At 42.2% G+C, this 115,916-nt stretch overlaps 6 protein-coding genes and 1 long non-coding RNA gene across 13 annotated transcripts; 4 read left to right on the forward strand and 3 right to left on the reverse strand.

Annotated features, from left to right (window-relative positions):
• Positions 1 to 644: 644 nt before the first annotated feature.
• On the reverse strand, positions 645 to 12,072 carry LOC130264158 (G protein-activated inward rectifier potassium channel 1-like). Its single transcript, XM_056512174.1, has 3 exons — positions 11,149 to 12,072; positions 4,502 to 4,718; positions 645 to 2,706 (listed from the first exon to the last, which is right to left on the reverse strand). Exons 1-3 carry the CDS (start codon positions 11,797 to 11,799, stop codon positions 2,135 to 2,137), a joined length of 1,440 nt encoding a protein of 479 aa, XP_056368149.1. The 5' UTR covers positions 11,800 to 12,072; the 3' UTR covers positions 645 to 2,134.
• An 8,889-nt stretch (positions 12,073 to 20,961) lies between these two features.
• Positions 20,962 to 43,602, forward strand: MPP3 (MAGUK p55 scaffold protein 3). 4 transcript variants are annotated; one of them, XM_056512167.1, is made up of 19 exons: positions 20,962 to 21,087; positions 23,789 to 23,898; positions 25,114 to 25,232; positions 25,728 to 25,805; positions 27,237 to 27,317; positions 27,845 to 27,982; positions 28,886 to 28,967; positions 29,750 to 29,835; positions 31,239 to 31,313; positions 32,230 to 32,426; positions 33,915 to 33,979; positions 35,031 to 35,051; positions 36,736 to 36,777; positions 37,224 to 37,382; positions 38,034 to 38,114; positions 39,514 to 39,607; positions 40,347 to 40,455; positions 41,248 to 41,370; positions 42,224 to 43,602. In XM_056512167.1, the coding sequence occupies exons 2-19, from the start codon at positions 23,874 to 23,876 to the stop codon at positions 42,401 to 42,403; spliced, it is 1,755 nt and encodes a 584-aa protein (XP_056368142.1). In that variant the 5' UTR covers positions 20,962 to 21,087; positions 23,789 to 23,873; the 3' UTR covers positions 42,404 to 43,602. The 4 variants fall into 4 exon arrangements, with proteins under 4 accessions (XP_056368142.1, XP_056368140.1, XP_056368143.1 ...); XM_056512165.1 differs by having other exon boundaries at positions 20,963 to 21,087; positions 42,221 to 43,602; XM_056512168.1 differs by having other exon boundaries at positions 21,004 to 21,087; positions 40,347 to 40,428; positions 42,221 to 43,602.
• A 625-nt stretch (positions 43,603 to 44,227) lies between these two features.
• Positions 44,228 to 50,720, reverse strand: LOC130264163 (ras-related protein Rab-18-B-like). 4 transcript variants are annotated; one of them, XM_056512179.1, is made up of 8 exons: positions 50,509 to 50,720; positions 50,383 to 50,438; positions 50,144 to 50,205; positions 49,337 to 49,438; positions 48,109 to 48,181; positions 47,073 to 47,191; positions 46,116 to 46,182; positions 44,228 to 45,320 (listed from the first exon to the last, which is right to left on the reverse strand). In XM_056512179.1, the coding sequence occupies exons 1-8, from the start codon at positions 50,718 to 50,720 to the stop codon at positions 45,145 to 45,147; spliced, it is 867 nt and encodes a 288-aa protein (XP_056368154.1). In that variant the 3' UTR covers positions 44,228 to 45,144. The 4 variants fall into 4 exon arrangements, with proteins under 4 accessions (XP_056368154.1, XP_056368156.1, XP_056368155.1 ...); XM_056512181.1 differs by having other exon boundaries at positions 44,228 to 45,965; XM_056512180.1 differs by lacking the exon at positions 49,337 to 49,438.
• Positions 50,641 to 63,648, forward strand: DUSP3 (dual specificity phosphatase 3). The gene is made up of 3 exons (XM_056512189.1): positions 50,641 to 50,840; positions 56,457 to 56,683; positions 59,738 to 63,648. Exons 1-3 carry the CDS (start codon positions 50,719 to 50,721, stop codon positions 59,941 to 59,943), a joined length of 555 nt encoding a protein of 184 aa, XP_056368164.1. The 5' UTR covers positions 50,641 to 50,718; the 3' UTR covers positions 59,944 to 63,648.
• A 4,246-nt stretch (positions 63,649 to 67,894) lies between these two features.
• SOST (sclerostin) lies at positions 67,895 to 74,083 on the forward strand. Its single transcript, XM_056512190.1, has 2 exons — positions 67,895 to 68,419; positions 71,913 to 74,083. The coding sequence occupies exons 1-2, from the start codon at positions 68,203 to 68,205 to the stop codon at positions 72,332 to 72,334; spliced, it is 639 nt and encodes a 212-aa protein (XP_056368165.1). The 5' UTR covers positions 67,895 to 68,202; the 3' UTR covers positions 72,335 to 74,083.
• A 21,527-nt stretch (positions 74,084 to 95,610) lies between these two features.
• On the forward strand, positions 95,611 to 96,947 carry MEOX1 (mesenchyme homeobox 1). Its single transcript, XM_056512192.1, has one exon. The coding sequence runs from the start codon at positions 96,398 to 96,400 to the stop codon at positions 96,830 to 96,832; it is 435 nt and encodes a 144-aa protein (XP_056368167.1). The 5' UTR covers positions 95,611 to 96,397; the 3' UTR covers positions 96,833 to 96,947.
• Positions 96,948 to 97,039: 92 nt separating this feature from the next.
• Positions 97,040 to 115,675, reverse strand: LOC130264172 (uncharacterized). Its single transcript, XR_008842426.1, has 4 exons — positions 115,599 to 115,675; positions 102,652 to 102,756; positions 98,359 to 98,455; positions 97,040 to 98,130 (listed from the first exon to the last, which is right to left on the reverse strand). It is a non-coding gene; the product is annotated as an uncharacterized LOC130264172 (long non-coding RNA).
• Positions 115,676 to 115,916: the final 241 nt, after the last annotated feature.

Below are 115,916 nucleotides of genomic sequence, written 5' to 3' on the forward strand. Positions count from 1 at the left end.
GGATGGGAATGTAGAACGCAAAACCAGAACTAAGAAGATGAAGAGAAAATAAAATAGCAAATATATATTAGAAAGGTGAGTATCAAGATATATTCACACACAGGTAACTTCCAGTTTATTCTCTATTGTCTTGGATGTGTCAGCTGGTTTAGTCTGAAGGGTCTTGGAGGACTAGCTGGCTTTTTTATTTTTTTACAAAGCAGTTTGCTTTTTAATCCCTTTTTATGCTGCTTTGGGTTGTAACCTCCCTTTTTTGGAGGGGCCCTGTATGACTTACCTGCTCCCCCACCACACCATCACTTGTCCCAGTGACATTGGGGTGCTCCCATCACCCTCCCAGGCTTCCCCAGCCCCTCCTTTTTACTCACCCCCAAAAAGAGGCACAAAGTGAGTGAAATTGCCCTGGGCAGCACCTTGCTGATCTAATAATCCAATCTAATAATCTAATAATGCAATCTAATAATGCCATGTCCATCTGTACATGCCCCAAGCCCCACAAAGGGAAGGGAGCCCCCAAGCAGGTGAAGCCCCCCAGTTGCTGCCCCACAGTAGAGGGGGAATGTGCCCAAGGATGGGGCCTCATCTCCTGGAGCTGCTCTGCTGACAACACACAATGTGCACACTCAAAAAAAGGATGCTTGAGACCCAAGGTGGATGTAATTTTATTTTACTAATTTTGGCAGCTCTGGAGAGCAGGGAGAGTCATCATCATTTAAGACTTCATGCTGTCATCTAAATACTCCATACAAATACAGCTGATAAATGAAAATACAGATTTTAGCACATATATATTGTTGAAATTCATGTTGAGAACAGATAAACAACGACAAGCAGCACATCTTATCCCTGCAGAAAACAGCATTTTCCAGTTTCACACCACAGACAGATCAAAAGCAAGAAATAGTGAGTTCTGCAAGCCAAGCTATTCCTAGCTTGGATAACCACTTTATCATCAAGGAATGCATTGCCAAACAGCATGGCCACTGCCACCCCCTGCAGATTTGACTGAATTCTGTCCACATAACAAGAGCAGAATTTGATCCTTCTGCTGGAGAGTGCTTTGCTGGTGCTCTGCTGATGAACACCTGTATGCTGAGCTACTGAACACTGTTTACAAAACAGCACAGTGTGTTTATAATTACTACCAACCAGGAAAGAAAAAGTCTCTGTCACAGACAGAGGTGGATTGAGCTGAACAGCAATAAACACCAAATCTACCAAATTACAGAATCATATATAAATGGACAAGGCAAATGTCACAAAATGAAAATTAGCAACATCAAAGACTACCATTCATTAGTAAAACTCTGAGATGTGTAATGATGGATCATTGTTTAGCACTTTGCTTTTATTTGTTTACTTACAAGGTCTCCACACTGAAATTTCAATGAGTTGCAGAATAAAACATGCCATGAAGCTGAGCTCCAGTTTCCTTCACAGTGAGTGGTGATATGGTCATTAAAATTCAGCATGTGATCCACCAAATCAAATGCTGAGGTCTAATTCTGGACAGGATAACTGCTCCTCATGTTTACAAGAGCTCCTGTGGGTCAAATGACCCAAGTGGTTATTGCACTCTGCTTCCTCCACCTGCATGATCTTGGCTGAGGTCTGGGAGCACAGAGGGAGCACAGTCACTGGGAAAGAAGGATGCAGCAGGAAGGTTTTTTTTCAAAGGGTCACTAAGAGAGAGAGCTGGACTAGAACAGATTCCTCTTGTGTCCTGCTGTCCTGTACATCAGGATCTGAGCTGCACAAAACCAGGTTTCAGTGCTGTTAAACCTTCTTGGTTCCATCTCTGTGACTCAGGATCTGAACCTTGCTTTGTGAAAAAGCATCTGCATACATGGAAGACAGGGTAGATTTGCAATGAGCATGCTGATAAATATCATCAGGGCAGGAATCTCTTTGGCATGGCAGGGTAACCTCACTGCCCCTCAAAATCCTGTTATGCTACCTAAATTGGATCTGTACAGAACAATTATACAAAAAGGTTCATTCTTCCTGGAAGTAGCAAAGCCAAGCTGTGACTTTACTCTGAAACAACTCTTTCAGGGCAGCAGTCTCAAATGCAGTTTACCAGCAAAAACTCCTGTTTCTTCAGCTCTTAAAAGAAGTGATCAGAGTTCATTTTTCAAAGTTTGGCAGGAAAATTATCTTCCAATTTCACCTCTAGAGCGCCCATACCTGGAAAATCCTTCTGTAACTCGAGCTCACTGGTAGACTGAGTCAGAGCCTTGGCATTTATTTTTAAGGCTTTCAGCTGCATCCTGTTATCACTATCTTCACTATCAGAGGTGGGACTTATTTCTTGAATTTTCAAGAGATCTCCAGTGCTGAGAGTCTTGCCTGTGTTACTGGAACTCATTCCCAGGGCTCTTGCTGGAAGCCCTTCCTTCCTCGAGCTGATCTTCTGAAGTTTAGCAGGGAGCTTGTTCTTCTCTCCTGTAGGATCACCACAGTCAGGTGGACAAAGCTGTTCTCTTCTGGTTTTCTTATCAAAAGGACTGTTCAAGAGAGATGACTGGGACAGGTTTTCTTCTTGCTCTTTAACACTGTAAGGAGGAGTGGGGACTTCAAACGTGGCGTGGAACTGAGAATAATCGACACGGAAAAAGCCATCTTCCAGAGACATCACTGGGAGGAACCTGTGACCCCAGAGGACTTCATCTTCTGTGTAGGAGGTCCTGGCTTGGCATGTCATTCCTGTGAAAATGGACAAGAGCATGAGAGCAAGCTTGTGGCACATGGAACAAAAAATACATGACAAGGCTGACATAAAAATCAATTGCAGCCAGCAAGGCAACAATTTTATAGGTTATAAAATGGGGCAATTGTTCCTAGACAATCTTCTGAGAGTCAGTGGAGTGCCTCTAATTGATTGACTAGGTTTTTATGCAAATATTACAGACTTGAAACCAAGCCAGAGGAAAATGTAAAATGAAAACAGTAATATTAGTTTGTGTGCTGGCTTCAGCTGGGACAGAATTCATTTGCTTCACCATGTCAAGTACTGGAAGCCTACAATTAGGTCATCCCAAAACTTCCCTTTTCCAGGCTGAACAATCCCAATCAGCCTTGAGAGAGTAATAAATACTGTTTCTTGGGAGAAAGAACTATTGCTTGGCAGAGGCTTACAGAATCCTTTGGCAAGGATCAGGCATTGAGGGAGACAACAAATAAAAAATGTGATCTTGCATTTCTTCTGTAGGCTGTGCTACTTTTTCTCCAAACAGTATGTCAAGACAAAAGCTGTGCAGAGACTCTCATGCTCAGACACAGGTGGCATTGTAAAAAAAGATTTTGTTGCACTTAGTGCAAAATACATCATTGGTGGTATTTACATGTTGAACATGTGTTCTAGCCAACCTGGCAAATCTGTTAGCATCTCCCCACAACAGCACTCACAATAATTTATACAAATATCCCAGGTGAGCAGAACTGTAAGGCTTGCTGTTGTGGTAGTCTCCAGAGGCAGAATTAGCAGTCACTAAACCCAAATTCTGATTTGCTCTCTGGTTACTGCCACATGGGTTCTCAAGTGTAAAATGTCTCCCTTTAGATATCCAGACAGGTAATTGCATTAAGGGAGGTTATGAATGCATGTTTATCTAAAACAAATGGTTCTGCTGCAGGGTAAGATAAGGCCTCTGCAGGGATCTAAAGCTGCCAGCCTCCAAGTGGAAGAGCATTCTGCCCCAGTGCTTTGGGTGTTGGTTTAGGGCCAGTGAGTGGAGAGCAATCAGACAGAGACGACTGCACACAGCTGCACCAAAGGGACCCCACTTTTCCAAGGCAGCAATGAGGCAGCTGCTGATCTTGTGGAAAGGACAAGAAAGCTCTGTGATTAATCAAAGTTTAACAAATCCTCACAAGAAGAAAGAAGATCAGAATGCTGATGACCATATGAATGATTTGGACTTTAACAGTACTTATGGATCATTGATAAAGAGCTCCTCATATAACTGGAACCCATTTTCATGGGATTCATAAAAGAATTGAGTCCTCAAAACAAAAGGCCACAAAATCAGCTGTCATCTGGACAACACCTACCCAAATTTAAAACAGAAACAAAACCCTTCTCATATTTGTCAATAGCTACAATCTCTTTGTGACTATGAGGTCTGTATTTATGCTGTAAAACTGGATCTCTTATTTTGAATTCAATTCAATGCAAGCTAGGCTGAAAGGAATTTTGCAGCACTGGCAAAATTCAGACTTTAAAGTTCAGCTCTTTTTAGAGTGGTGGTCCTTAAAACAGAAGCCTCCTCAGAGTGAGGAGCTGTTCCACAGAGGGCCAGGCTGTGTCTCTTGCTTTGGAGCTGGCAATGCAGAGCCCTGTGGGGAAGGGAGGTCTCTGTTGGCTGGGGGAGCCTCTGAAGCTCAGCAGCATATGGCAGGATATGCTGGAGCATCCAGGACTAACAGCTGCCCTGCTAAAAATATCAGCAATGAAAACAAGGACTGAAAATCAGAGTATGCAGATTTTTCTAAGTCTTACCAGTAGTCTCAACGATTCCTTCCAGGATGACAACTATTTCAAATTGCTCACTCCTCAGTGATCTTTGTGAGAGACAGAAAAAGGGGCTCTCTGAGTTAATTTCATGGCAGATAGTTAAAGGGGAAACCAAAAACAGCTGGTCAGCTCCAGTTCCAAATCCAACATCCAGCTCACACTGGTCTAGTGGCAGAAATTCTCCCTCCGGTGTCTGTCTGGACTAAAGAGAAAAAGATGATTTAGTAATCCCTGTGTGAGGCAAAACATAAAATCAATGCAATGAGGTTTAAACCTGCCTCTTCCATGACATCATCAGCTACATGTATTAGGTCTGGGGACTTCATAACTTCATGATGGAGATGTAAGTAATGCTAAATACTGTGAGGCTGCTATGCAAGACCAATTTCACTTTTCTTACTATGCCAGTAGATCTCATCACCACCTACAAACCTTACTGTGACATATAAATATATATATATATATTTATACACTTTGACAAAAATTTCATGTACCACACACTACATGCCTTGTAATGGATGTTCAACATGAACATCCTGTGGCAAAAGTTCCTGTTAATGAGACAAAAATCTGCAAGCTGAGCATATTTTATTCTGTTGTTTGAATTCACATTCCATTATTTTTGAATGTTACTGACTTTTGTTTGGTAGACACTGTGATGTACTAACTCAATTACCACAGTAATTGTACAGCACATCTGGTAAGTGGCATTTTCACAAAACCACCTGAATTGATACTGATGATGCCACCATCCCTTGCATATCAACCTTAACAATGAACTTGTTATTAAGCCTCATTTTTCTTCCCATCATTTCATGGGTCCAATAAAAATACTGATATGGTAGCTTCCCTCCACCCCATTGGGTTCCCTCCAAATTTTCCTGGTATTCAAAGTCTAATTTAAAATTACATCAGCCAGGCAGCTCCTCACCTGATTGCTTTGAAGGTCTCTGGTGGAAATTGCCAACCAAAATTAGAAGCTTTGCATAGCTGATATAAATCTTATTTAAAATATTTTCTGCTTATCATTTGATTATAAAAAACTTAACTCTTCAAGAAAATTACTATTGATTATACATAAATAAATATTATTATAAGTTACACTATCATAAATGAATAAATAAATAGTTTTAATTGTGTTGCATTTGTACTGACAAATGTACTGGTTCCACTGCTTGGAAACTTTGTTCACTGAGAGCAAGTCAAAGGCAGCAGTTTTGCCACTGACTTACAGCTGACTAGAGCTCTTGTAAGAAAGTTTCTGTCTTTAAAGAAAATCACCAAGCAAACAGTCATTCTTCATATTGTCTCCCCTCTTCACATGTACCTTAAAAATCCTGGCCTTAAAACTTCCTGGAATTTACTGGAGATTGCATCCCCAGCTAGGCAGCAGCTGGAGCACAGCTCATCATTAAATAAAATCCCTGATTCCATCTAAGTGCTACATGTTTGTTCTGTCCCTGAGGAAGAAACATTCTTCCTATCTAAGTAACAAAGTTCTCCCTGCACAGGAGGACAAGAGCCATTTCTCCTTCACTGCTGAAGACAGAGAGAATATCAGATTGCATGTGAAAGCATTTTCACAAATTATTTATGATTTGAAAGAAAAGAGAGATAAAAGCAATCAACACTACTGCTGCAAACCAGTCATGACACTCTGTGCTACAAGCCAAGGCGGAATCAGCCTGCTGCAAAAACCTCTTTTCTCTTTTCCTGAGGCAAGCTGCAGAGCTGAGCTGCAGATTATGGCACTGCTTTGCTTCCCTGCCTGCTGTTCTTGATTCCCCAGGCATGATTTTTGCTCCAAGGTAACAAACCTATATGAACCAACATCTCAAATTGTCCTGAAGCTTTATCAGATGCATTTACCTGGACAAAAATGTGCACTTCTGCACAACCTGCTGCCTGCCTGACTTCAGAACTGCTTGATCTACAGATCATTTTATTTTGTGCAAGAGTCTTCAATCAAATCCATTCAACAGTAAACAAATCCAGTGAGGATGATTAGAGGTAACAGATCTGGGAGAAAGCAGAAAGTTGTGTTTGAGGTATTCAGGATCTTACATACAGGATTGATTTATGCAGGGCATGGAGGATTTTTTTAAATAAACTTGTTTGTTGAATAAAAATAAGTTAACCTGAATGAAGAGAGCTTGATAGCCCCAATAGGTTCTAGCCAGTGACCTTTGTTTTACATATACAGCTTTACTCAAAGGATCACAAAACAAGACACAGGATTATAAAATGTCAGGAATAAGTCCAGAGGGAACACTTGTGATTCTTTATTTTGACCATGCACATAACACAAAGACAAGTAAATTTTGAAGATTAATACATGTTAAACAAGGGCACAGTTACTTAGAAATGCCCTAGCTTGCAATTTAAGTGTGGTTAGAGATGGATAATCTAAAGGTCTCAAAGAATTTCTCCAAAGGTTAATGGCTTCACAGCTAAGGAAAAAAAAAAAGACCCCTGTGTCTTTAACTTTCTGCCACTGGATCTTTGTTCTGATTTTTATTACAAAGCAGACTTCCACTGCATCACCACTTAATCTGTTTTAGTGTCTGAACAAATACATCATGCTCTTCAAATCTTCACTCCTACCCTTTATTCATTCTCTTTGCTTTTCTAAACCCTGTTTATGCATGAACCTGCATATCTCCCTTTAACTGCACATGATGCAGTTTTATTATTATTAACCCTCTGTCAGTTCACTCGTTGGAGAACTCACATGATTATGTTTTGTTATCCAGGTGGACTAATTAAGAACTGGAGCAGAAAAAATGGGATTCAAAAATGTAGCACCATCAAGCTTAATACTGTAGCACGCTGTAGAGAAACAAAAATCTAGAAAATGCTAAACTGGTACATGCTCATTTCTCCTCCCCCACACTCAGACTATCAGCTTGCAAGAAGTGTTATTATATTTTATATTACTGGAGTAATATGATCTTGTTACTTTGATATCATTGCTGAAGATCTGTGTGGAGTTTTTCTGTTGTAACACGACACCTGGAGCTCTCAGATAAATCCTGAGATCACTGCTACTTTTTATTTTATTTAGCTTTTATTTTATTTTATTTTACTAGTTGTACCATGCTGTAAATATATCCTGTGTGAGCTGGACTTGTTGAGACCAGAGAAGAGAAGACATGGAGGGAGATCTAAGAGAAACATTCCAAAACCTGAGAGGAAGTGATCAAGAGACAGAGCCAGGCTTTTCACAGAGGTGCCTGGCAGGAGACACAACAGGTATTAGCTGAAACAAGGGAAGTTTGGATTGGATTGATAAACATTTCCATCATGAGGACAGTTAAGCAGTGGAAAAGTTTGCCCAGCAAGGCTGTGCAGTTTTTTTCGTAGAGGTTTCTCAACTATATTGGAAGAAGCCCAGAGTAACCAGGTCTGATCTCCTAGCTCACCATACTTTCAGCAGAAGGTTGGGCCAAACTTCCTGAAGTTCCTTCTAATCTCAACAATTCTATAATATTAAAAAGCAGATTTTTTTGCACTTTTTGCCCTACTTACCAGCTTATTGAAATCACAATGTAATGGATCTTCTTACTTATATCCAATGCCTGTCACCTGCCATCTACAAACTTTCTGTTACAATTTTGTTTGCTTTCAGCTTATCCAAAGCTGTTAGCAAGTACAACCTAAAGAACCCAAACCTTATTGCCCCTGTGGCTATCATGCTTCACAACTGTATTTTTAAAACTATTGTTAGCACATGTTGAACACAGGCTATGATGATTCTACACTCCTCAGCTTTCTGAATCAAAATGTCCTGTCCTAGCTGAAACACAGTATAGATGACTACACAGCAACACTATCATGTTTATCAATGGCATATGTAGTCACATCAAGAAAAGGTACAAAATTGTACTGTGATTGAGTTTTATAAAATTCAATTAAATTCAAAAATGATTGCCATACTGGTTGCTGCTGCCTTAGGCATACTAGAAAGGTCAGGCAGAAAAATACAGTTCACTGTGACATTAAAAATCCAGGACTTGAAACTGCACATTTTCAGTTAGTTCCAAAGAGCTTTTTTTCTATTCCTTGCCCCAGGATTTTGCTTTTTACAGCTTCTGTAGCACTCAATGTAAACTAGAAAGACTTGGGTCTCTGGAAAAGTTTTTGCTGAAACACACACCATTAGTCTTGTAACTGTTTTCCAAGCTCCCCATAACTCAGTGCAAAAAGAGCCTCAGACTTTTGCATGATATCACTTTGCCAAAGAAAAGGCAGCCCAGTGTGGCAGCACCATTGCAGTTAATGAATGTATCAGGGCATGCACCACACCGCCAGTAAATGCTGTTCAGACAAACTTGGGTCAGTGAACTTTATAAAGGTAAATCCTTGAATCTCCATTGGTCTGAGCAAAACACCACATTCACTACTAAATACAAATGTGATGTGTTTCTTCATATTCCTTCACTGTGACACCAGCACAAAAAAAAAAATTCTGCTGATCAGGTGAGGAGAAGTGTGGCAAGATCAATGTTAGCAGCACTGCAGGGAAGGACAGAGGCCAGAGCTCAAACCACAACAAGGATTTGCTGAAGGCAGCAAGCAAATTCTGGCACTTTCACCCTAAGTTTACAGGACACACAGAACTACTTCAAAGCAGTGATGGAAATTCAAGGGTGGCCTGAACACTGGCTCCTAGAATGGAGTGTCCAGCTCAGTGACAAGGATTTACAGGACATGGGAATTAATATCACACCTCTCAATGAGGATTGAGGGGGCAGCTACTGCATATTCAATTTTAAATCTTCTTATGATGTGTTTGTAGGTCTCAAAGCAGCTTGAAGGCAGCACATAGACATGACAATCACACAAAAAAAAATTAAGACTTGCTCACTGATTCATTATCTGGCCTACAAAACAGATTATCCTAAGACACAATGGTCATGCAGGTCCATCAAATGTCCTTCAGTTTTCTGTCCCAGTCACCTGCATACCAGCATTGTGCAGCAATAAAATTGTCAGCAGAAAGGACATCAGGTTGTATATTCAGTGTCTTATTTCAAAAGAAAATTAGTTGCCATCTCTGCAAAAACACAATGTGACCCCACTTTTATTGCACCTTGATCTGCATTCCATTTTGAATGATAGAATTAAATACTTTAGAGAAGATTTCTGTTAGAAAACAATAAAAACCATGGTTCAGCCAGCTTTCCTACAAAATTCCTACAAAAATTGCTCCAGTGTAGCTCCTCACAGCTTGTTCCCATACATATACATATATATATATGTATATATATATGTATACACACACAACTTCTTTTTAAATCTTAGCAGGTTCTCCATTTTAAGTGGCATTCTGTAGCATGAAAAATTAACAGCTCAGTCTAGCATTGAGCACAGAACAGAAGGAAAACAACCTTTCATATTTACCACTGCCACGTCACCTACTGCTTCATGCTTGTTTATGCAGATTATCAAAAAGGCCAGAGAGAATTACCAGACAGAGCACAGAACATTTATACAGTCAAATATGATATTCTGAAATTAATGTCATCCCTGGGATCCAGCTTCTGACAGCTGAGGAGTTTTGGACAGAGCTCCTCACCAAGCCTGCTGCCTGCCAAGTCACAGCTGCTGTGAGATGCTACATTGCTTGGTCTCCTCCAGATTTTCTTCCATTCTGCTCCAGCCTAAATTATCTTCTGGACTTTTGTGACTGCCAAACTCTTCTGTCCTGATTTTTCTGTTTGTTTGTTATGATCTCCTTTGAATTCCAGTTTCCTTGCATTCTGAATTATACTGGCCATTGTCAGTGATTAATAAACAGATACTGGTGACAATTAAAGGGTGTTTCCACTAAAGCTTCCATGCAATCCCTCTGAAATGCTGTGAGGCCACTAGCTGAAACACTGGGATAAGGGACTGCAAGTTAAAGCTCACCAGGTTTCCCCAAGGGGAAGAGGAGGTCAAGGTTGATCTTTATCCTACTTTAATAGCACCACAAGTGAATTCTTTATTCCCAGCCATCATCTGCTGAGCAGCAAGCCTTAGCGCCTTAGCACCCCTCCTTGCATCTGTGATGCATCCTGCCACATCCATCCATCCTGACCAAATTGGGTTACTCAATCCACAGCTGCCAGCCTCCCAATGCACTGAACACCCTGGCAGCTCTCTGGGGTGCTTTTCCCCCAGGCCTGCCTGGCTCTCCCATGGCTCCTGCTGCAGACAGCAACACCAAAACCTTCACAGTCCTGCACAGGGCACAGCCACATCCCCTCACTGCATGCCCAGGGACAGCACAGCCACGGGGGCAGGGCACAGCTGCCAGGGGCTGCACAGGGATAGCTCCAGGCTGCCTGCCCTCTGTGCCCAGCCCTGCACCTGGCACGACCCTGCCCACCTCACCCTGTGCCACCAGCATCCTGTGCCACCCCGTGCTCTGTGCCACCCATTGCCCTGTGCCACCCATTGCCCTGTGCCACCCACTGTCCTGTGCCACCAAGTGTCCTGTGCTACCCACTGCCCTGTGCCACCCAGCACTCTGTGCCACTCATTGCCCCGTGCCACCCAGTGTCCTGTGCCACCCAGCATCCTGTGCTACCCAGCACTCTGTGCCACCCACTGCCCCGTGCCACCCCCAGGGTCGCGGCCGGCCCCACCTTGATCAGCTTGCAGCGGATCTGGGCAGACACCATGTGGCTGTTGCGGAGGTTGCCCACACGGAACATGAGGCAGAGCTTGGCATCCCGCTGCGAGATGACGGCGGCACGGCTGAACATCAGGGTCTCCGCTCGCTTCTTGGGCTGGGACATCTTGATGAACATGCAGCCGATGAGGAACGCATCGACAACGGAGCCCAGCAGCGACTGGAAGAGGAAGAGCACGATGCCCTCGGGGCAGCGCTCGGTGATGTAGCGGTGCCCGTAGCCGATGGTGGCCTCGGTCTCGACGAAGAAGAGGAAGGCGGAGGGGAAGTTGTACACGTTGGCCACACACGGGCTGTACGCGTCCCCGTGCGCCTGCTGCAGGTCCCCGCGCAGGTACGCGATGCCCCACCACAGCGAGGCCATCACCAGCCAGGCCACCGTGTAGGTCAGCAGGAAGATGAGCAGGTTCCAGCGCCACTTGAGATCCACCAGCGTGGTGAAGAAGTCGGAGAGGTAGCGGCTGCTCTCGCCGCCCAGGTTGCCGTGCTGCACGTTGCAGCGCCCGTTCTTGTCCACGAAGCGCTGCCGCTCTCTGCGGGCGCTGCAGCGAGCGAGGCCCACGGCCTGGTACTCATCCCCAAACTTCCTGCGCACGGCTGACATCGCCGCCGGTGCCGAGCGGCTGCCGGGCGCGCCGGGGATGCGGCGGGGCCGGAGGCTGAGCGCACCTCGCTGCCTGCGCGCAGCAGCCGCCGGGCGCGCCGCCAGCCCCGCCTCGGGGAGCGCCGGGACGCCGGAGCCGGAGCGGCGCTGCCAGCGCTGCCCGATCGCGGCAGGGCTGGGGAAGGGTCGCGGCAGCCGCGGGCTGAGCGGGCAGACAGCGGCAAGACCGCACAGCCGGCGGGGAGAGACGAGACGGGCTGGGCTGGGCTGGGCTGGGGCGGGGAGAGCCGAGCTGGGCTGGGCTGGGCTGGGCTGGGCTGGGCTGGGGCGGGGAGAGCCGGGCTGGGCTGGGATGGGGCGGGGTGAGAGAGGCTGGGTTGGGGCGGAGAGAGCTGGGCTGGGACGGGCTGGGCTGGGCTGGGACGGGACGGGGAGAGCCGCGCTGGGCTGGGATGGAGAGAGCTGGGCTGGGCTGGGTTGGGGCGAGCCAGGCTAGGTTAGGGTGAGCCGAGCCAGAGCGGGTCCCTCCCGGGCTCGGGGCGGGTCCGGTCGGGGTTCGGGTCAGGTCCGGCCGGGGCTCGGTGCGGGTCCGGTCGGGGTTCGGGTCAGGTCCGGCCGGGGCTCGGTGCGGGTCCGGTTGGGATTCTGGCCGAGCCCCGCGGGCTCCGGGGTCCGTGCGGCGGGTCTGGGGGATGGATCTCGGCGGGTTCTGCTGCCAGCCGTGTGCCATCAACGCCTCGTTTCGCCTCAGGGACCCTCGGCCGGACACAGGTCGGTCTCCCCAAGGCCCGGTGCCCAGCCTGGCTGCCGTGGGTGACAGTGGGCGCGGCACCGAGCCCTCCGCGGAGAGGAGGAATTTGGAAGGGGAAATCGTGAAGTAGGTCATCTCTTACACAAAAAATTTCAAAGATGCTAATCCTCTGTCCGCATTTCCAGTAAAATAAGTGTTCCAAGTAAGCCCATACCCTTTACCATAGTAAAGCCTGGTCCATCTGATTTGGACTGTGATTATGTCCAGGTATTCCTGCTTTGTTCTGAAGACCCTTCCCTAGAAGCTTAAGAGACTACAGTGCAGCTCTCTTGGTTTTGGTGGACATATTAAATCGGCAATGTTAAATTTTAAAGACATTACAAGCTCAAAATAAGGCTATGCTGCTGATTTTCCTCCGAAAGCATTTATTATTTTTATTGTCTCTCAAAAGTAAGTAGTATTTTAATTCTCAGCTGTAGATGAACAGTATTATCATCCAGGTCAGTCATTTCAACTCCTGATTTTCAGCAGAGCTTTGTCATCACAAAACTGTAGCCTGCAGTTACTGAGATTTTAGAAGATGAATCTGCAGTAGATGGCAACCGTGTTTTGCTTCAGTCCTAGACTGGGAACTGAACAAAATACTCATCTGCCTGAAGTTTAATTTCAGTACTTTCATCAAATGCTAAAGCATAAACAAGCCTTTTAAAATACGTATGGAGAGGGTAATATTTTGGGATTTATTTGCTGTCAGTGGCATAAATCTCAGTTTAACTGAGGCTCCTTTCAGACAAGCTGAACAAAGTTGATGGAGTTTACTGAGAGATTAAGGGTTCTATTCATAAAAGGCCACGGGTACCAAAGCTAACTCTTGAATCTTTAAACTCCTGCCTAGCTCCCTGTCCTCAGTGGAGGTTCTCCTGTTTTTGAGGAATGCTCCTGCAATTTACCTTGCTCTCTGTACTGCAATCTGTACTTTCTGTGGTCACTCAAACCTGCTGGCACAGTGTCAGTTTTACACAGAAGTGAAGATGGAACAGGGGTGCTGTGTTTCTTGCATGAGCTCAGCCAGGGCAGAAATGTACTGCTTGAATTCCTGTCAAATCTTCAGCTTGCTAGAGAAGTATGTGGATCAACAAAATGTCTACTTGCCCTGTATAGATCTAGCCCACCTTAGCAAATCCAAGCTTTAATATGCTCAGTATGAATTTCTGCCCTCACAGGTACTAATATTACTGAGGTCTGCAGTGGTGAAGCTGTATTACAAAACAGCAGATCTGCTGCAAACAAGTTGTTGATTTGTGTCTCAAGCATTAGCAAGGGTAGTTTGTACCTAAGAGTTCCAGTTGGTAGTTTTCATTTGTCAAAAAAACCTAGAGAATTTTCTTATGTTACAACCTACTTCACAAGCAGGGAGAAACTTCAGGTCTTTCCAGGCTAAAGTAGATATTTTTAAAAAGTTCTACAAATGACTGTTCACAAACAAGATAAACCTAACTGCATTTTCCAAATAATTTTTATTTTTTTGAACATATTTTGATGGCACTCTTAGTGTGATTTAGCTGGAAATTAAGCACCACATAGCTGCTAGCTCCACCCTGGTGGAATGGGGAGGAGAGTCAAAAATAAAACTTGTAGGTTAAGAACAGTTTAATAATTGAAACCAAGTAAAATACTATAATAATAGTTAATGGTGATGATGATGATGATGAGAGTAGCAGTAGTAAAACCTAAGGTAAAATAATCCAAGTCCTTGATTTAGGATAAACACTGCTTAGCAACAACCAAATCCATCAGTGTGTTATCAACATTGTTCTCATACTGATTCCAAAACACAGGTAAATTCTGCAGAGACCAAACCAGTATTTCAGTCTCAGCTGCTGCTGAAAATAGCAAAATAGCCACTAGAACTCTTCTCTTCTCTTCTCTTCTCTTCTCTTCTCTTCTCTTCTCTTCTCTTCTCTTCTCTTCTCTTCTCTTCTCTTCTCTTCTCTTCTCTTCTCTTCTCTTCTCTTCTCTTCTCTTCTCTTCTCTTTCTCTTCTCTTTCTCTTCTCCCTTCCCCTCCCCTCCCCTCCCTTCCCCTCCCTTCCCTTCCCTTCCCTTCCCCTTAATTCCCTTCCCTTCCCTTCCCTTCCCTTCCCTTCCCTTCCCTTCCCTTCCCTTCCCTTCCCTTCCCTTCCCTTCCCTTCCCTTCCCTTCCCTTCCCTTCCCTTCCCTTCCCTTCCCTTCCCTTCCCTTCCCTTCCCTTCCCTTCCCTTCCCTTCCCTTCCCTTCCCTTCCCTTCCCTTCCCTTCCCTTCCCTTCCCTTCCCTGAAACTTCCCTGAAACTTCCCTGAAACTTCCCTTCCCTTCCCTGAAACTTCCCTTCCCTTCCCTTCCCTTCCCTTCCCTTCCCTTCCCTTCCCTTCCCTTCCCTTCCCTGGAACTTCCCTTCCCTTCCCTTCCCTTCCCTTCCCTTCCCTTCCCTTCCCTTCCCTTCCCTTCCCTTCCCTTCCCTTCCCTTCCCTTCCCTTCCCTTCCCTTCCCTTCCCTTCCCTTCCCTGAAACTTCCCTGAAACTTCCCTGAAACTTCCCTGAAACTTCCCTGAAACTTCCCTGAAACTTCCCTGAAACTTCCCTGAAACTTCCCTGAAACTTCCCTTCCCTTCCCTTCCCTTCCCTTCCCTGAAACTTCCCTTCCCTGAAACTTCCCTTCCCTGAAACTTCCCTTCCCTTCCCTGAAACTTCCCTTCCCTTCCCTTCCCTGAAACTTCCCTTCCCTGAAACTTCCCTTCCCTGAAACTTCCCTTCCCTTCCCTTCCCTTCCCTTCCCTTCCCTTCCCTTCCCTTCCCTTCCCTTCCCTTCCCTTCCCTTCCCTTCCTTCCCTTCCCTTCCCTTCCCTTCCCTTCCCTTCCCTTCCCTTCCCTTCCCTTCCCTGAAACTTCCCTTCCCTGAAACTTCCCTTCCCTGAAACTTCCCTTCCCTTCCCTGAAACTTCCCTTCCCTTCCCTTCCCTGAAACTTCCCTTCCCTGAAACTTCCCTTCCCTGAAACTTCCCTTCCCTGAAACTTCCCTTCCCTTCCCTGAAACTTCCCTGAAACTTCCCTTCCCTTCCCTTCCCTTCCCTTCCCTTCCCTTCCCTTCCCTTCCCTTCCCTTCCCTTCCCTTCCCTTCCCTTCCCTTCCCTTCCCTGAAACTTCCCTTCCCTTCCCTTCCCTTCCCTTCCCTTCCCTTCCCTTCCCTTCCCTTCCCTTCCCTTCCCTTCCCTTCCCTTCCCTTCCCTTCCCTTCCCTTCCCTTCCCTTCCCTTCCCTTCCCTTCCCTTCCCTTCCCTTCCCTTCCCTTCCCTTCCCTTCCCTTCCCTTCCCTTCCCTTCCCTTCCCTGAAACTTCCCTGAAACTTCCCTGAAACTTCCCTTCCCTGAAACTTCCCTGAAACTTCCCTGAAACTTCCCTGAAACTTCCCTTCCCTGAAACTTCCCTGAAACTTCCCTTCCCTTCCCTGAAACTTCCCTTCCCTGAAACTTCCCTTCCCATCCCTTCCCTTCCCTTCCCTTCCCTTCCCTTCCCTGAAACTTCCCTTCCCTTCCCTTCCCTTCCCTTCCCTTCCCTTCCCTTCCCTTCCCTTCCCTTCCCTTCCCTTCCCTTCCCTTCCCTTCCCTTCCCTTCCCTTCCCTTCCCTTCCCTTCCCTTCCCTTCCCTTCCCTTCCCTTCCCTTCCCTTCCCTTCCCTTCCCTTCCCTTCCCTAAAACTTCCCTGAAACTTCCCTGAAACTTCCCTGAAACTTCCCTTAAACTTCCCTGAAACTTCCCTGAAACTTCCCTGAAACTTCCCTGAAACTTCCCTGAAACTTCCCTTCCCTTCCCTTCCCTTCCCTTCCCTGAAACTTCCCTTCCCTTCCCTTCCCTTCCCTTCCCTTCCCTTCCCTTCCCTTCCCTTCCCTTCCCTTCCCTTCCCTTCCCTTCCCTTCCCTTCCCTTCCCTTCCCTTCCCTTCCCTTCCCTTCCCTTCCCTTCCCTTCCCTTCCCTTCCCTTCCCTTCCCTTCCCTTCCCTTCCCTGAAACTTCCCTGAAACTTCCCTGAAACTTCCCTGAAACTTCCCTGAAACTTCCCTGAAACTTCCCTGAAACTTCCCTGAAACTTCCCTTCCCTGAAACTTCCCTGAAACTTCCCTTCCCTTCCCTGAAACTTCCCTGAAACTTCCCTTCCCTTCCCTTCCCTTCCCTTCCCTTCCCTTCCCTTCCCTTCCCTTCCCTGAAACTTCCCTTCCCTGAAACTTCCCTGAAACTTCCCTTCCCTGAAACTTCCCTGAAACTTCCCTTCCCTTCCCTTCCCTTCCCTTCCCTTCCCTTCCCTTCCCTTCCCTTCCCTTCCCTTCCCTTCCCTTCCCTTCCCTTCCCTTCCCTTCCCTTCCCTGAACCTTCCCTTCCCTTCCTTCCCTTTACCTTCCCTTCCCTTCCCTTCCCTTCCCTTCCCTGAAACTTCCCTTCCCTGAAACTTCCCTTCCCTGAAACTTCCCTTCCCTGAAACTTCCCTTCCCTGAAACTTCCCTTCCCTGAAACTTCCCTGAAACTTCCCTTCCCTTCCCTGAAACTTCCCTTCCCTTCCCTTCCCTTCCCTTCCCTTCCCTGAAACTTCCCTGAAACTTCCCTTCCCTTCCCTTCCCTTCCCTTCCCTTCCCTTCCCTTCCCTTCCCTTCCCTTCCCTTCCCTTCCCTTCCCTTCCCTTCCCTTCCCTTCCCTTCCCTTCCCTTCCCTTCCCTTCCCTTCCCTTCCCTTCCCTTCCCTTCCCTTCCCTTCCCTTCCCTTCCCTTCCCTTCCCTTCCCTTCCCTTCCCTTCCCTTCCCTTCCCTTCCCTGAAACTTCCCTGAAACTTCCCTGAAACTTCCCTTCCCTGAAACTTCCCTGAAACTTCCCTGAAACTTCCCTGAAACTTCCCTTCCCTGAAACTTCCCTTCCCTTCCCTTCCCTGAAACTTCCCTCAAAGTTCCTTTCCCTTCCCTGAAACTTCCCTTCCCATCCCTTCCCTTCCCTTCCCTTCCCTTCCCTTCCCTGAAACTTCCCTTCCCTTCCCTTCCCTTCCCTTCCCTTCCCTTCCCTTCCCTTCCCTTCCCTTCCCTTCCCTTCCCTTCCCTTCCCTTCCCTTCCCTTCCCTTCCCTTCCCTTCCCTTCCCTTCCCTTACCCTTCCCTTCCCTTCCCTTCCCTTCCCTTCCCTTCCCTTCCCTAAAACTTCCCTGAAACTTCCCTGAAACTTCCCTGAAACTTCCCTGAAACTTCCCTGAAACTTCCCTGAAACTTCCCTGAAACTTCCCTGAAACTTCCCTGAAACTTCCCTTCCCTGAAACTTCCCTTCCCTTCCCTTCCCTGAAACTTCCCTTCCCTTCCCTTCCCTTCCCTTCCCTTCCCTTCCCTTCCCTTCCCTTCCCTTCCCTTCCCTTCCCTTCCCTTCCCTTCCCTTCCCTTCCCTTCCCTTCCCTTCCCTTCCCTTCCCTTCCCTTCCCTTCCCTTCCCTTCCCTTCCCTTCCCTTCCCTTCCCTTCCCTGAAACTTCCCTGAAACTTCCCTGAAACTTCCCTGAAACTTCCCTGAAACTTCCCTGAAACTTCCCTGAAACTTCCCTGAAACTTCCCTTCCCTGAAACTTCCCTGAAACTTCCCTTCCCTTCCCTGAAACTTCCCTTCCCTTCCCTGAAACTTCCCTTCCCTTCCCTTCCCTTCCCTTCCCTTCCCTTCCCTTCCCTTCCCTTCCCTGAAACTTCCCTTCCCTGAAACTTCCCTGAAACTTCCCTTCCCTGAAACTTCCCTGAAACTTCCCTTCCCTTCCCTTCCCTTCCCTTCCCTTCCCTTCCCTTCCCTTCCCTTCCCTTCCCTTCCCTTCCCTTCCCTTCCCTTCCCTTCCCTTCCCTTCCCTTCCCTTCCCTTCCCTTCCCTTCCCTTCCCTTCCCTTCCCTTCCCTGAAACTTCCCTTCCCTGAAACTTCCCTTCCCTGAAACTTCCCTTCCCTGAAACTTCCCTTCCCTGAAACTTCCCTTCCCTGAAACTTCCCTGAAACTTCCCTTCCCTTCCCTGAAACTTCCCTTCCCTTCCCTTCCCTTCCCTTCCCTTCCCTGAAACTTCCCTGAAACTTCCCTTCCCTTCCCTTCCCTTCCCTTCCCTTCCCTTCCCTTCCCTTCCCTTCCCTTCCCTTCCCTTCCCTTCCCTTCCCTGAAACTTCCCTTCCCTTCCCTTCCCTTCCCTTCCCTTCCCTTCCCTTCCCTTCCCTTCCCTTCCCTTCCCTTCCCTTCCCTTCCCTTCCCTTCCCTTCCCTTCCCTTCCCTTCCCTTCCCTTCCCTTCCCTTCCCTTCCCTTCCCTTCCCTTCCCTTCCCTTCCCTTCCCTTCCCTTCCCTTCCCTTCCCTTCCCTTCCCTTCCCTTCCCTTCCCTTCCCTTCCCTTCCCTTCCCTGAAACTTCCCTTCCCTGAAACTTCCCTTCCCTGAAACTTCCCTGAAACTTCCCTTCCCTTCCCTTCCCTTCCCTTCCCTTCCCTTCCCTTCCCTTCCCTTCCCTTCCCTTCCCTTCCCTTCCCTTCCCTTCCCTTCCCTTCCCTTCCCTTCCCTTCCCTTCCCTTCCCTTCCCTTCCCTTCCCTGAAACTTCCCTGAAACTTCCCTGAAACTTCCCTGAAACTTCCCTGAAACTTCCCTGAAACTTCCCTGAAACTTCCCTGAAACTTCCCTTCCCTGAAACTTCCCTTCCCTGAAACTTCCCTTCCCTTCCCTTCCCTGAAACTTCCCTTCCCTTCCCTGAAACTTCCCTTCCCTTCCCTGAAACTTCCCTTCCCTGAAACTTCCCTTCCCTTCCCTTCCCTTCCCTTCCCTTCCCTTCCCTTCCCTTCCCTTCCCTTCCCTTCCCTTCCCTTCCCTTCCCTTCCCTTCCCTTCCCTTCCCTTCCCTTCCCTTCCCTTCCCTTCCCTTCCCTTCCCTTCCCTGAAACTTCCCTGAAACTTCCCTGAAACTTCCCTGAAACTTCCCTTCCCTTCCCTGAAACTTCCCTGAAACTTCCCTTCCCTGAAACTTCCCTTCCCTGAAACTTCCCTTCCCTTCCCTGAAACTTCCCTTCCCTTCCCTTCCCTGAAACTTCCCTTCCCTTCCCTTCCCTTCCCTTCCCTTCCCTTCCCTTCCCTTCCCTTCCCTTCCCTTCCCTTCCCTTCCCTTCCCTGAAACTTCCCTGAAACTTCCCTGAAACTTCCCTGAAACTTCCCTGAAACTTCCCTGAAACTTCCCTGAAACTTCCCTGAAACTTCCCTTCCCTGAAACTTCCCTTCCCTGAAACTTCCCTTCCCTTCCCTTCCCTGAAACTTCCCTTCCCTTCCCTTCCCTTCCCTTCCCTGAAACTTCCCTGAAACTTCCCTTCCCTTCCCGCCTGGTGCTAGAGTGGGAAAACATAATCATAAGGTTCAGAGATTTTTATCTCCTAGGTTTTAGGCAGAGTTTCTTTCAGAAACTGGATTTTTTTCACTTCATTATTTTATTAAGAGCAGACACAAGACATGCTTTTGCCTGAGAAATATCTGTGTACTTTCTGCTTCCAAGGGTAATTGAGAAAGAGCAGCCTCTGAAAGGGCAACACATTCATCTACAATATTTTTTGTTCTGCATTTTATAAGAAAACAGTTGCATGACTGACAAATCACAAAAACAGAGCCCCATTTCAAGATGGTTTTTAAAATAACCCTCCAACTTCCATGCAGTGGAAATGATCTACAGTGTTACAGGTCTGCATTTACATTCAATTATGCCATCAGAGCACAGGAGTGCAAGTTTAAATCTCTAAGTGCACAGCACTGGGTGTTAATGTCTTTGAAACGGGTCCTTAATGTCTGTGCTGACTCTGTGCAGCAGGTTTATTACCGGCCCGGAGAGTTTTGCTTCTGAGACAGACCAGGGTCTGCACAAGGCTGAACTTCTGAACTTTGGGGTGAATGCCAGGTTCAGGGGGATATGTGGCAGGCGGCTCGGGAAGGCTGAACCTTCCTGGTAGCCCAGCACTGGGGAAAGGAAGAGGGAACGTGCGGCCGGAGTTTGGATAAAGGGGAGGCTGAGCTGAAACACCGAGAGAGAAAACCCCGCGGGCCTGTGCTCTGCTGGCCTCTCTCCCTTTATTCCAATAAAGCTGAAGGACTCTTCTGTCTCCTTTTTGGACATAAACCTCTGTCATTTGTGCATTTTCCTGACTACAACAACGGGTCTGTGGAGGCCGGGCCGAGGCAGCGCCGCCCGGGAAAGGCGCGTCGGGAGCCGCCGGCTCTGGGGCGCAACCCGGAGCGGCGCTGACCCTCACGGTCGCTGATTCCCTTTATTCCGCTGCAAAGCCCCGCTGCGGCCCCAAAAAACACTGTTGGCCCCAAAAAACACCGCTGCGGCCCCCCGGCCACGGCAGCTGAGGGGAGGGAGGCGGGGAGAGAGGCGGGCGTAGCGCGGCTCTGAGGGCGCATGAGCGAGCTACGCCGGAGGCTGCGGGAGCTCCGAGCGCGGCCGGGGCCGCCTCCAGCGCCGCAGGAGCCCAGCCCGGGCCGCTCCCGCAGGTAACGGGGCGCGAGGCAGCGCTCGGCCCGGCCCGGCCCGGCCCGCGGCGGCACCACAGGCGGCCGGGCCGGCGCCATTTTGCGGGCTCGGTGCCGCCTTGGAGGCGTGAGGGAGCCCGCGGGTCAGCCGGGGGTGCCCGGGGCTCGCTGCGAGCTGAGGGCTCCACCAGTCCCTGTGGGTGTGGGCCCGGAGTGCGCTTCGCCTCAGGAACGGGTCAGGCAGGGCCGTCTCGCTGCTGGGCAGCCCGGAGCTGTGCGGAGGTCTGGGCCCGCGGTATCACCTCCGGCAGAGGCACCGGGCTCGGTGGAGCTCATATAAAGCTCACATAGAGCTCACATAAAGCTCTCTCCGGGGCGGGACAGCCATGCCGGTGCTCTGCCCGTGGGGTTCGGGCGGGCCCCACATCCGAGGCTGCTGGGCCGTGAGCTGCCCCCTGACCCGGGGCTCGGAGGCAGAGTCCAGGGAACGATGTGCGGTGTTCTCTGTGCTTCGGTCAGCCTCCAGAGTAGTGTTTTTCCGTGCTGGAGTAGGTTCGGTACTCGGCGAAAGAGCTTCGCTCAGGTTTAGACAGGAGGAGAAATCCTGCGTGGCCATCAGCTATCACCTATGGCCCGATGAGCATGGTGATGGATCTAATCGCTGGGGCTTTTTTTTTTTTACTTTCTGAAAGCAGCTGCAGCTTTGAATGATACAATCTGGATTACAGAAGCTTTATGTCGTCTTAGGCTGTGAACTACAATGGATTTATTCTGCAAGTTAATGGGGATATGTCAGGTCACGTTATGCTTCTGTTTTATCTCCTGCTTTGACCCCATGGCAAGCATCAGTTCAGGTTATGTAGCCCTTTCCAAATATTGACAGCCTTTTCTAGGTAAGAAAGGGGCTTCAAGCATTGTACCTGAGCAAGGATATGTGTGAAAAATGAATTAATGTTTAAGTAGATATTTTTAAAGAGGAAAAGTGTATTTGAGCCTATTGATGCTACAGAGGACATATTCATGGTTTGGAGAACCATCTTGCAAAATATCACATGCTGGGGCTGAATTTAATACCTCTGAGAGCCGGCCCTGGGTATGGAATGATTTTCATTCTTTGGAGTGTTTGTTCCAGGCAGTTCTGTGTAATGGGATTTTTACAGAGCATGGAAGATGCCTCTAGGGGAAGCCTCCATTTTGATTGCTGTGCCTAACTCGACAAATTCTGATGCTCCTGAGTTTGCTGTCAGGTTTTTAAGATGCTGAAATGTGTGTTTTCCACACAGATTCCTGTGTGGGCTGGTTTTTCACTAAGAATCTGGAAAATAACTTGACTTTTCATGGGGTTTGGTGCTAAGCAGGTTTGACTGTAGGAAGCACACATTGTTGCAAAGATGAAGCATGCAAATAAAGTTCCATTTTTTAATAGTTTGAGAAAATTGAAATACATGTCAAATGAAATGCCATAGTCAAAGCACCAAAGCAGTTGAATGAATTGCCCATAAATTTATTTTGGCATGAAGTGTGTGTTTGAGAGTAAAATGTTTATTTCTTCTAAGCAATAGATAATAAGTGTGTTTAAAATAAAATATAGTATATATGATGCACTGGAGTACAATCCATGGATTAGGGTGAAATTTCAACACTCAGCTCATTTACTTAGAGAACTCCAGTTATGTTTTGATGCCCAGGTGGATTAATTAATTGTAGTGGTAGAAAATACAAGGTGTAAAACACAGGTGACTTGAGCTTAGCATTTCACTATGTTGTAGAGAAACTCAAGAATCTAGAAAACTCTAGATAAGTAAATGCTAATTTGCCATGAAATACTATGGTATTTTCAGGCAGCTAGTCAAGAAAATTCGAATTGGAAGATCATCAAACTTGTTTCACACACTCAAAATATCAGAGACTTATCTACAAATAGAAACACCAGGAGCATGTTTTTTGTATTTAGCAAAGAATTGTAGTATGTGTGCTGTTATGGAAGTATTTTTTTTATGCAGATATAAGTCCAATGAATTTTATAAGCCTGAACAAGATTGTAAGTGCCCTGAAACAATGTTTGATCTAGGACTGGCAATTATATGCTTAGATTCAGTCTTGCTTTTTTTTTTTTTTTTTTTTTTTTTTTTTTTTTTTTTTTTTTTTTTTTTTTTTTCTTTTTAATGAAAAAAAATTGCTCTGTCGTAATTTGTTCTCACTGACAAGGGAAATCTGCAAGAGAAATATCTAAAGCAATTTCTGAGCAGTGGAAGTGGCTTTATATTTTATAACATCCTTAGTACCTGTGCAAGGTTGGTGGAATGAGAGTCCTGGCAGCTTTAAGGAGCTGCATGTCCCTGTAGCATGGTCTTCATCAGAACCCCAGGGATGTGCACTTTTTGTTGAGATGTGCTTTTAGGAAACTCCAGAGCATCTTGTGATGTGGCATCTTCCTTCATGGGATATTTTCCAGTGCTTTTAAACATCCCTTCTCTGCTGTTTTTTCAGACAGTTATTTAAACCTGTTCAAATTGAGAGATACTCTCTTTAGCCTCAGCTTTATCCAAGATACAATATAGTTATTACATAACAGAGTATTTTTCATTTTGTTACTTGCACAGCAGAATAACTGCAGAACTGCTTGATTCAGGTTAAACTGAAAACTTGAAAAATTGCTATTTTTACATGCCTGACATTTTGTTTCATGCTTGAGCTTAGCTATTATATTTGCTCATTTCAGGACTGCCTCTGAATTACCATCCAGAAAAAAACCAATCCTGTTGGTTTAAGTTGAACATTTGTCTCTTAAGAATAAGAAGAGAGCCATGCCAGTGCTTTCAGAAGACTCAGGTAACTCATGCTTTCAACAGAACAGAGACTGAAATCTTATCACAGGTGTTTCACACATAATATTAATTCAAATGTAATAGAATTAAGATAATTCAGCTGAAGTTTTTTAGCAATTACCTACAAGAAGGAAGGCAAAGTGTAAAAGGTGAAAATTAATAAAGCTTGTCAGGAACCAGTTTCCTAAGAGCCCTAGAGCCCCTGAATAGATTGTGATAGACCTGAATATGTTCTGATAGGCTTCTGTAGACAGAGTTGGACCTCTCAGTGTACACATGTTTATTTAAGATCAGCCCATATATATTTGCTCCTTATTGTGTGTAATTTCTTGATACTTTATGAACAGAGGTTGGTAAACTTTGTTAGTTTTCTTCCTTTTAACTTAAGTGACTGTTCAAAGCTACTTTACCAGCTTCTCCAGTATGCTGCCTGGGGAAGTCATAGATATTAAATGATGCTTAGTGTTAGTGAGTTTGAGTCTTCTGCATCAAAATCTACTCTGAGGTTCATGGAGAGAATAGTCACATGAATAGATTTGAACCCCCTTTCCCTTTTTTTTATTTTCATGTTTTGTTTTGGTTTTGTCTTCCCAGACGTGGTTCACCAGGAAAAATCTGCCATTTGTCTGGCCCTGTGTACTGCAAAATTGGGATATTGGTTATTTAAACACTTTTTAGAAAACTAGCCATAAGCTTTGATTTCACCACAGTGGAAATCCATGTCTGTCCTTTCTTCCTCTAGTCAGGCCTGGCTTCTTACAGGTGCCTCAGAGGTAGAAGGGGCAGGATAACACTTGTAGGCAAAGTTGCTGGGGAAGCAGAGCTGCAGCAAAGGAGGTCATTCAAGGTGGTTCAGTCATTTTGAGAGTCTGCTGTGGCACTAAAAATTCCAAGTTTGTAAGAGGGAAACAAAGGGTTCTGGAAACCAAGCATAGTAAATGTGAGGTGGGAAACAAACATGAAAGATAATTTTTTGAAATGTATTTATTGCTTTGTTAGCTTTTGACTTGATATGATGCTGTGTTTGCCACTTATGAAGGGAGTGTTACAAAATGAGTGGTGGATAGACATGATGGATAAACACTAGATAAACATGAGTCTCTGTGCAAACTTGATGATCACCAATGTGGTGCCCAAGTAAATGTAGTGACTGTTACTAGAGGGTCCCATGAGAAATGCTGTGTACAATGATTTTGTTCTGTCCTGAATCTAAATTTAGGATTGCATGAAACTTTGGCCCTTTTGACATCTCAGCTAAGACCTGATTCAAATCATAAAGAGGAAATGGGATTCCTTAGGGATGTCTTCAGTGAAAGGAGTCTCAGCTACCTGATGAAGGTAAAAGTTTATTTATGTACATTCTCCTTACCATTTACTTTCTCTCTGTTCCCTTGATTTATCAGCCATTTACTTTGCCAAACTGTTTTTTAAGAATTCTGTACCAACCAAAGCATGTGTGTGATTAAGAACACACATTAATTATGTTTGACAATGAGCATATTTTGTTCAGAAATAAATTTTTCTGCTCTTCTTGCTAAAATGAAGATACAGTGCCAAGATACAGTGCCCCATAGCTAAAAAGTAATGTGAAATTGCTTCATTTTTTCCCTTATGCTCCTAAAGTCTTTACAGATTTTCTGCCTTTCTGAAACTACCATGAGCAAAAAGAAAACTAAAAGATTCCTAAACAAAACAAAAATAACCCCAAGAGATATTATTTTTATGATATATCTTAGATAAATTATGTTCCTTAAATAGAAAAATATTTCAATTTAGGTATATTTAGAAAGTTTTGTATCTCTGTAGAAATATCCCTGATTAATCTTTTTTCAGATTCATGAAAAACTCCGTCATTATGAAAGACAGAGTCCAACTCCTGTTTTACATAGTGCAGCAGGATTAGTTGAAGATGTGAGTAAAAATTCTTGTCTCATAATTTCCCTATTATTTATGCCTGCTTTTCTAACAAATCAAAGCTTTGCAATTGTGCTATATGTGAACATATTTCTCATCTTCCCCAACTGTCTTTGTAATCTGTTGACCATGATTCATCAAGGAAATGAGAACTCAAAAATGCCAAGTCATTAAATGTCTATTGCAGATGGACACATTCAGGTAGAAGGGAAGAATATTATTAAAGGCCTTCCTAAGGGAGAGGCTGCAAAAAGCATTCAGTCCTGTCTTGACAATAGCCTATCCCAGCTGAGCATTCAGACTTTTATTCAGCCTTAAAACCATTAAGCCCAGGCAGCTTTGCTGTTGGCACAGTGTGGTTTGGGTTTGAGGGACCTGGAAAGGTGTTCTCATCTAACCACCACAGGCAGCTCAGCTTTCCCCAGATCAGATTGCTCACAGCCCTGTTCATCCTGGTTTTGAGCATATCCAGTGGTGGGGGCATCCCAAACTTCTCTTGCCAGCCTTGTTTCCAGCATCTCACCATGGAGGTGTCCTAGCATCTCACCACCTTCATTATATAAAAAAAAAAATCCTCCTTATATCCAATCTAAATCTTGGTAAATCTGCTCTCTTTCAATTTAAAGCTGTTGCTCCATGTTCTGTCACTACAGGCCTTGGTAAAGCCTCCTCTATGTGCTGAATGGCAGCACATAAAGTCTCCCCCAAGCCCTCTCTTCTCCAAGCTGAACAATCCCAACTGTCTCATCCTTTCCTCATAGAGAGGTGTCCCAGCCCTCTGAGCATTTTCCTGATCCTCCTGTGGGTGCACTAGAACAGGTCTGTGCACTGAGGGCTCTGGAGCTGGACACTGCTCTGATTCAGGGGTCTCATGAGAACAGGAGGAGGGAGAGGATCACCCTTACAATAACCTGTTTTGCACACTTGAGTGACTTTGATGACCACACTAATGCAGGAAGTGTAAGCACTTAGCAAAGTCAGTAAAAAGAAGGGTGGGTGCCTCTTCCCATAATGACTTGGCATGGGCAAGGGAAGTTATGTTGCATATTCCACACAGGTAATACTAGACGATTGTAGAAAGGTTTAAAGTCTTATGAAATAATACAGGCACAGGAGTGTTGTTTCAGGTATCATTTACATATTCCATGTAGAATTTAAAATTTCAGAACTTGCTCCTGAAATTATATTGATGGAATAACTCTTAAAAATGTATGTTTAGAGATTATGATTCTGATTCCTGATGCTGTCTTTTGTAGTATCTAATAAAAAAGCTGAAGAAACTTTGGTTTTGTTCAGGTTTCATGCACTGTGGACTGGGATCAGTTTTGATGGATGATAGATGTTAGCAAATACTCAACAGAAATGTAAATACATGATCTTGTTTGGTGAACTCCTTTAATTTTGAGGTTGTACTTTTTTATTTCAAAGGTAATAGAAGAGTTGCAGACAGCACCAGTGAATAATGAAGAAAAAGAGCTGCTTCAACTGTTGTCAACACCACATCTCAGGGTAAAAACCCCATTGGGGACCTTAATGAAATGCCTTTGCAGAATTGTAATAGAATATTTTGTACCAGAACAGTTACATAGAAGCCTCCCTAGGAGAAAGGAAAAACATCCTCCAAACTTCTGTTCCACTGCGATTTCCTGCACAGACTTTGGGATGTGAAGGAAATTGAAAAGAGACAGCTTTTCTGTATAATGCACCATGCTGTCTTCCATTCCTCCCTTCCTTACTGTTTTCTGAGGGAGCAAAACAGAAAAGGAGAAGAAAAAGATACCTGCTTGCTTTTCATAGTCCACTTGATTGTTTTTTTATTTTTTTTTTTTTTTAGGCTGAGCTCTGTTGTTGCCTGGATTTGTTTTAAATAAATTGACATATACCAGTTTACATGATGTAATTACTAAATCTTTTTTGGAGGATTTGAGGTGAGGGTAGAAAGGGGGAGGTTTAATTTTGCTGTGATACTGCAAACATGAGAATAGGAATTGTAGTATTACTCCATTACATTACTGTTTTTTATTTCCTTTATGCAGGCAATGCTTGTAGTACATGACACTGTAGCACAGAAGAACTTTGACCCAGCTCTTCCACCTCTACCTGATAATTTTGATGATGATTTTGATGAGGAATCAGTGAAAATTGTTCGGCTAGTGAAAAATAAAGAACCCTTGGTACATATTAGATCACCCATCTCTACTCATAAAACTTTGTAGTGCAAGAGTGTTGCTGTGAGTATGGAGGAGACAATGCAAGATGTCATCAAATGGCCTTCAGAAACTTGGAGTGTTCTGAAGCTTGTAAATAAAAAATAATTTGGTAAATGATAAATGCACCTTCAAAATTTTGCATTTAGATGCTTTATGGGCATAGTTTATAGTGCCAGTTAGCTCAGGAAACACAGTGAAGAAACTGTATATGTTGAAGCAATTATTCTGATTATATGTATTAATTCTTTTCATTCAATGACTTAATGTATTTATTCACTTGCATGAAAGTCAGTGATGTATGGTAAGAGTATGTTTGATACCTGCATCAAAGAATTATATTGTCAAGGTCCTAATTTTGTACAAGGGGAAATGGAAGAATTGATTTCCTAAGGAAAAACAGTTGTATTGGGAAACAAATCTGCTTTTTGTGTATCACAATAGAAGGGAGCAGTGACTGAATTCCTCATTGAAGCTTTGTATTGCCAGCAGAGGTAGGAGGAGGAAAAAAAAATCTAATTTACATATAAAAGTGCTGACTGTATTGTATAAAGATTCAGAGGAGGAAAAGAAGGAATTTGTTACAATAACCTGTTTTGCACACTTGAGTGACTTTGATGACCACACTAATGCAGGAAGTGTAAGCACTTAGCAAAGTCAGTTAAAAGAAAGGTGGGTGCATCTTCCCATAATCACTTGGCATGGGCAAAACTTGAATAATGGTGGAAATCACCTAGAAGAAGGAGGAAATTCATAGAACAAATTAATTCCAGTTTAAAAGACATAACAGCATAGGCATTATTTCAGTGGTTGCTGAATTCAGGGCAAACTTCTTACATTTTTTTGGGTGGTGGGTATGTTTTATTTCAGGGAGCTACCATCAGAAGAGATGAGCACACAGGAGCTGTGATTGTAGCAAGGATCATGAGAGGTGGTGCAGCTGATCGCAGTGGTATGGGTGCAGTAGAACATTGCTGGAGTTTCCTGAGCATGCTCTTAGCATTTGTATTTCTTCAGTAGTCTGTTAATCTAATTCCATGTGCTTTTTATTAACATGGCCATTAGAAATAAATGCAAACAGAGATGGAAGAAGTATGTTTAAACTTTTGAAGAAAGCAAATAATGTTTTTTACTTTTAATCTAGTAGCTTGCTTTGGTCAGTGTATTATGTGTTGTTTTCTGTTTGCTTTACTGAGAAATTCTTTTAAGTAACAGTAGCTATATATATGACAAGTACAACATTTCTTACTGAACTGATAAACAGACCTAAATCTTGTAGAGCCTCTTCATGGCTTGTTATAAAGAAATTTAGTCCAGCATTCTTTCTGTGAGTGTGAAGTTTTAATCTGTCAGTTGACAGACAATGTCTCTCCTGCCTTTATAGTTAGCAGCATGTCTTCTGAATTCAGAAGAGTTGGTCACACTCATGAAACTCTTCCAGTTTTGCACACTTAGTACTGATCCAAGTAGTGATTTTGCAGAGTACCTTGCCACAAGTTGCCTGTCTGCATGCTGTTCTTATTTGAGACTGTGCTGCATGAAAAACAAGTTCCATAAGAGTAAAGGCAGGAGGCTGTGAGGCACATTTCCAACAAAGGCACTTTGCTTTGGTACTAAATCCAGCAGTCTGGATGAGGGAGGAGAGGAAGTACATGCTGATGACTTAGGCTGGACATCAGAGGAGTAGTGCTTTCAGTCTCTAGACCTATTTTAATTCACTTACCATCTTTTCAGGTCTTGTCCATGTTGGAGATGAACTAAGAGAAGTCAATGGTATTACTGTGCTTCACAAACGACCAGAAGAAATAAGTCAGATTTTGGTCTGCACTGATTTTCATTTCAAGATCTTTTCTGTTTGGTGATCTAGTAATTACAGTAGATGATGAAATTTAACCATGAGTTTAAAATATAGAGCTAAAAGATGCAATCCCTGCTTGTCTTTGCATTAAGAGTTTTTCTTCTCCCAGTGGATTAGTCTTCTCCTTTTGACTTCAGAAACTTCTGCGAACTGGATTGGTACCAAGTAAGATACAAATGCAAAGTTAACGTGTTGCTCTGTCAAGAACTTCCCTTTAATGCTTTGTTTATGACAAGCAAACTGCAAATTATAAATACATTCCAGAAGATGATTCATAGTGTGGTGTGTTAGGAAGCTGAAGAGAGCCTTGTCCTTGTGTTCAGTAGAGCTGTCAGTCTGTCCTTTACCAGGAGATTCCTGGTGACAGGAGCAATTCCTTGCTTCAAGCTTCTCTAACATGAATACCCACAAATCTTGGTAGAAAGTGTTGTAGCTCTTATGCTTCTTTATCTCTGACTTCCCCCTTGTCTTGGTGTGAAGTTAGGGACACAGTGAGGAGACTGGTATCATTTCCATCACCTAATTTCTATTTCAAATAACCCCAAGTAGTGCTAATGACTTCTTTTAAATTGGAGGGTGGGGGACAACTGTCAGAACCGCTTTGAAGTAGTGTGTAAAGTTTTATTTATGGGGATCTTTATCTATTCTGTGTAATTTCTAATTACATATGTCCTATGTGAGCTAATGCCTGAAGTGTAACACTTTCCTTTTCATGGTTTATTTTTTGAAGAAAAGCTACAAATGTTTGTCTGTTTTTGCATTTTAATCTGTGCAGAATTGCAGGCTATACTACAACACAGTTTCATCTCATGCAAAATAAGGCATCTAAAACAGATAAGATAAACCCATTCCAGATTTCTGAAGGACCTAGATGTACTTTTTAGCTTACAATAACTAACAGTTGTCATTTCCTAGCAAAGATTTCTAGAGTGAAAGTAGGTGTTTGTTTTGTAGATGCTTGCATTTCACTCTAACAAGTTAGCCCCCATATAGAGTAAACACAGCAGCACTTTAAACTTACTAGTCTGCAAAAAGTCAGATTTAAGTCAGTGTTGTACTAAAAGCCACAGAAGTATTTAATGTCCTGTGAACTGTAGCCCAGAAATTAATTCAATTGCTAAAAGCAAATGAAGGAATTTTAATGCAGGTCTTAATATGTTTTAGCCAAGGGTGTCTCCATGGGCAAGACACTGTTGTGGAGTCATGGAAGATCCTGATAGTCTCTGTAATGCAGTTAGTTAGTGGATTAGCTTGGCCTGCTGGAGTTCTGAGGAGGCAGCTGCTACCTCCTTAACTGGAGCTTGAGTAGTCTGCATTCTGTCCTTGTCCTGCTCAGAGTGAAAACAGCATTTCTGTTTTTCTCAGGCTCAGTCTCGAGGGTCAATAACGTTGAAGATAATTCCAGCCATCAAAGAAGAGGATCGTCTGAAGGACAGCAAGGTGTGCAGCTGAGTCCTGCAGCACCCCTTCCCATCTGAGAGCAGCATGCCTGCTCCTGTGTGCCACAGACACACAGAGCTCCAGAGATGGGAGAGTGCTTTCTTGTGCATTACCCCTCTATTCCATAGAATTACTTGCATGACTCTTCTCCTCTCCATCTTTGCACATGTTCTTTTATAGCATTTCTTAAATCCTGCCTCTTCTCTTTGGTTTGTGTAATTAAATTTAGTGTTCTGCTGTCTCCTCTCACCGTGGCAGCTGCAATCTGTCCATTACCTCTGGGCATTTTGCCACTCACTGGAGTGAAAATGGAGCTCTCTACAAACAGCTGCATTCACCATGTGACCCATCAGCCCACTACATCTGCCCTACCTGACCAGCAATAACTTCATGCTCAGCTGGTCCCTCATGAGATTCCTCTGGCAGCCTCTCTGCTTCCCTGCTTTTGGTTGCTGAACTTTTCCTTGAAGCCCACAAGTCACTTTCTGAGATGGTTCTGCTGTTATGTGTTACATAGTGTTAAGATACAAATCCAAAGTTGAATAGTGGATTTTGATGCATTAAAGGAATATTTTAAGGACAGTCTTTACAACTGGGCAACTTTGCCATAAGTCTCTCCTTATTTTTTAACCATTCCTTTATTGCATTTTGTACTTAATGTACAATTGTGATCTGCGTTTCTTGGAACTTTGGTCTTTTGAGTCTCATGTTCCACAATTTTGGTATATAATTACTGGGTATGTGCTGGAAAGTTAATTTATTTTTCTGCATGAGCTGCTAGGTGTCTGTGTTTTGGGAGTACTTGAAGGAGGAATAATGTGTATATGTAGTTAGCAGTGAGGAAAGCCTTTTAAAGGCAGATATTTGAAATTCCAGATAGGACAAGAAATAATGACATGCTAACTTTCTTTTCAAGGTGTTTATGAGGGCCCTTTTCTGCTATAACCCCAAAGAAGACAGAGCCATTCCTTGCCAGGAGGCTGGGCTGCCCTTTAAGAGGAGACACGTGCTGGAAGTTGTGAGCCAGGATGATCCCACGTGGTGGCAAGCCAAGCGTGTTGGGGATACCAACCTCAGAGCAGGCTTGATCCCCTCAAAGCAGTTCCAAGAAAGGTTTGTCAGCAAAGAATACAGATTTCCTTTTTCTTTTACATGTATATAGTGTCACTATATATTGATTTTATGCTAGGGTTTTTTCCCAGAGAATGAAGGGCATGCCAGGATAAATACAGCTGCTCAGGGGAAGGTGCTAAAAAGCTTCATCTTCTCCAATTATAGAAAAACTTCCTGGCTTGATTTGGGTGTTTTGCCATTGTCTTAAGGCAATTTAAGACAGAAGCACTTGATAGACAAACATGTATGAAATGAAGCCATCTTGGCTTATGGAGACACTGTATTTCACAGCCTTGTACTTCCACAAATTTATTGTAATTATGTTGAATTTATGCATATAATAATGTGATCTTTCTTCTGGCTTCCAAGACAGTGTTTAGCTTGGACTGAGGTACCTTCTAGAACCTGAGGTTTCTCTGTTTTCACAGCAAGATATGTGTACCTTCTAAAGCAAAACTATCCCTCAGTTCTTGTTTTAAAGTACAGAAGTCCTGTATTTGAGAAGGAACCTGTTTTAAGCCTCTGGTCTCACTTTGTGATTCTTGCTGCAAATCACTATAAATGTCTTCTTTAGGTTGTAAGTGTTACAGAGGGGATATCTAACAATTGAGCAGGTCTGATGCTGCTGCTGGCCTGAATGATTTCCATAAGGTTCCTAATTGAGGTCTTGGCTCCACTACATGAAAGCAAATCCTGCCTCAACAGCTGTTTCCTTCTTCTTGGGCCTGCATATATTGCAAAAAATGCTGCAGTCTTTTTAATTTTTTGGACACTGTAAACATGTAAAAAGATGTGTGTAGGAATATAGAAATTGCTTCAGTGTCTGTTTCCCCTGAGTGACTGTATAAATGCCTGAGCAGCATCTCTTGTCTGTTACAAATATTGCAAAAAAACACTTGGGAAGAAATTGTGGTTTCAATTGCCAACAGTGAGGGATTTTCTGAGGGTTGGATTTCTGGGGGGTTTTTGGTGGGAGGAGTTGAGCAAATAGGAATTTTGATCTGATTTGTGATTTTAACACTTAAAAAATTTTAGTTGATACTCTGTTCTTACATTTTCACACAAACTGGGTGACTTGGTTTGTTTACTAGTAACAGAAAACTTCAAACTGATCTGGAAAAAGGTGAATAATTTCTTTGTATGCATAGCTGCAATGACTGCTTTGGACAAATATTATCTACTTTTCTTAATGCTGCAGAAAAGATCATGTGGGCAAAGGGGAAATAGAAAAAAACCTGGATTGATAAACTATTGATTTCTATTCTCTGATATATGAAAGCATAAAATGTTTTAGAATCTTTTTTTTTTATTCCCTTAGCAGTAACTATCTGAGACTGTCATAGTTTTAAATAAACACTTTTAAATAGTTGAATCAGAGACATATAAATTTTTTTAAGAAAAGGCACTATTTAATTCTTTATTTTCCATGCTATAAATTCTCCATAATTCTGAGTTTACATTTCTAAAATACAATGTTTTTCTGTTCAGACGACTGATTTACAGGAGAGCAACAGGCACTCTGCAGAATACCAGAACTCTGAAGAAACCATTGTGTAAGTCTGTTCTGTTCTTTCAGTGATGTTTTAATTGATACTAAGTTCTGTCTGTTATTTCAATACTGTTTGTGATTGATATTTGGTTGATATGCATGGACACAAGCTGCCACAGGGGAGGATTTGGCTTGGAGCTTTATCCAGTGTTGCTGGTGCTGTTTCAAAAAACAAATCCCTCTCTTCCTGCTCTCATGAACATGAGGCCTTACATATTTAGATGCCTTAAAACTTGGTAGTGTTCACACTTTTTCTATGGTTTGAAACTTGAAAGCTGCAAAAATGCATATATGTGTGCATGTAACTATTCTGAACTCCTATGAAAATGAAGTGTAGCTTTAAGGAGGATAAAAATCACTGGAGCTGGAAATACAATCTGTATTTCAGGCTTAATGTTCCAGAGCTGGTCTTAGGCAGATTTTAGAGTGATTGTTGTTTACAGCTCTGCAGTCTGTGTCACTGAATTATTCACAAAACCTCTACTTGTGAGGAAATTGCTGGGAAGAGCTGGAAAGCAGATGTTAGGATTATCCCAAAATGTGTTTCTGTTGGTCTTGGGTACTTGAGCACAGGCACTGTTGATGTGAGGAGAAGCCTGTGACTGTGAGCAGACAGGATTGTGCAAGGATTCTGGAAATGGTCCCTTTTGAGTAATAGAAGTGAATTTCTGCCTTTGGTGCATGATGAGATACAGGTACTCTTGTGCTACAAGGAGGAAAGATGCTCAATCAAGTTATAAAATAGCATTACTGATTAGCATGAAGCTTTTCCAAATTAGTTTCTATTGCACTCAAATGAGGAGGCATGTAATGAGGAGTGCTGGTTGAGCTTTATCTCAGATGTTTTTGAGACAAGCTGATAACTGGTTATAATAACTACATTTCAGCCCAGAATTCTTTAATCAGTTGATAAGGGTGCTGTATTGCAGTACTTGTTTTTAAGATAGAAAAGCCAGTTAAGCAGATTAAACTAGAAGAACCTTCCTTTCCATTTTGCTCAATGATTTGTCCATGTTTTAATATCATGCCAACTCTGCCTTTCATGCTAACTGTAGATGATCAGTCTTCTGACAAAGGTAGGTGCTCTCCTAACTCACTTTCTGTCTGAATATAAACAACCAATGTATTTTCTAAAATAGTTGCTGTGATTCCAAAGGGAACAGTAGATACATTGTTCCTAGGATATTTTCTTTGTGAATTTTTATTTAAACTAATGTAATTCAGATTGATGACTTAAGTAATGGTAACTTCCAAGTTTGCTTCAGATTCAAGAAAAAAAATTTGTCTTCTGAGATGTATTTACATGTTCTGTAGGTTTCTGAGTAAAGTTCAAAGACTTGCAAGTTAAATGCAGTCTTTGTATCTGTTTAAAAAATAAAGAAATATTGGGGTTTAACATTTTAGGGCACCCATGTCAATTCTAAGTGATTTGTCTTCATTGTTCATTTGGGCTGTTTTCTGTGTTATTTTCATTATGAGCAACTCTCTTTGGCTTGTGCAGTTTATATATCATGTACCAGCTGCCTTTCCAAGTATCAGATATTTCCTGTTGAATTCCATATGCTGTGATTTTTTTTTTCCACATTACAGTTGATTGTTGATATTCATATTCCATAGACTTTGATGGAAATACTAATCATATTTTATAATCAGAGTATAGCAGTCATGGCCAGCTGTCAGAGCACAAGTCTGAAAGAGCCTGCCTTGAGCAGCAGAAAATAAACAAAAAACCAGCTCTGCTCTTAGCTATGAATTGATATTATTGCAATTTGTATTTTTTTCTTAATATAGGCAGAATGTTTTAGAAATACACATTGGCATTGTTTGATTACACACCTGCATGGAATTATTCATTAAAAAACAAAGCCCTCTCAACTGGCACCTTTTTAAAGGTTTAAGTGCTATGAAGTTTTTTCTTATGGTTGGGTTTATCCCATGCACCACCACCTCAAAATGAGTAGAGTTCTGTAAATATTGCAAGGGCACAGGTGGGTAAATGTTAACAAACCAGGCATCTCACTTTCAGGAAGTATGAGAACTCAGTATTTGTCTTAGGATTGCAGCGTATTTTTTTTGCAGCTAAGTATCATGGTTTTATTATTCACATTTTAGGGGCCTTGGGGGTGGTTGTAATTTGAGGAGGGACAGGTTGGGGGCTTTTAACATGTTATTTTATGTACATGCATGACCAAAACATCAAATCTTTCTTTTTTTTTAATAAAAAATTGATAAGCAATGACAATTTAACTTGGTCAAAATGAAGGGGGTTAGAATTCATTTTTGTCATTCCTGATCTCTTTTTTCAAGCCCAAGTGATAATGAAATATCAGAAGAGGCAATTTTGTTATATAATCATACTCATTTATAAAGTTATTCACTTTTTAAAAAGAGCTCTGTGTTTGTGGAGTCTTCTTTACTTAAGCCTGAGTATCATACTTTTACCAGCAGCTCTAATCAAATGTCATGAATGCTGAAAAGCATCAACTCTGGGAACTGTAAATACCAAGATAGAAAATTCTCTAGTTCAATATCAAAGTCAAGGATTTTCTCAAACATAAACCACTAGCCAAGGCAAATATTTTTTTGGTATCAGCAACGATTAAGTTTAAAAAGTATGTGCAAACAGTGCAGGATATAAAATTTCTTTCCTTGTCAATGAGCCAGACTTGTATCACACACATTGCCTAAAATATTTCCTTCCTCACTCTCCTTTCCCCTGTGCCCTACCCCTCCTCCACCTCCTTGCTTTTTAATTTACAGAAGACTGTGACTGTGAAGGATATTTCAATGGACATTACATAGGTGAGTAACCAAAACCCTTAACCTCTCCCTTAGCACAGCCACCCCAAAAAACCCAGAACAAAAATGAAAACAAGACACTCCCCCCCAAATAAAACTCCCCCCAAAAACCCACCTCCACATTCAAATATCAAAACTGGACTATTTAAATTAATCTAGTTTATGAATTTATGGGAAATTATCTCTGTGAAGAGGCATAATCTGACTTTGGCATAACCAATACTTGGCAGCTAAAGTTATGGGAGAGGCAATTTATTACAGATTGGGTGTTAGGTTTTCTATCCCATATGCAAACATTTCTCCTGTACTCTGAGCATATATGCACTGACTTGATTATAAATAAATGTGTGGCAATAACTGACATTTGAAGAGAATAGCTTGCAGCTGAACAAGTGAAAAGCTGGCAGAGTGGGAGGTGTCAGTGCTGTTGTGTTTCCTTTCCTGCACAGCTGGTCTGCGCAGGAGCTTCAGGCTCAGTCGGAAGGAGAAGGAGAACGTGAACGAAGGCAAGCAGGCAGAGCAAGATGCAGCAGAGTTCCTGACTTATGAGGAGGTCACAAAGTACCAGCAACAGCCTGGTGAACAGCAGAGGCTGGTGGTTTTGATTGGTAAGATCCCCAGTTGGTTCCAAATGTTTCACATTTCTCCTTCTTGGCTTATCTTGCACTTCCAGATATTTGGTTTGGGGGTTTTGTGGTTCTGGTGGGGTTTTTTAGAATGTTTTTTTTTTTTTGTTTTGGTCAGAACTCACTCTTTTATTTTAAATTACATTAAAAAACAAAACGAAAAAAACCAAGGAATCAAACTCACCAAATCTCTGAAAACAATTTTTCAGGACTATTTCTCATTTTTCTGATTCACTTTCCCTTGGTTTTCATTCCAGTTTTTACTTAGGCTGTCAGAACTATTGATGAAGAGGCAGATGTTAGAATTACCTAACAAGATTTTCATGCAGTTTTAATTCAGCTTATCAGCCTTGTTCTAAGCCAGTTTCTCAGGATTCCCTAAAATTCAAGGGTACCTCATAGAACTGACTGCTAAGATCACAGATTTTCTGATTTAGTGTCTGCCAGGTGATTGTCCAGCAGTTGTTCACAGAATTAAATTTGTTCCTGATTATGTTCTTCAAAGCAGAGTATGTCATGAGTTCTCTCATGAAGAGGTTTCATCAAGCACACTCCTGAATCATATTATTTGTGTGAAACTGATACATTTATTCACACAGAAATCTATCACTCAGTTTTATTTTATTTTATTAGGTTGTTTGGGAGCCAAGTTAAGTGAGCTCAAGCAAAAAGTTGTGTCAGAGAACCCCCAGGAGTATGGTGTTGCAGTTCCACGTGAGTAAAATTTCCTGACTTGTGTTTGTTGTATCTATTCCATGAATGAAATTCGTAAAATTCTATAAATTCCATCTCTAATGAATGTTATGCCATCTGCACTAATGATAATTGGTGTTCTGACTATTGATTACTTGCATATTTCTGAAGTACTTCAAATTTTTTTTCTCGTTATAATATGTTATGTTTGCCCTTAATAGGTGAATAAATCGTTTTGTAACTTGGCACATCTGCATTTTGGAATTTTGTCAGCTCAGTGGGGTTTTTTTAATTGTGTTTTCCTGAGTGAGCAGATTTCATTTTCTCAGTGTCTGTTAAAAGAAAAACTTAATACAGGAAGAAAAAATAGAATGTAACTAGCAAAGAGATCTGGTGTGATAAACTAGGATCTTAAAAGTCAGCCAAAACTCTGTGTGTTTAAAAGAGGGTGATTTTTCTTGAGATCAGCATTACAGCTGCAGTTAAAAAAAAAAAGCATAAACCAAGTCAAAATTTGAAGTTGTTGATTAGTGTATCTAGGCTGTTCAAACAAGCAAGTCAGAGTAAGAGAAATCAGTGATTCATGCATGGCTTTGTGGCTAGAGTTACACTGAATTTCTTTTACTGGATTATTTTCTGTAAAAAAAAGGAGTTATCAGACACTCACACAAAAAAATCCATTCTTATTTTTATTCTCCAACAAGAGAATACTTTTCTCTCTATTTTTTTAATCCAAAAAATTACCCTTGAAGGCACTGTTTATGTATTTTTTAAGACCTTTTAAAAATCTTTTTTCAGGCTGACTTCAGTAAGTTAGCAGAAGATCTCAAATGAGTAATTCCTACTTGAATTTAAACACATACACAAAAAATAGCAGACATTACTTTTATGGTCTGGCTTACACTTGTACAATGATCATCAAAGCTTCTCCCACAGTAATAACAATTACAAAAAGAAATTACACCAAAAGGAAAGGACTCACATAATTATGCACACTTTGGGAAACAGCCATCACTATTCTTCTTGGAAATTCAAAGGCAGCATAATAGGACATTTTATATATTTCCTGGTTTTATTTTTGAGCTTTCCAAGAAAATGAGAGTCCAGAATTTCAAACAGTTAATGACACTGTTTTCTGTAGGATATACTCGGCTGCATCCACCAGGTGTAAGAAGGATGCTTCCTAATTTTTTTGTTAGTTACAGCACTCCTGGGAACTAAACAACTTCAGTTTTGGTCATGCAATATTTGAGATGGAGTTTAAAACAAAATTATATGGTCTGATTTATATTTTGTTGATTTGAATTTGCCAGTGTGTAACTTTCTTGTTTAAAGTTGTGAAAATGTGACTGGAACTAAGTAGAGAAAATGTTTGCAAAGATTGATGTGTCTCTCATGTCTTGCTTCCCTTCTCTTCTAGATACAACAAGGTCAAGGAAAAGTCATGAGAGAGAGGGAGTAGAATACAATTTTGTTTCTAAGCAGTCATTTGAGACAGATGTGCAGCAAAACAAGTAAGTTAATTTTAAAATACTGCTATAATTGACTGTTTAAAAATATTGCTTTTACAATCACATGAATACCAAAATCAGGTGAGAAGTTGGACAAGCTGTATGAGAAGGATTCATCTTTCTAAATAAAAAGCTCTTTATTGAGTCTGGACTGTAAGAGCAAACTCAAACATTTAGCTGGAAGCAATTTAGGAATAACATTAGTAGGAGCATCCTGAGCTAGAATTTAAACCTGCATAAGTCTTATGGTTGGTCAGAACTGAATCTAGTGAGAGTAACACATACTTAGTTGGGCCTGCTCACTCTGTTTAATATGATGGGTAAAAAGTTTTATTCACAAGTCTCCTTGAAAGTCTGTGGTGTGTTTATGCCAGACTTTCTGTGAGTCTGGGTGTGTTTCCTAAAAGTTCAGATCTTTACTCCCAGAAGTCTCCTAGGAGATGGGAGAATTGCAGTCCATTTCCTTGCCAGCTTTGTTCTATTTTCTGTGGAAAAATATCCTTTCCTCTCCACTTTTTGTCAGTAGTGCTGTTTAGCTGTTAGTGATATATGAAGAATTGCTACTAAGCAAGGAAGGGAAAAAAAAGTAGAAAAAAGGAAATCCCCACCCACCCAACCCCAATTTTCTGCCTCTCTCCTCCCTCTTTGCTGTGAGTTCAGGAAACAGCTATCAAATGTTCTAAGTTAAATATTCTTACTATTTTTTTGTAGATGATATTTAAAAATGTATTGTTTTTTTTAGATTTGTGGAACATGGAGAATACAAAGAGAATTTGTACGGTACAAGTCTGGAGGCAATCCGCTCTGTGATGGCCAAAAAGAAGGTTTGTTTGGTGGATGTGGTGCCTGAAGTAAGTTCTGCAGCTTGTTCTAAAGAATGCAAATATGATTTACTGCTGCCTGAGCAGAGTAGGGCTCTTGGGAAGGCAGTGCAGGTTACAGTTCCTACATGTCCCTTCAGGAGCCCTCAGTGTGGGACTTCTCCCTTGCTGAGGACTGATGTGCATCCCTGTCCCAGCCTGCTCAGGTCCTATACTCAGAACAAAGTTGTTTTTCATTCTAGTTCTGATTTTAAAATTGCTGGCATAGCACACCCACCCAAGGCTCTCATTTGTAGGATCTCAATTTAGCAATTTTTGGGTGCAGATACAGTAACATCCTGAATCACCCCAGGACACGAGCATTGTAAGCAGTGCCAATGGACCTGCTCTTAATACCTCCATGCTGTGAGTTAATACTTGAAACTTTGATCCAGATTTTGTAACTGGGCTAGGAAAAAGCTTGTGGTACTACCTCAGATGAATTCCAGGTTTAAAATTTGCAGTGTTTGGCTGCTTAGGCCAAGCAAACCATAATTTGTCCATGAAGTCAGGATTTTTTTATACTTCCCTCAGTACTTTTTGCCATGTCCTTGCCCCTTGGAATCCCAGTGCTATTCAGGCCATGCTCCATTCACTCTTGTAGCCAGGACACTGGAATGAGCCTTTGTTTGAAGAGCAAGAGGTTGCTGGTCAGATGTGCAGGACTCAGGGTTATTCACACCAGTGTGTCAGCCTGTACCAGTGAAACCACTGAAAGCAGTTTGAGTCTATCATTGACATGTAGCAAAAAGAAGTCTGATAACAAAAATCATCTGTTCACAGGCAGTAAAGCACTTGATGACTCCTGAGTTTAAGCCTTATGTTATTTTTGTGAAGCCTCTCATTTCAGAAAAGAAAAAACATGCTTTAAAATCTCACATGTCAGAAGAAATCTCAACCCCCCTTGTAAGTATTCCAACTTCTAATCTCTTCTTTTTAGACATGAAGGATTTGGGCTGGCACTTGTATTCCATAACAAGAGTTAAAGTGGGGCACTAAATAGGTATCAGATGGAACTTTAGAATGGAATTTTTGATTCCTTATATACTCAAATTTTAAAGTGACATGAAGCCAAGTGCCAGTCCTCCATATGCACCTGGGTACATCATCAAGGCTGCAGCAGGGGAAGTTGATGCTGAACTCAGATAAACCAACAATCATTTTACATTTCTGATGATTTACATTCTACAAATCATCAATTGGTAATGGAAGCCAGCTATTTCTTATATTTCTTACACAGTGACACCACACCAGTATCAGCCAGTGTTTTAATGGTGTACACTCAAAACACACTATGTGGTTGTCTTAGGATCAAACCTAGATCAGCTGCAGATTGGTGATGTGTAAATCTGACCAGAGTGCATAATGCCATGACTTTGGGTAACTTAAATTTATGTTACAGAACTTGGTTCACTTGGTAAGTTTTTCTGTAAGCCCTCAAAATACTGAACTTGGGACAGCACATGCAGCATTCCTTTTCAGTTTTTGAGGAGTGTGGTTCCCATATCTTGGGTTAGGCAACAACTCTAACTACATCAAATTTTCCCTCTTCCCTGAGGCCCTTGCAGTTTTGAGAACAGCTGCCAGTAGCATACTGCTCCTTGAACTGTTTTAATAGCTTCAGTACCTTTTCCTAATGGTAACAGCTTTTGTTGCATGTTCTCAGAGTAATGACTCATTGTGCTAATATACTTCAAAATGCTAATAACCAGAAGGACATGCTGTAAATTTCAAACCAATATCTTGTGTTGATCAGCAGGATGAAGAACAGCAGGAAATTATTAACTCAGCAGCATTCATTGAAGAGCAGTATGGCCATTTAATTGACACTGTACTGGTGAAAGAAGATCTTCAGAGTGCATGTAATGAGCTGAAAACTGTGTTAGATAAACTAAATAAGGATTCATTTTGGGTGCCAGTCAGCTGGGTTAGGTCATAGCTTGTTACCATGTTTAAGGGAAAGACTGTATAAAAATGTTCTGTAAATACATGAATTAGAAAAGGGAAATCTGTTGAATTTGCTCCAAAATGGCTGGTCTTACCTAGAAGGCAATAAATAAATAAAGACACTATGAGGAAAGACCAAAGTCACAAGCTGACACTGCCTTTCTGAGTGAAAATTTTGAATAGCAGCTGTCATTTAGAAGTCAATACTCAGACTAAATAAGCCAGTCCAGTCTTTTATTGATCCTTAGACTGGAAATAGTGCATTTTGTGCTGAGTCACTGACAAGATGGAAGGTTTGTCCTTTGGCCACAATTCTAACCACAAATTTTGTGGCTAGATTTAAAACCTCAGAATAAAGCTCCCAAGAACTGTTCTTTGGAGACTGATTACACCATGCCAATTACCCAGAAGTTCAACTGGGTGCCCAGCAAAACCTGCTTCCCTTCACACAGAAGCATTAATTGCAAATCCTCTTAGTTAGGCACTAAAAACTAGGCCAGCTATAGAAGGGGGTTTTAATGTCCATCACATTTCCCAGTTGTCTTGCACAGGGCACAGGTATTAGTGTGCTCATGCACAGCTTCTGCCCACTTTCCCAGTCTAATGCTGAAAAACCTGTGAGTGTACCTGTATGACTGGCAGCTCATAAAATACAGATTTTACAGTTAAGAAGCTTTGTCTCTGCAAAACATCTTTGCCTGTGCTACCTGGTGGGACACAGCCTTGACACCAATGGAACAGCTCCAAAAAGGGCACTAAAGGAGGAGCTGCAGGTCAAAATCATCATCCTTCCAGCATTTATGACTTCTGCTCCAAATCTGGTAAAGGTTTCCAGAGCATCTAATTGACCTGAAGAAGAAAACTGTTAGAGGACCTTGTATATATTTGAGAAGACTTGAATATACAGGATTTTTGAGTGGGGCTTAGGGAGAGGCAGAGATGGTTCTGGAAGTAGCTGTGCTTTATACTGGGGGGATTTAAGGGGAGAGAATTGTACAGGTGCATGTTGCTGTAACTATTTCCTGTTTTCACTTGCCTGCTGAGGTCTATTATTTCCTGTGTATTGTGCCCTTTAAACAAGACCTTTTGGTGTACCAGTCTAGTTCCTTCTATCTTAACAGTATAATGTTATTCTTGTTCCATGACATTTAGCAGAACTAAAAGTTGCATATTAAAAGCACATTTCTTACATACCAGTGTAACTGAATCTACATTATGTCAAGCCCAGGAAGTTGTGTAGAAAAGTCACCCTCCCATCCATCCTCTCCAAATGGCAATGTCCATGTGTGGTCCTGCCCATGGGCATTGAGGTTCTGTGCCCACTGCTACAAAAACAAGAACTTTTCCCAGTCAGGTCCCTGCACTTGTCAGTGCTGCAGCCTGGTTGCCCCAGCAAATGCTCAAGGACTCTTCCAAATGCCAGCACAGCCACCAAAAGAGCTGTGGCTTCTCAGAGAGGCAATTTGTGACAGATGCACCTTGATCCTATGAAAAACTGAGTGAAATATTTTAAAAACTATTTCAGTAATGGCATTTCAAACTAAGTCATTTTATGAAAATAAGGAATGGCCAGATCTCACCCTAGGTCTGTATTTCAGGTTGCAAACAGATTTTTATAGTCAGCAGGCCATAAACATATTTAGAAAATTCAGATTTAAGTTAAAAAGCTAAGGGTCAGAATTTATTTCAAGCAAGGCTGTTATCATAACATCTTAAAATACTTTGAATGACCAGCAGTAAATGTTTGCTTTATGATCTAACAGTCTAATAGCAGAAACCTGCATTAACAGAAGCAAGGCACAAGTTACATACAAGGTACACCTTAAATTTTCAGGTTTTTTAATGTAAGTTAACAAAATACAGTATTGCCATTGAAAGTGTAAAAGACAAAAAGGTAAATTCATTGTGGGATTGGTGACAGACAGACTCACACTCACCCTAGTGGAAAGTCCCATAGGCAGCACATTTTCTATGAAATTGAAAATTAAATTTATCACTGTGGTTGCTGGAAGAGGAGGGTTTGCAGAGAACCACAGTGACTGCAAAACCACAGCCACGTGTGAGGCAGCCCAAAGTGAGGAGTGAAATGAGGAGTGCATTTCATCCCTGATCATCAGTGCAAAGGGAACAGCACAGGGGCAGCTGCAGTGTCCTGCAGGGGAAGGGGGGGCTTTTCCTGACAAGTGTAAAAGATAAATCCTCTTCATGGCAACCCCAAAATTAACTGGTAACTCTGTTTACTGTCTGGGGACATGGAGCAATTTTGACTCTTAAAAAGCATCCAAAATCAGGAAACTCTGCACTCACTGCTCAGGGTGAATTACTCATTCCTGCTGAGGAACTGCATTAAGGTAACTTGGGTGCCTAAAAGCCTCCCATGCCTTCCCAGGGAAGAGAAGCTTCTCAATAATATTCCAGAACTGAACAGCACCTTATTTATGGCAAGGCAGGAATTCCAGCAGAAGTCCATGTTGAATGGACAGCAAGAGCACAATACTCTAAGCAGCACTATGATTTAATAGTGAAAAATACCTGCAGACAGCAGCTGTGCAAAAGGGAAGGAGAAACTCGTTTTAATTAATGAATAAAAATGTATTTTGCTAATGAGTTCGTGTTTTGGATCTGCACAACTGATGCACATCAAACATGGCACAGACTGGTGCTTGGAATTCCAGCCCCACCCCTTTTTCTTTTCAAGTCCCCTCCAGTCAGGCAGAACAGCCACCTGCTCATTTAAGTAAGTGCACAGGAGGTGCCACATAACCCTTTACTCTGCTGTGCTGAAGATTCCCTGAGCTGGACTCCCTTCTTCCCTGGGCTCTCATCCCAGAGATCTGGAGTCTGCAGGATCTTTAGGACCAGTTCCTCAAAGGCAAATTGCACTCCATCCTCTGTCTTGGCACTGGTCTCTGGAGGAAGGGGGAAAAATATTTTATCTTGTTTGCAAGGAATATATTCCACTTAGTAAAAATTTATTTTGGGACCAGAGAGAAGATGGAAGTTTTGAAATGAGTGAATCTCCTCCCCATTCTCTCTTAAAGATACACTTAAGTTGAATAGGACAAACAAATACATCCCACTCTGAAGTATCACATTTTTCCACCTAGAAATCCACAATTCCTCATTTTCTCCATAACAGAGAAAAAGAAATGGTTCTCAGGTTGTGATAGTAAATCTAGAAGATAATTATTCCATAACAAAGCTGAGAAACAAAGAATACAGAAGAAATTGCATGTTGTCCCTATGTGTTTCAGTTTCTCCTAGAAATCTTTTCAAGATGATTTCTTTTTAGAAACTCAGTATCTTCACATTGAACATTTTATTGTTGCTCTAAGAATCTTGTCTTTTATGTAGCTGCAACAGAAATTTGGAAATGAAAGATCAGCCAAGGTCCTTGCAGACATCAGTAAGAAGGAAAATTTCAGTCTTCTGAGCTCTGAATTAAAGAGTTTCAAGAGAATATAAAATTCATGCCTGAGCAGTACATGCAGTAAATCTGTTTCAGAGAAAAGTGTTTCTAGTTGCAGTCAATGCAGAAGCTGAAACCTTCATCCCTGCATATGAATTACAGCAGAAGGAACCCATATTCGTTAGGTATTAAAAAAAGGCAGCAACCCATCAACATGAAATACAATTGTACATTGATGTTTGGCAATACCAAAATAAACATTTGATGCAGAAGTTTTTGTCCCAGAGGTGCATACCTATAAAAAGCAGTGAGTGTTTCCTAGCAAGCTGGAGCCCTTCTTTCCTCTCCACTTCACGGTCAGGCTGCAGAGACAAATGGAACATGACTGAAACAAGCTACACTTGCCACTTTAATAAGTACCCAGAAAAGCACCACTGCAGAAATGAAGCCTTGTTGAAAGGAAAAAAAGTCTGTAATATGTATTAATCAACTGGATTTTCCCACTCTATAGCTCACTGCCAGGCTGGCTGTTAGGGGGTGAAGCTGAACAGCACCAACATCAAACCACAGAATGTCCTGAGCTGGAAAGGACCCACCAGGACCATCAAAGCCCAACACCATGTGCCAAATCAGCAGAAAATGAATGTTGCTGTGTTCTGAGTCAACCAGAAGCAAGATCCATGCCAGAAAGGCCCAGCAGTCAAGTCTAAAAAGCCATAAAAGGATCTGAAACTGGGCACACTGGGAGGGGCAGAGGAGAGCCCAGCTCAGGGAGCCACACTGGAAGTTCTTGTTGCAAGGCAAGAGCAAAGCACCTCACTGTGCAAAAGGCATCTAAATGTGTCAGAGCAGCCCAGAAACAGAGCAAGCAGTGCCCCTCAGATGCACACTCTGCAGCCATCCCAGAGCTGAGCTCCCCTTCCCCACCACCTGAGAGTCTGGTCAGAAAGAAAGCAACAGTTTTTTCTTTACCTGTGCTGCAGGTAAGTTCAGTGTTAGCAGTTTTTGGGTACACCCTTGCATCATCTTAATGGAATATCATCAATTGCATCTCTCCAGGAAAGCTTCCATTGAAATCTTTAACCATATCTGCTTCTAAAATGATAGAAGTGGAGCCTTCCCACCTCAGCTGCAGAGTCAATTACCTCCTGACACAACAGTTGTGTTACTTACAGCACAGTTACCTCACATTTACACACTGTGGTGAATAAATAATCCAGAAGAATGTAAAAGGATGCATCCCCAAACTGACCTTATCGATTTTATTGCCAACCAACATCTTCACAGTGTTGCTGTTGGTGGTGTACATTTCCAGCTCACTCAGCCATCCTCCTAGTCCTGTGAAAGTGTCTTTTCTTGTAACATCATACACTGAGAACAGAGGAAAAGGAGCTTAACAGCTGGAGAGTCTTGGACAATGTTTATTTCATTGTGACAAAATTTACTCCACACTTCCTAATTACTGCCTGGAAAAAATAAAAGGTTCTAGGGAACTACAGAGAGAGGCATCAAGCACACACTGCTCACACTGTGCTCACCCAAAGTCACCTGAGGATTACAGAACACAAGCACCTCTGAGTGAAAATCAGATTTACCAACTACCTGTTCGTAGTGCTGAATTGGGCCACAGAGAGTATTTTAAAATAGGTATTTTGTCACCTAATTTTATGTATAAGTACATGCACACACTGCTGCTAAAATAATGGACTGAGTTAAAAGCAACTTTTGGGCACTGGTAACTTAGTAACTGCATTTACATAAATCACTAAGGTTTAAAAATCAGAGAAAGAATATTTTGTACACCAAAGTTAAGATTAGCCTTCACAAACCATGGAATTAAAAATCCCTTTGTTTTCTAATTGCTGTTGTCACACAGGGAGGGCTCAGCCATCCATTGTCTGTGTACAAACCTCAAGTCTTAAAATAATCATAATAACCAAATCCATAGTTTCTGAGAAAAAAAGAAGTAAAACATCATGTGGAAAAGAACACAACACAACCCCTGATTAGCTTTATTGCCAGAAAACCACCCAAGTAAGAACTACAAAGGCAATAATTTATTATAATAAGATGTCAGCTTGCAGCATGACATCTCTGTCTTTTTAATTTAAAATACTTTGAAGCAGCAGTATTTCTTGCCAGTGGTTTAGCTAATGAGCAGCAATGTTGTAAAAACCATAATTATTCCTCTGATTATCTTGGATAACCTCCTTTTGCAAGGACATGCCCATTGAGGAGAAATAAAGACACAGTTTCTGTAATCTGCATTTCTTCCATTTATTTCATACCTAAAACAACTCCTTGAGCTGCTCTGTAGTAACTGGGAGTCAGTGCTCTGAAACGTTCCTGTCCTGCTGTGTCCTACAGAGGGAGGGGGAAAACCCCAACACACAACATCACATACATTTAGAACACAAAAAAAAAAAAAAAAAAGTATTTTAAACTAAACAAGATGAGCAAATTTAAAATTTTCCTGAGCAGAAAGGATACATGAAATATTCAGATGTGAGAATGAGGAAAGCAGCCAGAAAACAGCAGCAGCAAATGGTTAAGGAGCGGTAGAAAAGCATGGAGAGGACTTGACTGAAAGTGAAAAGGATAAACAGACACCTGTAACATGAGAGAGACAACAGGAAAATAAAAGGGACTCTAGAGAAATAAAAGGCAAGCAGCCACACAGATGGGTTTAAAACCAGCTGAACTGAGTGAGATGAGGAATAACTGGTTTTCTGTAGGAAGGGAGACAGAGGTTCCAAACATGTCCCTCTGCTCCCTTAGCACAAGACAAACCTAGTTAGAAAGAACTACAAGACTGCTTTGAGCCTAAGTAGGTAAGAAATTAAAAATCAGTAGTTTAATTCAATTATTACTGCAGTATGTCTCACTTAAACTCATGAATAAGTAAGAATAAGTGAGGTACTAAGTACAATATGAATTCAAAGATCCTCAAAACAAACAGTAAGGAGGCAAAAAATCACACAATTTTTTTTTTTTTAATTGATTTCCTTTTATGTACAGCTTACAATTGACAGACTAACAGCTATATTGTAATTTCTTTATTCTTTGTTTAAAAAAGAAGAAACTAAAATTGGCAATATACTTACCTAATTTAATTCATTGTTACTAGGGAGATTGTATTTTAGTCCCAATTACTTAATTAGTAATGGTGATTTCTTCCTCAAATACCTATGACCACACACATAAAATCTCTCCTTCCTAAGGCTCTTTCATTCCACTTAGAAGTATATACTACAAATATTTATATTTATATTACAAATAATCCTGATAACACAGCTGCAATCTGATTTCAGTCTGCAGATACTGAAAATACAGCATCACTGAGTTCAGGACACAGATTTGAATTTCCCACTAAGTCTGAATCAACCTTTAAATAGTTCAAGAACAAGTTTGTGGGGTTTTCTGGCATGATGTTAACCAGAATAGAGAGTTGCTACCCAGCCCCTAAAGGAATCAGCCACTCATGACCCTGAGCATCACCTTTCCCTGTTCACTCACCTGAGAAATTGCAAAGAGCAGGCAAAGCTCTGCTAGAACTGCAGGAAGTACCACACCCTGACTGGGGAAGCCTTTACAAGTGTTTTTGTTTGTTTGTAAGAACTGTGAAAAACAAGGTTCGCTTTTTTGGTAGATTTAAAAAGGTTTAATAAGAGACAAACAATAAAGTAAAAGATTATAACAGCTTGGCATTCAGCCAAGAGCATCCCTGCTGTATTGGAGACACCCCTTAAATCTATCAGCCCATTGCATATTCATAGACATATCACACATTTTTCAAACTTTTCTATAAACTGTTTTCTACATTCTAGTTTCACATGGCCACTCATTGAGTTCCCCTTTTTAGAGTACACGTGTTTCTTGGCTATGGTTTTAATTGATTTTTCTTATCAGTCTTAATTTGGGCTGTGGTTTTTGATTTTTACAGATGACTGGTGCTGGTAACTGGTGTATCAGTAGTGGTGTCTTCACTTGGTGTTACCAACCAAGGCAGTTCACTTAACTACAAAGAGATTTTATCAGCCTATGTTACTCCTAAAGAAAATTATATCAAAATCCATTTCAACACCACACATATGGTATCCACCCCAATATATGTGAAAAGCCAATACCATCATATGTATTTATTACAGTAGGATCAAGACACTCATTCTACACACGCTGCAGCCTCAGTGTACAACCTCAACATGCAGAAGAGTTCAGCAAAGAAAGAGAAGGAAGAGGAAGAAGAAACCACAGAAAGGAGCTCTCGAAGCTGGTACATCTCTCAAATGTACCATCACATCCCCTTGTCTGAACAAAACCTACCCATATGGCCAGCTGTACTGCACGGCCCTCCACCACCATTTTCTTCACTTTAAAATCAATGCCTAAGATGTGAGATGGGGAAGCTCGTCAGAAGGAACTGTCAAATGGAACTGCCCTGGCAGCCGCTTCCTGCCGCCCCCGCATCCGCAGGACTCCGGCTCCGGGCCCCAAAAAGAACAGCCCCAAAAGGAACAGCCCCAAAAGGAACAGCCCCAGCCCCGGGCGGGCCCCGCGCTCACCGACGGTGGGTTTCAGGCGCGGCTCGAAGGTGCCGTCCGTGACCCTGCGCAGGAGGCTGTGGGGAGAGAGACCGCGGGCTCAGCCCGGGGCCGCGCCCGGAGCCCCCGCGCGGGCCGCAGCAGCACCTGGACTTGCCCACGGCGCTGTCCCCGACCAGCAGCAGCTTCAGCGTGAGGCCCGCGGGCTCCATCCCGCCGGGCTGCGCTCCCCGAGCAGCGCCCGCTCCTCCGGGCGCTCCGGCGGCCGCCGCGGCCCCGCCTCTGAGGGCGGGACGGGAGCGGGCCGGGCCGGAGCCGCCGCTCCGAGGGCTGCGGGCGGGCTGTGGAGGCTCGGCCATGGGCGATTTCCAGATCTCGGTGGAGGAGCTGAACGACCTCCTGTCTAACGAGAGCGGCTGCTACAGCCTGCCCAGCGCGCACAGCAACGAGGTGGTGCCGCGCATCCACGTGGGGAACGCGTGAGTCGGGGCGGCGGAGCGGGGCCGGGCGGGGGCTCGGAGCGGGCCCGGGCTGGGCGGGGGCGGCGGGCGGAGGGGCCGGGCCGGGTGCGGTGTCCTGAGGGCAGGAGGGGCCGAAAGGGGCCGGGCTGGGCGGGGTGCGGTGTCCTGAGGGCAGAAGGGGCCGAAAGGGGCCGAGCTGGGCCGGGCTGGGCTGGATGCGGTGTCTGTGGGCAGAGGGGCCGGGCCGGGCTGGGCTGGGCTGGATGCGGTGTCTGTGGGCAGAGGGGCCGGGCCGGGCTGGGCTGGATGCGGTGTCTGTGGGCAGAGGGGCCGGGCCGGGCTGGGCTGGATGCGGTGTCTGTGGGCAGAGGGGCCGGGCCGGGCTGGGCTGGATGCGGTGTCTGTGGGCAGAGGGGCCGGGCCGGGCCGGGCTGGGCTGGGCTGGATGCGGTGTCTGTGGGCAGAGGGGCCGGGCCGGGCTGGGCTGGATGCGGTGTCTGTGGGCAGAGGAGCCGGGCCGGGCTGGATGCGGTGTCTGTGGGCAGAGGGGCCGGGCCGGGCCGGGCTGGGCTGGATGCGGTGTCTGTGGGCAGAGGAGCCGGGCCGGGCTGGGCTGGATGCGGTGTCTGTGGGCAGAGGAGCCGGGCCGGGCTGGGCTGGATGCGGTGTCTGTGGGCAGAGGGGCCGGGCTGGGCTGGGCTGGATGCGGTGTCTGGGCAGAGGAGCCGGGCTGGGCCGGGCCGGGAGGCGCTGGGCCGTCACCGAGCAGCTCCCGGTGATTCGAGCCGGGAACAGGCGGCAGGACGGGATCTCCTGGCTCTCTTCGGGGTTTAGTTTTGCACCACATCATTATTTCAGTTATCTGTTCCAGTCCTGTCCTATCCTGTTGATTCCCCAGTGAAATTTGGGATTTATTTATTTATTTGTTTAATAAACATGCACAGTACACTGGATCCCTGTTCCTATTTTAGGCTTGCACCTCCTAAAGAAATACAAGTCGGGATCATAGGTTGTCGTTAACTTTCTCCAAAGCCAAACCAAATTATATTTGTTGCTGCCAGTTGGTGCAGGACATGCACTCAGTCTAGAAATGGGACTGAAATAATTCAGTAGCCTCTGGTGTCTGACAGGCACCATCTCCTAAATATTTGTAGCAGTTACCTGGAAAAAATAAAGTCATAGCTTGCAAGCTGATTTGCACAGTAACTATATAAATATAAAGCTATAAATATAAATAACTCTGAAGGTAGCTACTACAGAGTCATTTTCATTGTTCAGTAATTTATTTAAATTATAGAGTATGGACTTTAATATGTTCAAATGTAAGTGTGTCTAGGAACAGATAATGCATATGTAAGTTGCACAATGGGAAATCTCTGTCTAGTGGGAATCTTGACCATTGAGAAGGACTTTTTATGTCATAAGTGACAAAATATATCTGAAGCATCAGTGCAGTTTGTAGCATAGGAACAGTTCAGCTGCTAGTTGGACAAACAGAAAACATGCAGTTATATTGTCAGTGTTTTTAAAAGAATACTGAAAATTTGTGGAGGGCAGCACTGAGAAATAACTTAGTGGCTGAAAAAACTTTTTCACAATTGGAACAAATAATTACTTAATTTGTCAAGACTTTAAAAGGGCAATAATGTCTTTGAGGCATCCACAGAGAGTTAAGGTAATGCTGAGGTCTAGTTGAATACATGGATTTCTATTAAAATTTGGTCACTGCATGAACTTTGATGTTCTCAAACTGGAAATAATATTAATTCTTAAGAGGAATTTTTTTATCAAGTGGAGTTGTGGTATGTTCTGCATTGTAAGCAGCATTTGCAATATTAGTCATTCTGAAACAATATGAATCTCAAACATCCTTTGTTCTCCTTTTGTATTCTTGCTGTGTGCAATATAGGGTCATGTTTTGGATAACAAGCAGCAGAGATTTTAAACAATAAACGATTTTAAACAATTTTAGACAATTCACAGAGCAGCCAGCGTAGGGGGATTGGAATGCCAATACATGATATAAAAGCAATAGAATTTGAACAGGAACTCACAGGAAAACATTGAAATTTCTGAGTGAGACTCAGAAACTTCTGTTGGTTACCTATTATAATATTTTGCACAGTGGTGCTGCTGTAACTCATCTTTAGATAAAAGTGACAGCATGGACAAGCTGATGAGATTAAATTGGGTATTAAATAGTGTAGAATAACATTTATCTGCCAAGTGACTTTAAGTTGCAGGCAGAGCCAAAGTAATTAATCTTCCAGGCAATACATGAAAGTCAAAATTAATGAAAATGCAGAGATAACATGATAAAATGTTTTGAAAATTATGGGTTTCTGTATTACTGTAGGCAATTCTGACTTCTTAAGAAGATTTGATGGTATTTGTGAAGACAAGAGTAAAAATGTAATAAAAAACCAAGAATTATATAGGGGATAGACTGGCACAATTATATATTTTTCAAAATAACAATTTGGGATGCACTGCAAGTGCACATTGTTTTGTGTTTCTGTATAAGTGGAGATGTGTTTCACTGTAACATCTTAATCTGGCCAGAAGGGTTGGACAGAATTCATCTTTATCAGGGTTGCAGGTGACATAAAATGGGGATAAGAGGGAACAGTCAGCACACTGGAGGATAGAAGGCTTTTTATCCAGAGCACCCATTCTTGTTAAAAATAGTGTTTTGCCTGAAAATGAGCAGACTTAGATTTCTGGACTCCTTTCTAAGGGAATTTGTTTGTGGGGTTTTTCCCAGATGAAACCTGCAGTGATTCTGGCCATGTCTCCAGACCTGTATTTGGTAAAAATGTTCTGGTTTTGAATGCCCAATCTTACTTTTTCTGTCTGCTTTAATGTATGTGGGTAACCCATGAAACAATTCTTTGTTCTTAATGTGCTAGAAGTGCAGGTGTGTTTCAAGGAGTATGGTAGGCATTCTCCCAAAATTAATATTAAATTTAGTGACTGTAAGGGAAGTGTTGGTAAGGAAACAATTTTGCATGGACAGGACAGTGCAAATTGAAATGTATTAATAGGCTGGCATTTCTTGCCATTAAAAATTTGCTTTACTTGCTTATCATTCCATATGCAAATAGTTCATAGCCTCGTGTAATCCTTAATTGCTGATGAATGGTTCTCCAAAACCTGTGTTTTGTGGCTGGTAAAATAATTCATCTCTGTTCAAAAGAAACACTTCTTACTGGTGTTACTCACAGGATGAGGAGCTGTAACTCTTCCAGACTGAGAATGGACAAGATTGTGTGGTTCTTTTTCAGGAACCAGATGAAGCTGATGTTAGCATCTCTCTGCTGTTTGAAGGAGCTAGCATTTCAACATCCAGCATGATGCAGCTGGAATGAAATGTTAAGGATGAGAGATATCCAAGGACTGTTTGGAAAGGGAGAAACAAATGGCAAAAACAAATTCTCTCTTTTTCACCTCCAGCTGTATAAGAAAATCATCTGTAAAATCTGCAGAAATCATTCACTGGGAATGAGTTTGCTCCAGGGAAGGCAGTCTGTTACCAGATTCAACCATGATTTCAAGATGGGAATTCCTGTTGATGCTGAACAGTCAGATAAATGCTAATCTGTATAATATTAATTAAATCATATTCTCACCCTACAAAGTGTAGGAACTCTCTGCTGAATTAACACTTTTTGGTTTGGCCTTGCTCTGTTGATTTTTGTGTTGAAAGCAGAATTCTCCAGACACTGAAACTTCTCCCCTGGCACAGATGATGTCCTGCCAGATGGAAAATCTGTCAGCATTTGTTTGGGTAATGAAGTCTTACAAATATTTGGTTCATTGCCATAGTTGCTTGGCACAGGCAGCAGGAAATGTAGAAGCTTCAGTCATGCATAAGTCTTCATCTGCTTACACTAGAACTTAAGGGGTGTGCAATCATCAGGAAGAAAGGAATTCTCAAGGTGTTCATGGCCTTGAATTACATCAGAATTGTGAGTCAATGGACCCAGAGATTCATATAGATGTAAACTGACTAATTTGGATGTTTATTTTAAGTTTTTAGATTACCTAAGTGTCCAGCCAAAAGCCCGGGATGCCATCTCACAGAAACTTGTCCACAATGATACTGCACAAAGGCTTATCTGGAGTTCAGCTTAATATTAAGACTTCCTGGATTTGCAATTTATGAGTTGAGCTGTAGGGAGTTTTTCAAAAATATTTCTGTTTCCAGTTAGACACATACTGAAAGCAGCTTTTGAAAACAATCTGTCTAGGCTACCTCTTTCCACAAAGTGTGCAGGACCTGAGTTATCCTTCAGCTAAAGCTTTCTGTCACATTCTGCTCATGTTGACCAGTGGGGTTTAGATTTTACTAGGAGATCACATAATGTGATAAAACATAGGAATTTTTTTTTTCCTTCCCAGGAAAGTGAGGTAAATACTGCAATGACATAAGGAAATAATCAGACTCAGAATGAAAAGTAATGGGTTAATGGCAAAAAGGAGTCAGTGCTCTCCTGTTACTAATTAATGGTTAGCTCCTGTTGCTATAGATTGCATTCCAGGGCACAAGCTGAGATTTGTGCACGGTCACTTGTGTTACTGAGCAGATGGATTGTTTGCCATTGTACATCCTGGAGCTTTTACCAAAGCTTATGGCATTATTACTGGATCTAATTAATTGTCATCAGCAGGCCTGAAAGGAATGATTATTATGTAGCATCCAGCTCAGTTGTTCACTAATAGGGTAGTTCCTCTTTTAGCCACCTGAATATGGAAGCTGCTGGTTTTGCTGCAATTATTGGAAAAACTGAGGAGTTGGAAAGGACTTAGCTGATCTACAAGTACCGAATGCTTTACATAAGCACTTTAGCATCTTAAACATCACTCATCTGGATTCTTCCACATTCAGATACTGATTTCAGCTAAGGCACTGAAAACTGTAGCACCTGTGATGGAAACACTGAGTCCCAAAGACTGAATAGAATCTCTGTGCTGCTGGCTAGACTTGACAGATCTTAGCACCACTTCAAAGGTGTTGAATAGCACAGGGTATAGGACTACACCTCAGATAGCCTCAGATAGCTACACCTGTAGCCCTCAGATGAGTCTTCTGAAGATGCAGTAACATTTACTCACTTATTTTCTTCCTGTGGCCTGATAAGAAGTCAGTGCTGTTTTACAGTGCTTAAAATTGCCCCCTAAAATGTCAGTTTGTTAAAGTAGCAAATACTGCTTATTGAGTTCTGCAACACTGGTACCTGACAATAAAGGCTTTTTATAGCTGGTTTTTAAATTATTTTATGTGGATAACAGTTAATCTTAGAAGTTAATGTGTTATCATCTCCAGTATTTTCCTGCTTTGGTCAGAATTTTATGTTGAGAAAGTTACAATTTTATGCCACAGCCGGATGTAGCAGATGCAGATTCACTTTCATGTGTGCTGTCCTCAGTTGTCAGCTGAGAAAGCTCTCATGCACAAACAGTGACCATGGCTCTGAATATTTTTGTCAATTTATAATCTGTAGTAATTCATTTTTGGGCATGGTGTATTTGGCATCTGTTAACAGAAAAATCAAAGGGTTTGGTTATCAATACCTAAATACTGAGATGATTCACCAAATTCTGATCATTTTCTTGACACTTCTTGTCATGCAGGTTCATAGCCAAGAACATTCCGAGGCTGCAGCATCTGGGGATAACCCATGTTCTGAATGCAGCAGAGGGGAAATCCTTCATGCATGTGAACACTAATGCAGAGTTCTATGAAGGCACAGGCATCAGATACCATGGCATCAAAGCCAATGACACCCAGGAGTTTAACCTCAGCCGCTATTTTGAGGAGGCAGCTGATTTTATTGACAAAGCCCTTTCCCAGAAGGATGGTAAGGCAAACTGAAATACCTTTCTATGTTTTCTGTGCCCTGCTTATGTTTCTTAGCAATTTGCTGTTTAAAATGGTTCTTCGCTCATATTATCTACAGATTCAGAAATTTTTCTTTATCAGAAAAATTCAGATAAAGGCCCTGAATCAAAGAATACACAGTGTTCTATACACAGGAATACACACTAAGACAGCTTAGTCTTGTGTTTGTACATGGCAAAGGGAAGTCTGCCACTGTAGGGGTGACTTTGAAATGGGAAATAGCTGCTGCATCTTATTGTAGCTTCTTTCTGGGAAGAGATGTTTCTATTTTTCCTTAGAAATGTTAAATCACTTGAAAAATCTTTTTTAAAAATAAGTTAAGAGTCTAGAAGTTGCTTAAGGGCATTAGAAATTACAATTTAAAGGCAGAATTGATACAAGAACTGTAGAGTAGACACATTACCTGTTACATGGGGTTTTTTTCAAATGTACATTAAGAATAGAGACTGTCACACTTTTTATTACATTAAGTCATTGCATTATTTTGTGTGTTGATTGCCTCTTTATTTCCTAGGATTGCAGGAAAGTTGAAGGTTATATTTGCAAAGTTGTTTATTGCCATGTTTTTCTGTAGTGTGTTTCCTCAGAGCAGAAATGCTAGGACACAGTGCAGTGGGACAGATGGTGTTTGTGTTGTCTAACTCTTCCAACGTTCCAGTTACTTCTACACATGCTTCTTTCTTGCTTTGTGACTGAGCACTGAATAGGAGGAATGAGAACTTCAATTCTAGAAGTTCTTTCTCTGAAATGGGCAAAGGGGTACTGGAACTGTGATGTGAGTTATGACAGATGGAAATAAATTCAACATCGAGTTTGGTGGAGTATGAAAAATTCTAAAAATTCAATGCAACTCCTGCAGTGAGCATTGTGACTCACTGAAACAGGCTGCAAGAGGAGAGAAGGGTTTGCTGTGCCATGACTGTACCTGCTCAGTTTGATCTCAGTAGTTTCAGGGTCAGTAAATTCAGAGTCAATCTGAATTTGCAGCAGATTCCATTTCAGTCTTTGTAGTTGTCTACCACACCCACCACTGTTTATTTAATGTGGTAAACAAAGAAGAACTTCAGAGCTGGGTGATGTTGGAGCCAGTTTTAAGATTAATTGGCTACTGCAAATTGTTAGTTTTGTTTGACATGAGAGGAGAGGAGAGGGAGAGGAGAGGGAGAGGAGAGGAGAGGAGAGGAGAGGAGAGGAGAGGAGAGGAGAGGAGAGGAGAGGAGAGGAGAGGAGAGGAGAGGAGAGGAGAGGAGAGGAGAGGAGAGGAGAGGAGAGGAGAGGAGAGGAGAGGAGAGGAGAGGAGAGGAGAGGAGAGGAGAGGAGAGGAGAGGAGAGGAGAGGAGAGGAGAGGAGAGGAGAGGAGAGGAGAGGAGAGGAGAGGAGAGGAGAGGAGAGGAGAGGAGAGGAGAGAAAAATATAGTATTCTCCTTCAATTGCATTTTAGTGTTGCAATGCATGAAGTTCTGGAAGGCAGCCCTTTAGACACTGCCTTTCACAGAGAAAGGCTGGAAACCTTTTTGATTCTGACCATTTGCTGAAAATCAATTCTCTTCCATGCACATAATCAAGAATCTCTCAATTTTGCTAATTTATGACTACAGTAAAATCAGGTTAGATTTCTCAAAGGGAGCAGTTTTTTATTTTTGGATACCTTGCTGTAGGATTTACCCACGTGGTGGGTTAACCTTGGCTGGATACCAGGTGCCCACCAGGCAGTGCCAGCACATCCCCTCCTCAGCTGGATAGGGGAGAAAAATAAAACAAAAGTCTCCTGGGTCAAGGTAAGGACAGGGAGATCACCCAGCAGTTCCCATCACAGGCAAAAGAGACTCAACTTGGGGAAGTTAATTTCACTTAATACCAATCAAATCAGAGTAGAGGAATGAGTAACAAAACCAAACCTTAAAAGACCTTTCCTCTACCCCTCCTTTCTTTCCATGTTGAGCTTCATTCCTTATTTTGTGTACTTCCTCATGCCAAGCAGCACCAGGGGACAGGGAGTGGGGATTGCAGGCAATTCATCACGTTTTTTGCTGCTCCTTTCTCTTTATTCTGTTCCCCTGCTCCAGTCTCACCCACAGGAGACATCCAAGAACTTCTCCAGTGTGACTCCTTTCCATTTTGTATGACTGGCTAAACCCAAGCTGTCCCTTACCCAGCCCCCTAACCCTGACTATCCCTTACAGAACATCTTGCCTTATGTCCTGGTTTGGAGGATGGGTATCTGCTAAGAAAGGCAGAAGACACTCTTTGAAATGGAGAATGTAAATCCCCTCCCTCCAAATTATTACGATTTTGAAATTAAGGGGCTCTCAGGCAAAGATATGGGAATTAGAAATAACAGTTCTTTACTAGGAAAATTAAAATAGAAATATAGTATTGCAAAGAACAATCCCAAGCACTGCCAGAGTCAGAATCCAAGCTGACACCCGTCAGTCAGTCAGGGTGTTGGCACAGTCCCATTCAATGGTGGCTGCATCCTCCTGCAGTGGCAGATGTGGTTCAGCTGGAGCAGTGCTCCTGGAGAAGGTGCAGTTTTCATTGAAGGTCCAGGGATGATGTGGGAAGGTCTGGTTTTCCTCTGGAATCCAGTGGAAAAGGCAGTTCTGATGTTCCAAATCTCAGTTTTTATCTGGGTAGGAAATGTTTGGCTCCTCCCTCTGGCTGGAGCATCTCCCAGTGGGGTGATGTAATTTTATCAGTCATACAGTGGGACTTGGTGGCCCATTAGCAGATGATATCTTCCTGGAGGGAGGATGGGCTGTGGGGAAGATAAAGATGATTGCCCAGCTGGTTTAAAGCTGGCCCATTAGCAGATAATATGTGTTATGGCAGTAAGGGTCACTGCCCCACCCCGCTGCAACAGCTGGGGACAGAATCCACATTTCTGGTCACATCCTGTACTGCAACCCAAGTCATTGGGAAAGATTCCCTCCTGCACTGTCCTTTCAGGCTAGCTGCCCAGTTTCCTGTAGCCTGCCAGAGGCAGCTGCAGCCTAACCCTGTGTCCCTGCAGGCCGGGTGCTGGTGCACTGCCGGGAGGGCTACAGCCGCTCGCCCACGCTGGTCATCGCCTACCTGATGCTGCGGCAGCGGCTGGACGTGCGCGCCGCGCTCTGCGCCGTGCGCCAGCGCCGCGAGATCGGCCCCAACGACGGCTTCCTGCGGCAGCTCTGCCAGCTCAACCAGCGCCTGCTCGCCGAGGGCAAGCTCACGGCATAGACTGCAGCACTGCAGCCTTCATACTGACGTTTTGCAAGCCTTTAGAGACCCAAAATTGCAAGCACCAGGCTAAAGCGAAACAGAATTGCTGCTTGTGTCGTGAAAGTGTCCTTGAACTCTGTGGCTGTCTTTCAGGGTGGTACCAAATTGTGTCACTGTTTGGAGCTGTTGCCATGAAGAGGAGTTTCTAGAGAGATAACTCCAGTGATAACAGCTGTCTTCACACTTATTTCAGACTCCATAGCATATGCGGTTTGCATTGACATTGAATGTGATTCATTTAAGCTTTGTGTTTAATCTCACCACAGCACCAGTTCCTGAAAGCCCCAACATATCTCTTCACTCACTCTTAATAGGAGCACTGTAATTTCTAAAGCTTCTATTTCATGCACACACGTGCCTCAAGTTTGAATGTAGGAGCTTCAGGGAATAGGAAGCACATAGACAAGTGCACAGATGTATTCACTTGGAAAATGAAGTGCTTGCAGTGTTTGTGTGGATTTATGCAACACACAGTGTGATAGTAAAGCCATCCAGAGCCCATGCTTGATGCACATTGTGTTTCCAAGAATAGTTTTTTATCTCTTGCTGTTACAATGGACATGAAATTGTCTATTATTAAATGCTCTTTTATTTTTATTTCAAAATCATGCTAGAAAAAAATGTCAAGAGCAAATGCTGAGGGAAGAACTTGAACAAGGAAGAAATAATATTAGTATTTAGAAGTGCTTGTGGTGGATGTATAATTAAGTCCTAAGTATCCTATATATTGGCTTTCAAAACTTATATGGAATTACAGTGGTTTTATCCTATCTTTACTGTCACTGTTCAATAGCAGAATGGAATGACCACACATGCAGATCAGTTCCAGCACATGTGTGCTTACAAAGCAGTTTGCAGAAGAACACTCTGGACTTCTTGGATTGCTTGCATGGTGTCATTAAACAGAAATGAGCATTGTAATGTACCACACTGTATAGGAAATATTTATGTTCTGTTCAAATAAATGATGTCTTGATTCTGTTTGGTACAGATGAAATGAGTCATTGCAGTGTTGGGAAGGGAGCTTTGTTTGCACTGTGCCTGAGGCTGTGTGTAAATGTGTACCTGTGACTTACAGCACTGGATTAGTGCAATTGATCTACCACTGCAAACTGGAACTGTTGCTTAAACCATCACAAACCAGGGTGACTGTTCCATTCTCCTGTGCTTTAATGTAGTTCTAGAATGCAAAATCTTAGCACTGTTTTAAACAGGAACACTGTATTAGTAGCACATGTGCTCCCAGATGTAGTTTTATCTACTCAGTTTAGCAATCAGGAATCACAGAGGACATGCATACATTGTTTTACTCCTGTTTTTGGGGTTTGTGGTTTGGAGCTGTGGGAGTGGCAGGTGGAGGCTCTGTATAGCAAGGTAACATTCTTGAAGTTAAATTCCAGAGGTGATTTTTCTGCTTGAGCTCCAGCCTTACTGGTTTTCCTTCCACAGGATGGAGCTGCCATATCAATGAGCCTTTTCTCTGTTGTGTCCTCTGTTGTGACACTTGAGGAACCCTCTATTTGGTGTTCTGTCACATCTCCACAGTCAGCCAGTGCTCAGTGCTTGCTTACAATCAGGATGGTTCAGTAATAATAAGCAGTTGTCATTTCCACTGGTTAATTACATACCTGTCTACTTTCTCCCATTGATCCATTTAATCAGGAGTAGATTAGTTGCTTCTTCAAAATTCCTAGTTACTAATTTCATGTTGTGTGAAATAGGAGTAGTGGCTTTAGAAATAGGAATACTGGCCTTCCCTTTTCTACAATGCTGACTTTTCATACTGCAGTCTAATTTATAAATTAACCTTTTAAAATTTACACTATAAACATAGATTTTTTTTTTCTTGTTTCACACCATGTATTCTTAACACCTATTTGCACTATAAGGAAAAAATAAAAAGGGAAATTCACATGAATGCACTTTATCTTTTACCTGGAAATCAAAATTCCAGTCCATTAAAGAGTTAAGAAACAATTAGGCATTAGAGCTTTGCTACTCTGGGATAGACTGGGAGTTGTCAGAATGGTTTATTAAACTTGAACCTGTTTATCTTATGGTGATGCTTCTGTCGTTGTCAATATCAAGAAATACTGAAAATCAAAAGAGAGGAATGTGTTCCTATATTCAAGATAAATCTTTTACTTCATGGGACACTGGTCACTCATATGGTAACTCTGCCCATTTATCTCAGTGTAACAAAACTGATTTAGCAAATGTTTTGTAATGTGAGGGTGGAGAGGCATAAATAACAATGTTATAAATTGGTTTTAAAAGGAGACACTACATCATATTTAACATTACTGATAAGCAGCTCAGCAACAAAACCACTTCTGCTTTTAGAGCAGGCTAAAAATAGTTCAAATGTCAGATCACTGCTCCATTTATGGGTCATACCCTCCTTCTCAGCCTTGCTCTCCAAGTACAGTCATGTTGCAAATTCCTCTGCCCATTTTAGCTGGCCAGGAAGATCTTGTATGCCTCTAATCCACAGTGATATGCTGTATATTTCTAAATTTCCCTTTCTGATTTTAGAAGGAAAGATTATATAAAACATGGGAATGAGAGCTTTCTTTCCATATAAAATGAAATTGAGAATGTGTTGGAAGAAATAGAACTTTTTATTCCTCTGAAATTGCTGAGCACCTGCCCTTTTCTGTGAGAGCTCTCTTTCAAGAATGCTAATTCAGGAAGATACTTTTGAAAAGAATTGTTTATTGCAAACAGCAACACTTTGCTTTGGAGTTGAAACTTCCTAGCTAAAATTGTGTGATCAGGATTGGCATCAATATGTTCATCCTGAATGGCAGTGTGGTAATTCTTGTGTGGATAGTACTGTGGAGATGGGATGGTGTCTCTGTAAAATATTAATCTCTCATGGAACAAAGATCTCTACCATGCCAAGTCCAGCCCAATTAAAGAAAATGCAATAGCTTTGGGTTTTTGTACTTAAGGGTTAGTGAAGTTAGAGAGGGGGGGAAGAGAGAAGGTGAGAAGCTACTCATGTTTTACAGCAAGGAACAAAGATGAAAGTCCAGATGGACAAAATGATGATACATGTAAACCTAAATTCACCTACTCATACTGAACTGAACCTTTCTTGGCTGATGAATAAGTATAGGAAAGAAATCTGTAACTAAAAATAAGATTGAAAGCAAAAATAACATTTTGTAGTTCTTTCTTCATCCTTTGGCCCTGCAGTGAGACTACATGTTGATAAATGTTGTACCTGGCTCTGCACCTCAGGTCCTGCCAGAAACACTTCATGAGAGAATGGTGCACTGATGAAAAGTGAACATTCCATGGAGTTACTTCAAACTTACAATTAATGGCATCTGAATGCAGAGCTAACAGCCACAAAACATTGTATTGTCATTCCATTTTTGGGTGCTAAGCCTGTATTAAAATTGGACACCCTTCTACAGTAATTATGATGGGTGAGGAGAATCCATAAAAGGCCTTGGAGATGAGAAGCACTGTGTATAAAATAATAATGCATGGTTCTGAGCTGAAAAACAAATTTGTGTCAAATACATCTTCCTCCTCCTCCTCAGCTAAGAACAACAGCAGAAAGAGTATCAGCAATGTTTATTTTCATCATTTAGATACTTTCACTGAGCTGCCTTCAGTTGTCCAGAGCTAATTAAACCTCTGATGCCAGAAGCAGAAGCAGGACTTTCTACCTTCTTTTATTTTTTATATTAGTTTATATTAGTTTATATTAGTTTACAATGATATTTTTAGCACTGAGAGAATATCAAGTAGAATCTTTCCTAGTTTAGCACAGAAGTTTCTTCTAAAATTACTTTCTGGGCTTGACCAGTAAGAAAAGTCAAAATAGAACAAGCCTGAGAGGTGTTTATTAAGGATTTGCTGGTGAGAATTAATGTCCTATTAATTTTTTCTGCAAATAAATCCTGGAAATTATCAAGTGTTGGTTGTGTGTTTGAATTTTTGTTCCTGTGTGCTGATGTTGCTGGCTGGCTGACTCACCAGATGGAGCTGTAGGCTTGGGAGAGTCACCACTGAATCCCTGAACTCTGCTGTTGTGTGAATGCAGAGGATTCTTGTCATTGAAAAAAGCCACCAGAATGATTTATCAGTCTCTGGTAGGAGAATGATAAGAATCCATTTATTTTGGCTCCTTGCAGGAGATCACACCACAGCATTCAGACTGCTGTACTCATTCTGTGGCACTGCAGAATTCTTCTGAGACAGCTGAAACTCGATGGGGAAAGGCTGCATTGAAAAAAAATCATCATGGGGAAAAAAAAACCAAAAAACAACTGAGATGCAAAGTTCTTGATCATGTCAAAAATTGGATTCCTGGGCAGTTTGAGCCATTGTCCACAGAGAAGCCCAAAGTCCCCCTGTGCAGCTTTGGGCTTGGGTGCTGAGCAGAGCCCCTGTGGCCCAGGGTGAAGCAGTTCCAGAGTTTGGCTGTGTGTGCCTGGCAGTGTTCAGGGTGGGTGCTGGGTTCAGACAGCAGCAGTGATGGAGTGAACTCCTTGTAGCTGCTCCCCTGGTGGCTCTGATTGCTGCTTTGGGCTGGGCTGGGTTAACTTCACCCCCAGAGTCTGCTGGGGCTGGTTTGGTTTGTGCTGCCACAGTGATGCTCTTACAGAGATGTTTTTGTTACTGCTGAGCAGGGCTGACTCAGCTGAGGCCTTTTCTGCTGGGGTGGGAAACTGGGGGAGACACCCTGAGAGAGCTGAGCCCCAGGGGCCAGATGGACATTCCAGCCCATCTGGCACAGGTCAGCTCATGAAGCCTCAGTGGGGGTGTTAGTCCAGCCCCAGCTCCACGTGTTGGGGTCCTGCTGCCCCAGAGGTGCCTGAACACACCCACTGCCCAAGGAGGAGTTCATCCCTCTCTGTGCTTTGTTTGCATCTGTGCTTTTTGCTTTTCCTAGCAGAATGTCTTCATCCCATCCCTCGAGCTTTCACCCTTGGGATTCTGTCCCCAGCCCTGGTGGGTTTGGCTCCTGGCTTTCCTTTCCTCCTTTTTGGAGTTTTTCAGCTTAGAAAACAGAAGCTCAGCTCTGAATATCAGGGGTCCTGTATCATCCCACCCTGTAGGGAGGTTCATTCTGAGAACACTCTATCCTTGATAACTCTTTTTGGCTTTTTCCTGTGTTTCATTAACACAAAATGCACAAAAATCAAGATTTGGGGGTGACTGCAGCACAGACCATGTCTGCTTTTCTGCAGAAAGCACTGTGAGCAGGCAAGCAGCTACAGAGTGTGAAAGAATGTTTTTGTAGTTAAGGAATCTCAATTATTATTATTTGGGTTCAATCCTGGCATCTATTAAACTTATTATGGACAAGAAGTTTTAAGCCACAGATTAAACATGGCTTCTGATTTTTTCATTCAGAAATTGTTTTGGTATTATTTCTCTGAGTGGGTTATACAGATAAATGTTAAGACAGGTAATAGAGGGGATTGATTGTTTAAGGACTTGAGGGAAGCTACATCAGGAAGATTTTTATGTTTGATGTGACAGTTGATTACTCTAAATGAGATTCTCTCTATTAGGCCTGCACTGACAACAATACCCTTTGGAAATATTCTTTAGGCAGATATTACATGAAAAGAAATTCACAGAAACTGAGTTTTGGTGGATACATACAGTTCTGAAGGCATTTAAACAGGAGAGTAAAGAGGTAACATGAATTCAGTGATTACCAGCACTCAGCTTTGTTCTGCTTTTCAGCTCTTCTCTGTGCTGCCACAAGCTGAGATGGCACTTTGGGCTCTATTGTACAATACCCACACTTGAAGGTATTCCTATCTGACAATAATACCAAAATCTTGGTTTAGTTCCTGGTCCTTCAGGACTTCAAGTCCTTCACAACTTGTTCAGTTTAGCTCTTAGCCAAAAATAGATTTACTACATGTAAGTGAGCAAAATTATGCTTAGAAGATTTGCAATAGTGGGGAATTTGGTTTCCTGTATTTGTGAGACCATCATTAACTGCTCTGACAAAAGGAGAAAGTTAATGAAAGATAATCTGTGCCACTGATGATGATGGTGATGATAGTGATGATTATAGAGAAAAGATAATCAGCATATTGGAGGCAAATTATTTGACAACAGCCTGTATTAAGAATGTGTTAAGAATATATCCTGACTGGCTGAGGAGAAAAAATCTTGTAGAAAGAAAATAGTGTATTGTATTCCTCCATAAAAACAGTAATTTCTGGGATGGTTGGATGCCTAAAGTGTGGGCTGGAGGGAAGGAGGAAGGGGAGCTGTCAGTAAGGGCACACTGTAGTATAAAACACATGCATGATGGCTTTTAGACACTCCTTGGAGTATTCAGAAGGGAGAGCAGTTCTGAGAATGCTGATTGCTGATTTTTGGCTGAGCAGAAGACTGGGAAGGAAAAGCACCTTGCAGTGCATTTCAGAGGCCAGGAAAGGAGCATTGCAGGGTGCACCTGCTGGAGTGTCTGTGTGTCTGTCTTTGTGTGTGTGTGTGCCTGTCTGTCTTTCTGTGTGTGTCTGTCTGTCTGTCTTTGTGTGTCTGTGTGTGTGTGTCTGTCTGTCTGTGTGTGTGTCTGTCTGTCTCTCTGTGTCTATGTGTCTGTCTGTGTGTGTGTGTCTGTGTCTGTCTGTGTGTCTGTGTGTCTGTCAGTCTGTGTCTGTCTGTGTGTGTGTCTGTCTGTGTGTCTGTCTGTGTCAGTATGTCTGTGTGTCAGTCTGTGTCTGTGTCTGTGTGTCTGTCTGTCTGTCTGTGTGTCTGTCTGTGTGTCTGTCAGTCTGTGTCTGTGTCTGTGTGTCTGTAGGGGTGAGCTGTCCCCAGGTCAGTGCTGCTGTTCATCACCAGGGCACAGCCAGGGGCAGCACACCCTCACCCTCACTTTGGTGACCCCTCTGTTCTGTACCTGCTCAGGGGAACTGCCAGAATGAAATGCAAAAACCATTCTGAGTCTTACAGCCACAGGGAAAGTCAGAGTGAATCATTTTTTAATCCCTTCTACAGGAAACATTTTCATCAGAAAGTCTGAGACAAGCCTGGCAGTACCACACGTGTGCCTGGACTGCTCTGAGCAAACATTTGCTTTTCAGTAGCTCTGACAAGCTCAGTGTGGGATCTGAGCCCTCCTAAAGGCTGAGCTGCTTTCTGATTATTGGATTTATTTGCAAATAACTTGAAAGTGTAGGGGGTGTTGAGACACAGAAATCATGATATTTTCACCACTATCATCTTGTTTCTGCAAGGAAGAATAATATCACAGATAAGATTTTAAAACATGATACATGAATGCATCTTAGGCATAAATGCCCTAGACCTAAAATCATCATTTTTCTCTTTTTGTTGGTTATATCAGGGCTGGATATCAGTCTGGCCAAGTTCTTGTGTTTAAAATAAACACTTCACAGAATGTCAGCAGAATTCATTGCAGTATGCAATGAATTTAAAGCTAGTGCAAACATGTGCTAGGCAGTTTTTTCCAAGAATTAAAAATGTGAGAAAGAGCACATCAAAAGTTATGATGGACAACATTCTGGCTGCTTAACCTAAAACATATTCCAAGCAAACTATTTTTAAGGAAAAGTAAACACAACAACTCCTCATATTGAAATTAAGCTCTTCCCTGTTTCTTCCAGTATATTTGTGAAACAAAATGTAGAGCTCCTTTTGAAAAAGGGAGAAAGAAAGCTACCCTAACCCTAATCATTTCCCTGCAAAGACTGAAAAGCACAACTACTGAGCCAAGTACTGAGTTTCTAGATTTCCTCACTTTATGCAGTGAGCAGAGGGAAGAGGAATAACAACAGCAAAATGTCCAAAGTCTGAAAAACCTTTGGAAAAGACCAAAGTTTCAAATATGGATGGAGGCAGAAGCAGGTTTTAATTATTTAATTTTAACACCATTGTTAGGAAAAAAAAAAAAAAAAACAAAAAAAACCTGCAGAAAGGTTTGTCAGGTTGCAATTCATGGTAGTCTTGTCTATAACCATTTGTTGTTAGGTGGATATGAGAAGTTTTTGCATAAAAGTTGTAAAATATTGTCACTAGCCCACCCCCACACACCCATTTTATTTCACACTGACAAAAGCTGAGATGAATGAGTTGTCTGGCCCTTCCCACTTTGTATAGTCATTGGCTGGCTTGGTTCTAAAAGGGATTTTAAAAAGGGGAATAATGTGCCTTTGCTGGGATCTGGGAGTGTCAGGGTGCTGAAAAGCTGATCTGTGAGCTGCCACCATGCAGATCTGGGCTGTGTGTGCTCTCTGTGTCCTGACACAAATCACATTCCAGCCTGCACAAGGGTGGCAGATGTTTAAAAATGATGCTACAGAAATCATCCCTGAGATCACTGAAAACACAGAAACACCCATGGAGCCGACTTTCAGCAACAACAACACAATGAATCAGGCAAAACATGGAGGAAGACACATACAACAAGCTCCAGAGCTGAACGGTAAGAAAAATAACATTATTACTGATTTGGATCATAGCAGAGAATTTGTAAAAGAATACTTGTTATCATATATGTTTGTTTATTAACACTTTTAGCTGTGGCCCAACTGCTTTAAGTGATAGGGACTTACATCTACTGTTAAAGAAGTATGAGTATGAACATTAGAAAGAATAAATTGGAGTTTACTGATGCAAACATTGTCTCTCTGTTGAACATTGCTACTCTGCCCAGACAACTCCAAAACATAAAACTTGTAGCAGATATTACTTAACACTTCTCTGTGTTTTGTGAGGAAATATCACAAGTTATCTTTCCCTCTTTAAAGTTAGGATGGGGGAATGGGTTGACAATAGAGACAATAATATATATTTGTGATATTTAGGAACATCCACGGCAGTTGTGACTAAGATCACCCATCAAAAGTGGCACATTGAGGTTGTGTTCAGCTAAATGAGAGAAGTGTGCTGTCCTTTGCCAGCAGGCAGATCTTCAGTCAGGTTCCAGCAGCCAAAAATGCTTCAAGTTACATTGTCACTGCACTTGACCAGATGTCTAACTTTAGCAGTGATGCAAGACACCAGCCTTTTGAGGAGAGACAGAAGATGGAAAGCTAACACCAAACAGAGAAAAGCAGCTTTAAAAAAGTTTCCCACTGGCAAATAGGGCAAGCTTGGTCCTCCAGACACAGCACAAAGCACAGAGCAACAGCCACAGATCCAACTTAGAGTTCCCACAGCTGTGCATTAACCAGCCTCCTTTTTCTGGGACACTGGAAGGCAATTGTGAATTTCTGCTGCAGCTGTCATTAAGGCATTTAAAACCATAAAGTTAACAATATTTTAAAAGAAAGAAATAATAAAAAAAAAAAAAAGTAATGCTTTTGAGATTGTGACCTTAAAAGCTTTTTAAATTCCTAAGAGGGGAGCACTCTGTTCCTGCCAGGCAGCCCCACCAACCAGCAGGTGACAGCAGTTTGGTTTTCTTGTCACATCTCAATACCTTCATTTTTTATCCTCTTACTAATCTGAATCAACTGGGAATCTGCCCCACTGCACGTTTTTCGAAGTGGAAACAATTAACTTAATTAATTAAGAAATCAAAGACTGAAGGATGCTGGGCAGTTGTTTTAGATACACAATGGTCTTGCATACTTATTTTGGCATCTTTACCATAAAGAATCAACATAATGATCCAAAGTGGCCAGACCTTCCTGGAACATATGCACCAGACCATGAGTGACTGCACCTGCACACTTACAGGACAGGACATAAATGCACATAATATCAGAGCTGAGGGAAATGCCTGGGTATTTAACTGCCTGTGCATTATGGAGGTGCAGTACATCTTACTCAACACATTATTTTATTTACAGACAGACATAATTTCCTCAGATGCTTTGGGAGTGTTAGACTGAAGTGCACATGGAGTTCAGTTGCCAGTATTTTTGTCACAGATGGCAAGGATTGCTTAATTTCATTAATGCAGTCCTTCAAACTTTTCAAAAATGAAATCTTGCTAGCTGTGCTTTGACAAATATAAATACACTTTGACAAATGTAAATCTCAGCACTGAAAGTCCTGTTTCTGTATTTCACAGGAAAACCAAAAATTAAAATTCTGTACAAATACTATTGTGTCACTAACAGGAGATTCAGGGTCAGAATTCTCTTTTGCTGAACTAAACCTTGTACCCAGTGAGGAGAATGGGCCTGACAGCCACAGCTTTCACTGTGAGCTGCCCTTTGAAGGCTTCCACCACAAGTACTGTTCCTGAGTTAAAACTGTCCTTTTGACTGAGAAAAGAACTTTAATGTGCTTGTCTAGATGAAGTTATTTGATAAACACTTAAAAATCAAATTTTGTGTCTTCCCAAGTCAATTAATCAAGGGTGTAATTTGGGAAAAGAAACACATTTGGGAAAAGTTATGTTCCTACAACTGGAAAGTTTCTAAATACTTAATGCTAAGAAATCTTGTGTTTTCTAGTGCTCCATTTGCCTATAGTTATCCATTGAGAAAAAGGAGAGGAAAAAAATCTGTTAGGTTCCTAAGAGCCAAAAGGTGCCTCTGGCTCTCTGAGGGGAATGATGTGGGACAGGCAGAATTACCACAGAGTGTAGTAAACTTGGAAAAGCTGGTGCCTGAATAGGGGGAATTCCTTAGTGCTGTTACCTGGGATTTCTCTAACCTGGAACACATTATGCAAACCAAAAATCACTTAAGGAACACTTTTTGTTGCAAAAGAATTTAAATCTGGAGTTAACATCTGAAGTCAATAAACTAGAGCAGTGGGGGAAGGTGTTGCCCAGAGGTAAATGAAGCCAGGAAAATAATGTCCAAAATTCCCAGCTGCTGCTGGGGCTGGGGGGTTCCATTGCCCCCTGCACAGCACTGACATGAAATGTACCTGGTGGATTTTATTCACCAGTTTGGACATTGTTATTGAAGGGTTTTACAGCTGGAGTAGCTGAATAGTCAGGAGCTGCATGAGTGAGCCTTTTGAGATATTTCTCCTGAAAATCTGCTGTTCAAGACATTCAGCTTTTATCTAGCTCAGAGATCTGCTGCAGGAGCTGCTGTGGTTTGACACTGGCCCAGCACCAGGCACCCACAAAAGCCACTCACTCACCCTCCCCTGCCACAGCTGGGCAGAGGAGAGAAAAATCAACCAAAAATCTGTCAGATTATAGCACCTCTGGTCTGAAAAGAGAATGAGATAAACTGAACTGACTGCAGGTAGCCCTTGGAGGTTTATGAGTTAAGGACCAGGAGAAAAACACACCAAGGGCAAAACAGGCTTGGCTTAGAGGTACAAAGTGATTTTATTACTAAAAAATCAGATGAAGATAATGAGAATTAAACTAAGCCCTTAAAAACACCTTTATTCCCCCAACCATTCCTCCTTCCCACCACCAGGACAGGGAGAAAGGGTGTGGGGGTTGTGATGGGTGCCAGGAATGAAGGAATTGCAGAAATTGAGGAGTTGCAGGATCTGAGGAACTGCAGGATCTGAGGAATTACAGGAATTAAGGAATTACAGGAATTGGGGAATTGCAGGAGGTGAGGAATTGCAGGGATTGAGGAATTTCAGGAATTGAGAAATTGCAGGAATTGAGGAATTGCAGGAGGTGAGGAATTACAGAGATGAAGGAATTGCAGGAACTGAGGAATTGTAGAAATGAAGGAATGGCAGGAATTAAGGAATTGCAGGAATTGGGGAATTGCAGGAGGTGAGGAATTGTAGGAATTGCAGGAATGAAGGAATTGCAGGAATGAAGGAATTAAAGAAATGAAGGAATTGCAGGAATTGGGGAATTGCAGGAATTGAGGAATTGGGGATTGCAGGAATTGGGGAACTGGGGAATGGCAGGAACTGAGGAATTACAGATATGAAGGATTTGCAGGAATTGGGGAATTGCAGGAAATGGGGAATTGAGGAATTGGGGAATTGCAGGAATTGAGGCACGGCAGAACTAACGTGTCCGCTGTCCGCAGACGCCTCCGCGCTGAGCTGCCGGGAGCTGCGCACCACTCGCTACGTGACGGACGGGCCGTGCCGCAGCCTGAAGCCGGTGAAGGAGCTGCTGTGCTCGGGCCAGTGCGAGCCCTCGCACCTGCTGCCCAACTCCATCGGCCGCGGCAAGTGGTGGCGGCAGCAGGCGCTGGACTATCGCTGCATCCCCGCGCACACCCGCACCCAGCGCGTCCTGCTGGCCTGTCCCGACCACGAGACTCGGACTTACAAATTCCGAGCGGTCACCGCCTGCAAGTGCAAGCGCTACACGCGCTACCACAACCAGTCCGAGCTCAAGGACTTCGGCAAGGACGGCGCCCGGCCCCAGAAGAACAAGAAGCCTCATCTGTCCCGAGCCAGGAGCGGCAAACCCAACCAGCACGAGCTGGAAAACGCTTATTAGGAGGTGGCTCTGGGTGACACGGACTAGCGGCTCTGGATGTTTGCTAAGCCATCAAAAGGCACTCAGAGGCCACAGCACCATGTTCTGACTGCAGTAGGTTCCAATTCCTTCTGCTAAGCTGGGTCAAAGGCTCACATAGCAAAAATCGATCAGATTGTAGCACTTCTGGTCTGATAGGAGAATGAGATAAAGCGAGCTGCAGGGACCCCTGGGGGTCCAGGCCAGTTTGTGTGTCCTGGAGCAGGAAGGCAGAGGGGAGTGAAGCTGTCGTGACAATCACGCTCTGCTAGAAATCATTCCACTCATTCATGTGAAAAGAACACTGAGATCCCTTTCCCAGTCGATGCAGGACAAGCTTGCAATTAGGGAGGCACCAGGAGAGTTGCACTCTCTGAAGGAGCTGTAGAAAGTTTGGGGTAGCTGGGATTTCAGGTAATGGTGAATGAAGTCAAATTGTTGGGAAATTAACACTCTAGCAGGTGTCCTCATGCACCACGTGTTTCCTCTCAAACACAGAAATCAAAATATGACACTAGTGCACTCAAAAGTGACAAATCTATTTCATACTTTTAATTAAAAGATTACAGGGTCGACAAATTCAAAACTGAGATTTGGCAACTAAACCCATATTGATTTAGGAACAATGATTTGTTTTAGGGACAATTCAACAATTTCTCCTAAGTGGCGCAGATTTATGAAAAAGATGCTCCCCCCAAACCAGATAACCTCACTGATGTTTGTCCTGTAAACAGCTGACATTATCCATAGTTTAACATAGAAGACACTGATTATTCCTTATTTCCTAGAACATGTTTAACTTAAGTATCAGCTTAGATACATCAATTTACATTTTCTATCCTGTAGAGTTTGGATTATCTGGCCACACACTCTGTAGCACCAAAACTGTGCAAACCAAGCTCTGTGAGTAACGTGGTGGTTCTGCATTAAAAGTGAGCCTCTGCTAAGTCAGGAATTCCTCTAGAAAAGTCTTTAGGATGTGCAGCTTTGATAAATCTTTAGTTTGGCACCTAAACTAAGTTTTCCTTTACTTAGCTTCTCAACACTCAGACTAATGCTTATGATTTTACATTAAAGAATATTGCTAGAAAGTGAATTGTCACATACTGTATACATCCTGTAGAATTTATGCTGAAATAATATAAACTGTGGAAATTTGCAATGTTGATAGATCTTTCAGTGATTTTATGTGGGACCAGAACCTAGAGAGAAAAGGTATCATTTCAGAGAGTGAATTACATATTTATTTTTTTTCCAGAAATTATTTATGCAATGTTTTAACTTTTAGAGAACTAGAAGTAATACTGCTTTAAAAAATATTAGTCTGTTATTTTTAATTTTAAATATATTGTTAATAAAGTAGAAAAAATTACTAATTATAGAAAGACTCATTGATTTTCAGCTACAGTATAAAGCTGATTTCCTGCAAAGCCAGGGATTTACAGAACAGTCAGGGTGTCAAGTCCAGTTTCTCTGATCCAAAGTGTCTTAATTCTAACAACCTACACATCCCTAAAGAATCTCCATCCTGGAACTGCTGTGGTACAGGATGTTTCTCATGGAAAAGCTCTTCCTGGGGAGATGAGAAGCTCAGAATTATTTCTATATTCTCATTTCTTCCCCTAAACATTTCCTGATTCATATGTTCCCAACCAGATAAAGCCACCAAAGGAAACAATAAATCTGTGAACTGTCAATCAAGAGTTCTTGATTGAAATCTGATTGCTTCAGATTTCTTCTATTGACAAAAAAAAAAGAAATGTGGAATCCCCTTGCAAGTGCTGTCAAGCAACAGTTAAAAATTTTTCTAGTTTGGTATTGCAAACCTATGCTTATTTTCATTTAGTCTTTAAGAAACATTTTCCAATAAAGTTTGAGAAAGCTGATCTTGGGCTGCACACTGCATGCAGGTGTTCCAATGCAGATGTAAAGATCAGCAGCTTTTTCCAGACAACCAGTATAGAAGTTGTCCTTTCCTTACTATGACTTTATACATGGCATAAAAACCCAAAATAAACCATTGTCACAACTGCAGCAACATTTTCCAGACTTATCTTTGACTTCATGAATTTGACACTTGGGGCTTAACTTCCAGAATTCAGTATGAGCACCTGCAGCACTGCTGAAGTGAGAAAAGCTCAGTTCTCTGGAAAGCTGTTCCACAGTCTCAAACATCCACAGTCAATGAAACTTTGTTTTTAAAAACCTGATTGTGATTGACCAGTGAGAGAGACTTGTTCCACTTCATCTCACGCTTCATCCTGGGTTTCAGGCACTCAGAAGCATCAGGCCTGCTTCAGGTGAACCAGGAATGACTTTCTCCTAAATATTTCACCTAGAGGTCCTCTTAACCCAAAACATGTTGTCATACAGTTCTTGTCTCTCAAAAGTGTCAGTGCCTCCTGCTGTCAAACTGCCACTCAGAATCTTGCATTTTTCTGACTTCCAATGTAAGAATTTGTTCTTTGCAAGTTACAAAAGCTTTTACAAGAATCTCAGTGGGTGAAGAGTCCTGGGGCACTTTGACTGCTGTATTTCCTCTCAGTACCCATCTTGTTTGCAGTGACTTCTCTTTGGTTTTACCCCAGGTTAAAGGTGGATGAGATGAGCAGTTTGCAGATTGATTCTGTAATCTTACCCCTGAAGCAACCCCTCCAACCACCACTTTTAGAATTTATGTTATCAGGAGAGAAATAGGAAATTGTGTTTTGCCAACAGCCGGAAAAATCAAAATACAGGATGTTTCAGAGGTAGACTGCCAGATCCTCCTCCACCCCAACACCCATGTGGGTATTTTTCATTGTTCATTCATTCATTCATTCATTCATTCATTCATTCATTCATTCATTCATTCATTCATTCATTATTTTTAACCTCTAATATAGGTGCATAATTTGGGAGCAGATAGCAAAACTCTAACTGTGGGTTTGAGAAAGTGTCTGTAGCAAATTGGAGTTTCTCTTTTACACAAAATTAAATACTTTCACTTCTTTTCAGAGAATGGACAGTGTGCTCCTTCTACAAAAGCATTAGATAGTTTTTCTTCAAAATTATAAATTCTTCAAATGAAAGTGAATGTCTTCATTGTATTTCTGCAGTAGAATAGCACAATTTGCATTGTTTAGGTGCTGCTGAGGTGTCAATAGTAACAGGTCACTGCTTTTACCTTCCCTTGGCTGGAGCCAGCTCCTGTCACAACTGAACAATGCCATGATGGGCAGTCCTCAGAAAGGCAATCAAGTCACTTTTTTGAGACTGAATTAATGATTTCTCCAAATGTGCTTCCCCCCCTCCCCCATTTTTACTTCTAACAATTTGTGTAGCCTGTGGCACATTCTCTACATTACACTCACTGGCTTAAAATAGTCACTGTGCTTACCTCATTTCTTTTTCTGGCAAAAATACAATTCTGCTAATATTCAATGAAAAATAAACCTACCAGCAGAAGAAGGATCCTGCTGCTGTCCACAGGGCCTCAAAGATTTTGCACAAGGTTCATCTTTTTAATTAGAAGTTGCACAATAAAGAGCATAACTTTATCCAGTGAGGTGCTAGGCCCAGAAAACACATCACATGTGTGTTCTGCAAGTGTGGTTGAGAAAGTCAGCACTGTGAAATACAGAAGGAATAAACAGGTATTTTTTTAGCCATATGACATCAACTTATAATTAGCTTGTTTCACTCAAATTAGTGCAGCATATGGGCACACAGAACAACTTTTCTATAATAAACAGCCTCAAAAGCCTTAAATTATCATATAACATATTTATATGTAGCTGGAGTTTGGATTGAACATACTGTGCAGCTGTAACCTGAAATTTGATAAACTGGACCTCCCCCTGACAGGCCAGTAATGGAAGTGCACTTCTAAAATAACTCAGCTTTTAAAATAAAGCCAGCACAAATTGCAGAAGTTGCAGCACATGCAGCCAATGTCACTTGGTCACACAAAACAGAGCAGCTGCTCCCCTTGCAGTCCTAGAGCCATTAAAAGAGATTCAACTCCAAGTTTTTTCTTCTCAGAATTGTGGAAACAGCTTTTGACACTGGATGTTGGAGAGTCAAGCAGCAGAATTCCATGGACAAGGCTCATGATGCCTTGTTGCCATTTCATTGAGTTGGGAATATGGGGCTCTGCTGTAGTTTTTATATTATTTTCCAAAATGAATTTTACTCTGGGTAGAGCATAACAAACACAGTGTGTCTCAAGACCAAAGGGAGGAAGGAATGCTGATTTTTCTGTCCCTATTACTCAGTTTTGATGCTGCATCCTGAACTGGTCATTTTTTTCAATCCTAAAGGCTTTCACTGTTCTTCTGTGAGAACAAGTTCTTACTGTAAAAAGGGGATAATAAAACTAATCAGTAAAACCTGAATGGAGGTAAAACTCATCAGCACATGCCCTGCTAATTCTGAAGTAAAAGTATAACAAACACAAAGAGTACCTTTAAAACACCTCACCTTTATCTCAATGTTCAGAAAAATTGAACATTCCAGGGATGGGGCAGCCACAGTTTCTCTGGGCAATCTGTTCCAGTGCCTCACCACCCCCACAGTAAAGAATTTCTTCCTAAAATCCAACCCTCTAAACCCATTGTCCCTCAGTTTATCCCCAGTGCAGAGGCCTGCCCATGTTTCCTGCAGACCCCATTTGGGTGTTGGAAGTTTGCTCTGATTTCTCCTGGAGCCATAAACATCCATTTCAGCCCCCCCAGGTGAGGCTGTGTGTGATGTGAATGTTTTTGGCTTTTTTTTTTGCCTCATATTGGCCACTTAGATTACAGCTGACACCATGACATTTGGGAGCTCACACTTTAGATGGAAATTATGAATTTTCTTATGACTTTGAGAACACATTGGACTGTTCTTGGTGTCCAGAAGGGTAACACCATCATTTTCATCTCAAAGAGGAGTAGCCCCAAGTCCCTGACTGAGTCCTGAGCCCCAAACCCTTGCCTGAGTTACAAATCCAGAGTCTTGCATCTCCCCACTGAAGATCCCACAGCAGGGGTTTGGAGCACTAACCCTAAGGCTCAAACTTTCTAGTTCATGGCTTTCCAGGCAATTTAAATATACCCTCAAGCCAAGGAATAACAGAGTATTTATTTCATGGTTATCAAGCCCCTAAATTAAACAGACATCATTATCACTCCACCAACAACTCAATGCTTGCAGCATGAGGTTATTTCAATTAAGAAAAGAGCTCAGCTCTGGCTAAATAAATAAGTGATGTCATTCTTCATTCAGACCTCCAGATTCTTTGGTGTAAAAACTTCCCTTAGGAGAGGCTTTGGGACATGGTGGCTCCTCTGAGACTATTTACATCTCTCAATTTCTCTAATCTCTTCTTCCTTCCTTCCTCCCGTCTATTTCCTTCCCTTTCACTATAAACTGGCCAGTATTTAACTCTAATGCTTCCACTCTGCCCAACATGCTTTTAGAATTGGGTGGTTGTTGGTTTGTTGTTTTGTTGGGTTTTTTATAACCAGAAATAAGGTTTAATTTAAGGTAATTACTTTCCCATTTGGAGAGTTCTGCTATTTGCAGGGCCTTATTTTTTTCCCTTAGTCAAATTAGCAGGAGAAGGAAGTTTTAAAAGTGATAGTTTTCTCCTAAAATTGTTCTTCAGATTAAGGGTAGCACTCCAAACCAGAAAGTTCTCATTCATGTTGAATTTCTGCATGTCTAGAAACAAAAGTAGTTCTATCAGGAAATTATTGAGGGGAGGAAGAGGACAAACAATAACATCAACTTCCAATGAAAATATGTGTGGATTTAAGCCTGATCACCAACTAGTATGGGCTTCCAAATAAATAAATCTTCAAATCAGAGGTGTCCAGAGTCCTCCTAGGAATCAAAAATGGGCCCATTGGAAAAGATACTTTTCTCTAGAACTGCTTTATTTCAGTAACATCTCTCATATGGCATTGAGAACTCACAATCAGTCACTTGCAGTGCAACAACAGGACTTTGTGGAATGAAAAGTGTTAATAAATGCAAATATTCAATGGAGCATTGTCCTTAGTGGGAAAACTGGCATAATTTCAGAATGCAAGCATCACACCCTCAGACAGATCCCTTCCTTCTATTTGGAGTGCTCTGTCTAACCTGTAAGGATTTTAACCAGTTCTTCAATATTTTGGGGGTTTGGAACCTCAAGGGGGACACTGGATGTGTGCAGCTGGTTTGTAGCACAGTCTGAGCTGGCAGTTTGCATGTGAGCAATAAACTCAGCCCACATCCAATTTACTTTTAAGCTACACAGCCCTCAAATCTGTAATTCTGGTTTGGTCAGCAGTGCCATCACCCTGCATTTACTGAAAAACACCACTATTATTTTGAAGTATGTGTTACATATAGACATGCCAAAGGACCTTGAATTTCCTTGTTTTTCTCTGCAAACAGTGGAAATATAAATACTAATATATATATTTAGAGTGCAGATAGAATGGCACAGGCCAAAGGGTATTCATGCAAATGTTTTTTTATGGGTGGTCTATGGGGTAATAACAGTTATGGTAAAACTTATTTGGACCTGGCTCTTCAGAGAGACCTCACACACAGGTCTGGTGAAAGGCTGGTCCAGAAAACTTAAAAAAATACTACCCAAAAAACCCAAAAAAATGTAAGTAAGAAGAAAGTCATGCCCAAGAGATAACTGCAATGGATATGGGTTCCTGTGGAGCTGCACTGATTTTTGACATTTGGATCCTAAAACAGTATTTAAAGGACAATCACCCACATTGCATTTATGCAGTTTAAAAAAAGATCTCCTGTGTATGAAAGGCCAAGAAACCACACTAATCAGTCAGAATAAACACATTTAGCAGTAATAATTCTTCACATCTGCAGCCCATGGCAATTTAAAATTTGTTAATTTTCAAAAATTTCACTCTGAGTTACTGGGCAGTATATAGACATACTTAGCTCCAAGTAGCACATACATAAAGGATATAGATATGAAAAAAATAAATGGAAGTAGAACAGGATAAATATATTGTAATTGTGTGGCAAGGTATTAAGGAAGAAAAGCAGCTGGAAAGCTGAAATGGGGTCTGAGTTACTAAATCCATTTTGTTCATGACCAGAGCCTTGAGTCCTGTGCATGCTTTGTGTTTTGTGTCCTAAATTACAATATCTGGCAAGAAAAGAAATTGGGTTTTGTCTTTGATCCTCAGTTAAAGCAGACTGAGAAAATCCCTTCATAATTGGTTAATAGTTCACGGGGCTAAAATTGTTGTTGTAGCACAATCTGTGGGAACAACACAGGAGAAACATTTCCTGCAGAAAGAATGCTGAAGTTTAATTACTACACATCACACAAGGGAGAACTTCAATTTTTAGGGCCCTGTGTTCAGGCAGTTACTAGGTAGCCAGCTTGTAGTGAATATTGATGCTTTGGTCTAATCTCTGCTGGGCCAGAGAACAGTGGAGGGGCCTCATTCTCATGATGGGGTAGGAGGAATGCTACACATTTCTTAGGTCTTATCATCATGTACATTGCTCTGCCAGGCAGTTTAATTAATAACTGTCGACATCTTGTCATTTATCATTACCCAAACAGGGGCAAGGACCCTTCCATGTGCACCCTGTACAAATAAATTAAAGTTGTCTCCCCCAGTCTCACGGGTTTGCTGCTGTCACTCACTCGTGTTGTCCTTCCTGCAGTTCAAAGAATTGCATCTTATCTTGCTCCCAGGACTGGGCAGATATTTATGTCCTGGAAAACAAAAGCACATGCAAGCCTGGTGGATAATCAACCAGCAATATTGCTGGGGAAAATTAAATTATTGAGTTCACCAAAAGCATTTACCACTGGGTTTTAAATGTACAACAAGAAAGATTTGTTTCATGAGCAAAGAAATACAGAAACACCAGTCAGATAGTGATGTCAAAATAAATTTTTCAATAACTTCAAATGTCATCAGAATAATATCTGATTTTCATATCACAATACTAACTAGTTCAGTCAAGTAAATTGTTCATCTTTCTTTGGAATCACATGCAGCACATAGGAACATCCAGAATGGTTCTGGGTACTGTACGAGACTATTTCCAAACAATCCAAACAAAAAACTTTCTCTCTGTGAATGCTTTGAATCTTAACAGCAATTTGCAGGAAAAAACAATCCCAATGGAAATGAGAGAGGTAGTGTGATAGACATACTTCCAAACACAATCCATTTTTGGTAAATAAAAATAAAAAGTTTATTAGAGGTACACTATCATCAGGGACATGCCAAGGACTGCACACAGGGAAACAGGAGCCCCACAGATTTTGTTATTTAAGTTTTAAAAAAACTCAAACTGAACTCCATTTACTCTGTACAACACACTGAATTGTGAGAAATTTTCATGTTAATTTGTAATTGCAGACAGAGCTCCCTGTCTGTCCAAGACAGATGATGAAGCATCTCTGTTTTCACTTTGCAGGCAGCTCTGGCTGCAGCAGGAGGGGATGGACCCTGCAGGGATTGCCAGAACCTCCCAGGCAGAGGAAGGGTCCTGGCTGCCTTTGCAGAATCATATTAAGCTACAGCTCTCTAAGGAGTTTGTTAAAGCCACCAGGATGATTCAGGCCCCACTTCCATCAGTTAAGGAAATGATGGCACATGGCAGTGTGACCCTATCAGGTGTCCCAGCTCTGTCCCTTACTGACCCTACCTGCAGGACAGCTTCTGCAGCACTGGGGAATGTGTCTCTTTCAAACCATAAACCAAAATTTCATGAAGAGAAGACTTGCTCAAACACCACTGTTACCTGGAAAGGCTGACCTGGAACAGAGACTAGACAGAGCAATAGGAATAAAATAGGAATTTATTGAAAGGATCCACCTTGGGCAGTGCAAGAGCTCGGCCGGGGCTACACCCAAATCAAATCCAAGGTGGATCCTGGTCACAAGTTATACACTTTTATAACTTTTGGTCCATCTTGGGGTCAATTATCCAACCACAGCCCCAGGCTACCAAGTCTCAGAGCCCTGGCTTGCCCCCTTTCCCTTCCTGTTGTATCTGATTTTTGGGTACCAGTTGTCCTTGGTTCTCCAGCTAGAAAGGAATTGTTTTGTGTAATTCCCCTGTGAAGAGAAGTTACTAACACCTAATATGAAGTTTCAGAGTTACACACTAAGCAGCAGAGACCCTGAAAAACAGAAAAGCTAAAAGCCAAGGCATCAGCAGCACACAGACAAGTGCAAACAAGAAAATCCTGCACCAGAGCTTGTGAGATCCTCTTGTCTAAAATGTCACAGGGACAAAAAGCAGCAGGCATGAGACAGACCAAGGGACAGAGCCCTTCCCCATGCCAGCCTGAGCTAAGCCCATGGCAGAACCAAGTGCTGAAGAGCTGAACTGTGAGTGCATTTTAATAATAGGAGATGTGGTAATTCTGGCCCCTTCTGGCTGCACTAAATTGCCCTGTTTGGCTGGAGCCAGGCTGAAATAGCACGTTGGGCATGCATCAGGAAATTACCTCAGAATATACGAAGCCTCAGCCTCTAGGTGATAAGTAAGGGCCCAACAAATTAATCTCATCATCTGCATTCATCTTTGGATGCTGCTCTGTGCCAGGCCACAGTGTGTGGGCTGCAGCCTATTTTTTTTCATTTGTCTAACTTAAATTGGTAGTTTGAGTTACTATGATACAAATATTCTATTCTGTGCTGTCTGCATGGTAGATTGTTCTTACTGAAATAGGAAGAATTACCATGTCATATTTTACAGACATGTGGATAAATGATTATGAGCCTTCTTTTGTCAACATATCTTGAATTATATAAGTCTGGTAAATGGAATTTATGGACATCCTTGGTCTATTTTCCTTTAATGGCAAGTATTTTTATTAATAACTGTAGCTTAATTATTTATTATGCCATTCAGAATCTACTCATTTCTACAGTCTATCTGAATTGCATTCCTCACTGTATTATTAAGGGCTTTCAAAAAATCACATCTAAGTGAAATGGAAAAAAAGAGTTGCCTTAGACTTATGATTGGAACTTAGGTATGCTATTAAAAAAAAATAACACATTACTTCACATTACTTTATAGAGAATAATCCATCCTCCATTTAAAAGAAATATTTCTCTTTTTCTAAAATATTCAGTAAATTTTGCTGTCCTTTGAATGTTTCACTAGCAGAAAGAACTGAATCATTACAACTCTCCCTTTTTTCCCTGACACATACAGTGATTACTGCAGACATAAGGAGGACAGGCAAACTTCTCTTTTGCCTGTATTCTATCTTTCTTATATTCATTTTAGAGATAGCAAATGGGGGGTTTGGGTGCTTTCTCCAGACCTGTTATTTGTTTTGAAAACTAAATGCTTTAAGGCACAGGAAAACCAATTTCTGTTCAGAGTTTTTAGACTCTTCAATAAATTTATGAATATGTGCTCAAGAGACAAAAACCCCACAGATTAATGTGAGAAATAATCCTTTTACTGCAATATCAGTCCTTAATGATTAATTTCTAATCCTCGGCAAATGATAAAAATCATGACAATATCCAGAGAAGAATATATGTAATATAATTCATTTTCCAGCTCCTTTTCTTTGTTCTTCAAACAGCAGCTAACAATGTATTTAGTAACTCATCCCTGAATGGTGGTTACACACAACAGAGGTACCAAAAGTTAATTTTCTATTTGTCTCTACTTTCTAGAAAAGGGGAAATTATTCCTCTTGGATGAAATCTAAGGCATGCACAGATGGGAGTACCAGTGCTTTTTTACTGGTACAAATGTGAATATTTCCATTGTAAGATTCTATTAGTTTAGTTTCTTCTACCCTTTATATTTGGTAATAGATTTTTATTCCACAAAACCATTGACTCAAATGCCTCTCAAATAAGAATACCCTGCTGGTCTAAGCCCATGGAAGGAGGCAAAAGTCTGTGGCAGATGACATAGAAGAAAAAAAGGGGTTTTCTTGTGCCAGTGGGGTGTACTGCAGGACAGAGTTTGTGGAACGATTCTTTCTGAAACATTCCTCAATATTTTACCTCTACTCCTGTAGTGAGAGCCATAGTGTGTGTACAGCTCTACTTTGGACAAATACAGAATTACCTGCCTTCCAAACTGAGCTGGAGTCCTTAGATGTGCTAACTGCCTAAGAGGAAACAGGAGCAGAGAGCAAGTGGCAGAAGAGAAAGACCCTGTGCAGCATTAATTGTTGGAAACCTAGGAGATTGGAAAATATACATGACCTACCACAATTCATGCAAAACCCCAAGCTCCCAGTGATGTGAAGGCCTAGGAGTGACTCAGACATCCTCAGTCTATTTTCCTTTAATGGCAAGTATTTTTATTAATAATTGTAACTTAATTATTTATTATGCCATTCAGAATCCACTTACCTCTACATCTATCTCTGAATTGCATTCCTCACTGTGCATTCCTCACATCCTCACAGCTGCATTCTCTCCTGTGCTGAGGAGGTGGTCTCTGGGGAGAGGTAATTCTTACTCCTGCAAACACAGATCTAAAGTTGGTCAAGGTATGAGAACTTAGAAATCAAAGATTTTTTTTTCCTTTGATTCCATGGAATAAAGAAGTTTAACACTTTAAACTAGGAGCAACTCTTCCTGTTCTAAAGGAAATTCAATATGTTCATGCATATTTGGATGGCTAAACAAATTGAAGTATTAAATATTCATTATTTCTGCACAGTGGTATGGCAAGGCTACTACCTTAAAAGTTAAAAAAAAAAAATTAGTAGCCCTTAAAATCTATCCACACTAGGATTTAGTCCATGAACCCCTACTGATGATAGGTAAACCTAAGAGATTTATATTTTCCAATATTAATGTGATAATGAAGGGTGATAGTTATCCCATCTATGAAAGTCCAAAGCTCTGTGGCACAGAGTTCTACACTTTGGCTACAAGGCCAGAGACAAATGAATTTTTGCAAGGAAAGGGGAGAGAAAAGGTCAGAAGCTGATTTATTCATTAGCCTGTACAAGAGCAGAACACTTTGAAATGGTCACTGAAATAACAACTGGATATAGGGACTAGGATTCAATTATTAGGAAAAGAAGTTTGCTTTCTAATTCTCTGGGCAAGTGAAGAATTCAGGTTTAGCTTATGCTTGCTATCCTTCTGTTGCCACTTCTGTTTGCTGGAATATCCTGCACCAGCCTTGTATTGGTCTGGCTTGGGCACCTGCCAGTCACCCACTGGGGTCACAGTGACATCTCAGACAACAGCAGCCTGGTGAATTCTCAGTTTGCTCCCTGCTCCAGGAGTGTTGGTAGAACACTCTATTCTCTCATTGTTCCTCCTGCTGGCTTGGCTCCTGGGAGTGGAGCAGGAGAGCCAGAGGCTGGGGACACACCCTCAGGGCAGCTTTTCTTGAATGACAACCCAGCCAGTTTGGCTTCAGCAAAAATTCCTGTCTTCAAACCCTAATTACTGTGCTGTTTTTTCTAATTGTTTGTATTTATTTGCAAAGTCTCTACTGCACAGGGTCCTGTGACAAATATAATTCCACTCCTGGCTAATTCGATGTTTTTTTGGGGGTAGAAGGGAGAGTAATTTCATGGTAAACCATAATTACTAGTACAAGAAGTACCTTAATTGCCAATCCAATCTGAGGGAGTAGCTGAGGCTCGAATCAGCCTAATTAGAATTCTACTTGTTCATAATAAATAAGTGGTAATTACTAATTGGACCTAGCCTACAGTATTCTAAAAGTGTGAATTTAATGTCAGTTTGTGTTTAATTTTGGCCATTTCCTCCTTGCACTGGACTGACAGTCCAGCACAGAGCAGACAGCTGAGGCCTCTAAGTCTTCTCCTGCTGCTGGCTTCTAGTGGCAGGACAGACAACTTGACAAAGCAATTTAGCACTGTTGAGAGCTCCTGAAAATCTAACTCCAGCTGCAGGTGTAACACAAAGACACCTCCAGCTACATGGTAGAAAAAGTGAAAAAATCCTTTTAGCTTTCAGGTCCCTGTTCCTCACCTTTTCTGATGAAACCACACTTATTTGCATATTAAAAATGTCTTATGTTATTATTTGGGTCATTCATGGCTAGAAACCAGGGTTTCTGATTGCTGCCAAATAAAAATAGGAATATTATTACAATATACTGATATCTTGGCTCTGTCTGTTTATCAAATATATATTTAATCACAAGCATAAATCACATTCTGCCTGAAAGGAGGCTGCAGCCAAGCAAGGCAGCCTCTCCTCCCAGGCACAGGCAACAGGACACAGCCTAAAGATGCACCCAGGGAACTCTAGGCTGGACATGAGAGAATTTCTTCCCAGAAAGGGTGATTAGTTTGGAAGGCCCAGGGAGGTGGTGGAGTCCCTGTCCCTCAGTGCCATGGTACAGCTGATGAGGTGGTGCTGGGTCACAGGCTGCACTCAGAGCTCTTTTCCAACCTCATCTCCCACTCTTCTTCCCACATTTAAAATCTACATAACTGAGAGATTCTTACTGGCCTGGAACAACATTAGCAATCATAAAGAAAGCATCATAAAAGTATAATAAAGTATAAAAGTATATATAAAGTATAAAAGTAATAAATTTTCCAAGGCTCCATTTATTTCATACAGTTTTCACAGATCTCGTGTGCAACTCTAATTGGTTAATAGTTTTCTTGCCAATTACTCCATTGGTTAGTAAAAGGTATTTTATTTGTCTATCAAATTTCTCTATTCTTGGTTATTTTGCATATTCACTGATTCTCATGAGACAGATTTCTTGTTTATTGCAGGTGCATATGGTTCTCTTACCAGAACAGCCTGTTGTATTCATTATTTCTGTGCTTAAGATTGTTTTCACATGGGAACAAGAAATTACTTAGCTGCACATAGAACTGGCAAGCTAGCTATTAATTTAACAGAGAGCAAGGCCTGATTTCATATTTTATAATTTATCTACCTGACTCCAACAAAAGTATTTCTTCCATGGTTTCCCCTCTTATTTTTTACTCTAAGAACTCACTAGTTGGTAATGAGAATATTATATTAGACCTACAAACACATTCTAACTTGTGGTTGATACATGAGTTCAGCAGATTTGACAATTAGAACATTACATTAATAAAAAACCCAGTCAAAGATTTTTCATTTCCAGTGAACCCCACTGGTCTCCTAATCTTTACCAGTAATGGGGAACTGAAGATTTGTTTATTACAGCAGGCATAAGTGCAGCAGCTTTGTATCTTAGAGAGTCCCCTAAAAAACATGGGTGAGAAGCAACTGTGGGAATCACAACAGAAATGTTGTGGCATCAACCTGGTCCTGCAGGGCTCTCTGTAATGAATGAGAGTAAAGTTAACCAGTCAGAGTGAGTGGCCAAGAGACAAATATCCCACCCAAACCCCAAATGTCAGGGTGTTCCCATCTGTCAGCAGCCCCATATCCTCCCAGCTCCAGCTGCTCACAGTGTAACAAAGACTTTGAAATCACTAGCTCCTCTTTACCCCATTTTTAGCTTTTTTTCCCTATTTTCTTTTTTTTTTTTTTTCTTTTTTCAATTTTGGGTCTTTCAGAAATAAAAATAATTCCTTGAGGTTTTTTTTTTTTTTAGATCAGCTTCTGTTCTCATAGCTTCTGGGCAAATACTTCCTTATTTGCTAGAGGGCTTAAGGCCCTGGGAACCCAGCAAGGGGCAAGTGGAAGAGCTGCTCACACTCTCTTACCAAGCTAAAAATCACTTTTTCTATCAATCAAACCCTCCATGAGGCCTCCTTCAACTTACAGGCTCCTCACCTTTGTGTTATGATCCTGCCAGTCACTGTCATGGCAACCAGAGACCATTCCAGCTGAGGAAACTGCTACTTTTTTGGGAGAGCCAGTTGCTTGACACTTTAAAAAATAATGCATGCACTAGAAAAATTTACCTTTTTTTTTTTTTTTTTTAATCATGCATGGAACTAAAAAGAGCAAGACATGTAGTAGTCAAGAAAATATGAAAATCAAATTTTTTCTCCATAAACCATAACTGTTGTATCCTGTCACAGCAGGAACTGTGGTGCCTCACTGTCTTTGAGCAACAAACCACAGGAGTGACTGTCACAGTCACCTTCTAGCACAGAATTCTGCTCCTCACACACATTTCTCCCACAATAGCAACAATGACCAGAGAAAATTAATGTTTCTCCTTGCCTCTAGACAACAATTTGGCAAACATACTGATAATTTGCTGCAGGGACCTGCACTGTATAAGTTATAAGGATAAAATAAAACCAAATGAAAGAGCCACAATGCTCTGCCTACAAGCACGGAGAGGGGAAGCACAAATTCAGCAAATCTGGGAGAGACTTGTCCTGCACCCAGAGACTCCCCAAGGCTCAGGGAGTCTCAGTGTGCCCCCACTCCTGTTCTAGTGCAAAAATGAGTCTCCTAAATTTTCCTTTTATAAACCCTGAGCTGTCCTGAAGCCATGATTTCTCTGCTGCTGAGGGTGTCTGACCTTGTGTGATTTTGTTGGCTCTGCACTTCAGCATTGGCCATTGCTACAAGAATTGCTCCAGCTGGGAATTTATTGACAGCTCCCTGTGCCCAGGTGTGGCTTCTTTCCCAGAAAAGGGCTCCTGGCTGCTTTTTCTTGCCCTACAGCTGGGGCATCCAGCTCTCAACTGCATCATAAGGGCTGGGCAAGCAAATCCTGCCCATGGGGCTGTAGAACAGACTATAGAAAATCCATGGAAATTCACACATGCACCAAGCAGTAGATAGGTGCTGCAATTCAGTTATTTTTAAAAATTATTTTTAATGTAAGCCAAAAGAATAATGGAGGCCCTTGCTAAAGCATCTTCATACTTTTAGCCTATATTATTTTATTTTATTTATTTCTAAGAAGGAGGGGAGGGAGAAGGCACCATTTCATTTAAACCTCAGCCACAACTTCCCAGTTTTTTCTTTAGCCAGAATTGCAGGCAGACATCTCCACCTCGTGGTGTGAAAACAAAGTATCCTTTAAAAAAGTCTGAATTGCTATTTTATGCATAGGCAGCAGGCTAAAATGACTTCTCTAAATTATTTTACAGAGCAAACTGTGCTTGTGAGTAGCACATTTACACAAAAATTCAGGGAGGAAAAAGGTTTTATAGACTATTGGCTACACATAAACCAAGGAGTTTATATATGATAGTGACTGATTATCAGATATAAACTGATGTGATGATGATCATGTAACATGAGGATGCTGCATTCAATTACCCTTTCTGGAGTGAGAGATCCACATCCTGCACAGCTCAGTCTTCTATAGCCTTGGAACCTCTTGGAGGACAGATCATCAGGCAATGGAGCGCAGAAAGTTTGGTTCAAGGCTTTGGCTACAAACACCTCAAAAGGGAAACCAGCACACAACCTCTGCTCTCACAAGCAGACACAACCTGCACCCCTCAGGAAATAAATCCCTTTATTTCCAGGACACAAGCTGACAGGCTGGTTTGTGTAAATCCACTTTTCATGGGCTGCATAACATAGAGTGTTCCAAAAGCAGTGAAATTGGTGCAATGAAATGGGAACCGTAGTTGCATCACATTTCAAAATGTACCAATAGAGGGAGATACTCCACCATAACAATTAATTCCTTCTCAGCAGAACTTCCTGGAAAAGAGAATTGAAACTGAACAGAAACAGAAAATCATTGTTGTTCTAGTTCTAAGGTGTAATACAACACGATGTGTTCTGTGATTTCAGCAAAAAATGGCAACTGGCTGAACTTCAATTACTAGACAGGATCACATAGGACACGTTTAATACTGGAATTTACTCTGATTTTTTCAAAACATTCTGTGACTACATTCCACATCATAATAACTTAACAAATGCTTTTATAATTTAGGCCAAAAAAATCATTTTCCATTACAGTTATTCAGAAGAGAAATGAATTCTGGCTCCTTTAAAACCCCTTTACAAAATTTTCATTTAATTGCCTTTATTTAACTAGCTCCACTGAAGGAGACCACAGAGCACCATGGCAGAGGCAAAGGGTGGTCTCAAGAGAAGCAGTGCAGACCTCATGGCACTGAAGAAATTTAGAAGTTTATCACTTGTCAGATAATCCTACAAATGTATTTATTGGGATCTCCATAAACAGATGGGATTCTAAATACAACAACTCAAAATGAAAATATTACATTCTGCTCTGCCTCAAAATATATGAACCCCACACTGAAGTCTAAGTGTAGATTTGTTAATCCATATCCTCAATAAATGGTTTTAAAAGGCTGAGTGTTCTGCTCCTCTGTTCCTTGGGGATGCCATGATTCCTGTTTCATGTTTCCTGATGAAAAGAACAGAAGAGTTTTGCAATCTGCCAAAAGCTGAGCTAATTTTGCATTTTTCAAACTATTTGCCAGTCAAATGCTTTAACTGTTCCTTTGCTGATCTTACAAAATATTCTTGATTTAATGAAAGTTTTCTACTGCCTTGGACCTTGTTCAGGACATTCAGCTCTCCATGAAATAGCTACAATAGCATGCACAACATAAAGACAGGAGTCATTAAAAAAAAGATGATTTATCAAAGTTTTTGGCAGATGGTCTTTCCTGTCTTAAGGATTAATGTTGTAGCTGAGACACTATTTGCTTTTATGACCTTTCAAGAGAGGGATATTCCTCATCTTTACACAGTGCTGGGCCTCAAAGAACTTCAAGGGGAGAGACAAGCAAGGAATACAGAAGTTGTGTCTAGACTTGCAAGCCAAGATCTTTTCTCCCTTAGCACACAGCTGCTGAAAAAACAAAACTTGCTTTCTTCCTCTAATTGCTAAATTTCAATCAATATTATAAATATTTATCTATTTGCATTCACACTCACTCCTTAATAGTAGACAGAAACCAAAAGACAATGTTTTAAACCAATTGTGTAAAAAAAAAATCCTAATTAATTGGGAGCAGATCTAACACACAAGAGAAACACAAATGCATCTACCCATCCTAGAATGACAGCAACACTTTTTTTTTTTAGGGTTTCATGTCAATTTTTTAAGGAACAAAACATTGTGTAACATTACAGCAGCTTCCAGACAGTGTTTTTTCCTTTTAGTATTTCTGCAAACTTAAAGCTGTACCCCTCTTTCTTCTGCTTTTTGCTTCTACTGCTCTCTGTCCTAAGATAAATTATCATTTAAGTCATGTAAGAAGTCTCTTACACTTTTTGATGTTTCCTCTACCTGAAGCAGGATTTCTTTTTTTTCCTTCACTACTGTGAAGCCATCAAATTTAATTAATCCCGGAAATATTGACTTAGTGCTAAGGGAAACATTATCATAAAATTAGAACCACTTGTGGTGGTGATGCCAGCTCCCCATCTGCAGAGCAAGGCAGACACTCTGTCTCAGTAAGTGCAGCACGTTTTAGGTTAAAGGCTTTGGAGCCAAGAGCATTATTTACTCACTTAACTTCAGATATTCATGATACTGCTGCAGATGGAGGAGCTGCTTGTTTGGCATCTTCTCTTCAACACTATTTCTCTGACATTACATATAATTTGTGCTTCAAAATTCCCTACAAATTGTCTGAAAACTTGTTCTTAGAAGTTTAGAGAGAAGAGAGATGATATCATACCACTGTGATCTCACTGTTACAGAACAGCCACTCTTTAATTTATTTTTTTAAGAAGAATGAAGACTTCCTCTCTTAATCTCCTTCTTCAAATTATCAAAAATCTAATACTGATTTCCTCCCAATACAGGCTTTTTAAACTCTGTCATATGGCATTACATCAAAATGCAAGCTAACATTTTGTGACATTTTGTCCAGTATCTGATGTCTTTTAACAGCACTCTTTAATCACATGGCTCCTTAACTTTCATTGGTAGGAGATATTTTTCCTTTCTAGGTACACTGCCTCTGTTAGTCTAAGCCTTACACTTCTTCTATGTTTTTATTCTTCCAGAAAGGCTGAGAAAATGATTCACATACATACCCAGAGCCCATCCTGGCTTTTCCTCCCCAGCTCTCCCAGCTGCTGTAGCCCCCTCTCCTCTCCAGGTGCTTGCTGTGGCTGTCCTTGTGTTATAAATACATATTATGGTATTTTCACAAATATCAGGGTGGATACTGTATGTGTGGTGTTTAAATGGTTTTTAAGATACAGGTTTTTTTAGGAGTAACATAAGCTGATAAAGTGACTTTGTAGTGAGTGAACTGCCTTGGTTGGACACCAGTTACCAACACCAACTTTCTGTAAAAATTAAAAATCACAGCCCAAATTAAGATTGATAAGAAAAATAAGTTAAAACCACAGGCGAGAAACACGTGTACTCTAAAAAGGGGGACTCAAGGAGTGGCCATGTGAAACAGTTCTTGGAATATGGAAAATAGTTTATATAAAAGTTTTAAAATGTATGATGGGTCTATGAATATGCAATGGGCTGATGGATTTAAGGGGTGTCTCCAATACAGCAGGGGTGCTCTTGGCTGAATGCCAAGCTGTTATAACCTTTATTGTTTGTCTCTTATTGTCTTTTATTAAACCTTTTAAAATCCACCAGGAAAGCGAACCTCGTTTTTCACACTTGTCACCCCTTCTCCAGCTCTCCTGTGCTCTGCTGAGTCTGCTCCTCACGTGGGGAAATGCTGGAATGAGAGATAAAAACCTCAGGGATAAATCCCTGCCTCCCTCAGCTCCTCACCTTGTGAAATGCTGGAATGAGAGAGAAAAACCTCAGGGATAAATCCCTGCCTCCCTCAGGCCCTCACCGCACCCCATCTCCCTCCACGCCATTTCCCCATCCATTTCTCACCCTGTCCGCAGAGATGTTGACTTTAGGAAGGTTAAAGGTGGCTGCCCCAGCCAACAAATGGGGTTTGGCAGGAGGGGCAGGTTGTTGTTGTTTCAGCAGGGAAGTGTCAGGAGGAGCGGCGCTCCCGGCCCCCGCTGCGCTCCGAGCGACAGCGGCAGCTGCGGGGCCTGAGGGCTCCGGCCGGGAGAGGCCGGCACGGCCCCTTCCCACCTGCGGCTGGGAAACACAGCGAGAAATCCGCAAATCCGGCAGCAAATCCGGAGCACATCGGGCTCTGGGCAGCCTGAGCTGCAGGGCAGAGCCGTGTGTGGGGATTGGGGAGCCCCAGGGCACAGCCGTGTGTGGGGACTGGGGAACAGGGCACAGCCGTGTGTGGGGATTGGGGAACAGGGCACAGCCGTGTGTGAGGATTGGGGAACAGGGCACAGCCGTGTGTGAGGATTGGGGAGCTGTAGGGCAGAGCAGTGTGTGGAGATCAAGGAGCTGTGGGGCAAAGCAGTGTGTGGGGATCGAGGAGCTGTGGGGAACAGCCATGTGTGGGGATCGGGGAGCTGTGGGGCACAGCCATGTGTGGGGATCGAGGAGCTGTGGGGCAGAGCAGTGTGTGGGGATTGGGGAGCTGTGGGGCACAGCCATGTGTGGGGATTGGGGAGCTGTGGGGCACAGCCATGTGTGGGGATCGGGGAGCTGTGGGGCAGAGCAGTGTGTGGGGATCGAGGAGCTGTGGGGCACAGCCGTGTGTGGGGATCGGGGAGCTGTGGGGCAGAGCAGTGTGTGGGGATCGAGGAGCTGTGGGGCACAGCCGTGTGTGGGGATCGGGGAGCTGTGGGGCACAGCCGTGTGTGGGGATTGGGGAGCTGTAGGGCAGAGCAGTGTGTGGGGATTGGGGAGCTGTGGGGCACAGCCATGTGTGGGGATCGAGGAGCTGTAGGGCACAGCCGTGTGTGGGGATTGGGGAGCTGTAGGGCAGAGCAGTGTGTGGGGATTGGGGAGCTGTGGGGCACAGCCGTGTGTGGGGATCGGGGAGCTGTAGGGCAGAGCCGTGTGTGGGGATTGGGGAGCTGTGGGGCACAGCCGTGTGTGGGGATTGGGGAGCTGTGGGGCACAGCCGTGTGTGGGGATCGGGGAGCTGTGGGGCACAGCCAGGTGTGGGGATTGGGGAGCTGTGGGGCAGAGCAGTGTGTGGGGATTGGGGAGCTGTGGGGCACAGCCGTGTGTGGGGATTGGGGAGCTGTGGGGCACAGCCGTGTGTGGGGATCGGGGAGCTGTGGGGCACAGCCAGGTGTGGGGATTGGGGAGCTGTGGGGCAGAGCAGTGTGTGGGGATCGGGGAGCTGTGGGGCACAGCCGTGTGTGGGGATTGGGGAGCTGTGGGGCACAGCCATGTGTGGGGATTGGGGAGCTGTGGGGCACAGCCATGTGTGGGGATTGGGGAGCTGTAGGGCAGAGCAGTGTGTGGGGATTGGGGAGCTGTGGGGCACAGCCATGTGTGGGGATTGGGGAGCTGTGGGGCAGAGCAGTGTGTGGGGATTGGGGAGCTGTGGGGCAGAGCCGTGTGTGGGGATAGGGGAGCTGTGGGGCACAGCCATGTGTGGGGATTGGGGAGCTGTGGGGCAGAGCAGTGTGTGGGGATAGGGGAGCTGTGGGGCACAGCCGTGTGTGGGGATTGGGGAGCTGTGGGGCACAGCCGTGTGTGGGGATTGGGGAGCTGTGGGGCACAGCCGTGTGTGGGGATTGGGGAGCTGTGGGGCACAGCCGTGTGTGGGGATTGGGGAGCTGTGGGGCACAGCCATGTGTGGGGATTGGGGAGCTGTGGGGCACAGCCGTGTGTGCGGATTCAGTCTGGCCCTGCTCAGGCCTGGTGCCCATTCCTGGGTCGAGGCCTAAAGCTCATCCTGACCCCAGTGAGCCTGAGACTAAGGCACAGTCACAATCCTCCTTTCCCTTCTATCCCTGTTTGCTGATTAGATAGAACTTTTTATAGACTAAAGGCAGGACTGAAAATCAGACTTAGTCTGAATTCATTCTGAGTGCAATGACAGATTTACAAACAAGCTGTGGGTCTGCTGGTGGATAAAACCAGTGCTGAGAGATAAAACAAACAGTGGGAAGGATTCCACTGATTGATGAATGAAAAAGATATTTGCCTTTACAAACAAACTGTAGGTTTGCTGAAAAATTAAATTGGATATTGAAAGATGAAAGAATCAATGGGGAAAAACTATGAATTCTATAAGAATTAAAAATTAAAAGGGAGGGTTATACATTAGAGGGGAATCTCAGGTATCAGGTGTTCTGGGAAGTCTGTGCCTCTCCAGTACCTTAGGCAGTGGGGAAAGAGAGAGGGAAATGCAGCTGGGAAATTGGGATAAAAGGGAGGCTGAGTCCTCCAAAAATCTGAGAGATCCCAGAAGAATGCCCCATGGCCTCTCCCTTTTTTTCTAATAAAGTAAAAGGACTCCTCTGTCTCCTTTTTGGACATAAACCTCTGGTGTTTGTGGATTCATTTTCCTGACAATACAAACCCTGAGTAACCCACATTAAGTGAAGTGTTACACATATGACAACATACACACAGAATGTAAATTAAATATTCTGCACTGGCAAAATGTTCTGGACTCTGGATGAGATTCTGCCAGTGCCTGAAACATTCACAGCATTCACAAATTCATCAGGACCTGGCCTTTCATAAAAAGAGCAGACTGGGGGTCTTCCTCCTCCCTGTGGGTATGAAATGCTTTTAAATGTTTACTATTTAATGCAACAGAGCAACAGAGATTTAAGTATTTAGGTGAGTTCTTCCAAGAGAATGAGTTAGCTATCAGATATTAAGTATTTTGCATGATACAAAGGAATTTGATGTTCAGAAGGATCTAAACTAAAATAATTTGATTTTGATGTTCAGAAGGATTTAAACGAAAATAATTTGATTTCCTGGAAAAGGTCAAGTTCTAAAAACCAACACATATAACAGGATAGACACATTCCCCACCTCACCCAGATTCCATGAAATTTTACAATTTTGAACTATAGAAAGCCCAAAGTAAGTTTTCACTTCAGCTCCTGTGAAAAATGAAGAGCTCATGTCTGTTTAATCTCTGCTCCTGAGACAACACAAAACCCAGCAGCAGTGGTGGGAGAAGGGAGAGAGGTGCACACAATGTGGGGGAGAATTTGAAATGGGTGCAAGCAGATTCTGGAAACACAGAACACATGCATACATAAATTGTCATTAAAAATACAGAGAACAACCTTGAGAGGAGTTGCAGTAACCCTGGCATAACAAGGTATGGGGCATTCTCAGCTGCCAGACTTCTGTGAAAAAGGGATTGAGAACAGATTCCCTGTGAATGGCTTTTCAGCTGGGATGGCTCTAGGGTCTAAAAAAATCTGCTTTCTGTTAGGAAAAACTATAAAATGTTCAACAAAAGATGAAAAACATGTCTTTTATTGGCATAAAATCAGGAGATTTCCTTGCAGGAGTGTGTACTGAAAATTCCCTAGAAAGTAGAATACAGAAAGAATAACTGCCACTGGCAGCAAATCCAACACTCACAAATACATGTGTTACAAATCTAACAAAACAAACAAACATCACTCAAAGCCTTGCATGTATGTACAAGCCAGGTTTAATAATTTTTTTTAAATCTTAGGATTGAGCCTTAAATTATATATAATTAGTGAATTTCTTACTTCTATTTCCCACTTTAGTTCTTGAAATTTGGTGTCTATTGAATCCTGTTTTAGGGCTTTTTCTAAACCCAAGACAAAGAATTTTGTTAACAGTGCAATAAAAATAACTTCATAGTGTTACAAGGAAACATTAAAGACTTTTTTGTGTGCTTCTCTTTCCCTTAAAAAAAAAAAATACAGACATTGTTTCTTTAAAAGGCTCCATCTGCAAATCCCATTAGATGTGCATATAAGGTTTCAGATGATTAATAGCTGCCTGCTTTGCTTTGGTTGGAGGGGCTGAGGGTATGTGTGTTAACCCCTCCCTCCCCTCGCTCACATTTCACTCCACAAACTTGTCACTGTCTCCCCAGCACAGTATTTAAAAAGTGTTTCACTCATGCCCAGCACTTCTCCACTTCAAGGAAGCAGCTCATGGCAATCCCTGCATAGATCTGCTTGCCCCAGCCAGGGCAATGAAGACCTTTAGAACCAGAGTTCCTAAAGTAGCAAAGCTGCAACAGCATCAATCCCACAAGCAAAGTTGTGTTTAGGGAGGAGTACTCTAAAGTTTGGAAGCGTTTCCCTCTGCTTGCCGTGTCTTTGAAGGCTGAGCTGCCAGCAGCAGAGCAGGGAGGTGCGGGCAGGACTGGAGGCAGATGGATCCCAGCGGCAGCAGCTGCATGCGCAGCGCGCAGCCCCCCGCCCTGCTCTGGGGATGTGCGAGGAGCTCCCACAGCGACCTGGCCGCAGCTCCGGGGCTCAGCCACTACCCCGCAGCACCCTTCTCCTTCCAGCAAAAACCACATCTCGCTGCTTACTCCGATTTCTCAGCCTCCTGCCTGGTGGCAGCTCCCCACAGCTTCCCGCAGGAGGAGCAGCACGCCCCGTTCCAGCGCTCCGAGTGGCACCTGGCGGCCACCAGAGCCACCGACCCGGCGCTGGCCTTGGCTTCTGGAGAGTCGGGGGGCAGCAGCCCCAGCCCAGTGAGCGTGCCTGTGGCTGCAGGCGAAGATGATGAGGCAGCGGCAAATCCTACAAGTGACTCTGAGAAAAAGCCATCCAAAAGGAAAAAGGAAAGGGCAGGTAGGTGATATGAAATCAGGGGTGTGGTGGAGTGCAGGAGATGGAATGAGAACACCTGGTGAGCTAGGAAAGCAAGCTGGTGAGCAAAACATTTCATAATTCTTGATCGGGGAAACTATAGACAGTAACAGCACTGTAACTAGTTGTCTTATTCTTATTCTTATTCTTATCTTTCTATTTCACTCCTGCAGATCTTGGGTTCTGAACTAGGCATTTCACTCCCCAGCACAATGCACACGTGCTGTAACTGCACAGGAATCACATGGCATGTACACACAGAACTGAAAGTCCTAGGATGTGGAGTTACACATTCACACCTGCCATTTGTCTGAGCAAAAAGAGAATGGCAGAGAGCAAAAGATCCCTCATCCTGAGCTGCCTGTAGTAGCTGGAAATGTCATACTAGGAATTTGATATCTCAGTTTATGGTAAGAAGTACAAGAGGCAAAGTCTTCCTTTAAATATAAATTCTATTCAGTCTCAATAAATGTTAAACATTTTAACCTCAAAACAGAAGGTACTAAAAGTTTGCCCATCAGTACAATGTCCAACAATGCAGAAAATGAACATGGTGTCATCCTAGCTAGCAAAACACATTCTTTCTACAGTGGAAAAATCAATAATTTCATAGTTACACAAACTCTAACTTGCTAATATCTCAGATCCAAATCTGTGAAATATGCATAAAATTGTTTTTTCTTAAGGAAGCTGTTAAAATTCAAGATGCTTATTTAAATGCCATAGTATTCATTTACAAGCTACAGTGTGCTTTTTCCCACAGCCCTGCTACCAAATGGAGAATATTTTCCAGTAGCCCCATTTCACAGGCAGAGAATGCAGGGATAAAAATATTAATGGATTGATTTCTAGGTTTTGCAGACATTTGTAGAATGTAAGTTCATTTATACTGAAAAAGGATGTTTAGGCAAAATCTTCCCAAATGTAAAGAAGTTTAAATAAAATAAAAACTTAATAGGTGAACACTACTTTCATTAAAACATCAGCTAGTCATAGATAAACAGCAGATTTCAGTTTACTCACATTAGAGGGATATCTTTATCCTTAAAGAGACTGATTCCAAAGCACATCTCCCTCTTCTGAGTAGAAGAAGAAAGTTCCTTTATTCTGTCTTACTAACACTCTTCACATTTTCTTTTTCTATCTGCTGCTGTCACCTACACTCTTCCTTTCAGGGAGTTAAAGCAGTGACATCCCTGGGAGGTCTGGGGTTTCACCTTCTGGTGACACTGCAATCCTGGGGAGAGGAGCTGTTAAATTCAATCCAGCATTGAAGCTGGTTGGGGTCCTGGAGAAGAAAAGAAACAGTCCTTGGGAGAGACACATCTGCCTCTGGTTCCTAATCAGCATCTTTTCCCCCTTCCCTTCCCTTCCCTTCCCTTCTCTTCCCTTCCCTTCCCTTCCCTTCCCTTCCCTTCCCTTCCCTTCCCTTCCCTTCCTTTCTTCATTTTAAACTGGCAGTACAGTAGGAAAAACGTGCCCAACATGATTTGTCCTTTCATTTGTCATTTCTCACATTCTGTTGTCAAAACTGAAGCAGCTGGGCCACACTTCCACTTCTGGAATCTCCCAGAACCCCAAGCCATGGAGAAGCATTTTCTCTTGACAATACCCTGTGGCACACAGGGATGAGAGATTCCAAGCTGCACACTGTACTCTGCTCCTAAAAATATCCAAATATCCATTTTAAATTATTGTCTTTTGGAGATGCAGACTGGTGAAACTGCCTCTTGGAAAGGGAGTCCTTCCTGCAGAGCTGTGATGAGCTCACATGTATTCTGCACTAGTTACTTGTTCATAGTTTGTGCCATGTGCTGAAGGCACTGGAGAGCTGCTGCACCCTCCAGGTGTGTGTGAGGGCAGCAGGGACCCAGGGGAAGCCCTTGAGCTCAAGGCTCCCAGAAGCTGGTGGCAAAATTCCCAGCAAGAGATGCACACTCAAACTCTGCTTCCACACTCCAAACCCTCCTTCCACACTCAAACCCTCCTTCCACACTCAAACCCTCCTTCCACACTCAAACCCTCCTTCCACACTCAAACCCTCCTTCCACACTCAAACTCTGCTTCCCCATTGCTCCCTCCCAAGTCACACTTGTGGTAGTGTGTCTTTGCAGTAAGTGATGGGAACAAAGGGGATTGTTAAACTCTGGGCCAAAATATGGGGAGAAACTTCTGCAGGTTTGTTCCTGTACATTCCCCATCTTTATTTGTGGATTTCTGAAGTAGCAAAACCAGTATGGATCAAACCAGACTAATTCCCTTGGGATGACAGCAGTCCATGTGACACACTGGTCCCTGTGTGCATCACCAGTAACAAGAGCTGTGTTTGATTTCTCCTTTGTTGATGGGCACAGATAAAACCAGAGCAGTCACAAAGCCCACAGTCACACCTCACAGATTTCTCCAGTTTTATTACTTTGGCCACCAAAATGACACCTGGACGATGAAGCTGCACATGATGCTCATATTGTTACCATTTTGCTTATCATTTCTGGGTAGAAATATTATGCTGGGACACACAAAACTCCATTGCATACTGGTTACACACAAAAATTAAGTAATTAATTCTCAGCATAACAAAAATGCTACCAGTATGTTTAGTTTAGGGAATCTAGCTAAGAGGGAGCAAGAGGGGAGAATGAATCAAGGAACTCACAAAACTGAGTCCCTGAAACACTGACAGTTTGGACTTTGCTCACTAAAAGAAATGCACTTTTCCTTGCATTGCATGGAGATTCTTTGAGCACCAACTTTAAAAACACAGGAGAAAAAAATAAAAATAAGGGAAAAGAAAAAAGAAAAATTAAAAAGAGAAAGGATTAAAAAAATGAAAAAGGGCTGTCACAGTCTGAGGCAAAGTCATATTATGTTTGCTTATTATCATAATTGGTACAACATCACTTTGGCTATGGCTTGAATTTTGAGTTTGAAATACAACTCTTGACTACATTGCAGAAATGTCCACAAATAGCAAACAGGTTTTTCAGAACAGCACAACGACAATGAAGATACGGAGGCCAATCATTTACACAGACACCAGATCTGCTTGTAGTTTTCATTTAGCAAGGATTAGAAAAAAGTTTAAAACCAGGAGTGTTCAAGTTGGGTCTGGGCAAAAAGCACTGTTTCTCTGCTTTTGCTTGTTTTACTGCCCCACATCCCCAGTGTTTCCAGGCCCTGCACCACGTGCATGGCTGTTTGTTATGTCCTGTACCAAAGCTGGCACCATACACTGCTAACATCTGCATGCTGCATGGTAGATCAGGGGAGCTGAAAATATGTATATGAGGAATAAATTAAAAATGTGGGGAAGGAAAATCTTTCAATGCAATGGCAGCAAGAAATGAGAGCTTCTTCCCCACAGCTCCTGCTCTGTGACTGTGCAGACCCAGGGAATTCTGACACTCCCCACCCTGACTGAGCTGTCCCACCTCTGTCCTCTCTTAAAACCAGGGCTGGCAACACCACCCAGTCATGCTGAGCTCAAAGGGGCATAAAGCAAACACCTTAAAGCTTCACTGAGCACTTCCAGGAGTCATTTAGATCTCTGCAACTGCACATGTTCACCCACATCAGCATAACCACAAATTACACAAGTGTGCTCGTGTGGGAAACTGAAAGGTAGAAACTTCCACAGACACTGAAGGGTTTAATTTTGGGAAAAGCTTGGATTGATATACACAGACATTAAGTAGAAAAATTATAGACTTATGTTTCCATAGTTGTAAGTAAGAATATGCCTTAAGTAAGAAACTGTGTTAGATAAGATGGTAGAGTTTTATAGTGTAGTAATGTAATTATATAGAGTAAGTTAAGAGTTTAGGTGTTCTAATAGAACATAATAGAAGCAGATGTGTGTGGATGTGACAACAGCTTATTGGATAAAAGTATAAGCAGTGCAGCAAAGTTAAGTAATGGTGGCAGGTCAGAAAAATAAAATAAACTTCATAGTAACTCTGTTGGATTAAAATGTTATATATGGCATTGTAATAAAGAAACCCATGACCACTTTGGCTATGGGTGACTTCCTGCTTCTCTAAATCTCACAACCTCAAGTCTGATGCATTTTGAAACAATAAATCAGCCCTAGAAGCATCATAATCCCATCCCTTCATTTCAAGCCACGACAATGTGCTTGTCTCTTAGAGAAGCAGAGCTCCAGCAGCAGGGCAGAAAGCAGCAGCAGATCACGGAAGGAAAGGACAGCTTTCACCAAGGAGCAGCTGCGGGAGCTGGAGGCTGAATTTGCCCACCACAACTACCTGACAAGGCTCAGGAGATACGAGATTGCTGTGAACCTGGATCTCACTGAAAGACAAGTACTTCCCAAACCTTTGTCTCCCCAGCTCCTTCTTCCTCCCCCACAGCTTCTCCCTAATGCTAAAAACCAGATTTGTTACTCAAGGGTCTGCTTTTGCAATGGCACAGAGGTATTTTTAAACAAAGCCTCCACATTTTTTCAAACACCTTTGTTACACATCTCTGGAAGGAGTTAATAAATTTAATTATGTTTCTCTAAACTGAAGATAGACTTGGTAATAACTGGTCTCTACTGAGATCTTGTTTATCATTGGTGCATATTGATCTATCAAGGTTTATATATGGAATATGGATATCACCTTAGACTTTATTCAAATGAATGTTTGATACATGCATTCTTCCTGGGTCAGGTGGGAATTCTGAGGTGATAAGGAAGCACAATTATACAGAGTTTTGTGGAGAGAGGTATTTCTATTCTCTCATTGTCATCTCAGTCCAGGTTTCCTTATCAAGGCTAAGTGGACAGCAGAAGAATTGCATAATTATGTGAGGCAAAATTCCTGATACATTAGATTGGATGACCTAGATGTTAAAAATACATGAGAGGCACTGTGCCTTATTTGACATGAAGACAGGTTCTAGGCAAAGCACTTGTACTACCTCTAAGGGTTTCAAAGGAACATCTGTGTGGAGCATTTTAGAAACAATTGTTCCAGCCTGTGTTAGAAAGATGGATTAGTCAAATCTGAGGCTCTGTTCACCTTTACCTCTAGAATTCCACAAATCATCTGTCTACCCACATATGCATAGCTCTGCTTATACAGCTCAGGTTGAGGCAACAAGTAATTATTTTCTTTTTCTCACAACAGGTGAAAGTATGGTTTCAAAACAGAAGAATGAAGTGGAAACGTGTTAAAGGTGGGCAAGCAGTGCCCCCACACGAACATGACACTGAGGATGTGGACTCTGCTGCCTCCCCCAGCTCTGAGTAGTCCCTGCAGTGGGAGAGGAGTTTGGAGAAAGTCATTGATTGGAATGTGGGAGCAACTGCTTGGAATCAGCCACACAACGAGATCACCCTGCCTGCCAGTGCTGAGCCCATGGTCTTTAAAAGGTGCTTGATGCTTGAGGTTACAGAGGCAATTAGAGAACACAGGGGAAAAAAAAGCCAAAGGAGGACATGGTTTTGATTTTTGTCTCTTGAACTGTCTTACTACCACAGAGGTGTCTACAGAAAAAACCAACAAACACTGAATATAAAATGGGAGTAATGATGTTGAGATGCTCAAACATCCAGAAAATCCAGATTGTTAGTCAGCCTATGCAGCTGTGTTCTCATCCAGGCTTTCCCTGGTCACACCTCTTCAGTCTGCATTTGGACTTGGCAATGCACATTTTCCTTGTGCCCTACTTGCAGAGAAATAAATACTTTGATAGTCATTGATTTTTCTTGCAAAATGAGTTGAACACCTGTATGACTAGGCAATGAGATTACAAAATAAAATATGAGACTAAAAATACATATACATATACACAGAAGTCTGCTCACCAGTTTCAGAAGAGATGGCTTTCACACTGACAGTCCAAGAACGTTGGTGTCTTGGTGATGGCAGCAATTTGCAGAAGGAGATTTCTTCCAAGTCTGCTACAAATTCTGAAATTAAATTTGCTAGATCTCAGTTTCAAATATTTTTTCAAAGCAGTCATTACCAAAGGTCCCAGCAGGCACAGCAGAGATTGAACTCTCAACACAGCAGCTAAAATATCATTATTTTGGTATTCAGTTTTCCAATAAATTGCCACAGCACCACCAGAAGTCTTAAGAACACTTAAGAACATTCCCACTTTAAATTATCCCTACTTTCAACCAAAACTTGTAGTGTATCAAATAATAATGACTTAGAAAAGCATAGTGCCTGCTCCCATTTCTTGTCTCTTTTGTTTCATGTATTAATGCCATATTTTAAGCAGAATTTTACACTAGTGTACCACATCATGACTATTGAGAATACTGAAACTTTGGTTTAAGTATTTCAAAGGTAACCATTATTTGCAGCTACAGCCTTTCACTTTACTCTGATGCACTGCTGTTGTGGTTGCATGTGAACTGTAGATAATGAGACAAATTTGTATATCTGGATTATATGTTTATAAAGCTGTTAATGGTAATTTCATTTGTAAAAGACCTCAAATTTGATAAAAATCAACTTTTTTTAAAATTTTAACATGATGCTGTATTCTTTTCAAAGAGCTGCTTACTATATCTACTAAGAAAAACATACATTACATTCCTTCTCAACATTTCCAAACTCTGATTGACAGATGAAAAAATCAACAGTTTATATATTTGTGCAAAACCAATTAAAAAATATTTTTTTAAAAATAAATTATTTAAAACTAAAGAAACTTGAGCAGTTTGAGCAGCACTGAGGAAGTGAATTAGGTCACTGTCTGGTTTCCCACACTGCACTACTTGCTCTTATCCACTTTATCAAAAAGGAACAGCTATCCAAAATAAAATGCCAACACTCCTCTGCCCCTGGAAAAAAAAAATAAAAATAGAGAAGAAAACAGCATCAGGGATGTCTCACACAAGGCCTCTCTCCACAAACTTGCAGTCCCAGCATGGATGTAAAACCATGTAAATTCTGTGATATAACAACTATTACATAATCAGGTCTAATATTTAGGGGTATGCATGTTCTCTCTCTGAGCTACACCTACCCCTGTCTCTTCAGATCTTTATGGTAAGGAAAAAATGCCCTCAGCTGTCTCCTGGAACACTTGTGGTAATATTTAAATGGAGGTGGTACAGACAGGGAGTTATGGTCTGATCCCTGTTACTCCAGCAATGAGAATGTGGACAATGACAGAACACCATTCTTTTGGTTAAACCTAATGTTAGGAACAGGTTCATGATCTCACTACCCAGGTGACATAAAACTAGTTGGCTAAAAAATTTGCCTAGGCCCAGATGAGAAGGTCAGTTTACTGTATCTTTAAGAGCAGAAAATGTCTTTGGCTTTACTTCTTGAACCTTGGTGCCTTCTGATAGACTCTGACTAAACTCAGTAGCTTGGCTCTTGGCAAAGACTAAAGAAAGCTGCATTTTGTGAAGAACTCTGGTGTTCAGATATCCTACCCTCTTCTTCTGGGACACAAATCACCAGGGAGCAGGAGTTCTTTCTTACTTCTATCCTTGTACCTCTGAAGCCATTTAACACTGTACATCACCTCCTCCCCACTGTGCTTTGAAAGTTTGCAACCTGCAGGAGCAACTTACTTTGAGATGAAAATTTTTGGGGTCTTGGCTACTGACATAAACCAAAACTGTTCATAGATGAGAGGCTAATAAATCTTCCCTTTCAAGGAAGCTGTCAATGGTAGCATAATGAATTCTAATTTACTTAAAATTAATCAATGGGATCTCAGTCTGTACTAATAATTACAGCTCCTAAACAGTTCTTGCTCTGAATTTTGAGAAATAAGCTATGAGTCACCTGTGAGATCTTCTTGTGCTTATGCAGTTTCTTCATTAAACCATCTGTTCACTCTAAGGTTTTAGTGTTTTGAGAAGGAACATTTCACTCCTGACATCAAAGCATTTGACCTCTGAACCTCTGGTGCCAGGAATCTTCCAGGGAAGGTCTGTTGTCTGGGAGCAAAGTCTTTGACCTGCAATTATTTTTCTCAGAAATACACATCAGGCTGCATTCTCCTCACAGAAGGGAGAGGAGCTACCTGGGATGTTTGGCAATGTTTCCCACACCTTATTCTCAATAAATAATCTGAGAACACAGTCACCCCCTGGCATCAGAGAAGTCTGGCAGGAATTCCCCAGGAAGCACAGGCAAGCAGAGCAGTGAGAACTTGCCAGTGCAAACAGCCCAGAGGGAATGGGGATTTCTGTATAAACACAAAAATATGTGCTGGAGCCCTTTATATCTGTGCTGCTTCTTCTACACAGAGCAAGAGAAGTGCTTTCCTTAGAGACTTTATGGACTCTTTATCTATCTAGCCAGATGCCAATGGAGCAGAGGCCCTGATTTGTTTTACAGGTTCTGTGTCCCATTGTCACTGGATACTGCTGGGAACCAGGGAAAAAGCAGCCTTGAAGCCTTGGGTTTCTCAGCCTGCTCAAAGACATGGAATTACAACAATGATTAAACACCTGTTGATGTTTTGCACAAAGCATGTTTTCAAAGAGGTGTTGCCTTCTTGGACCAAGGAGTCTTTTCTATTCTGTTTTGCATGTATTACCCTATATAAAGTGTAGTGCTTCTTTAAATAAAGCTCTCTTTTTGCCATTCCATTACATGAGGAGCTATGTTGCATTATCCTTTCTGCCGCTTCTATAGCCAAAATGCAACATCCTATGACTTCTCTGTTGTTAGTCCTCAGTCTCTCCATGCCATTCTACAGCTTTCAACCAGTGATTTTTCCAATTAATGGAGCTACTTAAACTCCAAAGATAAGCCAAGGCCAGTCCAATGTTGCCTTGAATGTCTCCAGGGATGGAGCATCCACAACATCTCTGGGCAGCCTGTGCCAGGGCCTCACCACCCTCACAGTAAAAAATGCCATGGACATGCTGTGAATAAGGAACCAAACCCTCAGTTCCTGCTGTCTGGGAAACAAGAGAGCCCTTTAGCAAACATTCCACAGCCAGAGATTTTGACTGGGACATATTCTACACAAGCAAAGCTTGCAAATCCTGCTTCCTGTAGAATTTCCTATGCATGGAAACAAGCACACACAACAAATCAGGGCGTTTTACAGAACACACAATTTTTCAATTATCCCATTTTCTTCCCCCACCTCTAGCAGTGCTCATATTAAGTTTCATCAGCCACTATCTCATATTTTGGATAATTCCCTTCCCTTGAGGAAAGTGCAGAGCCCCTGCAAGAAGTGCAGCAGTTTCTGGACTCAGTACTGGATCCACACAGCTCCTCTAGGCAGATGGACAGGAAATCCACTTTCTTCCAGTGGTTACAGCAGAAGGGCTTTGTCTGACTGGAACTTGCCTGGCTGTAAAATAACCTCAGGCTCTTGCCTTTCAGGCTGTATTTGTGAGTTATGATGGGGCAGCTTCCCCTCAGCTCAGGGTCCAGGTGTGGGCTCCATCCCCACCCTCCCCAACAATGCCACATTGTTCTGGTTTCTGCATGAAGGAGGGATTTTCATACAGTACCAGACTCTTACACCACTGTTCCCTTCCTCCACACCATAATTGTTATTTTATTCTTTTAAATAACTCTTAGACAGGGATAAGCTTCCAAGGTTGTCTGGAATCTCCTCTGGGAGCAGATTGCAGAGGAGATAATGGGGGTGAGTAACAGAGAGGATGGTGACTTCATCCCATGGAGGTTTGAGTCGTGTTTCTCTTTCCTTATTGAAGTAGAAAACATTTTTTCAAGGCTCCCTCAGTCATGCTGAATATCCCTGGCTTTGGAGCAGGAAACAGACATGTGAGCTGACATGCTTTTTACAGCCTTTAGTTTTTAGTTCAGTGAAAATTTATTATGGACCCCTCATACCCAAGGTTAATTTGGCACCTGGAATGCCACGTGTGAAGTATTTCCTACAGCCAGGAATTTATCATCAGGTGAGTGTTAGCCCAGCAATGCTACAGTGAAGTTGATGATTGTTTTTTCCTTTCAATTCTCACCACAAACATCCTAACAGTTTGATACTTCTATCTATTTTAATTCTATATTTCTATATTTTGATGCTTTTCTGTATATCGACATTGCAACACTTTCCATTCTCTATTTCTTTCATGAGAGATGATCAAGAAAAATGATACAACTGTTGAGAATCTTCAGTTTTGAATTCAGAAAAAAAAAGAAAATCTATCAGATCTAATTTAATTGCTCCATCCACTTTTCTTAGCTGAGAAGGACAGACCCCTGGTCCCAGTGTCACAAATCTGGACTGGAAATTATTCTCAGGTGAATACAAGTATAACTCTCCATAATAATTATCCAAAATTGTTTTCTTCTGAGCTAATTGGAGTTTTTGTGGGAAATTGTAGCTCAAGAAGCCAATCTTCATTCAAGTGTACAAGCATCCAATACTGCATTCTGTGATTATATCTAGGAATGGCACAAGTGATAAAATGAGGCCTCTTTTATAAAAGTCCTGGCAGCATAGACTTTTGTCAGGCTACTTGCTGCTTCAAGTCACCTGTATTTAGCTGGATTGAGTTATAAATTTCTTTAAAGTATCCCAATATAAAAAAAAAAAAATCTATTAAAAAGTGGATAAAATAATGAGGTGAGAAATTGTCTGTGTCAGGAAAACGTTTTAGGCACATCTCTCACTGGTTTATTTGCAGAAGAAAACACAGACACAACTGGAGTATGTTTCACATTACAAGACTTAAGGGTTCTTGTCTGCACTGAAGACATGTTTATACTGCTGGGTTCCAGAATGAATCTGGTTTATATCCTGTGAATGCTCAGGGTCCTTCACACACTCCAGGCAGGAAGTCTTTAATGCACACACTGAGAAGACATTTTCAACTATTCAAACATTAAATAAATAAGCATGAAAAAAAAGTCATTCTACTGCAATAATTAAATTCTTCCTGTGTCTTTACAAGATTTCTGAAAAAAACCCAAACAAGCCTCCCAGTCCTGGCAGAGCTGTTTAAAAAGCCCAAGAAAACCATAAGGGAAACAAACTCAGTGGAAACCCATCCATTTACCCCTTTGTGGCACCATGAGATATTATTGAAGACCAGAGGCTCACAGTGCTTGGCTCAGAGACACTTTGTCATTCAAGAAGAAAACCAAACTGATCATGTGCATGCACCCTCCTTCCCAAACTGGTCCAGGACCTGCCCAGTGCTGGAAAAGCACTGGTGAGGGAACTGAGGCATCTGGAGTCCTTGTCTGCTTCCACACTGATCTTCTTCTAGAGATTAAATATGGCCCACATTATCTCATTACTCTTACACATCACAGTTTGTGCACTGTGAGAATTTCTCAGCCAGTAACAGATGAGTAACAGATGAGAGAATAGATGGAGAGGAAGCTGGGCCTGAAACTTCCTAGAGCTTTCAGAGCACTTGACAATATTCTTAGTGATGTGCTCCAACTTGTGGTCAGCCCTGAAGTCAGTGATTGTTACAGATCAAAAAATCTCTTCCAACTGCAGTTGCTTTGACATCCTATACACACATGAATATGTAGGAAAAATATAACTCACCATATGGAAAACAATGCAATGGTAATGATGTTGGATTTGTAATCCATGTATAACTTCAAATATGGAACTGGGCTTGAATTTTCACTTTCCTTCACAGTTGCAAGGGCCAACTTGACTAGCATAATTTTTAAGAGAAAAATGATCTCTCTTTTTTACAGTCTTCTCTCTGCTGTAATTTCTTTGTGTCTCTGCCAGAACTGAGGTGACGCCAAGAAAAAGGATGAGCTCATTGCATTTAATAGTATGAGGTTTCACAAATAAAAACTACATTACTCAATTGAGAAGTAGTCAGTGGTATAAAACTGGGCTAAAGGCAGGTAGTTGTAACTGGAAACAAAAAGAATTAATTAATTTCTCATGCTGGTTGTCATTAGTGAACTGATCTGATTAGCCTTCCTTAGGGATGGAACTTTTGTTATTGTATTGTTACTGCACTTTTATGATAACATTAAAAGAACAAGATAAATGTTATTGGTAAAACAACATGGTGAATGCACTGAATTATAGGAAAGAGTAATTTGGATTTTCCTGTTCAAATCCAAGGCATAAACTTCAGCCTCAGGAACAATGGGTTCAGCACTCTTTCCACAACTTTTTGATTTCTAGCATCACACTGAGCTCACAAAGGTTTTATTCCACAGAGCACTGAATCCTTCCTAGTGGTGCTGTACCAGCTCAGAAGGATCCCCCAGACCTGAGGAATCTGCTGACCATCAGCTCTACAGCAGTGCATTTCTCAGTCTCTTTTTCAGGTTCCATGGCTTCTTTGCCATGTGTCACATGGAAATGGAAAAGCCTTTGAGAGGGAAGGACAGTTCAGGTGCCTGCAATGCACATCTGAGCTCCTCGTTGTTTGACAGATTTTTGCACAAGGTACAAATGAATCATTTTGTGCAAGGCAGGCAGCCACAGGTGTCAAAGATCACCTCACTCTCTTATGGGAGGAAAATTTAAATAAAACTTAGAGATCTGTGGTTTTCCTGTATCCTTATGAAAATCCTTTACCTATGCTGCCAGGAATGCCATGACTGCTATCTGGAAAGCAATAGGAAGATATGATCCATTCTGTCTCCTCACTCTCCCAGCAGCAGAACTGGACCAGAATCCCCTGTGGTGCTCCCAGTGGTGTCTGCTCCAGTGTCTCACTGACACAGAATGACCTAATTTGTTATGGCTGGTGAGAACTGAGAGAAATTAAATCCAGGGTCTGTAGTTAATTGGGGTCAGGTTGAGATGATTTATGACCTAAGGAATGTACTCACTCTTTACACTATCATACAAACAGCAGTATCAATTGGACTCAGCAACCTTTGGAATCAGATTGAAATTGGGATTTTCCAGAAAATGAGTGGTAGCAGAGGCAGGACCCATGGGAGCAGGGGCAGCTGAGCTGAGACTGTATCTGAACACAAAGCCAGCTTCTCTTCCCACACTCTTGATCAGTTACCCTCCAAGTCCTGATTGATTGTGATTCAGAGGAGAGATGGAATAGGTCTATGCCAAGGAAATTTCATCTGTCTGGAATCTGACAGGAGGAAAAAAAAAACCTTTGAAAATTTCAGAGGAAGCTGGGATTTATCCCAGTTACAGTGTCTCTGTGTTCACTCAGCCAGCTCACGTTAGCAAGTTAGGCTCACTGAAAAATAGTGGCAAATGCTTTTCCATCAGTCAAGAACCTCGAGTTTGGTCCCAAGTCAGTGCAGTGCAGTGCAGCCCATGAGCCAAGCAGCAGGAGCCTTCAGCAGGTTCCCCCATGCCTTTTGCAGGATGTCTTAAATTAACATCTTTCTTTTCTTTGTGGACTTTAGTACAGCATTAGAGAAGAGTTCCTCAGTTTTCAAGTTCAGAGCATTTTATCACACTTCAGCAGTTAAGTTGAACATTAAAATAGAGCTATTCAATGCTGCTTTTCTTTGGAAAAAGAAAATCTGATTCTTTTTCTTCCCTATTTAGGACTCTGCTTCTTCATTTTTCCTAACTCTGTGTCCTGTTTTTGATTACACAAGATTCATCCATTCTTGTCCTCACTAAAATGAGTGACTGACTGTGTTCGTTTTTTTGTTTTATTTTTTAAGAGAAAAATCATCTCTATTCTGCTGATGGCTATCAAAATAGGCAGAGAAAGTGGAGGAGAGAAAGAAAATTTGCTGCAGACCCAGGAGTGGAGGTTATAAAAACCCTCTCCATGGGTTTCTGTGCTTCTTATTGAACACAGTGAGTTTTGCTCACACACACCTTGACCTGCCAGCTCAGTGAAAGTGCATCACCCTTTACCTTCCTGTTCCCTGAGAGTGCTTTGCATTGCCCAGAGGTGTGAGCTCAAAACATGTAAAGCTTCTTAGGAAAAAGAGTGGCCATTACAGAAAGGTGTAAATGCTGTGTAAGGGCAGGGATGACTGGCAATGCACAGACCAGCCTGGAATTGTCTCCACTACATCCCAGAGCCTTCAGTGGACACTGCTGAAGGCTCATGGGGAACCTAATCTGGTTTTTCCCAGGTTGTTGACTTTTCTCAGCTCCAGCCTGGATCTTTCCCAGATTGGGAATCTTTCTCAGAGACAAAACAAGGAAAGGTAGAAAGAAAACACAGATTGACACCTGGTGTGACCACTGAGCTGTGTGAGTGTCTCGTGGTATTTTGCACGTTTTCAAAAAGGTGTTGCCTTCTTTTACCAATGAGTCTTTTCTTCTTTGTTTTTCATGACCTCCCTTATATAAATGCCATGGCTTTTCAATATATTGTCTCTTCTTGCTGCTTGGAAGAGGAATTGTATTCTTTCACCACTTCCCAGCCCCACAGTGACAGGAGAGCATCAGGCTGAGCCATCCCTGCACTCAGTGAACCCAGAGAGCTCCAGCTGCAGCACAGAAACTCCAGGAATGTGCCTTTGCCCTTATAAATCTGACTCCCTCTCATCTGTGGGGCTGGCAGTGATGCAGAGTGTGGCAATCTCTACATTTGGCAGAGCCCTTTGTACCTGCAGTGTGACCCAGGCAAGCAGCCTGCAATAACACTGGGTATTTATTCAGCTGTGCCTCTCCCCTGGATCCTGGGGAGAAAAGGTATGTCCTGCCTCTTTAATCACTTCATTCTTTGCTGGAGTAAACAAGAGGAGCCACGGGGGGTTGTCTTTGCTTGTGAGGTTCTGCTGTGAGCAGGATTTGCTGCAAGAGATGCCTTCAGTGTTAGAGAACAAAGTTCTCACTCTGGAGGAGAGAAAGATGAGCTGGGGTGACTGCAGATGTTAGAGTTCAAAAAAATACTGAATAATGGTCCAAACAACTGCTTCCCATCCCTACTGACAGACCAAGCACCATCCTAACTGTGCTGCACCCAGGGTGGGACAATTTGTTACAGACCCTGGAAAGGGTGGGGAGCAGAGCAGTGAAAGTTCAGAGCAGCCCTGAAGCTCCTGGCCCTGTGCTCCACCTCTGCAGCTTTCAGAAGGGGCCCCTGCAGCCTCTTAGGAAGGGAAAGCACTCTAAAAAAGAGAAAAGTAAAACTAACCTTTTTTTTTTTTTTTTTTTTTTTTTTAATACATAAATACATAAATACATAAATACATAAATACATAAATACATAAATAAAATGAAACAAAAACCAAAACCAAAAATACACAAAAAAACACCAAACAACAAAACCAAACCAAAACAAACAAAAAACCCATGAGCAGAAGCTGAAAAGCATTTGGCCAATTCACTACCATGAGTTTACACTAAAAACTCAAACAGAAGTCATTGGTAGGTTCTTTCAAATACTGCCAGAATTGGTTGGGAAATTCGTGTTTGTTTTCCTTTTTCTAGTAAGCAAGCCTTGAAACACTCTCACATGCTGACAATTATTATAAGGAAAAATAAAGGTTTATTTCAAAAATTTGGATTATTTTTTTATGTAGGGTTACTAAGAAAGAGAAGTTTCAGCTGAGTTCAGGTTGCGGAATTTTCACACTGTTGCTGCCCTTTACACAGAAGGTGAGGAGAAGAGGAAGGGTGGGAGCTGGCTGGGCAGGCAGAGGAGCAGGAGTGCAGCTGAGCAGGGTGTGGCTCTGATCTGTTCCTCACCTGCACTCCAAAGCATCCTGATCCCAGGCAGGGCACAGTCCTGGCCAGTGGCATGTGAAATGTGAAAGGACAAATGTCTTTTATTAGTATTTACAGGCAGGTTACTTGCCCCACATAAATAAAAAAGCAAAAAAAGGAGACATGACTTGTTTCTTCAGAACCAAGAGAGGACTGTGCTGCATTTTGGGCTGTAGGCAAAAAAGATAATGCAACAAAATTCCTCTTGCAATGGAGAAGCAAAAGAGAGAGAGAGCTTTATTTAAAGAAATATTATACTTATATAGAGTAATTTGTGCAATACAGAATTGAAAAGACTCATTGGTCCAAGAAGGCAACACCTCTCTGAAAACATGCTTTGTGCAAAATATCTCAAGACACTCACACAGCTCTCACACACCCTGCAGGTTATAATCATTGTCATAATTTCATGTCCTGGTCCAGCCTGAGAAACTCAAGGTTTCAAGGCTGATTTTTCCCAGCAGTATCCAACAACAGGACTATTGTGTTTTTACAATTGTAATTTTAATTTTGCAATTGTAATTTTAAGTCATTTATGGGACTTGAAATGGCTTTTAAACAGTGAATTTAAAATTAATTTCATATATAATACCTACTATGTTTGTCTATCTTTATGTTTTCAGTCTGAGCCACATGCCAGCAGGAGCTTCACTCCAAAAATATCAAGTGTTCCAAATGGATCCCTCACTTCTTCCCCTCACTAAGTTCTCCCTGTTTTCAAGGAAAACAGTTTTCAAAGAAAAGAAGGTAAAATTCTGATAAAGTAGGATCCTCTTTTCAGACTTTCAGAATCTGCAGTTTTAATTGAATGGTTACTACAGGCAGAAATATCAGGTCCTGCAGCTCGATGACCTTCCAGTCCCATGGCAGGTTCTTTGGAAAACAAGTTTTCTCAAATTGTACTTCCATGGATTTTTGTCACCACTTTTTAAAAGAGCAGAGGTGACACATGTTTTTCACACAGTCTTCCAGAGCATTTAAGCTTTCTCCCCCCATCCCTTTTCCACTTACATGGAATAAAAAAAAGTCAGAGATAGCAAGTGAAGATAAAGTAAAAAGGGATAAGTGTCCCTGGGGGCAGATTTGCTGTATTACTTACAATACTTTTAAAATTGAAAATGTGAAAACACATTTGAGTGATACTTCTACATGGATATTCTTAGCTCCTTTACTGTGATTTATATGCAAGAATGAAGTCTATATTGATTGATCAAGATAGCTCTGGATAACAAATTTTCCTAGATACTAGACTTATTTTGCATCACTGAATTTCTCTTCATTTTTAGATAATGAATGGGGATGGCCTAGCATTTAAAAAATAATAAAGTAATTGAATCAAATTAATCCTAGCTGGAATTTAATGCATAGCATATTCTGAATTTTCTGATTTTCAGGAGTTCTGTGTTAATAACTTCTTTCAAGATGCTTTTCCTAGCTTTGTTTTATTGAATTTCATTCCTGGGACTGTTGGATCCCCATTTAGCTACTCAGACATATCAGAAATTGCATTGATATGTCAGAAGAAACAAGGCAGAGATTCTGCTTTTTGTCTTCTAGTCTAAGCAGTCAATTAATCAATACTGTCTATAGGTAGACAACAGAAAGCTGATTTTTGGACCAAAAAAAGAATCCTATGAAAAACGGCTTAATTTTTCCCCCCAAATTTACTTGGGTGGGATATTTTGAATTTGGGTACCAGGAAACCCTTTCCTTCCTAATGCACTCCTGTGTCCATCAGATTCACCTTCTGCACTGCCCCAGGCTCAGGATGCCTTGCTGGCTGAGGTTTAAATGCCTTCTCTGGTACAAAAAAAGCTGAGTGGTAATTCTGTTAAACACTGTGCACCCACTGCTTGGAAGGGGAGAAATCAGTTCAAAGCCCTGCAGGATGAGCCTGTTCCTGGAGCTCCATTCCTGACATTCCTGGATACTCCAAAATCCATCTGAGAACTCAGCTGGGTCTGAGCACCCACCCCGGAGCTGCTGCCACATCCTGCCTGCCCCATTGTTGGAAAATGATACAGAACTTAAATTTTTTTGGTAACTTTAATCAGTCTTGTTTGCTTTTGCCTTGGGGAAAAGGAACTGAAGTTTCTTTTCAAAGGAGGGTTTCGTCACTCAAGGTGTGATGAGCTGAACGTCTCAGCAGACTGAGAAGATACACAAAGATAACAACCATTAATGAACATCAACTCCAAACATCACCCCTGGCATGGTCAGTCTGGGAAAAGGGAGAACCAAGAATGAGAACCAAAATAACATTGAAGGTGAAGGGATCAATAGGAAACCAAATACCACAAACTGTGTAACTGGGGACCAGTGGACACTGAACCAATGAATTTCCCTGGGTTTTGACTGTATTAGTATGGGGAAAATCCAGTGAAACCCTTGTGTGATGGAAGGATTTTCTCTGCACAACCCATGCAGTCTGTGGGTGAAATTATTTCTGTTGCACATCCTGGCCAAAATAAAGTAATGCCTTCATTCTCTAACCCTAGAAATTCCTGCTGGGGGGGGGGTTGTTTTTCCTGCAGTCTCTGTGACTCCTCCCTGCCCAGCACTTGCTGGCACGTGGCAGATGAAGGGTTAAAAGTCTGCTCCGAGTTTTTTGTGGCTTCTTTCCAAAAGGTTTCAGTTAACACCAAAGGTCTCCTTACAGCTCGCTCACTTTAATAGATTTTTCCCATTGAGTTCTCACTTTATAGACTATCATTTCCTTTTCTGCAGGGGAGCTATTTTCTGGGTCACTGATCCAACCAACTTAAAAGGGATTTCATTGATTAGATTTTATTGGTGGTTACCTCAACCATAATGGCCCAAGTTGCTGGTACCTGCTAACAGCTGTGGGTCTTGCTCTGGTGTCCTGGCTCTGCACACTCTTCCACAAGTGAAGTTCCTCTCTCCTGCCTTGACTGCTGGATAATTACTCAGCACCTTCTTTACCTCTTACTACCTCAGTTGTTTTTTTACATTTCAGTGCCCCAGATCAGCTGCATGGTGAATTGTTCCTGACAAAATCCCCTTTGCTGAGGGTGGCACCTCGTTCCTCTCCTTTCTCTGTTTGCCTCTGGTCCCTGCAGCCACACAAAACCCCAACTGAAGCTCTGTATCCCAGCCAGCATCAGGCTGGGAGATCACTTTCAAATCAAAATGAGCAGAGTGTTTTAAAAAAGGATTTTTTATTTTTTAAGTGAAAATTACCTGACTAACACTGAAGAGTCCTCCCTTCACACTCTTGATGCTTCTCACTGCTGTGTTTTCCATTGGTGGGTCATGTCTGTTAAAAACACAAATTGATAATCAAAACAGGCATTTCTTCAAATGCCTTTCAAAAAGGTACAACTCCCTCCTGGCTCCTGAGTAATGCAGACTCCATGCTCTGAGCTGTTTTCTCAGCACTGTGTTCTTTGTGCTGCTCCAGCTGTGATCCTCTTCCAGCCTTCCAGACTTTCCCTGGTCCAAAACACTTTGCAGTGATGGCCTGTGCACCTTTCACTGCCTTTGTTTAAAGGGGTAACA

The sequence above is a fragment of the Oenanthe melanoleuca genome, chromosome 27, assembly GCF_029582105.1.
Source record: "Oenanthe melanoleuca isolate GR-GAL-2019-014 chromosome 27, OMel1.0, whole genome shotgun sequence".
Classification (NCBI taxonomy): Eukaryota; Metazoa; Chordata; class Aves; order Passeriformes; family Muscicapidae; genus Oenanthe; species Oenanthe melanoleuca.

Excerpts from the sequence above, each read along its gene's own strand:
- LOC130264163 (XM_056512179.1), bottom strand. The coding sequence starts at position 50,720 with ATGGCCGAGCCTCCACAGCCCGCCCGCAGCCCTCGGAGCGGCGGCTCC. Across the intron at positions 50,206-50,382 it reads GCGCCTGAAACCCACCGTCG|GCATTGATTTTAAAGTGAAG; the intron begins GTGAGCGCGGGG and ends CTCACATCTTAG. Across the intron at positions 49,439-50,143 it reads CAGTACAGCTGGCCATATGG|TTCTTACAAACAAACAAAAA; the intron begins GTAGGTTTTGTT and ends TGTTTTTCACAG.
- DUSP3 (XM_056512189.1), top strand. The coding sequence starts at position 50,719 with ATGGGCGATTTCCAGATCTCGGTGGAGGAGCTGAACGACCTCCTGTCT. Across the intron at positions 50,841-56,456 it reads CGCATCCACGTGGGGAACGC|GTTCATAGCCAAGAACATTC; the intron begins GTGAGTCGGGGC and ends CTTGTCATGCAG. Across the intron at positions 56,684-59,737 it reads AGCCCTTTCCCAGAAGGATG|GCCGGGTGCTGGTGCACTGC; the intron begins GTAAGGCAAACT and ends GTGTCCCTGCAG.
- MEOX1 (XM_056512192.1), top strand. The coding sequence starts at position 96,398 with ATGGATCCCAGCGGCAGCAGCTGCATGCGCAGCGCGCAGCCCCCCGCC.
- SOST (XM_056512190.1), top strand. The coding sequence starts at position 68,203 with ATGCAGATCTGGGCTGTGTGTGCTCTCTGTGTCCTGACACAAATCACA. Across the intron at positions 68,420-71,912 it reads ACAAGCTCCAGAGCTGAACG|ACGCCTCCGCGCTGAGCTGC; the intron begins GTAAGAAAAATA and ends CGCTGTCCGCAG.
- MPP3 (XM_056512165.1), top strand. The coding sequence starts at position 23,874 with ATGCCAGTGCTTTCAGAAGACTCAG. Across the intron at positions 25,233-25,727 it reads GTCTCAGCTACCTGATGAAG|ATTCATGAAAAACTCCGTCA; the intron begins GTAAAAGTTTAT and ends ATCTTTTTTCAG. Across the intron at positions 40,456-41,247 it reads TGGTGGATGTGGTGCCTGAA|GCAGTAAAGCACTTGATGAC; the intron begins GTAAGTTCTGCA and ends ATCTGTTCACAG.
- LOC130264158 (XM_056512174.1), bottom strand. The coding sequence starts at position 11,799 with ATGTCAGCCGTGCGCAGGAAGTTTGGGGATGAGTACCAGGCCGTGGGC. Across the intron at positions 4,719-11,148 it reads TCCGCTGCAAGCTGATCAAG|TCCAGACAGACACCGGAGGG; the intron begins GTGGGGCCGGCC and ends TTTTCTCTTTAG. Across the intron at positions 2,707-4,501 it reads AGGAATCGTTGAGACTACTG|GAATGACATGCCAAGCCAGG; the intron begins GTAAGACTTAGA and ends CCATTTTCACAG.